This window comes from Botryllus schlosseri, chromosome 5, assembly GCF_051294905.1.
Source record: "Botryllus schlosseri isolate E-star chromosome 5, Bs_hap1, whole genome shotgun sequence".
Taxonomy (NCBI): Eukaryota; Metazoa; Chordata; class Ascidiacea; order Stolidobranchia; family Styelidae; genus Botryllus; species Botryllus schlosseri.
Window position 1 is genome coordinate 18,589,824 of NC_137240.1, and position 144,179 is coordinate 18,734,002.

The 144,179-nt window shown below is 40.3% G+C and overlaps 5 protein-coding genes and 1 long non-coding RNA gene across 9 annotated transcripts; 2 read left to right on the forward strand and 4 right to left on the reverse strand.

Annotated features, from left to right (window-relative positions):
• The first annotated feature begins 3,285 nt into the window (after nt 1–3,285).
• Nucleotides 3,286–41,887, forward strand: LOC145439847 (fibrinogen-like protein A). Its single transcript, XM_080317496.1, has 8 exons — nt 3,286–3,665; nt 7,055–7,117; nt 7,936–7,998; nt 38,045–38,107; nt 38,845–38,987; nt 39,050–39,146; nt 40,635–40,731; nt 40,797–41,887. The coding sequence occupies exons 1-8, from the start codon at nt 3,428–3,430 to the stop codon at nt 41,089–41,091; spliced, it is 1,059 nt and encodes a 352-aa protein (XP_080173622.1). The 5' UTR covers nt 3,286–3,427; the 3' UTR covers nt 41,092–41,887.
• On the reverse strand, nt 15,971–17,094 carry LOC145439864 (epithelial membrane protein 1-like). Its single transcript, XM_080317517.1, has 3 exons — nt 16,815–17,094; nt 16,314–16,466; nt 15,971–16,224 (listed from the first exon to the last, which is right to left on the reverse strand). Exons 1-3 carry the CDS (start codon nt 16,960–16,962, stop codon nt 16,070–16,072), a joined length of 456 nt encoding a protein of 151 aa, XP_080173643.1. The 5' UTR covers nt 16,963–17,094; the 3' UTR covers nt 15,971–16,069.
• A 7,654-nt stretch (nt 41,888–49,541) lies between the features above and the next one.
• LOC145439844 (contactin-associated protein-like 4) lies at nt 49,542–69,878 on the forward strand. Of its 3 annotated transcripts, XM_080317489.1 has the most exons (10): nt 49,544–49,837; nt 50,101–50,229; nt 51,164–51,229; nt 52,837–52,959; nt 53,699–53,797; nt 65,632–65,748; nt 67,100–67,254; nt 69,318–69,456; nt 69,528–69,710; nt 69,780–69,878. In XM_080317489.1, exons 1-10 carry the CDS (start codon nt 49,663–49,665, stop codon nt 69,782–69,784), a joined length of 1,191 nt encoding a protein of 396 aa, XP_080173615.1. In that variant the 5' UTR covers nt 49,544–49,662; the 3' UTR covers nt 69,785–69,878. The 3 variants fall into 3 exon arrangements, with proteins under 3 accessions (XP_080173616.1, XP_080173615.1, XP_080173617.1); XM_080317490.1 differs by lacking the exon at nt 51,164–51,229 and having other exon boundaries at nt 49,542–49,837; XM_080317491.1 differs by lacking the exon at nt 65,632–65,748 and having other exon boundaries at nt 49,547–49,837.
• Nucleotides 63,519–64,509, reverse strand: LOC145439882 (uncharacterized). Its single transcript, XR_013915380.1, has 3 exons — nt 64,058–64,509; nt 63,884–63,995; nt 63,519–63,655 (listed from the first exon to the last, which is right to left on the reverse strand). It is a non-coding gene; the product is annotated as an uncharacterized LOC145439882 (long non-coding RNA).
• Nucleotides 69,879–83,409: 13,531 nt separating the features above from the next.
• On the reverse strand, nt 83,410–123,036 carry LOC145439314 (contactin-associated protein-like 2). Of its 2 annotated transcripts, XM_080316822.1 has the most exons (9): nt 122,796–123,036; nt 121,951–122,029; nt 120,656–120,784; nt 119,859–119,957; nt 118,267–118,383; nt 99,921–100,075; nt 92,195–92,333; nt 84,920–85,102; nt 83,410–83,551 (listed from the first exon to the last, which is right to left on the reverse strand). In XM_080316822.1, exons 1-9 carry the CDS (start codon nt 123,006–123,008, stop codon nt 83,547–83,549), a joined length of 1,119 nt encoding a protein of 372 aa, XP_080172948.1. In that variant the 5' UTR covers nt 123,009–123,036; the 3' UTR covers nt 83,410–83,546. The 2 variants fall into 2 exon arrangements, with proteins under 2 accessions (XP_080172948.1, XP_080172949.1); XM_080316823.1 differs by lacking the exons at nt 83,410–83,551; nt 84,920–85,102 and adding an exon at nt 85,114–90,715.
• Nucleotides 123,037–138,957: 15,921 nt separating this feature from the next.
• On the reverse strand, nt 138,958–142,880 carry LOC145439943 (uncharacterized). Its single transcript, XM_080317608.1, has one exon. It carries the CDS (start codon nt 142,878–142,880, stop codon nt 139,212–139,214), a length of 3,669 nt encoding a protein of 1,222 aa, XP_080173734.1. The 3' UTR covers nt 138,958–139,211.
• Nucleotides 142,881–144,179: the final 1,299 nt, after the last annotated feature.

The following is a 144,179-nucleotide window of genomic DNA, read 5'->3' on the forward strand; positions in this document are numbered from 1 at the left end:
CGCCGCGGGCCGCAGCATCAATATTAGGGATATTGAATGTATAATTTCCAAGTAGGGCTGATTTGAAGGTGCCTTGCAGACAGGCGGCATTCCACAAACATCGTGAAAATGTTATTCACTATTGTACTATCCCCACTTGGAACGGAAATATCATATTTACAAGTATTTGAATAAAATTGTTTTTGTGCCGGGCATAATTTGTTAATAATGAGACATCGTGTCAGAGGACGCGTCATGTCATGACATCATAAAAGCTGTCGGGTTATAATATAGCAGCTGGTGCAGAGGACCTTTGACATGCCGCAATTTTATGTGGAAAATTTACTGAAGATTGGTCTGATATCAAAGCATCTGAGCGGTGTAGGCTAATCCGGGTTTCTGATATAGTCGTGATAGGTAGGCCATTGTAACTGTCATTGCCAAAGTCAAATTAAATCAGCGTTAGATTTGCCTTCGATCATTTTAAGAAATCAATTACCAACTTGAATATATTAATTATTGTGCCATAGTAATAGCATCGTTTCTTAACCTTTTTAACGATCGTACCCTGTGTGCTTTCAATAAGATTTCTCGTACTCCCTGTCCATTTTCAACACAATTTCTGATTGTACCCGTACCTATATTAAAATCTGAAAGCGTATTTACATAAAATCGCGCGTTGCGCGAATAATATTTTCTAGTTGAATAATTGGCTCAGAAAATATAACACAGCATATAGGCGAGGTCTAAGGAGCTTTGGTTAAGAACACCTGGAATAGAAATGTCAAATCGCCAATGAATCCATTGGTGTTACAGCTGTGGAGCATTCCACTACCTTACTCGCCACCAATAATAACATGGATAAAGAGAACAAACAACACCCAGGATGTAATCAACTATACGTCACAGGGGTCACAGAATGCCAATGGTTTCCATATTGACCTGATTACATACCCATATACCCTGCGCAACGCAAGCTACGACCTTTAGATATATTACTATTCCCATGACAGTTTGATAGATTGTTAAGTCAGTATAAGAATACCAAGTCACCGTTCCGAGTCGCAAGTCCTTATCTGATTTTAACGTTAGACCTGACTCAACTCGGGTCATTTTTATTTAATAACCCAGTCAATCCGAAATCAAGTAAATTTACGAAAGGTCGCACCAAACCAAATCACAATTTTCAGTCACGAATCATCAACTGGTCGTGTTTTATCACCATATCCTAAAAATGTGACGTAATAGCTGTTCTTCTACAGCAGGATAGCTTTTAAAAGTGATGTGATAGTGAAGTTTCTCGAGATTTCAGGTTTTTGCAGTAGTTTTAGAATGAACTTTAAGTTCTTAAATCTGAAAAAGATATATGGCACTTGAATATATTGTCGAACACATGAAATTCCAAAATGGCGTCGCGGGCCGCAATAAATGTCTTCGCGGGCCGCGTGTTTGAGACCTCTGCGTTAGACAATATAGTACATTCTAGGACCTAGGGCAGTGGTCGGGAACCTATGGCGTGCGAGCCATATATGGCTCTTTTGGTTATAAGATATGGCTATTTGCCAAATATTCAATTTTGTACTGAATTGATCAATATTGCAGCAACGTCTTACTAAATTTTCATCACGGCCAGAATAATTATTCTCGTGACAATATAAACATGTCAGTGAGAGGTAAAGACAATGCCGTCGTCAGGTCAGGAGAAGGCTGCTAAATAATGGGGAGTGTATCGGACCGAACTGCACCTGCCTTATAATGAAATTTGTATTAGAATATGAACTTATAGACTCTTACTTTTGAATCTAGATAATGTGGAAAACCAACGTGTACTCTGTGCAACAAGGTATTTTCAACTCCAGATACCTTGCGTCATCACATGCAGCACCTACATTCGATGAAAAAAGCCCTGGCCAAGCCTGTGTAGATTCTATAGCCACGGTGTATTTGTGGTTGATGGAAGGAACATTGGAACGCATCCTCCAATTAATCTACAGAGACAATTTGTGATAACACAAAAGAGTGCCAATCGTGCAGTACAGTATGAACATCTGAATGTAGTCCACGACTTATCTCCTTGTAAAGTACATCTGGTCTTGATACTCTCCCACGCCTCGCTGGGTGCGTTTTGTGAATAGCACGTGTTGGACTATTTCAGTTATATCTACATGTATAGTTGAATGATTGTACTCATATCTTCATTTTTTTACATGCGTTGAAATTGGTAACGAATGAACGAACTTTCTGAAGCAAAATAAGTAGAAATGCATGAAGAGGGGTGGGAAGCAGTATATTTTCGTTTCCACCAAGTGTTTGGGTGATAGAGATGCGAAGAAACTGCAAGGCTATGTGCTCTGCATCTTCATTTGATATCTACACGAAATGTTAGTGCATCGTGCGCGAGAAGGGTAGTTTTAGAGGACCAGATTTAATATTAAGTCGCTGGTCTGACCGAGCAATCTGTACGCTCCACCACTGCCATCTCGAATGTTTCGGTAACTTGTGTTTCGGTGGTAGTTTACGATAGCGGAAACAAGGATTATCGACTCGAGTAGTCGAAATGAATGAAAATACCAAATTTCAATCCAACTAGACGTGAGAAAATAACAAACTGGTCACGAGATGTTGGCCGGCCATGACGAATTCTTGTGACCGGTCATGAAATTCGCTGTGGTCGGCCATGAAAAAACGGAAGTGGCCAGTAAGTGGCCTCGGAAAAGCTTAGACCCCTACTGGCCGGACTCATAGAGTCACGTTAATGTGCCATTGACGTTACTTGCAGGATGTAATCGTAAATATGAGCAAATGTGAAACATACGCTCAATAGAATCCTGCTTTAGAGTTGGTCTATTGACAATCCTTCTGACGATATTTGTCGGCTTTCATATTTGGAATGCACGCGCCCTAGGGCAAAATCAAGTAATGCAACGATTTACTGGAGGCTACATAAATTATTTGATATGTCGTTTAATTCCAATATGACTTCATTTGTAGTTGACATTCGTTATAACCTGCAATATCGGGGAAATTCAATGGCAGAGAAATTGCGGTATTTGGGCTTTGAGTTTTCTGGCGGGTATAACTGATTTTACTTTGAGCGCGCAAATTTGATTTCGCTATCACGTGAGAAGTTGTTTGCCAGTGAAATCGCTATTGACGAGTCACGTAGTTTCGAAATATACCTATTTGTATTGCCATTAGACACTTTGCATCATCCGGGAAGCCGAGCCCTGCGATTTCGCAAGTGAACTGCAGTATAAGTATGCCTCACCTAGACCAAATACTGTTAGAAATACTTTTAATACCTTGATTTTCCATTTTCACTCGAAATAGTTTTGACGAGTCTTATATATCATTACACATACTTGTAAGGATAAGCAGACATTTATATCGATAATTCTACTTCGAATCGAGTATACAAACGCCGATAACTCTGACAAGCTCTGCTGATATGAGGATAACGAATGGGATAATCGCGTCATGCATACTGGGGATTATTTCGGCTGCAGATCAGCACGTGGAAATGCGCTGCAGAGCACGGCCAGGATGTCATCTGGCCAAATGCGATCCCGGACTGTTGTCTCCTAGTTTGACCGCTAATGAATATCCTGTTACTTGCGTGAGGACATCCGTTCAAGACGGGGAGGGATGCAACGAATTGAAAAGGGAAATGAAAATCATTCAAGCAGGTACTTCCATTGTGTGCACATAGGGTTTCATTATAAACAAATGATGTTTTACAACAGTTTGTTTGTAACATATTTTGGACGGTGGTTTAAAAAAGGTCATTAAAAATATATTAAAAATTGTATAAATATGCCATAATTGTGTAAATAGTTTCGAAGACAATGTAGTACGAACCTATACAGGCGATGTGCACCCAAATCAACGTAAAACAAATGGAAAGGTTGCAACACTCGAAATCGTCGTCAGTTCAATAATTATATTATAGCACTTAGATCAGTGGTTCTCAACCTTTTCGTCTTCGCGGACCCTTTTTGGACCGTCACGGACCCCCGCGAACCCCCTCAAGTTTTCGTTCAAAATTAGCTCAATTATCGTGCAACCGTCAACTGACTTGTGCAAATAGTAAATGTAGACTAGTGATAAACAGCCAAAAAATGACCTTTCTTGAAAATAACAGCACACTATATGTAAAAATCGGGTAGACCTTCATCATTTCGAAGGGAATTTTCCAGTTGTATTTCTTGAAAATCCGCGTCTTCGATTTGATATGAACGAATGCCGAAAATCCATTCCCATAAAGATATATGGGTGGCAAATGTAATATTAACGCGTAACACTTCCGACGACATCTTTTGGTGTGAGTTTTTTTAATAAACATATCACATCCAGCCGATGTAAAGTCATTTCTATCTAGCATCTCATATTGAAGTTGTTTAGTGGTTATATCACAGGAAAAAATAGTTTTCGTGGCACGGTTTCAATTCCTTCATTGGGACAGATTCGGAGTAAAATTCAGGAATTTCTATTTCAAACGACTGTTTACTAATTTGCTAAGACTGACAACTCCAAATCCGAAATGTTTGCCTGTTTGACCTTGCCCTCACCAAGATTTCATTTTCCATAAACCCTAACAAAACATCTCTAAACAGCAATATGTTTGCAACAGAAGGCTATTGGTAATTGGACAATAATGAGTTTGCACAGTCGGATATTTCATCTCAGGCGACCATTTCAATGACGTGAGTTTTAAAGTTTTAGCTATGAAGCGAAACAGGCCCATGCTTTTCCTAATTAAAAATAAAATTAGGTTGTCAATCATATTAAAAATTTAGAGGCTCCGTGGACCCCCTGAAAATGCTTCACAGATCCCCAGGGGTCCACGGACCCCCCGGTTGGGAACCACTGACGTAGATTGAAGTTCAGTGTTTACCGCTGGAGTGCTAGTCACACGATTTTTGCTTCATACATACAATGTTGTCTACATAGCATTCTTTAGACCGCGGCCTAAATAAAAGCTTTGTTTACCTTTCGCGTTACACGCGAACGTGGAGAACCATTGTGCTATAAGGGCCAATGACCACCTCACGGTCAGGTTTCAGATTTAGATTTTAGATATCGGCGTGACTACGGACCTACTAAAACATCAACTTGCTTCAGGTCATCGCGCCATGTCAACTTTTTCGTTTCATTCGATGGTTATTGGTTAATGATTCACAATGAGTACGAAATGAGCGTTCTACAACAGTTCACCGATAGTGCAAAGTTTACGGCACCAACGAAATGCAGTTTGCGACAAAAATTTGACTTTGGAAATAATTTTGACAAACTTTTGACTTTTTTGGAGATGTCAAAAATGATCGCCCGAATGATAAGCGATTGAGTTGAAGTAGAGTAACTTTCCGTGAAATAAATGGCGGAATAACGTTTGGTTCCCGTTTGCAGAAGTATTATCTAGATCAGTGGTTCTAAACCTGTTGCTAGACATGCCCCCTTTTATGATAGTGAAAAATGTCGCGCCCCCTTATCGTCATATCACCCAATCCAACCGGGATGCTAGCAACCCCAACAGATCGTTTGATGGCATGGAAGGTTATGACTGTTGATGAGAGAATTAAAAAATATGAAATTCGGTCTATATATAGAGAACCTCCCTTGGTGGCGCCCTCCAGGTTGAGAGCCACTGATCTATATGGTTTTCAATACGACACGGCAGTGTAAATATGACATCGTCTCAGATTAAAGTGGACAGCTTAAAACCAATTTTGCAGCAGCCAGAATATCACCGTAGAAGTAACGCTGTGAATATTTACTCAATTCCAAGTAGAAGTAGCAATTTCGAAGATTTGTCCACGTTGATGATGGATCGTAAAAATGCCATATTGTGTAGCTTTATTTCCGGAAATTAAAGGCATTACTACCCTTGCTTCTAAACTTCAACATGTATGTTCTTCAGGCAAAAGAACTGAAACTAATTTCAACTCAAAGTATGATACTGCGAATAAAAAGAGAAATATAAATACTACTTCTAAAAGTGGAATATGTATTTCATGTCTTTAGTCCAGAAAAGTCTCAAGGTGGTCTGCTAAAACAGGTCTAAAGCTATAAAAATGTCAGAGTCTACTTATCCAGATTAGGACACGCCATGGACTGCTAGATTACGATAAGATAAGTAAATGCTAGATTGCGAAACATCAGTTCCAGACGTTATAGGCCATATATATACACTGTGATGAAATATTTCATATGGGCGACAATTCAGTGTGAACGGACCCACGCAACCCACTACCTATATTATATTCATCGATAATTTTGTGAATAATACTGGTCACTCCATATACACTGTGGGCGAAGCGCGACGAAAATTCTGGACTCTGCTCTCAACTTTTATGAAAATTAAATGTTGATACTCCGTGAATACAGCCACGAAATTCATCAGACCATCTTCCTGATTGGAGGATGAAACTACTTCTACTTAACAAACTGAAAATAACGAAAAGTAATTAAGTAGATCACAAAATATTACGAAGTAGAAGTAGAAGTAGCGGGAAATTAGATCTACTTGAGTAAGTACCCAAGTAGCGGAAAACTACTCGAGTACTTCAAAAAAGTAGAAGTACTTCATTACTGAACACCTCTGCTTTTAACTTATAAAAGTAATGCGAACTTATCCCGTAACGACTTATTATTGGTAAAATCAGGCAGTTATGCCATAACCGGTTGACCTGTTGACCGGTTGACCCGTTGTCCTTATTGAAAATCTCAACTTTTGATAGACATGTACGGGATATTACGAGCCATCATCATGGCTCGGGATCACTGGACTAGACCCGAGGTCATTTGTACGGTATGTATGTCGAGACTAACATGATTTTTTTCATTACATCATTTTAATTATTGAATGATAAAAATATGAAAATGGACGAAAACGTGGCTGCTCTTGCAAAAGGTATAGCGCATTACCTCGCCCCTTTTGAATTTTAATGAGAACAAGCATCTTATATGAAGGCAATGATCGGATAAGTGTTTGGGAAGTGAAGTTTCGTTCGTGCCTGTCATTAACGTGACACGATATATGCTAATCATCCGCTACAGTCTCGATCATTGTTTTCAGATATCACATCTTACGCGTCAAGGATTTCAACGCTTGAGAACGAAAACAAGAAAACAACCTCAGGTAATTCATTACTTTGTGATGCGATAATGGGTGTGGTAATATTATTATATTTAAGAAATAGTCAATACCCAAATTTTTTTAGGTACTGTTGTTACTATAACTTCTACACTTTTTAGTCAAAACACCTCAGTCATTACGATTTGGATTTTGTAATGTTGAAAGTAGCATTTGGATTGGCTTGCATCACCTTTATGTGAGTGAAAGTGTCATGAAAACTTCAAGACGGAGTACCTGTATCACAATAACTAGATAGGTTGATATATTTTCATGAATTGCATTTATCTGTATTGTCATTTGTCATTTTGCGAAAGACGATCGATCAAATCTACGTTTGAGACTAGTTACTTAAGTACTTTATACATCTAGATTTTTTGCCTTCACCTGAAGTAATTTTAACATGTCTTCAAAATTACTTCATCTACATGTAATCGAGTAGAAACCTACGCCGTTACATCTGCTTCTACTAGAGCAGTAACATTGACAACAATTAACCATTTTCGGTACATAAATTTCATATTTCATAAGACATATGACATTGTTAACAAGGTATGAAATAACGGGAAAAGGTTCTGGAGGTATTCATCGCCTCTTATATCCTGCTTTCGAGCAACAATAGCACCAGTATCCACGATTTTCGAGACTGATGATTTGGACATATTGAAGCTATCGTGTGATGTCTCGTACAGACCAATAACTTTATGTTTTTACGAAGGAATTGCTGCGAACCTGCAAAAGTAACCACGATTTTTTTTCCTGCTTAATCCATAAACTACATTGTATAATGATCATGACAATGTTGACAATATGATTACTTCTAGAAATGCAAGCGCTGAAGTCCAATTTATCGAAATCTGATGAAAGCAATAAAGAACTTTTAATGGGTATGTTACGTTTGCCATGAGTACATGATTTAGTCTCATATGAAAATTGCAAGTGTGAAAAATATTTTGTGCAGCAGCCACTTTCCTTAAAAAGTGACCGTTCTGGAACTGCAGCAACAAGATTGTCACGGGTTGTACCATTCTACTCCGTCTGTGTCTGTGCTATTGAGGTTACGCGGCATCGATTAGTAACCCTTTGCGTAAATTTCTGGCAAACATTTCTTTAAGGTTGCAGTTTCTCGATGCGAACACTACCGTAATCCAATTTATTTGACAATTACGAGACAAATATGCAATGTGTCATCTAATTTCCTTCCACCTGATGTAACAGCGCACTCTCAGCGCAACTTGCAACATATATAAATATGTATTCACTATACTGGCCGAGGTTCAGTTGTACGCTATAACTGAGGGGTCCCAAACACGCGGCATGCGAGCAGCATGCGGATGGGTTGTAATTACACGAGTTCTGACTCGACTCGAGTTGTTTTTGGTGACTCGACTTGAATCGAGTCATTGTGCTTGACTCGAACCAAGTCATATGACTCGATAATAGGACCGCCAAGACAGACATTTCATTGTAACTTCGAAGAATAGTAAACTTACCACATTATTTATATTTAGTCTATCAGTCGTGATACTTGGAAAACAGGGCCATATACTGTTAAGACTGCGGAAAATTACTATAACGATACTCATGATAAAAATTAAATCATGCGTGACTCAATCGGACATGTCAAAGAAAGATCAGGCAAAAAGGAAGATGAGGAAGATCGATTCCTTTTATAAATAGCGTAAGCCTCGCCGCGATGAACTCCTTAGCCAGTTCCCTACTGTGGACGGGCTTACATTTAATCAAATTGCCGATAGTGAGTGAATTCGTCGGGCCTTGAAGGCAGACGACTATGAATTGCCAAGATATGCTGCAAACGGGCTTGGGACTTGGTGGTCGAGCACAGCAAAAGAATCCGCCAGTGTGTAGTAGTAGAAGAAGAACTTATGATAATGAAACGGAATAATGCACGACGTTGGACGAATCAACTTCTACATTTACACGAAACAGGCTGTACATGAATTTAAACGCTCATTATTCGGGTGGCTGATTTTCATTCGTATTCACGGGAGCATGTTTTTTTGCGTCAATAATAAAAGGAATAGATGTTGTTTGTGTATCTTGTATGTGTATTATAGTCTAATACTTTGCTAATCTCGGGGAGTTCCGGAATTGACAACCGAAAATCCCGGTAAATCCCGATACCGGGATTTCAAATTTGATCCCGAATTCCCAACCCTAGGCCGCAGCATCAATAAATGGGGTTGTTCAATGTATTCCAAAGGAGGTCTTTTTGACTGCATCATATAGACTAGCATTGCACACACATCGTGGAAATATAGTGAATTCGTGCCTGGCACGAAAAAATCAAACTTTTGAATATTTGAATAAAACTGTTGTTGTAGGCCCTACGTGGCATAGTTTGTCAAAATAATTAGTTATTTACACCATGCCAGACTATACATGATGCACGATGAAAGCGAAAAAGCTGTCGCGTTACAATTTTGCAGTTAGGGGACATTTGACTTACCACAATTATCGGTAGAATATTTCAGAACTTAACAAAGATTGAACTGATATCAAAGCATTGGAGCAGAACAGCCTAATCCCGGCTACGGGCGTATTCGTGATAACTATGCTGTTGATCATGTCATTACCAAAGTCTGATTTGATCGGCATTAGATTTACCTTCCCCATATTTAAACTGATCAAACACAACTTTTAATATATTGTTTAATATGCTATAGCATTAGAAATGTCCTATGGCCGAAGAATCCATTAGTGTTACAGCCGTGGAGCGTACCACTTCTTTACTCGCCACTTTTATTTTGTGATTATAACATTGATAAAGAGACCCAAGATGACGCAGGATGCAACTATAGCTTTACATCAAGGGGAAACATGATGTCAATAGTTGCGCTACCGACTTGCTTAGATAGCCAAATACGATATGCAACGCAATGTAAGACCTTTTGATAAGTTACCATTTCCCATAACAGTTTCATGGCTTGTCGGGTACGTGATTGTGCCAAGTTACGGCGTTCCGAGTCGCAAGATAATACTGTGATTTGTAATGTTAGACCTGTCCTAACTCAAGTCATTTTATTTTATCACCCATTCAATGCGAGTTCAAGTAATTCTTAAAATGATCACGCCCTCGTCCGACTCACAATTTTCAGTCAAGAATCGTCAACGGGTGATGTTACATTAATAGCTGATCTTTCATCGCATGGTAACTTTTGAAAGTCATGTGATCGTGAAATTTGACGAGTAGTTTCAAGTTTTTGGAGTATAGTTTTAGAACGGATCTCAAGCTTTCAAAATATGTGACGGTTAAATATTATCGAATTTACTTATAATCCAAATGCGTGTCTGCGACACCTGATTTAGACTGACGCGCGAAGTTTAATAAAATTGTTATTAGTCGGAAGCTAATCCGGTATACTGGTTGCCAAAATTTTAATATTCTCCTAGTCCTTGAAGCCCCCAAAATCAGCCTCGAACTTTGCATTGTAAAAGTAGTTTGGCATCGTGACGCAGCAATTCCGTCTGGAAGCAAGTGAGGAGCAGCGCAAATCGCAAGCGTATTGGCCATTGCTGCGCAAGAGATTGAGCATTCACACGCTCAATCTCACTCCGCACTTGCTCCTGAGCTGCTTCATTTTATGCAACATGGCGGTATAGAATTGACAATCACGCCAAGTGGTCACGAGTGCAAAGGTTTCTCTATAGAGCAAAGTTAGTAGCGAGATATCGTAGTGGTAAAATCCTGAGTTAAGTGGTGATATCTAAAATTTTCATCCGCACTCATCCGAATCCCATCTATCATACGCACTGCAATTTGTTTCATCGGCACAAGTGCGTATGATTCCACACATTGAAAAGCACTGTATTGTACGATATCACTGACGAGAATCAGTCGAAAATATTCCGGTTTATTTCAATGTGACTATATTATTCAATTGTAATATGAAGACTTTCGTTACCCCTAGGCCCGATAGCAGTAGTCACGTACAGTTTTTGCATCCAGACGTTTTCATAATACAAACTGTTCCAACTGATTTTAATACGACCATGTCAAAATATGTTCATGCAGTTTGCCGGTAAATTGCTTTGTTGGGATTAAAAAATGATGGATAACTTAAATGGAATTAATTGCTTCATGACTCATGTAAGGTTCACAGCGAAATGATCACATGCAAAAGAAATTATTGCCGACGACTACGGTGATAATCCACATAAATGTTATCATCAGTGATTAGCTCGATGAAACCAACCAGACATGGGGTAATCGCGATTAGTAATCGTAATCGATTACGACGATTACAGCATTTTGAAGTAATCGTAATCGCAATCGATTACATTCGGAAAAAATTCGAAGTAATCGTAATCGTAATCGACTACTTCCCATATCTAATCGATTTCTTTGTGAAAGAACGATTACTTTTTGTTTGTACAAGGACTATGACACAAACTGAATATTCGTGAACAAGAATGAGATAATATACCACGTTAACGATTGCACAAACGTCTGGTTTTCAAACGCCACTACCCATTATTACGTCAGAAGTATTAGCTCCGCTCGTCATTGCGTAAGAAGTATCCACACATAGTAAACAGACATGTGATGGACATTGTAGTGTGATTGTAAGAACACCCCGTGGTGTATATCGGGTTATCAATACACTACAGACGCCCCTACCTCGCAGCAGGATATTGATCACCATTCTGCCTATAAATTTCAAATAGTAACTTATGTATTGATGTTTAGTTGTTCTTAGTTAAACGCAGTTTTACCGTTGCTGCTTGGCGAGCAGTAGGCCTATGTACGCACGTATGTCGTACATCTGACAAAGATTCGGAATTTTGTACTCGTCGAATAAAACATTGCAGTTTCCACAACGAAGCATTACAAATAAACAGCTGCTGATATATATCATAACCGAGCCGTGCTCAGCCGCTCCTCGTAACAGCAGCTTGCAGTATATGTATTAAGTTGAAGGCAGAATTTTTATGTTCACTATATCTTATTCTCATATAACTACTTGAAACGGGCGCCAATCGTTATTTCACAGTTCGTTACTCGGCATTTGGAAATGTCGCCATAACCATCCGCTTATATAGCCTGACATATTAGCGTGGGTTGTAGCTAGAATCAGAACCAAATCAGCAATTCGTCCCCCAGTCCAACCGTTGGTCAATTTTCAAAACTGAATTTCGTCAATAATATTGGTAATTGCATTATATTACTATTCATTTTAACCTCTCTCAGCCCCGAGTGTCAGATTTACCTGTAGAACTGGGGCACGTAATTCATAATTAAAGCATCTGGTATGTTGTTATAATTACTTTATTGTATGTTGTTAATTCGTGACCTCCAGTCTGTAGTAGAATGATAAGATATCGTACTCGCCCAATAGTAGCAGACTAAAAGAATATCTTTCGTGAGACGCGTACACAAATTTTCATGGCTTTATTCCTTTGTGAATGCGCCGGGTCGCATTTGCATTGTGGGCTCAGATTGGAAGGACAGGACTTATTAGTCACGCCCACCCAGCGCGGCTATTGACAATGGACGAACACCCTAAGCTTCGGTCAAGGTATTTCATTGGTATCACATCCCGTGGAGTTGCGTGTTGGTGTGTTGTGAGATCGTGGCGCGGTAATGACCGGCTCCGTAATGCCTGTTCCCATAAAATAGCCTATGCATGTTTTTTCTTGAGGGGGGAGGTATGCATTTCAAATCCAGCTATCTACTGGAGCAGGGGTCAGCAACCGTTTTGAAACAAAAAGCTACTTCTTGTGTAATGTGTACTGATTATTGCGATGACCGACGGGTTACCGCCTACTCCCGCCGTTTATCCGAGCTCAGTTGGAATTCTTCACTTAGAGTAAGACCATCAGAGCACTGGGCCGGGTTTCCACCCCTTACCAAGAACAAAAACTGCTCACTCGCCGGGACTCACACCAGCTCCTCCGGGCTCGATTGCGTTGCTGCAGTGCGCGCCGAAGCGCCAATATCCGCGTCGAGACTCGGGAATATTAACTATATAGGTTACCGTTGAGCCGCCGCGTGGGCGAAGACGAGCAATGCCCCGAGCGACTGCGTTCGTATGTTCCTTGGGGTCGGCCGACCCACGTTCAACTGCTGCTCATATGATGTCAGCTTCAACTTTCAAATCTCTCATTTGGATATTTGCTACAGCGACCGCGGGCGACTCATTTGGTCCGCGTTGGTGACCCCTGTATTAGAGACATTTGAATCGCGAAGCTCGAAGAACATTTTCAAGAATTAATGAAATTCTCGGAAATACTCTATAATTTATGTTGGTTTACGAAATATTTGATTCCCCATGCTCCCCACCCTATTAAGGAATTTAGGGTGCGGCAGATAAAGACCTGGCAATAATTCAAATCGTTGGATGCGATAAATCATACCCTATAAAGTTGGGCAGTTGGTATATTATGACGTAATAAGCAAATGACGCATGATGTATGAAGAGAGTTGATATCTCATTAAGCCTTTTCATCGCAATCCTTGTATTGTCTTCCAATATATCATCTAAAATTATAGTCCTAAGAAGCAGAACAAATGTAATCGTGATTACTTTTGCAATGTAATCGTAATCGTAATCGACTACTTCCTGATTTTGCTGTAATCGTAATCGTAATCGTAATCGCGTGATTCTGAAGTAATCGTAATCGCAATCGATTACATTCATGAAGTAATCACCCCATGTCTGAAACCAACTATCCTTAGTTAAACTGCACATGCTGAACAGGAACCCCGCCCTAATTTCAAACAACGTGATTTATTCACGCTCGTATCGCCCAATGACGTATGTCAGAGTAACGAAAAAATATATTATTACAAAAGAGACATAAGTCTGGCAGTTATGATACGAACAAACAAATCCCGATGCTTAAAGCAATGAATAGTTATTGTGTATTTGTAAGAATGTATTACGCATATCTCTTTCTCCTAAACAAAGACACTCACTATCACATATACCGACATATGTGAGCATTGCTTCATGTTTTTTCTCCCACCAGATGTCAAGAAAATGTGATATCTATCCGGTTTATTGACCTATAAAACATATATAGCCTACATTTACCTATCTCGTAAATATTGCGTAGTGTATTTGTGGAACGTACATTTCTACGTCTAGGAGGGTTCCTATTCAATCGTACAGATTTAAGTAGACCTACGGGTATATGTTAGCAGTAGCGCTCGATCCAATTATTCGATTACACGAATAATTGTAATGTCTCGAGGGAGAGTACCGAAAGTAGAGTTTTTATAGTGTTGAAATGATCCGCCCCTGTTCACTAAAACTTATATTATCAACGGTAATTATAGTTTCAATATTTTCTGCCACCAAAAAACCTTGACTGATCGAGCTGCAACATCTCTAATATGTAGTACACCGCCGCACACATTAGTCAATAGAAACGATATATCTGATAAAACCACAACACTATCACAAGAGCAATTAAATATCCAAAATGCCGAGTTATCTTTAACGTATTGGAGGAATGAGAGTATTTTGTTTTTGGTCTTGAATTGAGCTTTGCACATCAGCCATACTCTTAATACATCAGAGTGACTGATACACAAATGTACTCGCCTTGATACGAATCGTAATAGTCGATTAGGAACAGAATCACTTAGGTACACAAATCTGCCGGGATCTATTAGCAGTTAGACCAGTGGTTCTCAACCTTTTTGTCATCGAGGACCCCTTTTGGGCCGTCAAGGAACCCCGCGGACCCCCGACGTTTTAGATCAAATTTAGCTCAATATTCGCACAATCATCGTCTGTCTTGTGCAAATGATAGGGCTAGTGATAAACAGCTTTTCTTCAAAATGACATCCTATTCATGTAGAAATTGGGTTGAATTTTATCATTTCAAAGCGAATTCTGCAACTGCATTTATTGAAATACGTGGTCGTGCCTTGAAAATACGCACCTTCGATTTGATATGAACGAATGCTGAAAATCCATTTAGACCAGTGGTTCTCAATTTTTTTTTATACACGCCCCCCTTTTAGGATAGTGAAAAAATTCGTGCCCCTTATTGTTAAAACACAAAATGAAACCAGAATGCTACAAACCCAATGGATAGTTTGATTGCATAGATGGTTAATGGTTATGCCGGTTGATGAGAGAATTCTTCAATATGAAATTCGGGCTAAACTTATAGCAACAACAACGAACTGCAGGTAAATCGCGCGAAGCGCGAAACTATTTTTCAGTTTACCACATCTTTGTTCCCTCCTTCAGATTCTTTCACGCCCGCCAAAGGGGTGCGCCCCTCAGTTTGAGAACCACAGATTTAGACAAAGAAAGGTGGTGACGAATGTAATAATAACGGGTAACGCTTCCGACGACACAATATTGGGCATGATCGCACGAATTTCGGCACCAAACAATTTTTTATTGAGCATGTAACGTCAAGCCTGTTCATTTCTATCTAGCAGCCAATCTTGAAGTTATTATGGAAAAGTGGTTATGTATATCACAGGAGAAAAAGGATTTTGCAAACATATCCAAGTGACGGTGATTGACCTTACTAATACAACTATTTATTTTTTACACAATCCCCAACAATACAGCTAAATATTTATATCAGTAGGATATTGGCAATTAGCAGCCAAAATGAGTCTTCCCAGCAGGATATTTCATCTTTGACGGCCATTCTGTTGACATGAGTTATCTACTGCAAATGAACAAAAACTGTCTCGTAATTTTCCTAATTCAAAAAAATACAAATTTGGTTGAAAACGATCTTGTAAATTCAGAGGCTTCGCGGACCCCCTGGAAATGCTTCGCGGACCCCCAGGGGTCCGCGGACCCCCGGTTGAGAAACGCTGAGTTAGACCATACTTCTAAAATATATGCCGCTGTTGATATATGCGATCCGATAAATGTTTATTTTCAGTATGATGGTTGTATTAATTACCCAATAAATCATGGATATTTATTGTAGAATGAAAGATGGGTGACGACGATATTACTTTGCAAATATAGCAAGTGGTCCAGCAATAACAGCAAGGCAGAATGCAACCCAGCCAAGGGCATAACTGTAACCCCACTTGATAGTTGGCGAAGCAACCAGATCCTTTGCCAGCCCTGTGTACGTAGCCATGGCAACGAGGAGAAACAAGGCTGTAAATAGCGAAAAATATTCTCATTTATTTTAGTTCATATCAAATTGTGCTGTCGCTCCTCGTTATGCCCACGATAGGCCTACGTACCTGCCACAACTGCAGATGCCCCACCAATTTTCCCCAATCTGTCCCTTTCTTCGACTTTCGCAGCGATTATTACCAGTATGGAAGCAGCGAGCAGACTGACCATTGCGAGTACTAAGAATGCTACGGCTACCTTTTCCGCATCACCTTTGGCAACTGTCAAAATATCAATCATGTCGTGAAATAATCTTGGTGTGGCGAATTGGAATTGGCATGTTAAAGCTTCATTCCAGCTGGACAACAATTTTGAAAGGCCCATCATCAGCATCATAATCAAATTCACATAATCTATCAACACATGTGCCGATATGATAGGTCGCGCATCTCAGCGTCGTTGAAGATTTTCTGAAATAATGTATAGTAGCGAAGAATCGTTACAACGAGGAACCGAGACTGCCAGTAGCCAAGAGCCTATCCGTGTTATTCAATGTTAGTTGAATACGCGTAAATAATTCTTTATCTTTCAATATATAAAAGGAGATTGATATGCCAATAATTTCTCACCATCAAACGAAACACTTCCTGCTTGACCTTTGAAAAGTCCGAAAGATAAATTCGGGGAAGCAATCCAAACTGGCGTTGCCAATGCAAGTATAGTAAATACCAATGCTAGGCACAGAACTACCCCGCTTCCAAGACGTGACGACCCCATGTTGAAGGACGATGATTCAAAATAATTCCGATGCCCAAACTGCAAATGGCTATGATCCGCTTATATATATAGTTGACGTGTGGCTATGTAGGCTAAGGTTATTAACATGCGAAACACTGGTCAACAAAATGTAAAAATTGCAGAACCTGTACAAACAGGCTGACCAGAAATTGGTATCTGCATAGGGAAAAACTTGTAGCAAACATGAGCAATAAAGTTCACTTCATGCTCAGCCTTCTTGACATATTTCCTGATCATCTTGGTAATTAGCGTGACGAGCAAGACATCAAAACAACAAAAGAAAGTTATCAGGCTGGATGAGAATAAAATACTTTAGCAGACTATTGCTGGAAGACTGAAAGACTGCACTCAATTGCTTACAAGCGAAAATCGTACAAGAAGCAATTTTATTTCAGATAAATTATTAATATTATATTCCAACTCATTATTCTGAATTCACAAGGTCTGGTTGACGGAAAACTGATTGAAATATTGTAACGTTATTTTTTCAAGTATTTAGTGAAATACGTATATATATCAATGAGATTTATTTACGTACATAATATCCGTGACAGTCTCCAGCTATGATAAATCTTAGTACCCTTGAACAAGGTTGTAATGACTAAGTAATGACTCGACTAGAGTCAAGATTTTGTGGTGACTCGACTTGACTCGAGTCATTTTCGCAAACTATGGAAATGACTCGACTCGACCCGTGTCAAAACGGTAAGAGTGAGATGTACTTGTGACTCGGAAACTTCAGCCTTTTTACTTGGTTACAACCCTGCCCTTAAATATAATGATGTTGCTGTATTTTGGTCTAACACAGTTGATAGTAACTCATTCAGAGTACAAGAATGCATCATTTACTCCGATCATTATTTCGCAACAGTCATAGAAACTATGTCATTGTCTCAATTTTAAGAAATACTGGTCTAAAATGATATAATTGATCAGGCAAGCAGTCGAAAAGTCACTGCTGATCTGCACTTCCGTTAAAATAACTTACAGATTACATATAGTACTGACCCACCTATACCTAGCAAGTTATTTCGTCCCAAGTTCCCCTGTCCCATGTCCGTACTGACTTATTAACGGCTGTATAAAATAACCCGAGTGCCTACTGCTTGCAACAAACAGCTTAGTCGCATTTGGGCAGTTAATATGTTAGTCTACAATCATATACACACTCGTTAATGTTTAACATTCGAAAAAAACAAATTCCAGAATGGCCTATTTCGTCACGATATACTAAACGTACAAAGAAAAATACTGACTGAACTGCTGATACCATAAGTTGCTCATTTTGACTATTTTTGCGTGAAAGCAGAGTTACGCAATAACCATACTCATACTCGTGGAATTTTACCATCGTAATAGACATTTCTGCGTTCTGAGCCCGCTCTTCTTGTGTACATTTTATTAAATTTAAGCATATTCGCTTTGGGTATTTTTGTTTCACATTCAAATTCGTATATCGAAGAGAAGGGTGGACAACCTTTCCCTATCTAGGGTGCCAAGATATGTCAATGTCTGAATATTGCCAGTCAAAAATATCGTTTCAAGTAAAGAATCACACCAACTGCTTATCAAGCTAGCAATGGTATCGGTTACGTCAGTGTTTCTCAAAGTATACGTTGCTGAAATGGATTTACTTTGGTCGCTACCGCATGGGACCTATCGTTTGCTAATTTTATTGCAAAAAAAATTATTCGGGCTGAGATCAATCCTCTATGTGCGTACACCCGTATCATACAATTCTTTTTGATGTCATCTACCGTTATGCATTGGGAGTGATCTTCTTCTCTGTATCAGACAGTCCAAAGGTGTCTTACTAAAAGCCTAAAACAAGAGTTGGTCATTCTGAAGTAGGAATCCATGCAAATTATATCAGCCTGAAACCAACATAGTGACCATGTAAATCAGTGGTTCTCAACCGGCATTCCATTGAACCAGGGCTTTTAAAATAGAGTCGGAGTAGGAGGTTGTCAAATTTTCGCATAATGGAGTCGGAGAATCTTTCTAGCACGCCTTGGAGTCGGAGTTGGAGTCGTAAAAACTATAGTGGCTGGAGTAGGTGTCGGAGTCGTAGAAAAAATGCTGACTGGATTCGGATTCGGAGTTTGTGAAAATGACCCTGACTCCGATTTCTTCTTTATTATGAAAATATCTTTAATTTACTAACAATAACTATCACAGAATTTATATGTATCATCAATCACTGTTACGATATAAATAAAATACGAAATACTTTTGAGCTCCTTTCAAGCTAGCTTGCCGCCCTATTGTGGAGGTTGGGGTGCGGCAGCTACGGATCTGGCAAGGACGCAAATCATTAGGGGCGATACATCGTTACCTGGAAAGTTGGACAATGAGTACATTATGACGTAACAAGCAAATGACGCATCATTTATGAAGAAAATTGTTATCTCATTAGCCTTTTTCGTCGCAATCCTTATGTAGTCCTCCAATATATCCTTTAAGATTAGTTCTAAGGAACAAAATAAATGTAATCGTGATTATTTTTCCAAAGTAATCGTAATCGTAATCGCAATCGATTAGATTGATAAAGTAATCACCCCATGTCTGGCTACGAACGTTCCGTACATATGTCTTCTGATCTGAAGACTCTAGAGCAGTGATTCCCAACCGCGGCCCTGAGGGCCGCATGCGGCCCCCAACTAGCCTTTCTGCGGCCCCCACAAAAATATTGAGAAATCGATTTATGAAAAAAAAATTATATTTGTAAAATAGTATTGCTCGGCTTGGAGTCTGGAGTTTTCAATAAGGATTGCAGGAAAGTTGTGAGTGGACTGCTAAGATTACGTCACTGCTGTTTCAATGAAATGTGCACTAACTTTCCAGTTGAACGAGCAGTACCTATAGATATAGGTATTGACAGGACCGTAACTGGAGCACCCCTTGTCCCCCAATTAGAGGGAACGACCTCGAAGGGGGCCCAAAATTATTTAATGAATTAGCATGAATTATAGATTATTTTATGAAACTTTATGCAACTTTTTCAAAAATTTTTCGCCCTGCGCGCGATTTTAAGTTTCCAAGTACCTTCATTATTGAATACTCTTCCACCAAGATAAAATACGCAAGATTTATAGAAGTGGGCATATCGGCGTTGGTCATTACCGCGCCACGACGCACGAAGACAAAGTTTTAGGCCATATAACATGCGACTCCAAGAAGTGTGCCAGAACGATCGACAACGAGAAAACCTTGGCCGAAAAGGACTGCCCTTACGCTGACCGGAAACTTCGTTATGTAGGCCTATATACAAAATACATATAGGTATAATCGACCATAGGCGCGTAAATGACTGGCGACGAATATTCCCGTCTTGGCAATCTGAACCTCACGAGACAAATAGGCTACCATCCCGCAGGGAAGAATTATATGCCAGTGAAGAACTACCAATCTGAAATCGTGTGCATCTTTTAGTTTAGTACGTTTGGGCGATTCTATATATTTTTATATAGCAGACTGGAGGTCACGAAATAACATCATGTAACGAAGTCGTACCAACGGGCCCGCCCGTCCGAATATGTTTAATTATTATTTACGGGCCCTACAGTTTCCAAGACACCTCACTCAGCTCTACCGGTAAATCTAATTACGTGAGCAAAGAGGACAACTAATTGACAGCAATATATATGGAATTCCCGATCTTGTTAACCTGGTATTTTGAATTGTCGAAAATTTTCGCGCTCCACGCTGGCTCACTAAACGGTGATCCTGATTTCGTGGCAGAAGCGAACAACCCGGCGGGGTCGGTTTATCACCCTATGGGAGCTCAAGACCTAAGTGTTTCGAGGGGCCTGGTGAAGTGCTGTTTCGATCCTGCCAACGGGTATACGCCCGAAGATGTTTAATTATTATTGAGTGGTCCTACCTTTTCAAACACAACTCACTCGGCTCAACCGGTCAATCTGATTACGTGAGCAGAGAGAGGATAAAAATTGATACCAATATATTTTCAATTCCCGATTATATTGACCGATTCAATCATCAATAATAGAAATTTTTCGCGCCTTGCGCGATTAGTCGAGAGAAGCTGCCTAAGACGGACACCCGATTTAGATGATAAATAGCGGTAAACAGCCATCTAGCCTAACGGGGCCAAGAGCAACGTTTTTTGGGGGGTGGGGCAGCGAAGTGCTGTTACGGCCCTGGGTATTGATAACTAATTTACGGATAGATGTGCAACAAGTGACTCACGATTGAATACGCCGAGATGCGTACTGTTTAGCCGGCAAAATAGCATAATTGGTGGTCCTATAGCTCGCGACCCAAGCGTCCGAATAATTTGATATGACGGTGTTTAACGAAAGGAGGTGTCGCACTGATTCGAAAAATACGAATTGAAATCTCGCCAGGGCAATAAAACTATTCCGAAACAGCCAGCAACGGTTGATTTTTCTGAACAACGGGAGCGCTGCAACACAATGGCTGATGGCGTGAAGCGAATGATCGGAACAATGCGAATTTTCATATCTTGGTGACTATTTTGGGTTCCTTTCATTGCCCTGGTATCCGTGCGGCCCCGACCGTACTCTGAAATTCTAAATTTGGCCCTGCCACCGAAAAAGGTTGGGAACCACTGCTCTAGAGTCTAGATCAGTGGTTCTCAACCTGGGGGCGCGGGAAGCTCTCAGGGGGGCGCGAGAAATTGACAAAGTCTATATGAAGTCTGACTAAACATGTGTTTTACAATCATTCTGAGAAGACGATTGTTGAAGATGAAACTTATTTCGTATTCAAGAAAGCTCGCCAAATTCAAACTCCAGCAGTCGTACTTAATGGAGTAAACGCTGATTTCAACTTCATTTGAGCAATTTTTTTTATAGTATTTGAAGATTTAGAGCAATTCCCACGTGTAGGTCATTCATTAATTTAGAGCTTTGGCAGGAGCCTAAAGCTCGGTTCGCTGCAACTGTCTAAGACAGACAGATGCAGTATTGGATGCCCGGTTTTGCCCTCAGTTAGGCTACCCTAAATCAAAACAATTTAATTCAATTCCAAAACTGATAAAATTAGCATGGTAGCACAGAACGACGCCGTGCTCTCTGTAGTCACTACCAGCATTAGGGTTAGTCTCAGTGCAACCTTCCTTGAAATAAATTTATGTCCTGTTCAATGTTTTTAGCTATTTTCAAACAAGTTTTGGGAAATTTGTCAGAAATTAAAGACCTAATTGGAATGCGTATTTAAACTTGGCGTAAGACATACCATATGTATACTATTAATAGATTAGGGATGGGCAACCTGCGGCCGTAGATGAGAATTTGTGCGGCCATCGACAGCTAATTCAATTAGTATGTGTTGGCGGCCGTCGACATGCAAATCTAAACTACGAATTCACTGTCAAATTGTTGAGAGATTTTAATTAATCTTGTGATTTTCTTCGCGCCCCGCGCAATTCAACATAACTTCATTTTTCGATTTTAATATATTAGCACCTTTCTCAATCTGAGCCTGAATCGGAATCGTGTGCTACTCGCGAAAGAAATTTGTTTGTGGTACATTTGGGCGATTTTAATATATTTTCATATTATGGGGGGAGTCAAGAAATAACAGCATGCAACAAAGTGACTAATAACAATTGGACCACCCGAACATGCATTATCATTTATAACTTGCCCTAAGTTTTCGATAGCACTCCCTCCATGAACCCTACCGATGAATCTGATCACACGATCTGAGAAAGAATAAATATTTGATAGCAATATGTGATACTGCTACTGTCAATTACGGAATTCATTCGTGAATCAGAAAAATTCTCGCGCTTCGCGCGACAATATGCAATCCCAACAACTATTCCCATCATTGCCACTCGTGATTTCGGTGCGTACAATACAGTGAAAAGTAAAATAGTCCGGAGTTCGCCGGGAATGGATATGGACAGATTAACAGGTATTTTGCGTCCAGTTCATTACGGCTATGCCCTGAAACCCGACCCTAGGCTACGAAAGTAATGGAAATGCGGTCGGGATTAGCAAAAAGGTTGCCTACCTCTGTATTAGATGATGTGCTCTTTTTGACGTAACGACAAGTGCAAGGAGGGAGGGTCAGGGGTCGCAATTGTTCTGATCATCGCCAAGGGGGGCGCATGACCCAAAAGGGTGAGAACCGCTGGTCTAGATCGTTTCACTTCATCTATCTCTGTGCTATTGAGGTCAAGCGTGATCTATTCTTAACCCCGTGCGAAATTTCTGACACTCATTTCTTCAAGATTGCACTTTTACGACGCGAACTCTACCCTATTGCTTTTTTTCGGTATGACGAGAAAAATATGCAACGCGTCATCTATACTACACTTGCAAATGATGCAACAGCACACTCTAATTCAGGGACGGGCAACATACGGCCCGCGACGGGATTTTGTCTGACCCAAGGACAATTTCCCGTCTTATATGGTAATTTAGCCCGCGGCCCAGTCTGCCGAGATTCCCCACTACTTTCTTCAACGTCAAATTTTAGTGACTTTACGTTATTATATACGTGCGTACTGTGTACGTAGCGTGTAAGAGTAAAGCTTACGCGTAAGTTCGTCGAAGCGAGAAGACTTGCATTATCGGCATTAACCATGTACTCAACCCTAATGAATTGATATCTTGGTAAATTTGTGGTAACGCGCTCATCGAACGCCGTGAAATCTTAATTAAGGATTGGACCACAGCAGACATGGGGTGATTACTTTTCGAATGTAATCGATTGCGATCACGATTACTTGTGAATCCCGCGATTACGATTGTTTTGTTTTTGTTTTGTTTTTGGGGTATTCATGGTGTTTGTCGACAACTATGGTCATTTACACCAGGCCGGTATTCTTTTTATTTTCCGTAACTGCCGACTTATAGCACGGCCCACCTCTAGGCACCGCGTACACGGATGAGGTGACGAGGAGGAGCCTAGGTAAACCTCCAACATTTAGGCATCGGAATTCGGAAGTCGACCTCGGTCGGACTCGAACCCGCACCCATGGGTGTTGCAGCCGCGGATTATACCACTGCGCTATCTCGCCACCCGCGATTACGATTACGATTACGATAACAGCCAAATCAGGAAGTAGTCGATTACGATTACGATTACTTTTCAAAAGTAATCACGATTACTCACCATTACATTTGTTTTGCTTCTTAGAACAAATTTCAGAAGAGATATTGGAAGACAATATAAATAAGGCTTGCGATGAAAAGATCTAATGACTTTCTTTATAAATCATACTTCATTTGCTTGTTACTTCATAATGCACCGATTGCCCACCTCTATGCAGGACTATTCGTCGCACCCAACGATTTGCATTCTTGCCAAGTCCGTAACTGCCACACCCCAAACTCCCCAATAGGACCGGGAGCGAGCTCTAAGGTGACTCAAAAGTATTTCGAAAATCAACATATTTTCTAGAGAGTTAATTAACTTGAAAATTTTCTTCGAGCTTCGGGATTTAATGTCTCTAAGTAGCTTGATTTTAAAATGCATACCTCTCCCCCTCAAGAAAAAAAAGCATGCATAATTTATAGGCATAGGCATTTCGGTGGCGGTCATTACCCCGTCACGACACACAAAAAGACGTATGCAATTTAGGCCAACATGCAATTCCACAAAGTGTGCTACCAAAGAATGTCCTTGGCCAAAACGTTGGGTATGTGTCCATTGTCAGTAGCCGTGCTCTGTGGGCGTGACGAATAGTCCGGTCCTTCCAATCTGAGCCCCAACAATGCAAATGCCACCCGGAGCACTCACAGAGGAATGAAGACATGACAATTTGTGTGTGCGTCTCACGAAAGTTTTTCTTTTAGTCTGCTACGTTTGGGCGACTACAGTATCTTTTGATTATATAAAAAGCGGGAGGTCACGAATTAGCAACATACAATAATGAAATTATAACAAGATACCAGATGCTATAATTATGAATTACTTGCCCCCAGCTCTACCGGTAAATCTGAATGAATAGCAAGATAATGCAATTACCAATATTATTGACGATATTCAGTCATCAACTTGAAAACTGACCACCCTATGGAGCCCCAATACCCAGGGTTGTAATGACTCCAGTCGCGATTTTTTGGTGACTAGACTTGACTCGAGTCATTTTTTGTATTGACTCGAATTGTACTCGATTCATTTTTGCATGACTGGAACCAAGTCATATGACTCGAGAGTAGAACGGCCAAGACTGACATTCCATGTAACTTCGAAGAATAGTAAAGTTACTACATAATTTGTATTTCGACTATCAGTTCTGATACTTGGAAATTGGGCCGTAAACTGTGAAAACTGATGAAAATTACTATATTATGAATACGAGTCAGTCTATGTCACTCGAGCAGAGTTGAAAAAAGTGGGTTGAACCGGATGGATCAGAAAACTGATCTGTGAACATAACGACTTGGACTCGTACTCGAGTCACAAAATATGATTCGGACTCGACCCTATACTAGCTGACTTGGACTCGGACTAGACTCGGGGGTGAATTGAAAATGAATCGACTTGACTCGAGTCAAAACTATAAAAGTGAGATTGACTTGTGACTCGGAACATTGTAACTTGGTTACAACCTTACAAATACCAACGTTTGGAGTGGGGGACGAATTGCTGTTTTGGTCCTGATTGTACCTACAACCCACGCTAACATGGTGTATAAGCGGATGACTATGGCGACAGGTATAAATGTCGAGTGAAGAATTGTGAAATTACGATTGGCGCCCGTTTCAAGTAGTCACATGAGAATAAGATAAAGTGAACTTAAAATTCTACCTTCCACTTAATACTGATACTGCAAGCTGCCGTTATGCCGTTACGAGAAACGGCAAAGAACGGGTCGGTTATGATATGTAAACGCAGCTGTTGATTTAAACCATCGTAATGTTTTATTTGACGAGTACAAAACTTCAAATCTTTGTCCGGTGTACGTACAATACATACGTATACTACATAGATAGGCCTACTGCTCGCCAAGCAGCATCGGTCAAACTGCGTTTAACTATAAGCATAACCAAACATGAATACATAAGTTAGCCTACTATTTGAAACTAGGCAGAGTGGTGATTATTATCTTGCAGCGAGGTAGTGGCGTCTGGAGTGTATTGATAACCTGATATGCAGGATGACTTACACATTTCTAACAATCACACAACAATGTACATCGAATATATATTTACTACGTGTGGATAACCAGGCCGTGTTATTTTTGGCATTTCAGGAGCCAGATGCCAAAACTGCCAAAAATAAAAATTTGAAAATGCCAAAAATAACTTAATTTTTGGCATATGCCAAAATTAACACGGCCTGTCAATAGTGTATTTTGTTCATGGTGTTGTGTTAACAGGACCGCATTACAAGCGAGAAGAGCGTGTGTGAAGGGCTCGTTTCGTAGTCTGGGACCAGCCCACCCATTAGGGGTGAAAGCATGGTGTCCTAAATGGTGTGGGCACAGCGAGATTGAACGGCTGACTGCTTTTGGTTTTCGCCATACTTTCCATTTGTCCAAAGACAATTTTACGGCCATTTTTGACCGGCTTGTCAAGCGCTAAATTTGATAAAACGGGTATCAATGAAAAGCTGCCGCTGTACTGATTACTAAAATATAAATTGGATTCTGCTCATGGATCTTGAACCCCAAAATTCAACCACGATTTTTGCATTGTGACGCAACAAACAGTCTCGCTATTTCTGATCTGCAGTCTCGTTTTGCCAGATAGTCTTGTTGCGTTCTTAAACAAGCTAACCTTCCCAGGACTCTTCCATGCGAGTTGGTAATATTAAAGCCATCTGACGTGACAAAAGTCCTCCTAAAATATATCGGTAGACTGATGGAGATGGGATGGTCGGGCTACAAAATAGAATGTGTTGAGAGACAACACAGGGAACTCCTGGAAAAGTAACGGGAAGAAAATTATTTCCGCGATGAGATCGATGGCACTAGCACGGTGATTTCTTTTCATGATGCTTGGAAGCCGGTTCGGCCCTCCGAAAATTTTGAAGCTCTGAAAACCTTTTGTGGAGGACTCGCAACATTCTTTCCATATTGTGGTTTCGTTTGATATTATTTACCTATGTAATCGCTAGGTTTTTTCTTCTTATTGTTTGTTGGTACTGATTATAACTGGATGCTGTAAATTTTTTGGTCTCTTTTGATAAACTGACCCAAATAAAGCGTTTTTATAACAAATTCGAGTCTGAAAATATCTATTTAGAGGTCGATGCCAAAACTGCCAAAAATAAAAATTGAAAAATGCCAAAAATAAGCTATTTTTGGCAGTTTTGGCATATGCCAAAAATAACACGGCCTGGTGGATAACGCAAGGACGAGCAAAGCTAATACTTCTGACGTAATAATGAGCAGTGGCGTTTGAAAATCAACTGCTTGCGCTATCAATAACCTGGTATAATATCTCTTCCTTGTTCAGGAATGTTCGGTTATGTCATATTCATTGTACAAATAAAAAGTAATCATACTTTCACAAAGAAATCGATTGGATATGTGATGTATAGTCGATTACGATTACGATTACTTTGGATTTTTTTCGAATGTAATCGATTGCGATTACGATTACTTGAAAATGCTGTAATCGTTGTAATCGATTACGATTACTAATCGCGATTACCCCATGTCTGGACCACAGTGTCCCGCACGGCTCAGTGAAATTGGTCTACGTCACACTCTCCGTTTGGCAATTTGACGGTAATTTTTGACCGGCTTGCCGAGCATTAAATTTGATAAAACTGGTATCAATCGAAAGCTACCGTGGTAGTGGTTGCGAAAATATAAATTTTATTCTGCTCGTGGCCCTGGTACCCCCCCCCCCCCCCCAAAAAAAAAAAAAAAAAACTAAAAAATCAGCCTCGAATGTTACATTGTAACGGAGTTAAGTATTGTGACGCAACCATGCCGTTAGAGCAGCTCAGGAGCAAGGGCACACGAAAGTGAAAGTGGGAATGCTTAATCGGTTGCGCAGCAATGACCAACGCTTGCGGTTTGCGCTGCTCTCGCTTGCTCTCAGACGGCATTGTTGCGTCACAATACCACACTCCGTTACAATGCAACATTCGAGGCTTTATATTGGATAGTTACGAGCAGAATAAAACTTATATTCACGCAATTAGTACCGCAGTAGCTTTCGATTGATAGCCGTTTTATCAAATTTCGCGCTTGGCAGGCCTGTCACTATAGGTAGGGATATCATACGTCCCCTTTTAAGAGGATTTGTCCTCTTTTTTGACTTTTCTGAAAGTGTCCTGGGAGGACTCCCTTTTGTCCTCTTTTTTGAGATTTTGTCCTCTTCTCCTCTTTGGTCATATTTATATCAAAACTCGACTGAGATGCTGTAAGTCAGCACCTAAGTGACGCTCTGGCGGGTATTTCGGGAGCTGAGTGGAAAGTTGACCTTTTTTTAGTCAACCGTCCACAAAGTGGGAAAAATTTACCATCTTTTGAGAATTCTCCTCCGGTTTGCACGTCTGAAAATTCTGAAAAAGCGTCCTCTTTTCAGATTTCCAAAATATGGTAGCCCTAACTATAGGACACTACGATTGCGCCGTGTATTAATTGATCAGAGAGAAGCAGACATGGCGGCGCCTGTATAACAATGGTGTTCAAATCCACATCGCCTTCGTCATTATCGGCGAGAAATGGCTTTGAAGTGACATTGCTGTCGTTAAAATACATTCATTAAATACGATTTATTCCGTGTGTAAGTGGATAAATGGACGAATAATGTATCGATTCAGCAATCCGGCCCGATAAGTACCTAATTTTCCTATATCCAGCCCGCCGACTGGAGCAGTTGCCCGCCCCTGCTCTAATTGCAACTTGCAACACATCTACATTCACCAGACTCGAGATTCGGTTGTAGGCTATAAGCGTCCGGTATACATGTCTCCTGATCTAAAAAATTAAGGCAAAATCGGAAATTCTCAAGGATATATCCACCATAAAAAATGCATTATAATGCAAAGAAAGGTCCCCACAGCGATTCGACAAATTCATGTCGAATGATGAGTGACTTCAATTGTACAGTGACATATGGAGTGGAACGGTGCATTTCACGATTATTTTCCGCTGTCATTAAAATACGCTGACTTTATGAGGAAAATGACTGCCGACAGAAGATTTCAAACTAACAACTTCAATAAGCGACCATTACATATTTAAAGTGCAATGTCCTATTAATTTTAAATTGCTTATTTGCTCCACTCTACACAGTAATGGTCAATTGGAAATCTGGAGTCTAGTAATCAGCCCAAAGGCTTTTGCCAGGGAATACGCAACTCCGACGAGAGGTTTCAAACTTTTCATCAATTTCAATGTAGGCAATTAGGCATGACTTACATATTTCAATTGAAATTCAAACCTCGGTTTTCTTTCATTTCACCTCTTAGGTCAGTGGTTCCCAACCTTTTTCGATCCATCGCCCCCTTTTCAAGGTCAACACCGATCATCGCCCCCCAAATTTTGTGTACCGAAAATTGGGCATACAAACTGTAATCACCGGCGGGTTGACTAAAAAAAAAAAGGTCAAATTTTCGGCTCGATGTCTAATTTGACACACTTTTGTAACTAAATTTCCGTGGGTTGACTAAAAAAAAAAAAAAAAAAGGTCAGCCGTTTTGACCCGTCATCGCCCCCCTATCGCCCCCTTCGCTATTGTCGCCCCCCGTCGCCCCCTTTGTCCATTTTCGCCCCCTGTCGCCCCCTTCGTCATTTTCGCCCCCCTGGACCGCCAAATCGCCCCCTGGAGGGCGATATCGCCCACGTTGGGAACCACTGTCTTAGGTCATAGTAACAGTTCGACCTAGTCTCTTTAACGCTGCTGTTTAACATTTCAAATGAAATGAATCCGGCATCACTCTGATTAAAACAACGGTTCATTTCACAAAAACTTTCAAAGCTATTTCTATACTAGTTTCCAGCTATTAACTAAAATCCAGCCAAGTCACCAGCAAACAAAACTCTTGTCATTCCCACTGTTCTGGCCCGGTGATGTAAACAGTTCAGGAATCCTCGAATAATGAAAAATTCGTTGTAATATTGGCATGTGGTAGCCTATTTTATCTTTATTCTCCTAAGTATCGAACATGAGCGCTCCGACTATCCGTCCCTATCAGTAGAGCTACATCCTAAACAGCAACACAATGTTTGGATATAAGCAGGGCATGGTATGGTGTGGTATGAAAGTATGGTATGGATCGATATTTTGGTATGGGATATGGAACAATGCAAGTGTGGTATGGAATGGAAGATTTTAATCTATGGTATAGAACGATATTTCCATACTTTGGTGTTTTATACATTTTATCGTGATCTGTGCAAGCTTCATGAAGCGTACGTTGTTCGTTGTTCACGGAATACGATCGCTTTTCTTATGTGTAAACGTGAACTATTGAACGCTGTGTAGGAACAAATACACGCTTGTGCAACGGTTTTAGGAGCACTTGGAATGACATGATTTTGTGATGTAATAATGACAACAGTAATGTTGATCCGATATTCTCTCGAGTCTAGACACGACGTCTCCGAGCATATAGTCTATCATGTGACGCAATAATTGGTAATGTAGGCTACTCCAACTAACCCATTCCTTGAGTGACGACAGCTTACAAGTAATCATGATGCAACGAACTAAATGCTCAATGTGATTGATAATTACATTTCTTCCGAAACATTGTCCGCACATCTATATACTATTTACATAACGAGATATCTTATTGGTCATATTTCAAACGACCTCGCATTAGGATTATAGATCAGGGAGTGGGGTAGATCCAGTTTGGAATTCTCGCCACGCTAACCGCAACCAAATACTGTACTAATAATCACGCAGATCGCTGCAGTGTATTGATCGCCTGCAGCTGGGATATTTTATGGGTGCGCCTATATTATAAATTATTTTGCGAGTATTTACTTTAAACTTGCATGTGTCTCATGCCAATGTACCGGAAATAAGATGATATCCTTATGGAGCAGGGGCGGGCAACTTCTCCAGTCGGCGGGCCGGAAATAGGAAAATTAGGTACTTGGCGGGCCGGATTGCTGAATGGATAAATTATTCGCCCATGTATACATGGAATAAATCGTATTTAATGAATGTATTTTATCGACAGCAATGTCACTTCAAGGCCATTTCTTGCCGATAATGACTATGCAATGCTGATTTGAGAATAGCATTGTCATACAGGCGCCGCCGTGTCTGCTTCTCTGTGATCAAATAACTCACGGTGCAATCCTTAATTAAGATTTCAAAGCGTTTGATAAGCCCGGTACCCAAAATTTACCAAGAATCAATTCATTAAGGAAAGGACGTAGTTTATTTTTCTCCTTGATGTTTTTGCGGCATATGCACCGAATCATGATACACATACACACGATCTGCGCATATGCATACCATGAGTGCATGATGTGCATATGCCGCTGGACAAGGAAGTGCAGATATAGCCTTTACGGATTTCTAAGTCATGCACCACCCCTCCATGCTATCCCAGTAATGCATGAGCGCCAAGCAGGGAAGCCATGGATACCAGTGTTACTAATCAGGTCTTTGGTCTGACCCGGCCGGGAATCGAACCCACGACCTACCGATCAAGAAGCCGGACGCTTAACCATTAGGGTTCAGCACATCGTAAATGCCGATAATGCAAGTCTTCTCGCTTCGACGAACTTACGCGTAAGCTCCACTCTCGCACGCTGCACAGTGCGCACACCTATATAATAACATATACAGTCACTTAAATGTGACGTTTAGGCAAGTAGGGGGAATCTTGGCAGACTGGGGCCACATTATTATGTAAGACGGGAAACTGCCGTTGGCCAGAAAAATCTTGTTGCGGGCCGCATCCGGCCCGCGGACCGGATGTTGCCAGTCCCTTTTATGGACAGTCCTAGATAACAATCTGCTCACTATCTCGTTTTTCTCGCGGAAGCTGTAGAGTAGACGTACACGGCACCTCACCACCGTGAACTGAACCTCACCAAAACAGACTCTGTAAAACTATTACCGGGAATTAGATTCGAACCATGGCCAGTTTAAGCAATATTGGCATCCGAAATATCAATAATATAGGTGCTATAAAAGGTACTATACTTATGATATTGAAGTATTTGAAAGTATGGAATATGTATCAAGTATGGTATGGAACAATGTTGGTATGGTATGGAACAATGTTGGTATGGTATGGAAAATTGCAAGTATGGTATGGAGAGAGTAAGGCAAGTATGGAGTATGGAAAATTCTCGTTCCATACCATACCATACCATGCCCGGGATATAGGTCCTAATGTCTCCGTCATTTCCACCATTCCTATTTTCAGCTTTATGATCATCCACTATTAAGTCAATATTCTTCATTCTCATACTTCTCTTATGATAAACACTCATGTATACCTGGTAGAACCGAAGGAGTCGAAATACCACATACAATCCGAACTTGTATGATTGAGAGTACCAGTTTCCATGAATATTTAATCTCAAAAAGGCCGATTTTCCCTATGCCCCATCAAATATTCCAATTTGGTAATCCGGCACCTATATCAGTGTCTATGTGATTCGCGAACTCTCTGGCAGGAACTGCACGCATGTGAAGATAAAGGGATACATTATAAGCGTTTCCATAGTTGCATCTCAATTAAATTCCCGTCAATGCATGCATGTCGGCAATTCGAGGTCATCATGTTCCGTCTGCGCTCCGGCCATTGTAGGCTTAAGGCCCATTCGTTCCAAATAGGATGTTCAGATACTCCGCTATGTCTCAGTGTTGGGATCAAGTCACTACCTTCGAGTCACGAGTCATCTCGAGTCATTGCACATTTTGACTCGAGTCAAGTCAATCGATTTTTCAAGGTGACTCGAGTCAAGTCAAGTCACTCGTTTTTTGGAGGTGACTCGAGTCAAGTCGAGTCAAGTCAAGTCAAGTCACGAGTCAAGTCACAATTCAAGTCAAATTGAATTTTCGAAGTAGGATTGATGATGCAGAGTCATTACATTTTGCTAACTGGGTGAAAGACAGATTAATTGGCCATTTGTCTTGAATCAAATAACGAATACGAAGTTAAATATACTTGCATCGGTCACGCACACGTAGAACTGCCAATAAAATACGTGAATAATTGCATAGCAACATGTTACAGTCTGTTATTATCAGCCCAAATAGAAGATAGAATACAAGCCTCGAAAAGTTGAAACAAATCGATATGGTACAATTCACTACGTCCATCTATAACACATCAGTGTGATTATATACGCATGGACTATGTTCGTTCGATTTAAACTAATCAAGGGGATTGGTAAAGGTGAGTCCTGCGTAAAGCACAATCTAAGCACTGAGTCGTCTTTGAAACAAAGATATGTCGCTATTAGATTAATCTACTACGACGACGTAAGCTGTGATCGTCTCGTTTGCGGTCAATTTATTTGTGATATAACAATGGAGGATCAGTGAAACGTACAGTCAGTGAATAACTATATGCTCTCACAAGTCACACCGGCGTATCGCGAACAATCCGAACATACTTAATATAGGGTGATTTAATCGACACCGTTTACTTGATGACTTGAAATTGACTCGTAAATTTTGCTTCGAGTCACGAGTCAATCCACATTTCTGAAGCGCCTAGTCAAGTCAAGTCAAGTCATTTTTGCAAAGTGACTCGAGTCAAGTAAAGTCATACGAAAAAGTTGACTCGAGTCTGACTCTAGTCAAGTCATGACTCGAGTCATCCCAACACTGCTATGTCTCCATTGTCATATCGCCGAAACCGTCGACTATTTTCTACTGAATTGTGCAAGATATGATTTTCAACGGTCCTTTCTCATTCAGTCATGTCGTAATCATGACATCCCATTCACGACTTATAACCTCTTGGTCCAGCCCGAGCTATTAACCCCTGTGGCTGAATTCGTGCTATCATGTCGTAGAATCCTTTAAGATTTGATTAGTATATAGACGAGGTTGAATTACATTGCAAGGGTACTTATACCAGGAGGTAATTTCAGACCGTGGTGCACCAGACCCTTAAGGGAGATAAGCGCCACTACAACGTTCAACCATATTAATAATACATAGAATTAATATCATTTATAATAATAATAATAATAATAATTACTTTAAATTAACCTAACTTCTGAACTGACGCATCACTGCTGTGGATGCCTGCGAAACGATCTGGATATATCGCACCTGGACGTACCCGCCGTGGGACCAAGCGGAAGACCCCAGAGGACTCGTCAACTCCGACCACACAGGAACACCAAAGAGAAGATATTTCTCAACATGGCGCCTGTGCAACACCGAACTGTGGCTCACAAAACAGCTCTGCTGCAAAAGAAAAAAAGAAGAGACACAGATGGAGTAAAGAAGAGTATAAAAAAATAATGAGATGTTACTTCTTAGCCAAATTTGAAAACTCGGCAGGAGTAACCGATGAAACTTTTCAAAAATGGAAAGAGAGAACGAACAACTCTCCAACCATAACTGCCATACCCTGGCAACAATGAGACGTTGTGTAATAAAAAATAATCTGAACAAGAACTCGCAGAAATCGAGGGAGAAATGTGTAACAAAAACAGAGAAAACTCTGAGGCAATGGAACTGCAATTCGGCCAAGATGACCTGAACCCCCAACAGTCACTTGATGACCCGAACATCGCAGAAGTAGAATTAAAAAATACCACCGAGCAACCGAATGAATCAACAACACCTAACGATGGCGACATAGACACGGAATTAGAATTGGAGATCAAAAATCAAATCATCGACCGAATGAAATCCACATTGAATGTAAACGACAGAGTGCAGTTACCTGACTTACAAATTACAAAGAAACAGAAAACTGATATTGCAGTAGCGAACAAAATTTTGTCAGAAACCATACTACCTGCAACTCTAAATGACAAACAAGGAGAAAGACCACAATGTCCCTTGACAACAATCAACAACCTCATTTCTAGCACTACGGCAGTTATCTCAGAAGGCACTGCAAAATACCAAGAACTGTCAGCAAAAAAGGGGAAGGCATACGCCAGCTTGGCAACGCAGAATTGAAAACAAAATCGCAAAACTAAGGTGTGACGTTGCGACACTCGCAGAACTAAAAAAAGGAAATGTTTCCCGCAAAGTAAAAAATAACGTAAAAAGAATAGAACTGGAGCACCAAACCAAACTGCAGTCAACAGAAAAAGTGACAATGTTGCAAGAAGAATTAAAAATGAGAATATGCGCAAAAGCACAACGATTGAAACGATATAAAAAAACTAGAAACACAATATCGCCAAAATTTGTTATTTGCTCGCAAACCTGGACAATTTTTTCGAATGATGAAACAAAAGTCAAATCAAAAAATTACCAGCAGCAAAATACTAGCATTGCATACTGGCATTGCACAATACTAGCATTGCACAACTCAAATGCAAATTGGATACAAGACCTCCACACTGATTATCTACAAACACCAGAACAACAATGGTCAGAAATCACAAAACAAGAAATCAAGGAGGCCCTAAAAAGCTCACTGAACTGGAAAGCAGCTGGTCCTGACCAGATCAAAAACTTTTAACTGCAACACATAATTACCTAGCGGTGACCTACAATGAGCTTTTATCCTCAACCAGCTCGCACGAGATCCCAGCCTGGTTCACACAAGGGATCACCTATCTTATTCCAAAAAATGAAAACACCACCGACCCCAAGAACTACAGGCCAATAGCATGCCTGACAACCATGTACAAAACACTGACCAAAATCCTGGCAAAACGAAGCTACAAACACCTAGAAAATCTTCTACCGCCTGAGCAGAAAGGATGCAAGGAAGGCGCCCTTGGCTGTAAGGACCACCTGCTCCTTGAAAAAACCATTCTTGAAAACTGCAAGAGGAGACACACTAACCTCAGCATGGCATGGATGGATTACAAAAAAGCTTTCGATTCAGTCCCTCACACGCGGATACTGAAAACAATGCGTATGTACAAAATGAATCCGATCATCATCAGATTTATTGAAAATTCAATGAAAAATTGGCATACAAAAGTGTTGATCAAACATGACCAAGGTGAAACAGAAACCTGTACAATTCAGATATGCAATGGTATCTTCCAAGGTGACTCATTCTCACCACTTCTATTCTGCCTCAGCTTAGCTCCACTCAGTGAGCTGCTGAGAAAAAATGAAACAGGATACGTGATGAAAAAAGCAGCAAAAGGTCAAAAGATTCATCACCTTTTGTTCATGGATGATCTGAAACTGTATGCGAAATCCGATACGGACCTGAATAACCAAATGAAAATTGTTCATGAGTTTTCGGAAGATATAAAAATGAAATTTGGCTTGGATAAATGCTCAAAACTTACCATACGACGTGGAAGAGCCACCAGCACTGGCGACATGAACTTCAAAATGGACGAAACCATAACAGAATTGAATGCCGAAGATCACTATAAATATCTAGGGATCTGTGAAAGCGACAACATTAAACATGCTGCAATGAAATCAAATCTAAACAAAGAATACATCAGCAGGCTCAAGTCAATTCTCAAAACTGAACTCAATTCCAAAAACAAAATCAATGCCATAAGCAGTCTTGCAGTGCCTGTCTTGAGATATAGCTTTGGTGTGGTGAACGGCGCAAAGATGAAATTAAAAAATTGGACACCAAGATGAGAAAACTGATGACAATGCACCACATGCATCACCCAAAATCTGATACACAAAGACTGTACATCCCCAGAAAAAAGGTGGTCGAGGACTACAAGAAATTGAACAAACTTTCAAAACAGAAATCATCGGCTTGTCACAGTACATCAACAACAGCGATAACATTTACTGCAAACTCATTGCACAGGAAGACAAACAGCGCAAAACAAAATCTCTGAGCTATCGTCACAACAAGTACGTCAGAGAAGTCAACATGGAAACAGGTAACCTGTACACTGCAGAAAACACTGTTGCTAAACCCACAACAATAGCAAAAGCAGCACGAGTCCAATACAAAAATGCAACGCTCAAAACGAGAGAAACGATATGGGAGTCGATGCCTCTTCATGGACAGCACAAGAAGTTAACTTCACAGCCCCATGTAGACGAGCTTTCATGGACCTGGCTATCCAGCTCTGGCCTGAAACCGGCAAGCGAAGCATTCATTTTCGCAGCACAAGACCAATCGCTTCCTACAAAATACTATCGCAAAAGAATTCTGAAGCAAAACACGGACGGCAAGTGCAGAATGTGCCACAACCAAAATGAAACTGTAGCACATCTCATGTCCGGCTGTGGTGCACTTGCAGCTACCGAATACACATGGAGACACAATAGTATTGGTCACTACATTCATCTTGAATCATGCAAACATTTTACCGTCACCACTTCGACAAAAAACTGGTACGGTTACAGCCCAGCACCAGTGACAGAACACGAACAAGTAAAAATTCTGTGGGATGTACCAGTTATAACTGACCGCGAAATCAGAAGCAACCGCCCAGATATAATCGTCAAACTAAAAAAGAAAAGAGAATGCTTATTCATTGAACTGGCTGTCCCAGCTGATCACAACCTACTGCAAAAAAAATCAGAAAAACACTCCAAATACGCAGACCTCAAAATGGAATGTGAGAAAATGTGGCGATGCAAAATAAACATTGTACCGATAGTCATTGGCGCTACAGCGGTCGTGAGCAAAAAACTCATGAGACATATCCAACAAACTCCGGGTAACGTTCGATTCGACATGATCCAAAAGATAACATTATTGGGCACTGTGCACATTCTTCGGAAGGCCTTGAATGCACCACTGGACTAAAATTACACTTGTGAATCACAGCATAATTTCTGTAATTTCGATTCTTCATCTTCAATCATCTTTACCTCTGCTCTGTAACCCTTGCCAATTCTTCATCTGCTGCAATTCTGTAATCTGACTTCTCCGTGTATTGCATTGGGATAACAATTTGAATGTATGACTGAAATTTTATAAATTTACTCCAATCTCGCCATTTTCCTTTGGGGGCAGGTTGCTTCCCGGATTATGTGTGTATCTACCAGTTTTACTGTGAATAAAGAATATAATAATAATAATGTGATTTCAGAGTTGAACGCCTTGAGGATCAAAACGAATGACTTGGAATCGCACCTTGCCAAACCAAAAACAGGTATATTGTCGGCTAGTTTGTTTTATAATATTTAATCAATGAGTGCGAACGATCATTTCGGGCAGGGATTTTCAGTAAACCGAAATCCGTCGCGAAGAATAGGATTCAAATTTACTTTAGTCTGCGACCAATCCCTCATCATCATGCATAAAACTAGAATGAAACCACTGTTGAAGCTATTCCTTCCATGAAAAAATTTCGCGCTATATTGCAGTAGTAATTTGCTACTCGTGACCTGCCATCATCCGCGAACCTTGCGTTCTAATTATTTTAAGGCTATAGTCACCGAGCGACTGCCTTTAGTAATTCTGTATTACAGGCGAAGTTGGCTGAAATATTCATCATAGGTACTGGAGTTGAAGTTGAGGTGGCAATGTCCATTTAAGTAAAATAGTCAGCATTCTCGACCTAGTTTAGCAAAATAACCTGGAAACTGTCAAGCAGAGGCAGTCTAAAGTTATAAACACTTGAGATTAAGTAATGCAAGTTCGCATAACCTACTTGAGCATTCCTAAAAGTAAAGGTCCTTTGTTACTGACCAATTTTGAATAAAGATTTGACCATGGTAACAGTGTTTACTAGGCTTTTAGGTCACATGACTTGACTCAGATGGCTTCAAGGGGTTATTACAATGAATCTGACCGAGAAAAGCATGTGCAGAAAAATCAAGGCTGGAGAGATTTCCATCGTTGTCATTCGTCGATTGAAGATTATGGAACGAATTCTATTGTTTCTAGATCTAGGGAGAAGTTGCGATGGCGCCCAATTGGAATCAGCATTAGCACGTAATGGTTCTGGGGGTGTCTTTAAATTGGACATACCGGTAGTCGGAATCACGAATGTATTCTGTGACGTAACTGACGATGGAGGAAACTGGACCGTGAGTTGAACGGGCGAGTTTTGCAGAAAGAAAGTCATGTTTTATTTCCATTTTCATAAAAGGTTTTCCAGCGAAGAATGAACGGAAACGTTGATTTCTACAGAAATTGGGATGATTACGTGAAAGGATTCGGCGATTTGCAAGGAGATCATTGGTTGGGTATGACTTCTCATATATAACTTTTGTGCTCTATTTTATCTCATGAATTGCGCCGAGCCGTCATAATCGTGGGGAAATATTACAAACGTTATCACCGAAGGACACGTCATCTAGTTGAAGAGTTGCGATTGTAACAGAGGATCGCTCAGATCATGAACCATGTCTGCCATGATATAATTACATTTGGCCGCAATCGTCATCGATTTAATATTTTACACCAGTATAAGAGTGTGCAATATCCATGGTCAGAGTGCGCATGGTACTTTTCGAAGCAGTCAAAACTACTTCAAGTTAAAGTAGAGCTGACAAGCTCTGAATCAACTCAAGTAAGTAGTTTTGCAAAGTAGTCGCGTGAGCGTTGTAATCAAGTCACAAGGCTCCAAGTCCAAAGTCAATTTGACTTTTATAGTTTAGACTCGAGTCGAAGTCCAAGTCATTTTTAATTCACCAACGACTTATAGAGTCTGATTCCAAGTCATGGAGTATACTGTTGAGTATCGAGTTCAAATCAGATTCAACTCATTTCTGGAAGCGAGGTTTTCGCATTCATATTGAAGGCTATTTATTTTCCTAAATCTAGATTGTATTTTCATACAGGTAAATATTAGTTTCTGTCCCGATTCTAAATTATCGGCCTTGATATACGAGACTTGAATAAGTCATGCAGAATGATCAAGTCGTATGACCTGCGAAATGACTCGAGTCAACGCTGAGTAATATACTCTGTCATGGGCCACCAAAAGCTTGATACTGAGAAGGTAAAAATCCGATTGGCACCTTATCATGTTACGCAAACAATAGTTTTGCGATAGAACGGTGGCTTCTACCGAACGCTTCTAGTGTTACCTTTTCAGGAAATCAGAAATGTTCTGCTCTTTGTGAGTGTGGCCTCCTCTATAACCAGCCTAAATTGTTATCTAGTCAACACAACATGACTTCCCCAACAATTTTAGAATCAGCGGTGTTCCGATATTTGTACTTTTGCGATCAGTAAAAAGTGTCAACGTTTCCGGATCTCAAAATAATCCTACGCAAAAAGTGCTTTGATATGACTGCAGTGCTTCTTACACGTAAATGTTTTTCGACACCACCAATACCGACAAGATAGCGTAATGGTGAAGCATCCGGTAGGTCGTGGGTTCGATCCGCGGCCGGGTCAGACCAAAGATCTGATTAGTAACACTGGTATCCATGACTTCCCCCTTGGCGCTCATGCAATACTGGGATAGCATGGAGGGGTGGTGCACGATTTAGAAAGCCGTACAAGGCTATTTCCGCAATTTCCTTGTCCAGCGGCATATGCACGTCATGCACTCATGATATGCATATGCACAGACCGTGTGTATGTATATCATGAGTCGGTGAAGCCGCAAAAACATCAAGGACTGTAATAAATAACGTCCTTTCCTTTACTTTACTTTCATTATAACGTACACCGAGGGATCGATGAGAATTGCTGCTCGTAATCGACAATCTCCTTTCTTTCAGGCCTAGAAGCAATGCATCAATTGACAAAGGCAGGAAATACGGAGCTGAAAATCAAAATGATCTCAAAAAGAGGAATTCATTCGGTCGCTAAATACAGGTGTTTGTTATTTCTTGTGGATATTCCATTTTCGATACGTCACAAAGAGCTCTGTTCTCTTCCAGCAACTTCAGCATCAGCTCCGAATCTGACTTCTACAGGCTACACATTTCCGGATGGTCCGGGAATGCAACCAAAGATTCTCTCGTATATCACAACGATTCAAAATTCTCAACGAAAGACGTGGATCACGATGGACATTCGTGCGCTTCTCACTTCGAAGGAGCCTGGTGGTATAACTACTGCGCTCGCAGCAATCTGAACGGAAACTTCAACGAAACAGGCAACAAGGGATTTTGGTGGGAGTGGATCTCCAACCCCCTACTCTTCTCGGAAATGAAGTTGCGTAAAAGACTGTGATGTCAACAACAATGCAATACAATCACTTGAAGTTAGCGGCAGGAAACTTCGGATTGTAATTATCGCAACGAAAATTGTGCAGATGTTACGTTCAAGAAAATAGCGAATAATAATAAGCAATAATAAGACTCGCTTCTTCGCCAGTTTAAACGGCGACAAAACATGCAGTCTTTGAACAATGACCGTTAACAATCAATCACGGGCGATCAAAGCATGTGCGATGTCACACTCGTTTCATAGTCCTCATTTATTGTAACAGTGTTTTATTGATAATCAAAAACGAAATAAATCAACAATGAATATGGGAGGACAAATTGTAATATTTAATAAAACTAAAGAAAGAAAAGCTGCAACGCTTCCAGGCTACGCCTCATCGCGATCTTTACATCTGAACACAGCATCACCTTTTGTGCATTCTTCGTGAGTAGGACGATTTGTTTATGAAATGAATAAATTTGTCAAAATATTGTCAAAATTGTAGCATTAGGTCAAAGTTTTTCAAAATTGTTTAAAAAGTCAAAAACAATTTGACCTCTGAATTTCGTTTGTATCGTAGATTTTGCACTGTCGGTGAACTCATCATTTGATATTTTGTTTGCCTACTTTATAGGCCTACCGTTGTAGACGGCCCATTGTCTGCTCACGGAATTAATTTTACATCTATAGTTCCAAGAATCGGGACACCCGACTTTCATCCCCAATTTTTACAATGAGGACGGCCAGCTTATAAATTCTCGTGTACGTTATATTCAAATCAATGCTTGGTTTGTTTTAAATATACTCGGTCACTATATAATCAAGTGTTAATATAATGTTAGATCAATACCCCAATTTCGTATAATGCGATCCGCGAATGGATTCCAATGTTGAATGCGGCCCGCGAGCTCAAAAGTCTGCCCACTCCTGGCTAACAAGGATGAGATGGCGAGGAGGAACCTGGATAACCGTGATTTCTTCTATTAGTGATTTTTCTATGTGGTGCTTTTGAAAATGGCAGGACCTCATTTGAAGAAAATAATTCGTGAACGCGGAAACTAGATTCTACCTCTGGCAAGAACGGCACCCTCATGTGGCAGGGTCGGCAACCTTTCAACTAGCGTGCCAAACATTTTTAGTTTTGTCATATGTAGCGTTTCAAGCAAGGAGCCACACTAACCGCATATCTGCAGCTTGCAACGGCATCGGTTACGCCAGTGATTCTTACACATTACAGTATTGGTCGCGTGGGATACAAAATTTGTTCACTACCGCTCGAAGCCTATCGCACCATCGCAGTTATCTAATCTAAAGTTAGACGAGAACTTCGTTGAAGAACGAAGAACAGAATCCAAGTCTGGCCACTAATTGATCGGATATTCATCTTGGTGTCTTATTCATTCATTTCAAGTTACCTACTATGCGCCAGGTTCTGCTCTACTTTCTACATCTCAAGGAGAGCTGCATAAAGTGAACCAAAACACAGGACTGTCTTGTTCTTCAAACTATCTAATTCGCTTACACCAGGCCGTGAAGACTATCTATATGTGATTCGTCGTTATCGTCTCTTTCTGCGAAAGTACGTCTCTTCGGCTGATGATGCAGTTTGATGTGCCTTCATAACGTATACTCGTACGAGCCCGACAAGTGCATGAAATCAGTTGCAAGTGGTATATTTAATTCTAGGAATTTCAGTTGATATTATATCCCGGGATATTAAGGCTCAACTGACTGTATATGCTTATCCAGCACAAGATATGTCTTGATGGTATTTAACCGTAAACTGAAAGGTTTATATTATCCTATTTTGACCAATTTTGTTTCTGACCGACATGCACGCTGATGCAATGAGAAATACGAAATAGGGAAAACTGTTTGTAACACATAACGGATGGAAATCACGAAAAGCAAGGAATATTTATGACTGCTGAACAACCCTTAGCACGTTTACTACTGTAAAACGATGACGCTCCGATCATTCATCTTCGTTTACGCTTCGTATTAGTAGTGCTGAAGACGCAACACTGATTTGTTATGCATATATTGGTAATGTAGCTATCTTGCCTTGACTGTAGGTACACCATATTCCCGTGAATATACACAGATACGCCCAAGTAAGCTATGCATAATCACAGAAATACCGAGTGGGCGCGGGAATATCCAATTATGCGATAATCATGAAAATAAGGAAGTTTGATATGGCGTAGCAATTAATGTAAAATGTTTAACAGTGACTCTTCGTATTAGTGTTAATTTGTGCGTGGTTAAATGCGATGAATGTAAAGATAATATAATGCACAAGGACTTTACGTGACTGTGTCATGCTATTTGTTGTATGCATATTCGACGGTCGTTCCTCATTGTTGATATGTGTGCGAATTAATCAGCACAGCATGTTAGTTTTATTTCATTGAAAGTTAGTCAGATTTCTGCATACGAAGAATTTCCATCACTCCCACTCGGCCGTGCAGACTATATAAGTGATTCGTCGTTAGCGTCCCTCTGTACGAAAATATGTCTCCTCTGGTGATGATGCAGTTTGATATGCCTTCACAACGTAGACTTGTATGAGTCCGATAAGTGCATGACGGTAGCTGCAGGTGGTAATTTTAATACTAGGCGTTTCATTTGATATTGTCTTCCGTCATATTAAGGATCAACCGCCTGTAGTGTATATCCATATGCTTAACCATCACGGAATCTCAAATTTCCACAAACTATAATGATTAAATATGCTCCGCATTGTCACGGTCTTGATATAGGGAATACCTTGATATCAACGCGGCTGAAGGTAAAGAGCATGAATATTAGTAAACCGATGAGCACTGATTGAGGTAGCTGATTGATCGTAACTGCTGCGCGCAGTCGTTGGTTGAATTTCATAGTCTTAGGGGAAAGGAAAGGACGTTATGTATTTTGACATTGATGTTTTGCGGCATGTACACCGACTCATGATATACATATACACAATCTGTGTTTATGCATACCATGTGTGCATGATGTGCCTATGCCGCTGGACGAGGAAAGTGCAGACATACATCCTTGTAAGGCTTTCTGGGTCTTACACCCCCCTCCATGCTATCGCGGTAATGCCGAGCGCCAAGTGGGGAAGTCACGGATACCAGTGTATTTCGTCTGACCCGGCCGGGGATTGAGCCTACGACCTACCGATCAAGATGCCGGACGCTTCATTATTACGCTATCTTTCGTCGTGAAAGTAAATAGTAAACTATTACTTCGATTTAGTTACGTGTCCGTGCGACCAGGTTTTAAGAATCACTGGCGTAAACCTTGCAGCATTATGATGTACGCCAATCAAAAGCAGACTATGAACTTTATATTACTCGCAGAAAATATATGTTTCAAATTTCGAAATCAGTTTAAGATTTCATGTATCATTTATCTAATTGGCGGACAAGCGTCCAACTTCTTGCATTTTGAAATAAAGTTATCAAAGTGTAATATATTTCGCAGGTTTAGGCGGCTTCTGATAATGGTTATATCCTAATTGAATTTTCTATTCACAATTTGCACGTCTTCCACAAACCATAACAAAACAGATATAAACAGCAATGTGTTTGTATCGGTTCCATACTATTACCTAGAATGCTATTACCGAGATGAACATTACCGAGAATGCTATTACCGAGAATGGATATTATACCGAGAACGGACATTACCGAGAATGAACATTACTGAGAATGTCCAATGCCAAGAATCTAGCTTGATTTAACGAACGTTGTCGAGAAATTTATACCTGAGAATCGATACCTAATGTGGCAACGCCGTGATGCACACACACGATCTGTCCATGTGCATAACATGCCTGCATTGCATATATTGCATTCTCGGTAATGTCCATTCTCGGTGGTGTCCATTCTCGGTAATGTCGATTCTCGGTATTGAGGTTCTCGGTAATAGCATTCTCGGTAATAGCATTCTCGGTAATAGCATTCTCGGTAATAGCATTCTCGGTATTGACCGGATGGACACCGTTTGCATCGATAAGCGTACTCCAAAGGTCGGCAACCTACGACCGCCATGCGATATCGCCCAGCCCGAGACATAATCATTTCCTAAATACTTGACTATCACGAGAATACGTCACGGCCCGCCTTTTTTTTATCAAGTAGCAGTGTTTGCGTTGTCTGAAGAAATTATGGCAATGTTACGATATAGGGTAAGTACGTCGCACTAGTCTATTATTACGCCATAAAACTGGTGCGAAGGCGGTAGACCAGGGGCGGGCAACATACGGCCCGCGGGACGGATCCGGCCCGCGACGGGATTATGTCCGGCCCGCGGACAGTTTCCCGTCTTACATGATGATGTGGCCCGCGGCCCTTATCTGCCGAGATTCCCCACTACTTGCCTAAACGTCAAATTTTAGTGACTGTATGTTATTACTGAGAGACTTCTTTCGACCTAAAACGGTAGATTTTGACCTGGAAAATCAAAATTTTGACATTCTTTTTACCTTAAAAAACTTAATTTGGACTAAATTTGACCTAACGTATGCAAGTTAGGTGTTTTCTTACATAATGTGTTTTACACATTTCTGGTTGGAACTGTCAATCCTTATGAAGTCGTTTTGCCTGAAAAAACTTTTTTGCCCCAAAACAGATAAATTTTTACATGAAAGAACTTAAGTTATAAATAAACTGGCCCTATGAAGAATTCCAGTAGTTACATTACGCATTATGGTAGAAATAATTTAAAAAAAATTGTAGTATAACGAAAGATACTTTCCTACATTCTCGGGTAGAAAGTGTCAGTCCTTACTAAGTAGCTAGCCAAGAATGGAGAAGAAGCGTATCAACAGCAGCAGTTATTGGCTGACACTGCTGGTGACAAATCGTGTTGCTTCATCCTGGATATGGTGTCTACATCACAATTTTTCATCATGCGATTCTTGATATAAGAGCCATGCAATGCCCACGCCGTATTGCTTCAGTTGGGATATGGCGGTACGTTGAGCATAACACCATGTCAATCAATTTGTTTCATTACCGAGCGAGATAGTGGAATGGTTGTGCGTCCGGCTTCTCGGGCGGTAGGTCGTGGGTTCGATCCCCGGCCCGGTCATACCAAAGACTCGAAAATTGGTATTGCGCGAAAATTGGCTAGGCGCTCAGCAATCACGGATCGCATGGAGGAGAAAAAACAGGGGCGCAAACTTGATGACCTCATAGGGCCGTATCGCAACTCCGTCGTCAAAGCATCTCGATGGTGCAGGCGAAAAAAAATATCCTATCTCTCTCTCTGTGTCTCTCAATGTTTATGATTCACAATGAGCAGACAATGGGCCGTCTAAACGGTAGGCCTAGAACCAGTAAACTGTCAAATGATAAGTTCACGGACAGTGCAAAATCTACGATACAAACGATATGCAGTTGCTAAAACATTTAAAGATTGTAAAAAAATTTGACATTTTTTGACTTAACGGTACAATTTGACCTGATTTTGACTTTTTTTGACATGTCAAAAAATCGCCCTAGTTATTACATACGTGTGTGCGCAGCGTGCGAGAGTAGAGCTTACGCGTAGGTTCGTTGTAGCAAGAAGGCTTGCTTTATCGACATTTACCATGTACTCAACCCAAATATATTTATATATTGGTTAATTTGGGGTACCGAACGCCTGGAAATCTAAATTAAAGATTGCACCGTGTGCTAATTGATCAGAGAGAGGCAGACATGGCAGCGGCTGTATGACAATGCTGTTCTCAAATCCACATTGTTTTCGTCATTATCGGCGAGAAATGGCTTTGAAATGACATTTCTGTCGTTAAAATAAATTCATTAAATACTATTTATTCATTGTATATTTGTATATGTGGACAAATGGGCGAATAATGTATCGATTAAGCAATCCGGCCCGCCAAGTACCTAATTTTCCTATATCGGGCCCGCCGACTGGAGAAGTTGCCCGCCCCTGCGGTAGACTATAGTATCTCGTACAATTGCGACTCTGGGAATGTTACTGTACAAATAAAATTATGCTCACTTTCCGAACCCAGTGGCAACATTGCATTTGTCACTGTGGCAGAAAATTTAATTACTGAATTTTCCTCGCGCTTTTCCGACATTCGATCTCTACAAAATAAATACAGGCTATTCACTCCGTTTGATGTGGACGCCAGTATCGTTCCCAGAAAATTTCAAATGGACCTTTATTTACATGCAGTGCAGCGGCGAATTGAAAGAAAAAATTCATACAAAGTTCATATCGCTGCTATACCTTTACAAAAAGCACCCTATTGAAACTCGTCTTTATCTCAGCTAAATAGCATCGATGTTTGGTAGCACGTATGCGGTGACCACACGGTATCGCAATTCACACGCGACTTCGGTTTTTTCATTGGTCCCGATGCGTTTTACTCGCGACTTCGCTAACGAATCTTGTCCTATGACAGTATAACGCAGGGGTGGCCAAACTTTTAAGCTCGCGGGCCGCATTCAACATCTGAATCCATTCGCGGACCGCACTATATAAAGTTGGGATTATAAACCAAAACGCATTATTGATATTTTATTATATAGTGAGAACATGGAGATAATATATGTGCTTATTTAAAACAAGCCAAACATTGCTTTGACGCACACGTGTCAGAAACATATACTGGCGAGATAGGCTGGCGGACCTCAATAACCAATTTGTCAAAACTACAGAGATGAAAGTCGGTCGGCCCGATTCTTAGAACAAGATTGAAATTTAAATCTGTGAGCAGCGATCTGTTCATAGATTTACTAATTCCACTTTTGGTTTCGTTCCAGGACACACAATGCTGGCAGCATCATAACCATGTTAGCTTCAAACACGCTTCTACTATGTGTAGAATGTAGATAAATACCCCCATTCTACGCATACAGACAACGAATCTACCTAAGACACGCCCGAATCGTTTTTTATAAGCACATCACTGAAAATATTAAAAATGGAGTGGCCAATCTGAAATCCCACTGATGATCCAAATTATGTCAATCTCGGTGCAGCTATCCCGCTGTGATATTAAGTATTTACCTTAGATCAGTGGTTCTCAAACTTTTTAGGACACGCCCCACTCCTTATGATGGTGAATGATTTTGCGCCCCCTTATCGTCATATCACAAAACGCAACCAGGATGCAAGCAAATCTAACAGGTAGTTTGATGGCATGGAAGGTTACGACTGTAGCTAAGAGATTTTAAAATATGTAATTCAGACTAAATACAGATCAAAAACTAAGAACTGGATGTAAATCGCGCGAAGCGCGAAAAATATTTTCAGTTCAGTTCAGAGTCGCGCCCCTATTCAGATGCTTTCACGCCCCACGGGGGGTGTGCCTACCAGTTTCAGAACCATTGTCTTCGAATTATCATGGTGAAATTTACGAAGAAACATTTAATCAAGTCTCTGCATTAATTCGATGTTTTGTACGCATTTTATCAATATTTAAAAAAAGTTTCTTTAGACTCTCGCGGGCCACACAGAACGTTGTTGCGGGCCGCATGCGGCCCGCGGGCCATAGTTTGCCCACCCCTGGTATAACGTCATAGCCGAGAAAAAAATTATTGTAAAATTTGGATCATTTGTTAGGAGACCACCGCCGTTCACGGACTTCGTAGGTAATATATTGCGGCTTATACAACTGTATGGAATTTGTAATAACAAAAACGAATCTTATGATATTGAAATTGGTACAAATATTGGATCTTGCAACCACAAGGAAACAAATGTTTATATTAGAACAAACGGTATTTAAAATGATACCAACACTCCAACAGGGGCCGTGCAATGATGGACGAGGAGATTACAAAATCTGATAAAAAAAAACTATCACTAATACCTAACCCATGTTTGATATGAAGGGATAATGGCTACTATCAGATATTTTATATACGTTGTTTTCCGATTTGATCATCGTGGTCACTTCATCCATCTGCCTCATAAAGCTATCCACAACTAACCAACACCTAGCCAATCGCAGATAACCAAATCAATACATTACAGCATTTTACTTCCACAATTTGAAATATGTGTTCATTTATTGAATGGCACTGCCAATCAAAGTATTGTTTCTACAAATAGCTGTCAGCAAGGCCTTGGACTGTGTGTGCATATAGCATTTGATTCTGGTTTCAACATCTACCATATCATCCGGTCGGCGAACATATCTTGTGCGGAGGAATATCTTTTCGAATGATGACATTAATATATCAAATGTGCTAGTACTCGTTGAAGCTTTGTAAGTAACGTATGATACAGTTTCTTGCTCGAGAAAGACGTACTATACTCGGTTAACCTTTTCCCATCCAATCATGACGTAACGAGTGGCGTTCCGGCTGAATATTGGACCTTGTACCTGTGGCCAAATGTTCAATTCAATTCACGCAGAGCAAACTTAGACACGCATATCCGACGGCCTTTAAGAGAATGTTCTGGTGCTTGTCTCATTTGACTTCGTTACCAAGTACTTTCACAAAGCAAAGCAACATAAAGTGTCACATTATGCGTGTACTGTGCAGTGTGCACATTATGTGTAGTGAGGGTAAAAGTTTAGAGTAAAGTGTGATAGGTGTACCATTACGAAAAATATTGAAGAGCTATATATATATGTCATATAGTTGGCATCATTATCACGCTAATGAGGAGTGTCGAAGACAATCAGCTGATATTGTAACGCTGCCTATGGATGACTATGAAATTACTTACCAACGAGACTCAGCACCGCCGGAGAGGCCACGATCGAATTCCAAGGAAGTTTCGAGAACTACTTCAACTCCGAATGGTGAAGATACGATATTTTTAAGTATCCTATTTCTTTTCCGACGCACATATTAATCTGTTTCCGATATCCGCAGTTGTATAAACTTTAAGTTGTTTTAATATCCATTGTGTTGCGTCTATGTCATATTGAAAATACTGTACCGATTTAATCTCATGATACATATCAATAACAGTAAGTTATGAAGTCTGGCGGTTGTAATAGATCTTATAGCATCTGAAAATTGTCATAGTCGAACCGAGCATAACTAATACGTTTCTTTCCAGGGGCGATCTCTAAGGTGAACGGCAAACTGCGAATTATTTTCTCACTATTGGTAGTGTTCTTCGTGGTGACATTGGCAGTATTCGGTGTGCAATTTCACTGGACATCAAGACTAAACATCCAGGATATTGGTATGCTGGCCACATCTAATTTTCTCATGCATGATGGACTACAAAATTTCAGTATTTACTGCAAAAGTTATAGCGTCAAATCCGTCTTAGAAGCCTGTCTGATTGGATCTAGTACATAAAAAGACAACGACTTTTTAACATGAAAATCGAGCAAACGAAACCTTTCTTGGCCTTCGATCTCAATTCTGGGTAGTTGACCAAAGATAAATACAAAGGGGTGACTCAAAACGTTTCATTCCGTTTCAACATTCGTAAGTCGGGTTATGCTGTATGACAATGTATGATAAAACAGGGTTTGCATCTGCACACTGTGCATACTGTGCAGCCATAAATCAAATAGATTAATTTAATTTAGTCAACTGAAGGGGACATCTCTTTTGCATCTTAGAGTTTTTTTTTTTCTCTATAATTCGTATGATGTTGTGGGTGTGACAGTTACACCACCGATGATACAAGAAAGTATCAGCTTGAGTCTGGAAAATATTTTGCACTTGTTTGTTTTATGTGTTTTGGTCGTACCTAAAGTATGCGTGCTTTTCCTTCGTTCAAATTTCAAAGAATAGCCACTTAGAGAAACAGGTGACTCATGAGAGTTCGTCATTTGTAATCGTCCTCAATTACATTGCGGCAGTAATCGCCGTATATCAGTAACACAGCATCTGGCCTCAATTACCAGATGAGCTGCCTGCCGTTGTCACAGATTACACACTTCTCAAACCCGATGTTCAAGTATTTGTTGTTCACATTTACGACATTATTCGACCTCTTGATTATAATCAAATACAGTCATATGCGAGATCACGATGGGATCGCGACTGGGACGTGAGCAACTCTGCTTAAGGTATTCGCAACGTATTATAGAATATTAATCGTGCAATATCAATAGCACAACAATTTCTCGCCTTTTCCTGATTCTGTCATCTCTGTGATCCAGAGCTGAGAGAATTGTTAGTTGACGAGACGCGAACACTGAAGAGAAATCTCATCAACAGCGCCGCAGGTATATAGTTCATTCTCCTGTAGTGTTTCCCGTATAGCTGAAGCTTATCGCAAAAAATATTTTCCTCACCAACAGAGCAGAAAAATGTATCCCGGAATGCGACATCATACACCATGCACTTATATTATGTATGGGTTATACTCTAGCTGGAACGGATGTTGTCCGTTGGAGCCACCTGATCTTCATCTAGCGGTACATACATATCCGGAACGGGGCATATTTTGTTGACGAATTTCTTTGCGCTTAATGATAACTCATGCGGTGCGGCATATATGCATATATGGACACTCGGACAGTTTCATTTATCACTTGATCCTCCTGCAAAGTGTGCATGACATGTAAAGTTATGTTATACTTATATTAAAGAAATATTTACACGCGATCCAATCACCAAGAGGCTTCAAGTCCATAAACGATAGACTGGGCTGCATTGAGCAACACATTGCTTGACTTTGTCGCATTATCTTCAATATTATCCATGAACGGGCAATTTAACATTATGACCGGTTTTGCAAATTCGTAAGCAGACGCACAATATGTATTCAAGACGTGTCTTATCTGAGATTGCAAATGAACTGAAATGTGCAGAGGTTGATGCTATGTATTGACATCAAAATACGGTGTTTTTCGATGGTCTGAATTCTATTGACTAAATTAACGAAAGAGACCAAAATCGCATCTTATAATCAACAGTGCCAAGGAGATGAATAAGAGTTGACAATCAGCTGAAATGTCATAAATCTCATCTTCGTTTCAATATCGGGGAGTGGTTCGTTTTATTTTCACTGTCGTCGATAAGAGGGGGAAATGGCTTGCCCCACCTTCCTATAAATACGTGGTCACTGCGTCGAAATAAATAGATGAAGTCATTGTTAGAAACCTCATGTAGGTATTCATATAGGACTCATAAAACCTGCGTGGTGAAATGATGGATATATACGGTAGTGCCGGGCAAATCGATAAATCCCCTAGTTCAACTCTGATCCGTTTTCTTCAAAATGGCATCCGCTTCCGATCCGGCTCTAGCCGATCAGAAAAAGTATGAATCCGACTCAAGTCCGACTCCAGCCCAAAATAAAACAATGCTGTCAATAACAACCAAGGGTCTGGCAAAATCCTGCACACTACTCCATAGAGTACTCCGGCCATATCCGGAGACGAACTAATCTGTCCTTATCTGTAAAAGTACGAATTCGGATCCAGCGCAAAATAACAAGGGTCCGGCGGATATCCAGTTCATGGAAAATCTATGCCCCGCTCCAATGTCTATTGTCTGTATCGGCGTCTCATACTGCTTACTACAGTTATCTCTCGTCTAAGTTGATCCCAATTTCATGCTGCGTAGCTTTCCCGATATAATTAGGGCAATTCTTCAATAATTCGGCTTTTTGTCTGTATAAAAATCTTTAAGATATGTTATAAACTTCACTCGTTCCCCATACAGCCCGATATACTGATATTACTGTATGCCTTTCACATATGTGCTATTGATTCCAACTGCCACCTGCAATACTTGTATGACTTCGAGATTAATTGAAAACAATTTCAATGATATCGTGACTTGTCAGATCACTATCAAGACGACTGAGTTTAATAACTTTATATAGGCTCCAGATCCTGTTCCGAATTACGAGACAGTCACGGAGTTTCAGCAACAGGGCACTACTGGACAAGGGATCCTTTCTCAGGCGCTGGGAGATATATTTACTGCAACTTTCAAGTTTACTCAGGTTCAACATTTTTATTTCGTTTCAGTGAGCTTCGTAGTGTCACGCTGTGGCCAAAATTATATTTGTACTGGCTACGTTTTTGAAAAATTATGAATATAGAGGCTATGTGTGATTATTAGTCGAGATATATTTAAAGGAATGAAAAACATGTTGTTTACTCGCTGGGAACGTTATTGTTTATGCCACCTAACGTACTCATTTATGTACTTGAATATAATGATAGCGGCGCGCAAGCCTTGGCATGGTGCAATAATCTATTTTCTACCGAAGCACCTGCGCGGTGATTTGGGCATTTGAAATTTCGCCTATGTTTCGCTAATTACGCGCGAAACATGTTTTAATTATTACATCATGCATCTCGATTAAACAATGAGGTCTATACTTCGCGTCGAACACTGCACATCACGTTTGTTGTACATCGACTTATTAATTTCTTGACCTATGGAGAGCTTCCCCGCGATCAGTCCCGTGGTTGTGTTCATGACTCTCAATACTGCTTTAATGCAATTCTTAGGGACCGAGGTCCCAGTTCTTAATAATACGAAAAGCAGATGAATGACCGTTCTCCAAATTCACGTGAAATCGTGTAATCCCGCGTTCAACCCATTTGTAGAATATGCTCATATTCCGGTTTAGAATGTCTAAACTGTACGGATTAGCTACTCTTGAGCAATATAGATTGAGATGTTCGAGTTGAATGATGTTGTGAGTCTATATATAGTGACCATGATATATGCAGACATCTTCACATGCGCAGAGCTATCGTCTAGATACAACGAGTCCGAATACGGGTACTATCTTCTTGGCGGAGCAACTGGTGGATTTCGGTATTGCCCAGGTATGTATGCCCGCGTTTACAAATATATTGATAACATCACCAGTTGCATTCGTCGACCTGTTGCGAACAGACACGGGGTAATCGCGATTAGTAATCGTAATCGATTACGACGATTACAGCATTTTCAAGTAATCGTAATCGCAATCGATTACATTCGAAAAAATCCCGAAGTAATCGTAATCGTAATCGACTACTTCCCATATTTAATCGATTTCTTTGTGATATTTCGATTACTTTTTATTTGTACAAGGACTGTGACATAAACTGAACACTCGTGAACAAGGAAGAGATATTATACCAGTTATTGAGAGCACAAACGTCTGATTTTCAAATGCCACTGCTCATTATTACGTCAGAGGTAGCCTATTATTAGCTTTGCTCGTCTTTGCGAAGGAAGTGTCCACACATAGTAAATAGATATTCGATGTACATTAGTGTGATTGTAAGAAAACCCACCGTGCTGTTTATCGGTTTATCAATACGTTTCAGACGCCACTACCTCGCATCAGGATAATTAATCGTAATCACCTCTCTGCCCAAGTTAAAATAGCAACTTTTATATTGATGTTTGGTTATGCTTAGTTAAACTATAGAATGTAATAGTTCTAATTCTAGAGTTAAATGCAGTTTCACCGTTGCTGCTTGGCGAGCAGTAGACATATATGGTACGAACGTACAGCAGGTTTAGAATTTTGTACTCGTCAAATATTACGGTTTCCATAACGAAGCATTACAATCAACAGCTGCTGATATATATCATAACTGGGCCGTTGTTTTGCCGTTTCTCGTAATGGCAGCTTGTGTTACATTATCTGCATTAAGTTGAAGGCAGAATTTTGTATTCACTTTCTGTTATTCTAATATTATTCTACTCAAAATGGGCGCCATTCGCTATTTCACAATTCTTTACTGAACATTTGGACTTGACGCCATAGCCATTAGCGCGGGTTCTAGCTAGAATCAGGATCAAAACAGCAAAAGCTTCCCCCAACCAAAATTTGGTCTTGGGCCCCCATAGGGTAGTCAATTTGGAAGTTGAAGATTAAATTTCGTCTACAATACTGATAATTGCATTATATTGCATTTTTAATCCTATCTCAGCGCCCGATGGTCAGATTTACGTGAAGAGCGGGGGGCGGGGCGTAATTCATAATTATAACATCTGGTATATTGCAATAATAACTTTATTGTATGTTGTTAACTCGTCACCTCCGGTCTGTTATATAGCTAAAAGATATTGATTGTAGTGGCCCAAACAGCAGACTAAAAGAAAAACTTGCGTGAGAAGCACACACAAATTGTCATGTCTAATGCTCTGTGGGTGCCGGGTGGCATTTGCATCGTGGGCTCAGATTGGAAGGAATGGACTGTTGGTCACGCCCACCCAGCGCGGCTATTAACAATGGACACATACCCTAAGTTTTGGCCAATGTCTTTCTTTAATAGCACACTTCGTGGGAGTCTCATGTTGGCCGAAACTGCATATGTCTTTTGATGTGTCAAGGAGCGGTATTGACTGGCACCTAAATGCCTATTACTATGAATTATGTATGCTTTATTTCTTGAGGGGGAGACGTATGCATTTCGAAATCAAACTATCTAGAGACATTTAAATCGCAAAGCGCAAAGAGAAATTCCGAGTTAATGAAATCTCTCGAAAATGCTCTATAATTTAAGTTGGTTTACAAAATACTTTTGAGTCCCCCCAACTACGCTCCCCACCCCATTGGGGAATTGGGGGTGCGTCAGTTATGGACCTGGCAAGAATGCAAATCATTGGGTGCGACAAACCGTCCTCTATAAAATGGGCGATGGGTACATTATGACTTAAGAAGGAAATGTCCCATTTTTTTAAAGACAGTAGTTATATCACTGGGCCTTTCCAGCGCAATCCGTGTTTTGTCTTTCAATATAACTACTACGATGCAAAAATAAATGTAATCGTGAGTAATCGTGATTACTTTTCCAATGTAATCGTAATCGTAATCGACTACTTCCCGATTGTGCTGTAATCGTAATCGTAATCGCGTGATTCAGAAGTATTCGTAATCGCAATCGATTGCATTCATGAAGTAATCACCCCATGTCTGGTTGCGAATGCCTGCAATATCACAATGTCAGGAATAATGAAGTCAATCTGACTTCCAGAGTAACTGAGACTGAGCAGTAGGCGGTTCAAAAATAATAATAGTGATTTAAACGACGGAATTAATGAAGTGATCTATTTACATATTGTTCGGACACGGTCGTGCTTGGCAGGGGTAGTTGCAAATCATTGTGTCATACATAATAGTGATATATAGCTAACCCATCACATAGCTCTTTGTTAAGTAAATCAAAGAGCATAGAACCATATTAGAAATAGTTTTTAGCATGTTTTTAAATCGGAGATAGTTTCCCATTCACGAACGCCCAAGCGATACCGTCTAAAATTACATTTCCACTGGGTCATCTTTTTCAGGCTATTGATTTTGTTAAAGTCGCCACGAGTGAGTTTGTCTTTCATGCCTTGGGTCAAGTTTGCAGACCTATGGGGTTCAGGTTATGTTCTTCGAGTCGTTTTGGGGAGGGTTGTCGCCGTGATCTTTGGCTTTTTTAAGGAAAATTATTTCCGAAATGCGTGATTTTCTTGCTGTGTGCCAGGAAAAATGTAATTTTTGGCGGTTTCATCAGAGCGTTTAATGACGAAGTAACAAATTTGAGAGCTCTGCAGGAACTAGGTTATACAACGGAACCTTTCGAGTATCTCATACCCTAATAACTCAACAAAAATTATATATGGAACTTTTTACTGCAATTTTTGTTAAAATTAAATGCAACTTTCTCGCGATTTTAGTGCAATAAAAACTTGACCTATTAATATATAGAAGAGAGTCGACGTACACCAATTCCATGAACATAATTTGAAGCTAATATACTTGCATCTTCCCCGCATGGAAATTTTTACGTCCACCCCATCTATATGCGAAAATGTAGGCTACATATTTGGAATCCCTTCAGTGTGTTGAAATCTAATAAGACAGCGTCTCGAGCAGTGGCGTAGCAGCCACTTGGCGGTTCTGGTTCTGCTCCGGGGGCGGCAGGCTGCAAAGGGCGGCAAAATGAGGCTCCACAGTGCACGCGGCGCGTATAGAGATGGACTTTTTGGAGTTTCAACACAAAACGAAAACATTTTAATGAATATTTATTCCAAATAATTGTGACTTCTGATGTTTCTTTCCTGACACCATTTCAGAATTGAGAGGTTCCACTTGTAGATATTGGCATTAAAACGCAACAGGGGACACCAATTCGTTAATGGAAAGTGAGCTTGTAAACATTGGATATAGAATCAGCATTCAGAAGAACGGGGTTTCGATTTCGAGCTTCAAGCTCCTTTATTTGCTATGGTGTAAAGGCCTAATAGATTTTGCGTCATTGTGTATCATTACTACAAAGATCTGAATAAGGATCAATTTACATTTGTATGACGTTTTATGAACCTGTTTAATATTCTCTAATATTATCATTTCATGCATGCAGTGCGTATTCCGTGAAACTATCTAACACAGAAAATGAGGATGTACGTACATTTGGGCGCACGTCTGCTCGTTGCAATGACATTTTTATCAGATCGGATATGGGTCTGTTTGCTTTAACGCAGTGTTTCCCAAACTTAGTTGAGCTACCACTCACCTGGACAACAAATAAAGTGCCAGAGCCCTCGCCCCCCTCACCACGTCTATATCATAAAACGAAAGTTGTTCTGCATTTATTACAGCTAATAATGAGACGGATGAAGCTGGTGTATTATTATATTTTTTATTCACTGTAAAACTGGTAAATACACACATAATCCGGGAAGCAACCTGCCCCCAAAGGAAAATGGCGAGATTGGAGTAAATTTTTAAAATTTCAGTACCCTACATTCAAATTGATATTCCTATGCAATACATGGAGAAGTCAGATTACAGAATTGCAGCAGATGAAGAATAGGCAAGGGTTACAGAGCAGAGGTAGAGATGATTGAAGATGAAGAATCGAAATTACAGAAATCATGCTGTGATTCACAAGTGTAATTTTAGTCCAGTGGTGCATTCAAGGCCTTCCGAAGAATGTGCACAGTGCCCAATAGTGTGATCTTTTGGATCATGTCGAATCGAACGTTACCCGGAACTTGTTGGATATGTCTCATGAGTTTTTTGCTCACGACCCCTGTAGCGCCAACGACTATCGGTACAATGTTTATTTTGCATCGCCACATTTTCTCACATTCCATTTTGAGATCTGCGCATTTAGAGTGTTTTTCTGATTCTTTTTGCAGTAGGTTGTGATCAGCTGGGACAGCCAGTTCAATGAATAAGCATTCTCTTTTCTTTTTCAGTTTGACGATTATATCCGGGCGGTTGCTTCTGATTTCGCGGTCAGTTATAACTGGTACATCCCACAGAATTTTTACTTGTTCGTTTTCTGTCACAGGTGCTGGGCTGTAATCGTACCAATTTTTTGTCGAAGTGGTGATGTTGAAATGTTTGCATAATTCAAGATGAATGTAGTGACCAATCCTATTGTGTCTCCATGTGTAGTCGGTAGCTGCAAGTGCACCACAGCCGGACATGAGATGTGCTACAGTTTCATTTTGGTTGTGGCACATTCTGCATTTGCCGTCCGTGTTTTGCTTCAGAATTCTTTTGCGATAGTATTTTGTAGGAAGCGATTGGTCTTGTGCTGCGAAAATGAATCCTTCGCTTGCCGGTTTCAGGCCAGAGCTGGATAGCCAGGTCCATGAAAGCTCGTCTACATTAGGCTTACCATACGTCCTCTTTTAAGAGGATTTGTCCTCTTTTTTGACTTTTTTGAAAGTGTCCTCGGAGGACGCCCTTTTGTCCTCTTTTTTGAGATTTTGTCCTCTTTTTTGAAAATTTAGGTCATATTTAGAGGAAATCGCGAGTGATATGCCGCAAATTAGCGCAGAAGTGAAGCTCCGGCGGGTATTTCGGAGGGAAAAGGGGTGATTTCAGCTCTGAGCGAAAAAGAGACCTTTTTTTTTTTTTTTTTTTTTTTTTTTAGTCATCCGATCGTGAAGCGGGTGAAATTTACCTGTTTTTGAGAATTCTTCTCCAGTTTTGCTTATCTGAAATTTCTGAAAAAGTGTCCTCTTTTTTCATTTCCGAAATATGGTAAGCCTAGTCTACATGGGGCTGTGAAGTTAACTTCTTGTGCTGTCCATGAAGAGCCATCGACTCCCATATCGTTTCTCTCATTTTGAGCGTTGCATTTTTGTATCGGACTCGTGCTGCTTTTGCTATTGTTGTGGGTTTAGCAACAGTGTTTTCTGCAGTGTACAGGTTAGCTGTTTCCAAGTTGACTTCTCCGGCGTACTTGTCGTGACGATAGCTCAGAGATTTTGTTTTGCGCTGTTTGTCTTCCTGTGCAATGAGTTTGCAGTAAATGTTATCGCTGTTGTTGATGTACTGTGACAAGCCGATTATTTCTGTTTTGAAGGTTTGTTCAATTTCTTGTAGTCCTCGACCACCTTTTTTTCTGGGGATGTACAGATTTTGGGTGATGCATGTGGTGCATTGTCATCAGTTTTCTCGTCTTTGTGTCAATTTTTTTAATTTCATCTTCGCGCCAGTTCACCACACCAAAGCTATATCTCAAGACAGGCACTGCAAGACTGTTTATGGCATTGATTTTGTTTTGTTATGAGACGGATGAAGCTGGTGTATTATTATTATTATATTCTTTGTTCACAGTAAAACTGGTAGGTACACACATAATCCGGGGAGCAACCTGCCCCCAAAGGAAAATGGCGAGATTGGAGTAAATTCTTAAAATTTCAATAATACATTCAAATTGTTATTCCTATGCAATACACGGAGAAGTCAGATTACAGAATTGCAGCAGATGAAGAATTGGCAAGGGTTACAGAGCAGAGGTAGAGATGATTGAAGATGAAGAATCGAAATTACAGAAATTATGCTGTGATTCACAAGTGTAATTTTAGTCCAGTGGTGCATTCAAGGCCTTCCGAAGAATGTGCACAGTGCCCAATAATGTGATCTTTTGGATCATGTCGAATCGAACGTTACCCGGAATTTGTTGGATATGTCTCATGAGTTTTTTGCTCATGACCCCTGTAGCACCAATGACTATCGGTACAATGTTTTTTTTGCATCGCCACATTTTCTCACATTCCATTTTGAGGTCTGCGTATTTGGAGTGTTTTTCTGATTCTTTTTGCAGTAGGTCGTGATCAGCTGGGACAGCCAGTTCAATGAATAAACATTCTCTTTTCTATTTTAGTTTGACGATTATATCCGGGCGGTTGCTCCTGATTTCGCGGTCAGTTATAACTGGTACATCCCACAGAATTTTTACTTGTTCGTTTTCTGTCACTGGTGCTGGGCTGTAATCGTACCAATTTTTTGTCGAAGTGGTGATGTTAAAATGTTTGCATAATTCAAGATGAATGTAGTGACCAATCCTATTGTGTCTCCATGTGTATTCGGTAGCTGCAAGTGCACCACAGCCGGACATGAGATGTGCTACAGTTTCATTTTGGTTGTGGCACATTCTACATTTGCCGTCCGTGTTTTGCTTCAGAATTCTTTTGCGATAGTATTTTGTAGGAAGCGATTGGTCTTGTGCTGCGAAAATGAATCCTTCGCTTGCCGGTGTCAGGCCAGAGCTGGATAGCCAGGTCCATGAAAGCTCGTCTACATGGGGCTGTGAAGTTAACTTCTTGTGCTGTCCATGAAGAGGCATCGACTCCCATATCGTTTCTCTCGTTTTGAGCGTTGCATTTTTGTATTGGACTCGTGCTGCTTTTGCTATTGTTGTGGGTTTAGCAACAGTGTTTTCTGCAGTGTACAGGTTACCTGTTTCCATGTTGACTTCTCTGACGTACTTGTCGTGACGATAGCTCAGAGATTTTGTTTTGCGCTGTTTGTCTTCCTGTGCAATGAGTTTGCAGTAAATGTTATCGCTGTTGTTGATGTACTGTGAAAAGCCGATGATTTCTGTTTTGAAAGTTTGTTCAATTTCTTGTAGTCCTCGACCACCTTTTTTTCTGGGGATGTACAGTCTTTGTGTATCAGATTTTGGGTGATGCATGTGGTGCATTGTCATCAGTTTTCTCGTCTTTGTGTCCAATTTTTTAATTTCATCTTTGCGCCAGTTCACCACACCAAAGCTATATCTCAAGACAGGCACTGCAAGACTGTTTATGGCATTGATTTTGTTTTTGGAATTGAGTTCAGTTTTGAGAATTGACTTGAGCCTGCTGATGTATTCTTTTTTTAGACTTGATTTCATTGCAGCATGTTTAATGTTGTCGCTTTCACAGATACCTAGATATTTATAGTGATCTTCGGCATTCAATTCTGTTATGGTTTCACCCATTTTGAAGTTCATGTCGCCAGTGCTGGTGGCTCTTCCACGTCGTATGGTAAGTTTTGAGCATTTATCCAAGCCAAATTTCATTTTTATATCTTCCGAAAACTCATGAACAATTTTCATTTGGTTATTCAGGTCCGTATCGGATTTCGCATGCAGTTTCAGATCATCCATGAACAAAAGTTGATGAATCTTTTGACCTTCAGAATTCGCTGCTTTTTTTATCACGTATCCTGTTTCATTTTTTCTCAGCAACTCACTGAGTGGAGCTAAGCTGAGGCAGAATAGAAGTGGTGAGAATGAGTCGCCTTGGAAGATACCATTGCATATCTGAATTGTACAGGTTTCTGTTTCACCTTAGTCATGTTTGATCAACACTTTTGTATGCCAATTTTTCATTGAATTTTCAATAAATCTGATGATGATCGGATTCATTTTGTACATACGCATTGTTTTCAGTATCCGCGTGTGAGGGACTGAATCGAAAGCTTTTTTGTAATCTATCCATGCCATGCTGAGGTTAGTGTGTCTCCTCTTGCAGTTTTCAAGAATGGTTTTGTCAAGGAGCAGGTGGTCCTTACAGCCAAAGTCGCCTTCCTTGCATCCTTTCTGCTCAGGCGGTAGAAGATTTTCTAGGTGTTTGTTCTTGGGGTCCCTGGTGTTTTCATTTTTTGGAATAAGATAGGTGATCCCTTGTGTGAACCAGGCTGGGATCTCGTGCGAGCTGGTTGAGGATAAAAGCTCATTGTAGGTCACCGCTAGGTAATTATGTGTTGCAGTTAGTTTTTTTAGCCAAAAGTTTTTGATCTGGTCAGGACCAGCTGCTTTCCAGTTCAGTGAACTCTTTAGGGCCTCCTTGATTTCTTGTTTTGTGATTTCTGACCATTGTTGTTCTGGTGTTTGTAGATGGTCAGTGTGGAGGTCTTGTATCCAATTTGCATTTGAGTTGTGCAATTTTTTGGTTTCCCATATTTTCTTCCAAAATGATTCCACATCTGCAGTGGCTGGTATTTTGCTGCTGGTAATTTTTTGATTTGACTTTTGTTTCATCATTCGAAAAAATTGTCCAGGTTTGCGAGCAAATAACAAATTTTGGCGATATTGTGTTTTTCGTTTTTTATATCGTTTCAATCGTTGTGCTTTGGCGCATATTCTCATTTTTAATTCTTCTTGCAACATTGTCACTTTTTCTGTTGACTGCAGTTTGGTTTGGTGCTCCAGTTCTATTCTTTTTACTTTATTTTTTACTTTGCGGGAGACATTTCCTTTTTTAGTTCTGAGAGTATCGCAACGTCACACCTTAGTTTTGCGATTTTGTTTTCAATTCTGCGTTGCCAAGCTGGCGTATGCCTTCCCCTTTTTTTGTTGACAGTTCTTGGTATTTTGCAGTGCCTTTCTGAGATAACTGCCGCAGTGCTGTAAATGAGGTTGTTGATTGTTGTCAAGGGACATTGGGGTCTTTCTCCTTGTTTGTCATTTAGAGTTGCAGGTAGTATGGTTTCTGTCAAAATTTTGTTCGCTACTGCAATATCAGTTTTCAGTTTCTTGGTAATTTGTAAGTCAGGTAACTGCACTCTGTCATTTACATTCAATGTGGATTTCATGCGGTCGATGATTTGATTTTTGATCTCCAATTCTAATTCCGTGTCTATGTCGCCATCGTTAGGTGTTGTTGATTCATTCGGGTGCCCGGTGGTATTTTGTAATTCTACTTCTGCGATGCTCGGGTCATCAAGTGATTGTTGTGGGTTCAGGTCATCTTGGTCGAATTGCAGTTCCATTGCCTCAGAGTTTTCTCTGTTTTTGTTACACATTTCTCCTTCGATATCTGCGAGTTCTTGTTCAGATAATTTTTTATTTTTTATTACACAACGTCTCATTGTTGCCAGGGTATTGGCAGTCATGGTTGGAGAGTTGTTCGTTCTCTCTTTCCATTTTTGAAAAGTTCCTTCGGTTACTCCTGCCGAGTTTTCAAATTTGGCTAAGAAGTAACATCTCATTATTTCTTTATACTCTTCTTTACTCCATCTGTGTCTCTTCTTTTTTTCTTTTGCAGCAGAGCTGTTTTGTGAGCCACAGTTCGGTGTTGCACAGGCGCCATGTTGAGAAATATCTTCTCTTTGGTGTTCATGTGTGGTCGGAGTTGACGAGTCCTCTGGGGTCATCCGCTTGGTCCCACGGCGGGTACGTCCAGGTGCGATATATCCAGATCGTTTCGCAGGCATTCACAGCAGTGATGCGTCAGTTCAGAAGTTAGGTTAAGTTAAAGTAATTATTTAATTATTAATTAATTCTTAAATCTTAATACAACCAAATACTCCAATTAAAATTATTATTATTATTATTATTATCATCATCATCATCCTCGTCATATTGGGTTTGTGGTTTGAGTCTAAAATCTCCAGTCTCCACGTCCCATACTATCAAGTCGACGTCTGCTGTTAATCATAAACTTGGTCACGGCACTGCAAACACGTTCTGTAAAATATGAGCAAAGAAGAGAATTGACCAGTGAGTGTATTTCTATGTGATTTAAGCGTGTATCCAGATTCTAGAACGATTGATTGGAGATACTAGACTTGAAGTTGAACTCAACATTGTTCTGCACTACAATAAAATCAACGCCTCAATCATTTCATGCTCTAAAACTTTATAGAATGGATTGAGTATCCGGTAAGGAATTTTTATATCCTGAACTCAAATCACCATAGCCTCGTGCGGTTTTCTGAGATGATTGATCTATGTTTCTTCATCAAAATCGGGTATTCGAGCTGGACCGATAGCTCATGCAAGCTTGAGAATTGGAACAGTTCACGTGCTGAAAAATTTCTGTGAAATATTACGAGCTTTATTACCAACTCCGGACTGTGTCATTTTCACCTTCATCAGGTTTCATCATTTCTAAGAACGGATATATTCTACTCATAAATTATGTAAAATATGATCGTAAAGTAGAAGCGACATCGTTTATCGCAACCAGAACACCGTGTCGAATGTCATGGTAGCAGCACCGTGTAAAATCCACGCTCTTCTGAAACAGTGATTAAAATCACACAAGACAGTTTCTCTTAAAAAGTCATCACCCCTTGCAGTGAGCAATAACTGCTCAAATATTTCGTAGTTCTGACAGTACACAATGAACCACGCTTTCTAGGGATTCCGTTGACTGCTAAATTAGTTCATTGATGAGCAGGATCATTATTATCATGTAACAATTGACTTTTTCGGTACAGCTAGGTTGCCTTCTAAACCTACACCGCCCCCATTTGCTCTCAGCGCCCCCGTACCGCCCAGTTTTATAGCCATAGCCCCCAATCGCCCATTTCATGGCCAGCGCCAAATTCATGCTCGCGAACGTCCCCAGGGTGGTGCTGGCGCCCACTTTGGGAACCACCGCTTTAACGTTTAACCTATGTTACATCGGTAAATTGCGATCGTGACACACCGCATTAATTTTTTTCCTTGGTGATTACACGGGCCATTTAAAGTCATTAAAGTCATATTTTTTTTCTATGCATCAGTAAGTCGTGCAATCAATTTTAACGTAAAAACCGCATCCCTATGGGGTATATTAAGAAAGTTATAAAGTCATATAAAGTCATATTTTCCTGGTTAGGTCAAATTTGAGTTATAAAGTCATATTGTTGTATACTTTAAATAATAAGTGCGAATTTAAGCGGTGAAGCGATTAAGCACTAAGTAAGTGAGGCAAACTATGAGGTTAGCCTACATAACATTACAGTCAAAGACCTATGAGGTCACACATTGCATTATGTGGTCAGATATTGCATCATGTTGCTACAAAATTCATTGTACTTCTGTGCACTGAAGTGGGACGTCATTTGAAGTTCAGTCAGTGGGCAGGCAAGCTAAAAAGCTCAATCTTGGTCTACTTATGTAAAAATACATTATAATTAGTAGCAAACGGAAGAATATAACAGTTGAATATATACAGTTCACTTCAAGTTTATTCATAAGAGACTTAGACACAGAGATAGTATCTGGTTCAGCATATCAAAAGTGAGAGAATCTAATGCAGCAAAAGTCAAAGCTATTGTAAATGAATTTAAGGAGTTCAAAAGCTCCCCTACAGAGAAAGTGTCCTGTCAGGTATGCAGTTGCATTGTGAAGCATGAGAAACGTTTTTTTTTTTTGGTGAAGAGCATCTTGCAACACTCAAGCATAAGAAATGGATTGAAGCAAGAACGACCCGCTCCTCAGCTCTGCAACAAGCATTCTCTGCAACTGTTATGTTGTGTGTGTTTTACTCGTCAGTTCCATGAGTTGGTTTCATGTAAAAGTACACGATTTTCACATAAAGTCATATAAAGTCATATTTTCCAAAAAAGAAAGTCATATAATTGATTTTTTAAGGTCATATAAAAATGGCCCTAGTGATTACGTTGTCATTTTACTACGTCGCGACATGATATCGAATATAATCACTATTTTAGATATTCATACTTGTCATCATCTCGTCCTACGAGATGGTATCACGGAATCAGGGATCTACCCGATTGGCTCCCCTGGAGACCAGTACGACGTGTATTGCAATCTGTTTGGAGACTCTGGTAAGTACCGATCACGTTCTTTCGTTAACTACAAAATTCCCATGTCAGATATAATACAATGGTAAGGACTGCTCTATCAAACAAACAAAGGAACAGTACTATGAACTTATTTAGGCCTACATCGGCAATAAAATCGATTGAAGCATTTGATATCCTCTAGAGCCGTGGTCAATCAATCCCAGTGATCGGTCCGTTAGTCATCTGGCCGGGTCGCGTAAAAAGGAATATATTAGTGCGGAGCTGCATGAAAGCTTGAAATTCATAACACTGGTCACATATTTTAGGAAGACAAAGTGGGGGTGGTTTTGGCGTTACTGAAGGGCACTGATTCCGAATATAACCTTGGCTTTTTCAAATTGACTCTTGTTTTGGAGATAACTCAGGGACTGTTTTGACTGGAATGTAATATTTTCGCTTTATGGGCTGGATAAAAGAACGACTCAGTAGAATTATAAAGTTCAGAAATTTAATGTCCTTGTTATTTTTACACGCTGAAGACTGTTTTAAATCAAAATACAGCAATATCATTATTATTAGGGGAATTAGATTTATTATAGTCAAACACTTTCATGGATATCATGTACCTAAATAAACTTCAATGATAAATATAATGATCTACCTGAATAGTCAAAAAACGTTGCAATAATTTAATCAATTGTATGTCAACCACCTAATGTTAATTCAAAATAATCAGCTGGAATAAAATATTAATACTTTATCTTAAATGAAAATTGTTTCTTGTACGATTTTCGCTTGTGAGCAATTTACTACAGTGTCTCGAAAGGTTCCAGCAATAGTATGCCGTAGTATGTTCATCACATCTACCCGGATATCTCTATTTAATTGTTTTGGTGGAACCTTTCATCTTGCATCCCATTCTAACCACCAAGGTGACCATGAAATATATCAGGATGACTAAACAGGCAGTCAACTTCAGTCTTCATGTTTGCTCCAAGTTTTCCGTATGCAGATACCGATTTTCGGACCAACTGTTTGTAGTTGGGTGCTTTGGGATCTTCCAAAACTTTTATTTACTACATCCTAGAAGACATTCCACGTAGTGTGCTTCTTTCTTAATATGATATTGAAATATTCCCCCGTATATTCGAATCTAAGGTCTAAGAAAGCTGCTCGTTTAATAGGGATACTAGATACATTTCACTTAGTTCGCTCAGCAGAAAATTGCTTATTTACAAGCCAATATATATGAGACACGTATGAGTATTGCAGTTCAGCTTTTCGAGGACAAATTTGATAGATCTATTATCCTCTTTCATTTTGATAGAATTACAAATCGCTGTTGGAGATCGTTTTATTCGCCAGCTCAATCTATAGTTAATTTTCATTTTAGCTGTCACTGAAATCTGGCACGACTCAATGGACGAAAGAAAAGCAACCGACTGTGAAGCCCCGGACTGTTATTCACACGTACCACAGTATTCAATCAGTACGGATAAAATTTTGAAAATTATAAATGGTTCCAAGCAATGCCGGCAATATATAAAGGTAGGAACATTGCAGCATGAATACTGTGCTCTGCTCTACTCTACTCTGCCCTTCTAATGAGTAACACAAACTGTGATTTTAAGAGTAACACATTTCAAAATGCTAGTTATTCGTTTAAGTGGAAAATCAATCATGTTATAGAATCGTGATTTTTTGAGTGACGAAACAAACTGGACGTTATCCTGGTTTAAGTGACTGAAGCCAGGTTGATATCAGAGTCACAGTAGTACGTTATATTTTATTCAATCTGAACCTAATTCAATCTCTAATTTCAATCAGCAGACATTGGCATTCGCAGTTCACACTCTAATAAACATGAACCTAATTGAATTTCAATTATTTGTCACTCAGATGATCACTATCGGCATTGTCACGTAAATAAACTGTCACTATAGATTGTAAACATGGAATGGCAACGACCGATTTCGCAGTTTCGTTCCACTTCGCTGAAGCTGGATTCCAGAATTGTTTTGCGGAAGGAACTGTAGGATTTCTGGCAATCCAAAAGTGATCTTCCACAGCGCAGAATTTACTGAATCTTGTCTTGATCGAAAGCTACGGTCACACTGAATTAAATATGAATTAAAATATGGATTAAAATATGGTCAGGGTTCGTAGATTGACGAAAAATCACCTTCAACATCTGAAATGTGCATTGTTCAGAACAATCGCGTAATCGCGAAACAATGACCCGTTGCGGCTCTCCGATTGTACAGACGATGTCAATATTTCAGATTTGGATGGTGGATTCTACCTGGTTCAGTTCCTGATCATATTTTAATTTTTATCTTCGGAATCGGTGCGACAGTAGCTTTTCGATCAAGACCAGATTCCGTAATTTCTGACCTTTGGAAGATCACTTTTGGAATGCCAGATCTCCTACAGTCGCCTACGCAAAACAATTCTTGACTCCAGCTTCAGCGAAGCGGAACGAAACTGTAAAATCGGTCGTTGCCATTCCAGGTTTACCTTCTATACCAGTGGTTCCCAACCATTTTCGAACCATCGCCCCCTTTTCAAGCTTTACACCGATCATCGCCCCCCAGATTTTGTATACCGAAAAATGGGCATACAAACTGTAATCACCGGCGGGTTGACTAAAAAAAAAGTCATTTTTCTCCGCTCAGAGCTCAAAATAACGTTTTTCTCTCCGCATTGCTAGGTGGATGACTAAAAAAAAAAGGTCAGCCGTTTTGGCGCGTCATCGCCCCCCTATCGCCCCCTTGGCTAATTTCGCCCCCTGTCGCCCCCTTTGTCCATTTTCGCCCCCTGTCGCCCCCTTCGTCATTTTCGCCCCCCTGGACCGCCAAATCGCCCACGTTGGGAACCACTGTTCTATACTGTCACTAAAATCGAATCGACCCATATGCCATTCAAATGACCATCGTCGATCGGCATTATCACTCGAACGAGCTGGTATACTGATTTGAAGGGGCATGGCACTCTAAAAATGATGTGGTCTCAAATTGAAGGGTGAAACGAAAAAAAATTTGGCGCAGCCGTTTGCTTTAGAACGCAACCGTGATGGAGCTGCAATGTATTGAAATCTCCACAAACACATCACGGTCCAGCAGTAACGCAGAGATCGAACTTTATATAGTTGTCAGCGGTTGTTATGAAGGAAATATCAAATATGTCGTACACGCTAAGAAGGTTTATATACCGCGTTCAACGGAAGATGTTCAGTCAGGAGATTTATGTCAAAATCGGGCCTAGTGTATTCTATTTCTGTCGTGTACAACATATTTCCTGCATAACATCGGCTGACAACTATATTATAAAGCTCGATTTCTGCGTGACTGCTGGAGCGTGATGTGTTTGTGGAAATTTCAATACATTGCAGCTCCATTACGGTGGCGTTCTGAAGCAAACGGCTGCGGCCAAATTTTTTTTCATTTTACCCTCCAATTTGAGACCACATCATTTTTAAAGTGCAGTGCCCCGTTTAATAGTCCTACCACCTGCTGTAATTTCGGGAGTCATGCAGTCATATTTCAAATTGATCCACTTCCAATGATTGCTGCTAATCGATTTGCCGGATTAATAGTCAATTATATATTCAGTTCAGATGCATTGGCGCCATGTTGCTGAACCACGCCGGTACCCGCTTCGGATCCTGGTCGTCAAGAAATGGAGAGTTGATGACTTACTGGGGAGGGGTGCCGTCACGAAGACCTGGATTATGTGCGTGTGGTGAGAGAGGTTCGTTGAGCGCAGGAATGTCGCTTATTTTATTGTCTTCAGAATGGCTGCTACTTTATCGTTTATTGCAGGCTCGTGCTTCTACAAAAATCAAAGCTGTAACTGCGATAACAACAGTCTAAATATGACACAAGACGAGGGATATCTAACTGATAAGTCGAAACTTCCCGTATCAAAAATGGCGTTCGGCGATATGGGGGATTCAACGGAGAGCGGTTGGCACACGCTGGGGAAATTGGAATGCAGCGGTGCAGGTACTGATTGATCAATATTTCTGTCGCGAGTAATACAAGAAATCTTAATCGACTTCGCTTTCATTACAGCATAAATGAAGAGTCGGAGGATACGGAATTATACGATGAGTGTTATGGATATGCTTGATTTGCGTGATATGAAATATAGACCATTTACGGTTTGGTTGTTTGTATAGTATCGGGAAGTGGATATATAGTTGACAAATTGGTTATGTCAATACGGACCACATGTGATCAGTGTGTTTCCAGGGGTGGTGCGGACACGAGAGAAGATCACGGCTCCGGGCGCGTGGCATAAGATGTCGGATTAACAGATTATTGATTCATATTCATATAACATTATAATAGTATATAGTAGTAGCCAATGTTTCCTCTAATTTTTGACGAGTCTGCGCGCACTCACCAACTTACTGCGCAGACCCTTGCACAACAGTGCGTAACGAATAAAAAAAAGGTCATCACATCGGATTTTTTGTGCGCAACTTAGATTTCCTGTACACAGAGACCGTGTCCGCACTGCGCATTTGCGCACGCGCACAGCATAGAGCAGAGGTCTCAAACTCAAATGGGTTCGCGGGCCAATTTCCTCATTTTGATGTCGCCGCGGGCCGCAGCCCTATTATAATAGGGGTATTCAATGTATAATATCCAAGTAGGCCTTAGTTTTCGGCACCTTGCAGCCAGGCTCCACAAATATCGTGATAAAATGTAATTTACTATTATTGGCACGAAAATTTTTTCAAATATTTGGATAAAATAGATTTCCCGTGCCCCCTGTATAATTTCAACACAATTTCTGATGGTACCTATATAAAAATCAGAAAGCCCATTCACATGAAATCGCGAGTAGCGCGAAGAATATTTTCCAGTTGAATAAATTGGCTCAGAAAATATTCCACAGAATATAGGCCTATTTCCACAATGCATCTCGTACCCCCTGATGTGGTGCTTCGTACCACGAAGGGGCTACGGACCCCTAGTAAAGAACCCCTGGAATAGAAATGACGAATCGCCGAAGAATCCAGTGGTGGTACAGCTGTGGAACGTACCACTACCTCTCTCGCTCCCGATAATAACATGGATAAAGCGAACAAACAACACCAAGGATGTAACCAAATATACGTCACGGGGGCCACAGAATGCCAATGTTTTCCATACAGACCTGGGCAACGCAAGCTACGGGCTTTTGAAATATCACTATTCCCATGGCAGTGTCATAGATTGTTGCGTCCGTAGGATTACCAAGTCACTATTCCGGGACGCAAGTCCTTCTCTGATTTCAACTTTTGACCCGACTCAACTCGATAATTTTCAGTTTATCACCCAGTTAATCCAAAATAGAAAGTGGCACCAAATAAAATCACGATTTTCAGTCACGAATCATCGACGGGTCATGTTTTATCATCATGAACCTTAAATGTGACGAAATGGCGATCTTCCACCGCAGGTAGATTTTAGAAGTGATGTGATAGTTAAGTAATTGTTTAGATTTCCTGTTTTTGTAGTAGTTTTAGAGTGAACTTTTAGTTCTTAAATCTAAAAAAGATATATGATACTTGAATATATTGTCGAATACTTGAAATTCAAAAATGCCTTCGCGGGCCGCACAAAATGATCTCGCGGGCCGCGTGTTTGAGACCTCTGGCATAGAGGGAACATTGGTGGTAGCTGTTGCATTTCTGGAATATGCTAGAGCACCGATGTTTCTCCAACGAGGGTTCAGGTGACGCTTGAATTCCCATGATCACGTTGTTCAGCAGACAAATTACAGATGTAATATATTCATATTCAGTACCCGGACCTTTTCGAAGCTGACACTCATCAGGGGTTACCGTCAGTTATAATGCGAACATTCAAAACTTTGCTTAACAACAAATGGTTATCTGGGTTCCCCATCGCTGATCCCGCTGTACTAACAGTGTCTTCAAAAGCTCTGACACACAGTAAGCCGCGCTGTAGGAAGTCGACACCAGAGACCCGTTGGATGCACGCGAGCGAGTCTGTGACTGAAGAATGAAAGTGAACGATTGAAGTGCTTGCAAGCGAATGAAGATACGAAGTCATTGAAACTGCACTGTAAAACTACCAATGTCTTGACGCAAAAAGCGCCCCCCCCCCCCCGTATTGCTACGACTGTAATAAAGTCAATGGGTAAGAGGGAGGGCCATTACAGCACTTCGTGAGCCCCCCTAAAAACGATTGTCTTGCGCACCCGCAGCGTGATAAACCAAACTTCTGGAGGTTTCGCCCCAAGAAGCCCGTCGCGTGATTTCGATAGTCAGCAAAGTATGCGTGGCCTGGTCGCCCTAGGCGCAAGAAATTTTCAATAATGCATGAATGAATAGGTGGTAATTGCATATATATGTCGCTTTTAACTTTTTATCTTCTCAGTCCACGTAATCGTATTTACCAGTAGCGCTGAGTGAGCTGCGGAATTGGAAAATGAAGGCGACTTAATTAATAATTACTAGGGTAAGTTTTTGCAACTTTTGTAACTTTTTTTACTGCTTCCGGTACCTTCCTAAATACTCGTAAGTTATGTAGAATGCTGTTTTAAGGTGTTTGGAGGGATCTTATAGTGCAAGTTTTTGCAACTTTTCTCCGTTTTTTTCGTGCCACTTCTTGCAAATTTTTTCGACTTTTCATGAAATATTTTGCAAGTTTTTCAATTTTTCATGCAACTAACTTTTTACTGGAATATTTGGCACTATACGTAAATATATCCCTTGATTATGTCACTGTCGTTTAAATTTGATGTCCTTTCTGATTATTTGAGGTACATTCAGGCTAGACCAGGGGGTCAAAGATACGGCCCGCCATCCGGCCTGTGGAGCAATTTGAAGGAAATGAAAAAATAGTTGTATTCATTCATCACATATCAAACAAATGCTTAGATTCTTAGGAAGAAATACTTCCATCAATTAATCCTTCAAGACAGTAAATGTCGAGCACGTTCATACGCAATATTATAACCACCCAATAGCGGTGTTATGGTTTCACTCTAGTCACAATCAGGAACCAAGTCGCATGTACGCAGGTTGTACGCATGTTACATGGAAAATAAAATATTCACGAAATATGATTCAAATATTTGATGTCACACTGCTTTATCCGTTTTGGCTCATAAGGTTCCTGGCCTCCATAGAAACCTGGATCGCGATCCCGATGAAACAAATTCAAACGTCCGCGTTTACAGTTGCGCCTCTTGCATTTTTCACAAGCATACCCAGGGCTAACCCCAGATGACAACTAAAACAAAGGAAGCATAGATATTCAACAGGCCAATCATCCTAGTTTTGTCAATTCCATTGTTTGCGAATATAAGTGTAGCTAGAATTGAGCCCCTTAATAGTAATTTAATGTAATGCAATATCACATGTATAGGCTTGATAATACGGTATTCAAGTGAAAAACCAGCGAATGGATTTTGAGGTAACATTTTAGAATAATTTGACGAATCCGGCCCGCGAGCGATCTAAAGCTATGAATCCGGCCTGCGACTCAAGTTCAGTTTGTCCTCCCTGGGCTAGACCGACGAAAATTATATTTTCACTGGGTAAATTTTTTCAGGCAATTGACTTTGTTGAAGTCGCTAACGCTGAGTTCTGCTACAGTGCCTAGGATACCGATCGATTGAGCATCTCATAACCTAATAATTTCAAGGGAATTGTCCATAAATTCAATTTTTAGTGCAAATTTTGTGAAAAATAAATACAACTTTACACGGATTTGACTGCAACAAAACTTGCCCTAATAATTAAACATATTCAGGCGTGCCCGTTGGTACAATTACTTCGTTATATCTTGTTATTGTGTTACCTCTTGTACGCTATATAGTCAAGATATTGAAACGCCTAAACGTAATAAATCAAAGTAAGCACATTTTAACATGAATGAATTCCAAACAAAGCAACTCATATCATATAACGTTCATGTTAGGTTGTGAACCACAACACTAGATTTAGTATCGTCCTTTATGATACGATGAAGAAATATTCTGACGATTTAAATTTAAAGCTCTCAAATACAAGTACATTTAGTTATTCATTTTGTGCACAAAGCTTCAAAACATATTTTATGTACAAGGGGATCTCACTCTCAAAAGTGATATACAGTTCCTCCTTCGATTTCCATACGCTGTGCGCTGCAGGATATAACACCTCGTTCGAAACATTTTGTTGAAAATAATCTTAGCAAGCTTGACGGCAGTGTTTTAACGGGAAATTGGCGATCTAAAAGTACGCGCAATTCATTGTACATGCAATATAATAACGCACTACATTTATGAAATCATATGTAGCAAACATCGTCGCGTAGCGCGACCAAAAATGTGAAGATTTGACATGTTTTGTGGAACGTTAATTAGCTCTGAATAATCATCACGGATATGTATTACTACTACATCATCTACTGCGAAGCCATTTTTCTTCAAAGCCCCCCCATATTGCCCCCTGATCCTAGCGCCCCCCATATCGCCCCCTGAGCGTTTCCTCCCCCTTCAAAATCGCCAGCGCCCCTTGGGGGCGCTGGAGACAAGGCCAAGAACCACTGCTGTACATCATTGTTAGCAAATTGATATCGTGTTTGCTTTTGGCAATATCTAAAAACCTGACGACACGAAAAAATATTTTAATTGAGTTTCAAAGATGACCTTCATCTTGTTACGGAGTTTTCTGAGAGGTCTTTAGAGCGATGATGCTCATTATTTCGAAGTCTCTCTCATAAATGGCCTTAATGTGTGGCGGAAGCAGCAGTTAATTGCGTAAGAAGGGAAGGTCCGTAGGGCTGTGGAGTCGGAGTCGGAGTTCATTAAAATGATCCTCACTGCGACTCTGACTCCAACTACTATATGAAAACAAGTGATTTCAAAGTTCTCCTAAAATTACTAATAATAAATAAAAGAGGATATGTATGTATCAACACTAACTGTTATTAGTAATGGTATAGATAAAATTGGACATTTACTGCAAATTTTAATTCAATTACATAGAGAAATAAAATTTCAACCAAATTGCGACCAACACAAACTTACTGATGCAGTACCATAATATCATAATATCATGAAAGAGTGAATACATCGTTTGGTCTTGTAAGTGACGACATCACTTGTAAAATTGATGAAAATATAACCAACGTTGCTTCCCACTTGACAAAATAAAAAATATTCTAGTAAGTAGTTCAGCCGCTTGGGTCGAACAAATGACCCAGGACAGCTATTTGACTATACTCCCTAAATTTCGTTTCTGACCATCGTTTATCGGTAGTGATAGAGTGTGTGCTTCACATCAGTAGTGTGTAATGAGAAAATTTGTACATCTACATATTACTGGCTGACTTAATGACTTATACACAAGAGCTACACTTATATGGTTTTTATCAACATTTTAATCATACAGGATGGGATATATCATGTTTGAATCACTCATACATGTTAGAGCGGGGATGGGCAGACTTTTGAGCTCGCGGGTCGCATTCAACATCTGAATGCATTCGCTGGCCGCACTATATAAAATTGAGATTATAAACCAAAACCCAATATTGCTATTTTATTATATAGCGAGGAGATGGAGATAATATATATGGTCATTTAAAACAAACCAAACACTGCTTTGATGATATCGTACACGCGCCAGAAACAGTGGCGGGATTTCATAGGCTGGTCGACCTCAATAACCAATTTGTCAAAACTATAGAGATGAAAGTCTGTTGTCCCGATTGTTAGAATAGGATTGAAATTTAAATCTGTGAGCAACGATCTGTTCATAGATTTACTATTTTCTCTTTTGGTTCAGTTCCAGGACACACAATGCTGACAGCATCATAACCATGTTAGCTGCAAACACGCTTCTACTATTTGTATATAAAATATAAATACCCTAATTCTATGTATACAGAAAATGAATCTACTTAAGACACGCGCGAATCGTTTTTATCAGCACATCTAAAATAAAATAATTAAAACTGTAGTGGCAAATCTGAAATCACACTCGTAATCCGAATTATGTAAATGTCGTTTAGGATTTCTGTGATGTTTAGCAGTTGAAACATTTCAAACTGCGTGGGCCTTGAGATGATCGCTCCGGAAATTGAACATGAACACTGAACAGTAATGTAGAAAGTATTTACCTTAGAACAGTGGTTCTCAAACTATTTAAGACAGGCCCTCCTCCTTATGACGTTGAAAGATTTCTCGCCCCCCTTATCGTCATATCACACAACGCAACCAGGATGCCTGCAAACCTAACGGATAGTTTGGTGACATGGAAGGTTACGAGTGTGGATGAGAGATTTTTTAATATGAAATTCAGACTAAATACAGAGCAATAATCAGGAATCGGGTTTAAATCGCGCGGAACGCGAAAACATTTTTCACTTGATCTCAGCTTCGCGTCCCCCTTCAGATGCTTTCACGCCCCCAAGGGGGGCGCGCACCCCAGTTTGAGAACCACTGCCTTTGAACTATCATGGTGAAATATACTAAGAAAACGTTTATTCAAGTCCCTGTATTAGTCGATTTTAGTACACATCTTATCTATATTTTTAATAAGTTTCTTTAGACTCTCGCGGACCGCACAGAACAGTGTTGCGGGCCGTAGTGTGTCCATCCCTGTGTTAGAGTATCCGTGGCTTGTCCAAATGTCCAAGTTAAAAAAAAAAAACTATAACATGACAAAAAAGGAAGAATATTTCGGAATAAACAGCTACATGTTAATGACATGGTGAAAATTTCGAGTGTCATCGTGAATAATATGTTTGCATAGGCATATGTTTAATAGGTATGTGAAGATTACGCTGGTCAACACCAGTGGCGACTCGTGACAATATCGGGTTGTGGGGCAAGGGCTGCAAGCCACTTTTTCCCAACATGACGCCACAACAGTTGACATGACTAGTTATCTGCAGAAATGATTAGAACTCGAGAGATTGCGTAAGCCTAACTGGAAAGGTCAACGAGTTCGGACACATACGCAATTGTTATCGCACAGATTGGGCCAGTCATATTGAATCCTAAACATCATTTTAAATGGCCTTTGAAATACTAAGGATAGCAGCCTCAGAAATTCGGTCTCCGAACAACATAGGAGATTTTGGTCATGACACTGTGACACAACACAAAGGCCTACGGCTTTCTGTCTATAAGGCTGCTGCGAAATCGCCGTTGGAAAATATATTAGCGAATAAATACGTGAATGAAAGCTGTAAACTTAGTACACTGTTACATGACATCATCGAGAAGTAGCATACGCAATCTCATTACCCATTCATGGTACACTGTCGAAATCAATACAGACACACTAACAGCGAATTAGATCATTGGAAATATCATCACCGATCCCTTTATGGAACGCAGAATAAATTAGCACAGACCGACGCCGGCTTTTGCGTGAAATCCGCAATGATATAGGTAGGCCTAAGTATCAGATCAGCGCACATCTCTACCATACTCCACCTTGAAAACGGAAATACCTACCCCAATCATTGAGTGTCAACGTTTGACACTTGGCAACGCGTTCGACACTAAAATCAAGACACACCGTGCATAAGCTCACGACAGAGCTAGGTTAGGTATGGAGCATCGATAATATCAGAATAGACCAATAGAGCTTTTTCGTAAAATCTGTTAGCGATATATGACTAGTCTGCTTTCACCCGACTTAGGAAACGAAATTATCACCCACATAGTTTAGTGACAAACTTGAAACTTGTTACAGCGGTCGATTCTAATATTAAGACTTACCTACCGTGCCAAATCTCATGACCGAGCTCGGTAAGGAACATCGTCAAAATCAATGGAGACCAATAGCGACTTTTACGTAAAATCTGATTGCTGTACATGACGGATCAGCACAGACTGCACTTCGGAAACGAAACTACTACCCTAATCATTAAGCAGCAACCCTGAAACTTGAAGGAGTGTTAAATACCACCATCACGACATAACATACCAAGTTTCAAGAAATAACATTGTGCGAAACAACATCAAAATCGACCTATACCAGCAACGGTCGATTAAACGCATATGACGGAAACCGAGTTCGGATATAGATACGATTGTTACATCACACCTTAGGGGCAACTAAGCAAAGTTGCCCCACTTACTCGGTAATTCTATGAATAGGAGAGAGTAAATCACCGTTTCCTAATTGTGCGCGGCTTTGAGAGAACAGACAGTGAAAGCTTGTAATGGTCGCTGCCGGGGCATGCCCCGGCTATAGGCATTCACAAAGCGAAAACACAGAAGACAATTGTCCTCCTCGCCACCTCATCCGCCTAAGCGGTGTCTTACAAACAGCCTAGAAGTGGGCCGTGCTATAAGTCGGCAGTTGCGGAATAAAAATGAAGAATATCGGCCTGGTGTAAATGACCATAGTAGTCGACAGACACCATGATTACCTCAAACAAACAAACAGAAGACAATTCGATTTTCGCAGACACTTCGCTATATATGGGCAATTGGGCATTTACAAGCGAAGGCACAAGAAGAATGCGATTTTCGCTGTGATTTCGGCGTATATTGATTGCTTTGCGTCTATATCTGGTAAATAATTGTTATTGAACAGAATTTTAGGTGGGGTGATGCCCCAGTTGCCCTATAGGCCGAGCCGCCACTGGTCAGCACACATTTCTGGGCCAAAAATGTTTCAACAGTTTTAGGGTATTTTTAGGTCGCTGAATCCAATATTGATATCACTTTTTCTGAATTAGCTCGATTTTTTACATATTCAATATTTTCGGTTCGAAAAGTAATAAAAATACGCCAATTGTGATATGGGTAAAATGTTCTTTGTATACTACGGTTTCAGGGCATTCTTATGTCGCTGAATCTGAAAATGACATTAGTTTTTTCGAATAGAGCCTATTCTTTGAGATATTCCACATATTCGTTTGGAAAAGTACTCAAATCGATTTTCAAAGTTGACTCGAGTCAAGTCAAGTCACCCATTTTTTGGAGGTGAATCGAGTCAAGTCGAGTCAAGTCAAGTCAAGTCAAGTCACGATTCAAGTCACAATTCAAGTCAAATTAAATTTTCGAAGTGTGAGTGATGATTCAAAGTCATTATATTTTGCTTGCTGTGTGAAAGACAGAATAATTGATCATTTATCTTGTATCAAATAACGAATATCTAGGTAAATATACATGCAAAAAGACGTTGTATCCCTCACGCACACGTAGAACTGCTAATAAAAAACCTGAGTAACTGTATACAGATCCATGCTACAGTCAGTTATCATCAACCAAAATATAGGACCGAATACGAAGCTTCGTGAAGTTTAAACAAATTGATTGGTACAATATTCTAATACACTACCCATCTACACATCCGTGTGAATATAAACGCATAAACTATATTTGTTCGATTTAAATCATACACGAGGGTTGGTAAATGTGAGCACAGCGTAAAGTAAGCATTGAGCCGTTTAAGAAACAGAGATACATTGCTATTGAGATTTATCTTCTACTAAAACTTCGACGACGCAAGCTGTGATCGTTTAGTTTGCGGTCAATTTATTTGTGATCTACCAATGGAGGATAGTGTAACGTCGAATCAGTGAATGAGTGGTTGCTCTCACTAGTCACACTGGTGTATCTCGAACAATCCGAACCTACACAATATACAGTGATTTAATCGACATCGTTTACTTGATGACTTGAAATTGACTCGTAAATTTTGCTCCGAGTCACGAGTCAATGCACATTTTTGAAGCTCCGAGCCAAGTCAAGTCATACGAAAAAGTTGACTCGAGTTTGTCGAGTCATCCCAACACTGGTTCACGCATGTCTCTTCAAGTGTGTGCAATTGTGCATACAGTATTGTTCTTTTTCTGAAGCGATATCGTTGAAGACGCAATCGCTAACACAGAGAGCCTTCTATACGCGAGTTCTGTTTCATGTGAAAATCAAGTAAAAATTATACAAATGGAGCGATATTAATGGTAAACATCATATTTCTGTAAATCAAAAACAGGTGCCGTCAAAGCCCAAACACTAATACGTTCAGTAACGCTCAAAGTTCAGTTAGTGAGCAGTCCAAAGCCCGCTAATCAATCAATATGCCTCCATTTTCAGTAAAAGCCCTTCGATGTCTTTTCAGTAAAAAAGTTTTTGGCTAAAATACGGAAGTAATTCTTTCTCTCGTGGACGGTAAATGTCATTCAAGCTCCAGTTCGAGGGCAATTTTTTTCTTTGAGTCAGGTACTTCCTCCGAGTGTGGCACAGATCGCCGAGAAGATTCTGAATCTGCGTAATTCCCAGTATTTTACTTACGAAGGTTCAATAAAGTGAATATTAAGTGAATTAATCAAAAATATCGATATCTCAAAAAGCAGAGCCAATTCATAGAAACCAGTGACATTTTCGGACCATGCAGCCCAAACATACCTAGAAACCATTAAAATATCTTTGACACTCGGGAAATTTGTTGGCCAGTGTTATTTAACCGTCACTATGGCATAGAATTTTCGAGGTAAATTTACAATAATTTTGGAGTCGGAATCGGAGTTTTTTGAGGAATATAGTCGGAGTCGGAATCGGTATGTCTAAAGAATCTGGAGTCGAAGTCGGTCTATTGAAAATGTTTGGAATCGGAGTCGGAGTTGAAGTCGGTGGTCAAATTTACCGACTCCACAGCCCTGGATCCGTGTCGACCAATGTTGCCTCGAAGCTGCGCACGTGCGCAAATGCGCAGAGCTGACACGGTCTCCACGCACTGAATAACTAAGTTGCGCACAGAAAATCCGAAGCGACGACCTTTTTTTAGTCGTTACGCATTGTTGTCCAAGGTTCTGCGCAGTGAGTTGGTGAGTGTGCGCAGACCCGTCAAAAATTAGAGGGAACATTGGTGTCGACGTATAATGACTGCGCAGTGGAAGTGGCCAGATCCTATTCTTTGCATATACACATTTACGAAATAATTAACTACAACTACCGGATGTTGTATATTATGAATTGTTTTCATTAGAAGATAGGGGGAGGATTGGTCACATTTCATTTTCGTGGCACCATGAAATCAAGTTTGCCATGGTCATTAGCAAATCCTGGTCGACATAAATACAAGCAAAGCTTGCCAGAGTTTTTTTCGATGAAGCGTTGGTATCGGCGACCCAACTTTCAAGTATAGCTCGTCATAGTAACACATTGTGTAGTAATTAGCAATAGTTTATTAAACCAGCGGTTAAATCATATAATACGCTTTAAAAACATAGGGGCGGATATACCAAAGATGTATGGGATGAAGGCATTATTGCATTACGATTAGAGGTCGACCGATTATCGGCTTGGCCGATTATCGGCGCCGATATTTGAAACTTTCTCGAATATCGGTATCGGCCAATCTAGGCCGATATCGCGGCCGATATTTTATATCTAACTACAATCTACCTTTTCTGAACTGATCTGCAATTCTGCATCATGTTTTGATTTTCGGGTTATCCCAAATTTCAACGAATGTTCACAATTAAGCAATAAGTCTTTTCGATTTCAGTTTTCTCGTTTGTTGTTCACCTTTCTGTGGCATGAACAAGTGCCACCTTGCCTAATATATAATATTTTTGGCGAAATAGTTCTCTGCTCCTTCCATATTAATATCGGCCTATGATATCGGTTATCGGCCTTGTGAGCGTCGAAATATCGGTATCGGTATCGGCCTGTAAAAATCAATATCGGTCGACCTCTAATTACGATGCCACTAGCACCGGCTAGGCATGAAATGAAAAATTCTGTTACGGATTTTGCAAGTAATGGCATGAGATGTGATAGGGACAAAACATTCACATATCATCACAATTGAATGGCTAAGCTCACTTATGCAACAGTATTCGCAAATAGCATTTCGACATATTAGTGTTTGTGGAATTCGTGCATCCCTTGTTCATACCCAGTAAACGAAACAGTCCAACTCAATACACGGTAGTGGACCACTCGACCAACACCAGAGGGAGGACACTGCATGCATGCTGATCATGAATTTCAGTCTAGCTCACTGCTGATCCTTTCCCTGAACGGAAATTTGTTATAACTATCAACGTCGTAGTATTTCATGCAGTACCTATACTATAGCGACGATATATAGCCGATCTCTATGGTTACGTCACTGCAAAACACACAACCGTTTTATAACCATGCAGAGATAATACCGTTAGCTTCAATGTTATGCGGCATGGTGACCATATATAATTTTTACTGATGTTTTGACAAAAATCTCTTCATCCGTCTTTCAGCTCTCTTTACGCATTCTATTTCAACGCCCGCTGTCCATCGTAGTTCAATAATATGATGATCTATTGAATTACTTCACGGAAATGTAGGACTACAGGGGTGGGCAACCTTTTTGCTATTCAAGACCGGATTTCGATTACTTATGTAGCCTTCGGCCGCATTCCGGGACATATAGTCGCAATGAGCTAACTGGACACCAAATACCCAGGTGAAACTGTCCATGTCCATTTCCGGTTACCTCCGGACTAATATGCTTTTTCATACAGTCTTACTATACGCATCGAAATCACTAGTGGTGATGTGATGAACAGTAACCGGTGGTGGTTAAGCTCGCGCGAGACGCGAAAATTTTCTCAGTTTCACGAATGAATTACGTCATTAATAATAGTATTTTCACATGTTACCATCAAATACTTATCCTTTCTCAGCCCATGTGATCAGACTCACAGGTAGAGTCGATGTAGAAAGTGTTTTCAAAAATTTAGGGCAAGTTATAAATGATGCTGCCTATGCGGGTGGGCCGATTGTTAGTAGTCATTTTGTTGCATGATATAACTTCCTGACCTCCCATCAGATTGTCGGTATAGTAGTAAGATATTGGAATTTCCCAAACGTACCAGAATAAAATTTCTTTCCTGAGGAGCACACGATTCCAAGTTCTGTGCTAGGGAGCATGGACCGGAGCATGGATTTGGATTTGAATAAAATAGTATTTTCGGTGACTAACTCTTTACTTATTTATTATAAAATTATGGAATTAGAAATTTTTCTACTGCAATAACTTCGCTTCTAGTGGTTGGAATTGAGCCAAATTTGGTGTGCATCATCTCTACTGATAGCCTAACAATTTTATGTGATCGGCAGAAAAATATTGAAATTTTATTTTTTGTTTTTTAATGATAAATTCAAAACTTTCTACTGCACGAATCTCGCTTCTACTGGCTTGAATGGAACCAAATTTAGTGTACAGCTTTTTATAAACCAACCGAACAATTTTATCAAGTAGCCAATGAAATCTGAAGGACAAGTTTTTTTATAACATCCCTAGTCCACGGCCACACAAATTTCCTTCTACGGCCGCAGGTTGTCCACCCCTGGGCTAGAATAATCAACATGACGTCACAGGACGTCAACGGTCGGTTTTCACATTCGTGTTCACACAGAACCTTTCAAAAATGTTCGAGTTCACTTGAACCAGAACCTTTCATGGTTTCGAAACATCACTACATTTTATTATGTCACCGTGAAATTGCTCCCGATATATCGGAACTGTCTTGGAAATAAGTCACACTCACACTGCCATGTGCAACACCGAAATGCACATTGCCAGACATCCTTATCTACTCATCAAATCCAAGTAGGCCTATACCACGTCTCTTCGATCACATTCAGATGTAGCTCCAGGCCAGATATTCTAGGACTGCGCAGAAATTATTCAAGTCCTCTTCACACACATCTGATATTCTGAATGCACGCACGATCTCAAGATATGATTTTATTCATCCAAATTAGTTTGAGCATATAACTACAGAATGGAACTTCGCAAAAACGACGATCATAAGATATTCTTGTCTGATTCCAGTCCGGGATAATCCACTTGCTTGATACCTTATTGGGATTTATACTGCAAGAGATAAATAGAGATGTTCAATGAAATCCTGCAAACGATTATACCTCTGGCAATTTCGTTTTAGTCAAGGGTATACTGTGCCGTCTTCTCTGTTTGAACCCAAACTTTATATTGAATCCACCTCTCACGCAACAAAAGCATACACTTTGTGACTTGGGTTCATAGAGTATGGATCGCGATTCAAACATAGGTCGGGAAGGGTATAAATTTGGATCGCGACCGCGCCAGAGCGATCTTTTAGTAACTATGTAACATTTGCTGAATTTATGGCAACAAAGAAAATTATCCCAGCTTCGTCCGTTCCTCTGCGGGTAGTTATTATTACTTGTCCAAGGTCACTCTGTTGGATACTATATAAATATATACGCGCAGAAAAGTGGGTACGACATGGCTCGAGCATGAAAAGGTGATGAACTCTGTATATACAAATTTTTTGATGTCATGAAAAGATTTGTATTATTCGGACATGGTAGAGGGAGGAGAATAAGGGGGCTTAACTACCGCATCCATGTAATAAAAACAACAAAAATGAATATCACTGTAATCGCAATTTTAAAACACCGATATATTCCTAGTATCGTCTATCACCGTCGGATACAGTTTTTATATTTTAGTCTTTGGGCGTGCAACGAGCCGATGTGGGACTATAAAAGACAAATATTTTTGCCGATACTTTCTCGGCCGGGACGTATGAAGACGTGGAGTTATAGCCAACATATACGGCTGCGCAAAAGACGGTGTTAAGAAGATCTCTGATTGGCCAAAACCTTCGAAGTTGATATTCCTGGTCGTCGAAATGGTCGGCACCCAATAGTCGCGCTCTTGCAGTCAGAGCCCCACAATACAAATCCGACCCACAGAGAAAAGTATTGCACTTCAATCTGAAATCGTGTACCTAACGCTGCATGTTTCACAGAGTCGAATTGCGAAAAACTGTTGGATTGTCGGCGTGTTCTCTATGCCCTACATGCCCGTAAAAACGCAGCGTATATACTAACATTAAAATTGCGTTTCTTTCGATGCGTGAAGATTGGGTCGCGAGATGTAACTAAAACTCAGATTTGAATCAGGGTCTTAAAAGAACCACGGATCTATATCCTCGTATGGATACTCATGGACGAAGTAAGGTCACTTATGTAGTTGTGCTGGACAAGCAGCCAAATGTTTGCTTGTTCATCAATCTTATCGGAATTTTACTGCAGAACTGGCGGCAATTTGAGGTCACCGTTGAAGATTAGTTTCAAGAATACAATTGTAATACAAATCTATAATTGAATTATTGAAAATATCAGCTGGAAACGATCTCCACTGCATACAATCGATGACGCCCACGTATAGCAAGTCATAGAAGCCTTTTCGCACCTGATCCTGTACATTGTAATCCCCCCAGTGTATGCCATCCGAATTCTTCTGCGCCATCGATGTCACCGAATCGCATTTCCGTTACGGGTAATTTCAACTTATCGGTCAGATAACCTTCGTCTTGTGTCATTGGCAGTCCATTTTTATCGCAGTTGCATTTCTCCTGTTTATTATCACATGTTCCTGTGACAATGTTGATATTATTCCTAAATCACATTAAAATTCAACAAATGCATTAATGATTTATTGATTGTGTTATCGCTGCAATAAATTTGCACTGGAAGGACGATTGATGAAAATATAACATCAATTCGCCTCTCTGGAACTACCTGTGTATCGTATAGCATCCAACCGGGGCCTATACGATAGAGTTATCGCGAATATCTGTTTTGTGAGCGTCGGCCTGTTAGCTCATGCAAGTGTCATGTACCAGACAAGGCCGTGAATATCGTAGGCTCCGATCCGACTAAGGCGGACTTCATTACCCCTAGATATGATGTTGTTGACAAAAATCATCTTGCGAAGTTCAAATATTCATAATTGAAGGTGTTTAGCACCTAATAATGCATCGAGTATGGTAGTCTATCTGGCGACTTACAGCAGTGATCCCGATATATCTCAAACACTGGATATCAGTAAATACTTCTGATGACTGCCTTGAATGAACTAAGCTCATAAATGGCATAGACAGGGGGTTTCAAACTCCCCACCAGTCAAATGAATCCGAAATGCTGCATCATGCCCTTTCCTTTGACTTGAATACTATAATATCAATGTATATATAAAAAGTATTGTATATATAATTTTACCACTGATCAAAGGGGTTTTATTCTAGCAAGTAGCAACACCTTTATACGCTAACAATGGAACTGGCAAAAATGCGATAATTGATTGAATACAGATATAAACCGACAAGACAATGGCTCTAACGACGATTTAAGTTGGCTCTATGCCAGGGGTGTTAAACTCAAATTGCGATGCGGGCCGGATTCAAGCCTTCAAATCACTCGCGGGCTGGACCAGTCAATTGATTCCAAAATGCTGACTTGTGCTCTTGCTTTTTACTTGAATACCTTAAAAGTATATATAGATAATACAGGTATCACAGGGTTTTCAAAGTAGCAAGTCGCTACACCTCTATTTGCGAACAATGGGATTGGCAAAAATACTACGATTGTCCGGTTGAATACAATTAAGAACAGCTAAAACTGTCGCATTAACGACGATATCAGTTGGCATGTCTGGGGGTCTATTGGGTCGAAAGTGACAGCGTAGTGCGAACCTACATATTTCAATTACATATTTGTGCAACTAATGTATTTTCCACGTAAACTGCATATAACGGTTCCGCATTGGCGTTTTTGCTTCTGTTAATAACTACTTTTTAATCCATTTTCCCATAGAACTTGGAACTTGCTGTGCACTTTTTGCTTTCTTGACATTGGGTGTCAATATCCCCGACTTGTCACCAGTGATAGCTAGAGTGAAACACCAGCGCCGTAGTCGGGAAATTATAATGGGGCTTATGAACATGGAAGTATTTCCTACAAAAAATCCCAACATTTGTTACAAATGTGCTGGAAAATATAATAATTTTTCAATCTACTCAAAATTGCCTCCCGGTTTAGATGAAATCGTTTGCCGGGCCGGCTGCGGCCCGCGGGTCGTATGTTTGACACCCCTGCTCCATGCTCTCTTTGCCTTAGTCGTAATCCGACGTTAGGACTGCGTATGAGTAGTAGAGAATGCAAAAGATTTAACTGTAAACGCGAAAAAATGAAGTTGTTATTTTATCATTAAATCGCGACTCGAGGTTGTATGTAGTCCGGAGACCTTTTGAGTTGGTAGTGACACAGCAACACGACCCATATATTTGAATTAGATATAACATAGATATAACTAATATATTATCCCTGTAAACTGCATATATTGGTTCCGCAATGGCATTTTCGCTCCAGTGATTATAACTATGTGTTTTGGTCCATTTATCGACGGATTCAGTGTGCAATGTCACCGACTTGTTCCTAGTGGCCAATGTGGCATGTGGACACTGGGCAAGTGCGATATTTACTGTCTTACATGATCATTTAATGGAAGTATTTCCTACAAAAAATCTCGACATTTTATACAAATGTGCCGAATAATATAAGTATGTCTCCATCTACTTAGAATTGCTTCTGACACCGAATGATATCGTCTGACGGGCCGGATGCGGCCCGCGAGAAGTATGTTTTACACCAGTGATAATAGACCGAATGTGGTCTCTGGCTGGCATTTTCAAGACCGCAAAATTCATCAGTCGTACGGACTAATAATTACACTGGACTGAACGAAAAATTTGTTGACTTTGATTTTGCACTTGCTAATTTTGGCGTGCTGATTCGGAAAATATCGCTGGTTTTCTTCCATAACGTCAAGTTGTTGCGCTACGACATATGCTCAAAATATGCAAATATTCGCGAATTTAGCCACATTGCTTTTCCATAACATGTAGAAATCTATACTTTTATCATATAATAAGTTATATAGCCGAGGGCTCAATTGAATTATGAAGAAAAAGGTACTGGTATCGATCTTGGTCGATGCTTTTACCCAGTTTTGATTAGAAGATGCAATCATCCGAGGATATTTCCGACATACATTCGATGCAAACTGCAGGATATGTCAAGAAAAATAAACACAGCTATAGGTTCAATGCTCCATTCCGCTCATCTAGTGTAACTTGAAACCCCTCTAAGCTCGATAATTTGGATCAAGATGAAGATATTAGGGATAGCGGGACTAATGATGAAGATTATGAAATCGGAGATTATTCAGAACGTAGAGTAGTCCGCTAACACAAGTTAAATGATCCTACATAGGCTTCAGGACTTGGAATATAAATATTCGGAATTTTTAGCATCCTTGCGAATTGAAGAAAGATATCTTGACAAAAAAGGGAAGATATCTCACTATCGATCGTGAGAAACGGCGTTTTCATCATAGGGTTACTTTCGGTAGCTTTGTGTAATGCCGTGATACTGGCATTTGCATGATACTGCTGGAAGAGCTGGGAATCCTGATTTACAACTCAAGTGAATGGCAAATATCTATTGGTAGCTCAAAAAGGATCCTAAAGTGTGGCATTCTGCAACGTCTTAGGGGTAGTAACAATTCCACACTCAGTTAGTCTTCGTGAATAATACAGAAAGGTTGAATGGTTGCAATATCACACGCACGATTGGATCATATGTGACAGCTTTGAAATATTATGTTTCGTAGTGGCCAGACAATAAGGTTGCACATTGCACATGTAACCCCGATACGCATGTGCCATTTCCATATGTTTATGTCGGACAGAAGACATTAAAAAAGCAAAAATATCGATATAATTTCCCGGAAAACCTAGGCATAGTCAGCGATGAGCAAAGAGAAAGTGTCCCACAATATCTGAAGATGCATGTTTGAGGTAAGATACCAGACTACATTGGAGCTTACATATGTTATCCAAATCTAACTATTGCTCCAGTATCAAATGAGACAACCCACATAATTATGAGTAATTAGCGTAAATTTGGACCCTGAAACTCGCACTTCATTTGTTCTGCGGAAGCAATATCAGCCTAAATCAACCAAATAAAGCAGTGCAAATGTTTATTTGAAGTCTACTGATTTACTTTCGGTTGCTTGTGGTTTTTGAAACGTTTTATACAATAAACACAGAATATTAAGAGTAGTACTTTTATGTCGGTTATGAAACAATGTGGTGGGTGCCTAACCCAAAAAATTGACGTGATAGAGAAATACGGAAGTTCTTTTTGAATTCAGCGCCCAAAAGTTAGTCAAGTTCTACTGTCTGATCAAAGTCAACACAAATTGTGTTGACCAGTGTAATCGACCGTGAAACACGCACTCTCTTGTTTCAATACTGAAAGACATACCTTTTCCAACTGCCCGATGAATATGTACAATTCGGCACTATATGGGCAATATTTTGGTGGCGGTACCGGCATTTAAGCCGGATTTTCACTTTGCCACTCTATATGTATCGCTATAGTGAGCATAGAGGGTTAAAATTTATTACGAACTGAAGATATGTCTAATCTCTTGGGAAACCAAACACCGTATCAACCACAAACTATTTGAACTTTGCAGGAATTGTAGCGAATATTGACGACTTATGGCGAAATCGCGTGTCACGCGTCAGTGTTGAATTGAGTGAGGTACCGACAAAGTAGTGTAATGAGGGAGTGCCCGACTTCTTGATCGTGGGGTCGATCTAAGGTAGAGATGCAATCAAATACCTGCTCGGTAACATCACTCACATCCATAACTTCCCTTGGGGCTTAGTATTATTGAGATTACATGGAGGGTTGGTGCAAGACTTTGAAAGCCTTACAAGGCCATATTTGCACCTTCCTTGTCCAGCGGCATATGCACATCATGGAATCATGGCGTGTTTATGACAGGGCTTTGGAGCAGCCGTAAATTTTACCTGCTCCAGCTCCGGCTCCGGCTCCGGAGCTTTCTCCTATCCTACATTAGCTCCGGCTCCAACTACGAAGCCGCATTATTACCAATGCTCCGGCTCCAGCTCCGGCTATGAAAATTATAGAATGGGTCTGTCTATATCAAGGGTGGCCAACCGGCGGGCCAAATGTGGCCCGCGAGAGGGTTTTAAGTGGCTCGCGAGGTAAATTTCCTATTATATTATCGAAATTCTGTTATTTTATCGAAAATCAATGACTCAGACTGTGAACTTGCAAGGCCAACCAAAAATTACAAGTCTGCGACACTTGGGATGTTGATGACTAAAATATCAGTTCCGACGCATTGGTAGATCTAGGGTCAAGTCACATTTTTAGTAAATCGTCGTACATTACAATAAACTATAACAGTAGTGAAATTTTTCTTCACGCCTCGCATGTTCAATTGTCACATGATTTTTTGCTTTAATGCCTACCCCCTCCTGAAAATGAAAAAAACGCCTAATTTACCCAATTGAGACTAACTGTATTCGCAATTACGGGCGAAATTCTTTTCGCGTTTGCGCTCGCAGAAAGATCGACGACGATGAAATGTAGGCATAAAATGATTGTCACATATTACAGGAAACCTTCGATATCGATTTGTCCAGACGCTGAATAGTCGTGTCCTTGCAAACTGATCCTAGCTGGCGGTATACATTAGACCCGCAATATACTCAAGTAATAATATTATTGACCTTGTTCATTCATAAACTTTGAAAATTTTACCCGCTTGGCGCGGCTAGTGGACCGCGCACTCGTTCGTCCATTGCATGTGCCCCTTTAGCCGAAAAGGTTGGCCTTCACTGGTCTATATAGATTACTAATCTCCCCATTGGTTAGTTTTCTATAGTAATCTAGAGTCTGTCACCCGTCAGCAACATCGGATGCAGCAACGAAGACATAGGTGCCGCCGTGCCGGCTTTTGACGTCATAATGAATACTTGTCAATTGTCGATAACATCATAGTTGCACTAGAACGCACTTTAATCCATGCCATTGCTGTGCTCAGCATTAAAATTCAGGCCTGCTGTTAAATTATGTGAAATCAGCAGATATGGTTGTTGCATTTATAATAGCATCTTATGAAGTACGTCGGAGCCGGAGCTACTCCTCAAATAACGGGCTCCAGCTCCGGCTCCGGCTGAATTTTATGTAGAGCTTCGGCTCCGGCTCCAGTTCCGGTAAAAATGCACGGCTCCGGGGCTCCGGCTCCTTGTTCCGGTTCCGGCTCCAAATCCCTGGTTTATGCACTGACCGTCCGTATGTACATCATGAGTCGGTATATATGCTGCAAAAAAATACATCAACGACAAAAATATACAACGTAAGTATCATTGTTACGCCATAAATACAAAATAATTCCATAAAATATGGCGAAACGTACTCACCCAAGCTTTTTACGTAATAACTCGCGAGCACAGCTAGCTAATTCGCCCAGTAATGGGTTGATGGAAAGCTGAGAGTCGGCAGTTGCCCCAGTGACTGTAGCACTGAGTTCCGACACCACTTAGTGAAGTGGTTCTCAACTGGTATGTCGTGTCACATTAGTGCGCCAATTTGACTACACAGGGTGCCGCGTGATAATGTGGTAAACAAGGTCGACAGCAAAAATTAGGAAATCCATATGCTGAGGATGACATGGTCGGTCGTTATATTACTTTTGCCCGCTCAAGACACACAATGTACAATGAGATGTGATGAACAGACACGAGAATGTCAAAACGACCAATTACGCTCTCCCAATCTGGCATCATCTCAGCCAATGCCTGATATAACGGTGTTTGATCTTGATCTTTTATGTTCCCGACTTCCTCGGTCTTATAGGCCTACTTCTCTTCATTGAATTAGACCTTGATTTTGTGGATCTCTCGGCCTTTGTTGTAAGTCCGATGTAGGTTCAGCAAAGTGCGGGAGGGGAATCTCAGATAAATGTCCGACACTTCGGAGCATGCTGCTGCCAAGAATTAAAACGGGGCCTCCTCTGTCAATAGCACTTACGAAGGTGATATCCAAACAAAAAGTCATCAACCGGGTAATTGGGTCGGGATGTTGAACTATGGATGAAACCATGAAACAGTTTACTTTTTTTCTGGTTACCGTCATCAGCACCTCGGACACATGGGAAGGGATTCTTGAGTCGATCTCGGTAGGACGCTGACCCACAACGCGTTGGTATTGCATAGGTACACCTTTATGCTATCTCGCTACAGCGGGTGCCTGCAGTTCTAGGGTGTCGCGAACAATTTTCCCTTTCAAAGGTGCCGCGAGGTCACAGAGGTTGGGGACCACTCGCCTATCGGATCCACAGCGCGGGAGTTAGATGAATTCATTTTTTACAGTTGTTTTGCGTCATGAGTACGGAAGTGAACGAGATAAAACATGGGTTCTCAGCCTTTTCCTAGCCATGGCCAATTTCCGATTTGAAAATGTTCAGTGGCCCACCTCTTATCTTACCTCTATGAAGCGGAGATATAACATTAATTCTGCTGAACAATTTCTATGCATATGGACTATCCAGTAGCAGTTGCGAAGCTCGGTGTGCTCCATAAGCTATGGCAGACGCAGTTTTAGTCTAACACCGTAAATGCATGTGGTACCGGCGGTGTCGAACAAAGGACAATAAAAGCAGTAAAGGCTTCCTTATCCTGGCTATACGACAAACATTGACTATTTTCGAACTATTTGATCGGTACACGATCAGGGTACGGTACACTTGATTGTCGCATCAATAGCGGTCCAGCTATCACTGAGATTGATTCTAAGTTACCTGTTTCCCCACATGCGCAATACCCTGGTCTTTTAGATGACGCGCCACCCCAATATTTCATTTGTTCGCCGTCCCTTGATGACCAGTATCCGAACAAGTTATTGAGGTCGTGGAAGAGAACAGAATTCTGACATCGGTACTGGACGGAAATATGATCATATCACCATTAATAATAAACGAGAAGGAATATTTATTGCAAAAAAGAGCCCTGCTGTTTATACTCGCATGGTTAGATATACTTGATACACTACGTAACAGAATCGGGTGAAATTTTTGTTTATCTTGATATTTTTATTGCTTTTGGGGTGCTGATTCGAATTATGTCAACAGGTATTTGCCATCATCGATCATTCATCCTCTATGGGAGTAGGGGTCGGGCTAAAGTGCACTACATAATAAATAGCACAAATCGCATTTAGTATTATATGTCAACACTACCAAGCTGTGGAACTCTATACATATATTTTTAATAAGTGGAGGAGTTTCTAAGCTCAATAAACTCCTAAATGCTGAAATATTGTTCGGATCTGCATCATAATAGCGGATTTGGGTTTGCAACGTAAAACTTTGCTTTCGGACATTTTCTTTCTTCGTTCGAGGGTTTAATATGTTGGTGGTTGCTATCATGGCAGAGTCACATTTCTGTTAGGATAACTTGTCATTGCAAAATTGATGTCACTTCTTCCAATATTGAAGTCGCAATTCGTAGCAGACAATGCAAAATTAACCAGATTAATTTTTGTGTGTGTGTGTGCGGATATTTCTTTTTAGAAAACGCACTTCAAATAAGCCACATAGCGGACAGGTTATAGACTGCATGTCAGCATGCCTAGGGAGTACCAAAGCGAGATTATAGACTCAAAACTTAACACGTGGCAGCTGTTGATATCATCTTGGTGGTCAGTCGAGTTTTTACGGCAGGTCGAATTACGTCATTTTCCATTCGGGGGTTCGGAGAGACAGAACAAACATTATGAAGACTGTTATAAATTTTTTGTGATAAGCAAGGGAATGCTCTGACTTATCGAATTATACTTTTCGGTTGCTGAATCCGATTCTTAGCTCAGCCTCAAAATTATCTAGTCCGATTTTTTTCGATATGAATTTTGCCCAATTTCATAAATTGACCAGCTTTCAAGTTTCGTTAGTGACATTGCGGTAAGAGTATAATAGCAACAGGTCAGATGTTGGTATTGAAATCATCCATCGTGAAACCTGGATTGCTGTAAAATAGAATAACTGAGTTTCCGGTGAACTTTAACCAGCGATTCTTAAACATCCTTCAATCAGAACCCCTTTCCGACTTTTGAAATACCATTTTAGTTGGTAGCAGCAATCATCGTTATACATCGCTCGTGGTTGAGGATTGTGTTTAGTAGCTTCATACTAAACTTAATAACCACCGTTATCTTTATACATAATACATCTCTCCTGCAAAATACTTCTGTCATTGCATTTTGTGACAGGGCACACCGCTCTTTCGCAAAATGTAAAATTTGGAAACAATAGACGTTACATTGATCGATGTTCCTACGTAATGTTGGAGAGAATGGTGCAATATGACACAAGGTGTGGTACTACGAGTTTGCTTTGAAACATTAAAAGACACAGGATCAATGTTCCCGCTAAATCCTCACGAGTCTACGCGCACTCACCAACTAACTGTGCGGTCCTTGGCAACAGTTTGTAACGATTAAAAACGGTGATCCCTTCGGCTTTTTGTGCTCAGCTTGGATTTTCTGTGCGCAAATACCGTGTCTGCACTGCGCAATTGCGTACGCGCGCAGCTTAGAGGGAACATTGCACTTAGACATGGGGTGATTACTTCACGAATGTAATCGATTGCGTTTACGATTACTTGTGAATCCCGCGATTACGGTTACAGCCAAATCAGAAAGTAGTCGATTACGATTACGATTACGATTACTTTTCAAAAGTAACCACGATTACTCACGATTACATTTGTTTTGCTTCTTAGAACTAATTTCAGGAGAGATATTAGAAGACAATATGAATAAGGCTTGCGATGAAAAGGTCTAATGAGATAGCAACTTTCTTTATAAATCATACGTCATTTGCTTGTTACGTCATAATGCACCCATTGACCACCTCTATGCAGGACTATTCGTCGCACCCGACGATTTGCATTCTTGTCAGGTCCGGAACTGCCACACCCCAGACTCCCCAATAGGACCGGGAGCGAGCTCTAAGGGGACTAAAAAGTATTTCGAAAACCAACATATTTTCAAGAGGGTTAATTAACTTGAATAGTCTGGTCCTTCCAATCTGAGCCCCAACAATGCAAATGCCACCCAGGCACTCACAGAGGAATGAAGACATGACAATTTGTGTGTGCGTCTCACGAAAGTTTTTCTTTTAGTCTGCTACGTTTGGGCGACTACAGTATCTTTTGATAAGACGGGGGGTCACGAATTAGCAACATATAATATTGAAATTATAACAACATACCAGATGCTACAATTATGAATTACTTGCCCCCAGCTCTACCGGTAAATCTGAATGAATAGCAATATAATGCAATTACCAATATTATTGACGAAATTCAGTCATCAGCTTGAAAACTGACCACCCTATGGGGCCCCAATACCCAGGGTTATAATGACTCGAGTCATGAATCGACTCGAGTCGCGATTCTTTAGTGACTAGACTTGACTCGAGTCATTTTTTGTATTAAATCGACTTGTACTAGAGTCATTTTGCATGACTCGAACCAAGTCATATGACTCGAGACTAGAACGGCCAAGACAGACATTCCATGTAACTTCGAAGAATAGTAAAGTTACCATATTATTTGTATTTCGTCTATCAGTCCTGATACTTGGAAATGGGGCCGTAAACTGTGAAAACTGATGAAAATTACTATATTATGAATACGAGCCATTCTATATCACTCGAGCAGAGTTGAAAAAAGTGGGTTGAACCGGATTGATCAGAAAACTGATCTGTGACTCGTACTTGGACTCGTACTCGAGTCAAAAAATATGACTCGGACTCGACCCTATACTAGCTGTCTGAACTCGGACTTGACTCGGGGGTGGATTGAAAATGAATCGACTTGACTCGAGTCAAAACTATAAAAGTGAGATTGACTTGTGACTCGGAACATTGTAACCCGGTTACAACCTTACCAATGCCAACGTTTGGAGGGGGCGACGAATTGCTGTTTTGGTCCTGATTGTACCTACAACCCACGCTAACATGGTGTATAAGCGGGTGGCTATGGCGACAGGTATAAATGTCGAGTGAAGAATTGTGAAATATCGATTGGCGCCCGTTTCAAGTAGTCATATGAGAATAAGATAAAGTAAACTTAAAATTCTACTTTCCACTTAATACAGATAGGCCTACTACAAGCTGCCGTTATGCCGTTACGAGAAACGGCAAAGAACGGCTCGGTTATGATATATAAACGCAGTTCTAGATTCAAACCATCGAAATGTTTTGTTAGACGAGTACAAAACTTCAAATCTTTGTCCGGTGCACGTACAATACATACGTATAGTACATAGATAGGCCTACTGTTCGCCAAGCAGCAACGGTCAAACTGCGTTTAACTATAAGCATAACCAAACATCAATACATAAGTTACTATTTGAAACTAGGCAAAGTGGTGATTATTATCTTGCTACGAGGTAGTGGCGTCTGGAGTGTATTGATAACCTGATATACAGAATGGCTTACACCAGGGGCGGGCAACTTCTCCAGTCGGCGGGCCGGATATAAGAAAATTAAGTATTTGGCGGGCCGGATTGCTTATTCGCCCATTTATCCACATATACAAGGAATAAATCGTATTTAATCAATGTCACTTCAAAGTCATGACGAGGATATAATGTGGATTTGAGAACAGCATTGTCATACAGGCGCCGCCATGTCTGCCTCTCTCTGATCATAGTGTCCTATATGGTATGGACACAAGCAAATCTCACGGCTCATTGAAATTGGTCTACGTCACACTTGCCATTTAGTCAAAGGTAATTTGACGGTAGTTTTTGACGGACTTGCCGAGCATTAAATTTGATAAAACGGGTATCAATCGAAAGTTACCACGGTGCTGGTTGCGAAAATATAAATTCTATTTTGCTCGAGGTTCTGGAATCCCCCAAAATCAGCCTTGAATGTTGCATTATAACGGAGTTTGGTATTGTGACGCAGCCATGCCGTCTGAGCAGCTCAGGAGCAAGCGTGTACGAGAGTAAGAGTGTGAATGCTCAATCGGTTGCGCAACAATGGCCCATATGCTTACGGTTTAGTCTGTTCTTCACCTGCTCTCAAACGGCGTCGTTGCGTCACAATACGGAACTCCGTTACAATGCAACATTCGAAGCTGATTTTGGGGGGTTCCAGGATCACGAGTAGAATAGAATTTATATTTTCGCAATCAGTACCGCGGTAGCTTACGATTAATGCCCGTTTTATCAATTTTAATGGTTGGCATGCCGGTCAAAAATAACCGTCAAATTGCCTTTGACCAAAGGGGAAGTGTGACGTAGACAAATTTCACTGAGCCGTGAGATTTGCTTGTGTACACACCATATAGGACACTATGCTGTGATCAATCAACTCACGGTGCAATCTCTAATTAATATTTGAAGGCGTTCGATAAGCCCGGTCACATTATCATAAGCCCGGGCCACATTATCATATAAGACGGAAAACTGTCCGTGGGCCGGACAAAATCCCTTCGCGGGCTGGATCCGGCCCGCGGACCGTATGTTGCCCGCCCCCGGCTCACACTGTTCTAACTATCACACAACAATGTACATCGAAGGACGAGTAAAGCTAATACTTCTGACGTAATAATGAGCAGTGGCGTTTGAAAATCAATCGTTTGCGCTATCAATAACCTGTAATAATATATCTTCCTTGTTCACGAATGTTCGGTTATGTCAGTGGTTCCCAACCTTTTTCCACCCACGTACCATTTCGAGGTTTTATGCAGTGCTCGCGTACCACCTACATAAGTTACGCGTGTTGAAGGCGGTCAAAAATGTTTCCATCGTTTATGACGTCACAATCAAGTATTTGACCTATGCGAGGCGTCTACTATTAAACTATATATATATCGACTTTTCAATTAGATAAACTAAAAAGGGCAATTATTAACTATTAAACTAGACATTATCGGCCAGGGTTAATGGGATTCATGGAATTGTTTTTTCACCACCAGTCTCAAGAAGAACAATATAATGAAATAACAGCAAACAACCAACGTCAATTGTTTTAATGCGATGGCTGCGTTTGCTTATTTTCCACTAGCTCAGCGGTTCTCAAACTTTTTCAGACACGCCCCCCGTTTATGATAGTGAAAAAATTCGCGCCCGCCTTATCGTCATATCACAAAATGCAACCAGAATGCTAGCAATCCCATTGAATAATTTGACGGCATGAAAGGTTATGACAGTTGATAAGAGAATTCTAAAATATGATATTAGGACTATACACAGATCAAAAACAAAGAATTGGAGGTAAATCGCGCGAAGCGCATAAAAAATTTTCGGTTGGCCGCAGCTTCGCGCTCCCCTTCAGATGCTTTCACGCCCCCCAGTTTGAGAACCATTGCACTATAGCTGGTCGATGTGTGACATATGTTTGCTCATAGCGCATCGAAAGTCATGCATGGACGCAACAAGTCGGTTTCGTTTCTTCGACTTGATGGTAATCAGAGATGAAAATCCTTGCTCGCACTCCCGTAGAAGGGAAAATTAGCAGCTGGGGAATAGCGTTAGAAGCTAGAATCGAGTACGAGGAGGCCATGCTAAGCCTGAAGTTTATTGGAGAACAATCTTTGTGTTCAACCCCACCTTAACTAATAACTCTCTTCGGTCGAAAAAAAACACAGAATCTACTCGCGTACCACCTGGAAGACCTTTGCGTACCACTAGTGGTACGCGTACCTTAGGTTGGGAACCACTGGGTTATGTCATATTCATTGTACAAATAAAAAGTAATCGTTCTTTCACAAAGAAATCGATTAGATATGTGAAGTAGTCGATTACGATTACGATTACTTCGGATTTTTTTCGAATGTAATCGATTGCGATTACGATTACTTGAAAATGCTGTAATCGTCGTAATCGATTACGATTACTAATCGCGATTATCCCGTGTCTGCACAGGATGTCTGCTTTTCCACAGAACCAAACTGCTTATCTTGATAACATGAACGAGTTTATCATCATTAATCTGTTTATACCGCTAAATCGAAGGCGTGTGCTAATCATGCTCATTCATGTCTAGTTCGGATAAGAGCCTACTGTCAAATTAATCGGAATCGAGGGAAACTGTTTCAGCACAATTTTTCTTCTTTATTACCATGTTGTAAAGGCCTTCTTTTGCATCGTCTATAATTATAGACAACCATATAGGAATGCAGACTGTTTATTGTCAGCTCAAATCAGAGGAAGAGGAATGATGCGACACATAAAAAAAAGTTGGAATCGTGTGCGTCTCGCGAATGAAGCTTTTTTGGTATGTCTAGGCGAATCCAATATAATATGGATACATGTCCTGATAGGAGGTCAAGGAGTATAACGACATGCAGCAAAGGGATTAGTGAAAACTGAAGATCCATTATCCCTTAATCTGATCACACGGGCTGAGTATGAATAAAATGTTGACAGTAATACGTGAAACCACCAACATTATCGCAGATATTCTTTTAGGAAGTTGAAAAAGTTTCGTAGTCCGCGAGACTACAAGCCTTCAAGTAACTTTTCCTGACATTTATACTAGCTATGGTTGTGCATATATATATATACAATAATCGTACGGGGATGCTATGCTTCCACAAATAGAAACCATTGTACGCAAGGTATAGTAGTATGTGCAACTACCAATATTATCGACAAAATTCGTTCATGAAGTCGAAAACATTTTCGCATCCCGCGCGACTAGACAACTAGTACTAATAATTTTCCAGAATATTATTACTCATAATTTTGGTGCGAATAGTAAGCCTGCGGGCGCGTTCTGATTCTTCATGCGCTAGGTATTTCACAAGAAAACAGTGATGGCACAGAACTTCACAAGGGCTATCTGTGATGCGAAGTCCCTAGTAGCCAATTAAGCATTTATGTTTTGCGTCAATGTGGTGCATTACGACCCCCGGCTGGAATACGGCCATACGTTATAGTAGTAGTCGGCATGCAGCAATAAATGTCAAAAAGATTGAACACCTCCGGTCTAAGTTAATTTACACAAACACATTTGAAACAATAGGTATTTTGCATTGCTTACTGTAAATAAAGGATGGTGGTAAAATCCAAAATATCGGTAATACGAACTGAAGTAGTGGTTCTCAAACTTTTTTAGACACGCCCCCTTTGTGATAGTGAAAATTTCTTCCATCGCCACCCCCCCTCTCTATACACCCTTATCTTCATTTAACAAAATGCAATCAGAATGCTAGCAACGGATAGTTTTACGACATGGAAGGGTATGACTGTCAATGTGAGAATTCTCAAATTTGAAACATGGAATAGGCCTATACACCGAGTAGTAACTATGAATTACAGGTAAATCGCTCATAGTGTGAAAAGAAATTTCAGTTAACCGCAGCTTCGCGCCCCATCAGATTCTTTCACGCCCCTCCCCGAACTTAGCACCCCATAAAACATAAAGTAATATTCAATATGAGGTTAATGGAGGGGGTGGTTAACTAAATTTTACAGTAGGCTATACGTGAAGCAGTGTATTGTCATACCTTAATGTACTGCTGACATTGTTTGGAATGATTTATAATCTGTACAATTTTGTCCATTGCGATATTATACTGTGGTCTGTTGGAGAAGCAAGCTCTACCGTTGCACCTGGTTGCCTGCCTCTCGACCGTCGAGTTGTGCCCTATTTCTGTAACAGCTGAAAAATAATACATTGACTCTTATTAAGATCTGTTAAGACATCGTTCTGATTAGTTTTACGATGCTTTGATGTTAGGCCTAGTTCGTTCTTGATGCTCTGAAGAACTGCGGCAATCTACACCTCGGGTCTCCATTAACATAGCTCACGGGCGTATTTAATCCAGGGACATATACATGAACAGCTTCTTGGAGGTACAAAACTTCAATATACAATTGAATAGTATATTCATATTGAAATGAACCCGAATATTTTCGGCTGACACTCGTCAGAGGTAATCGGCTGCAACTAGTAGAGAATTTAAAATAACAGCGTATATCTACAATCGTAACATAAAATATGACGTTACCAGCACGAAATGTCGAATACAAGAGCGTTCAAGGTACTATTTTTATATAATACACGAACTCTTTAGTACACGAACTCTTTAATACACGAAGCCAATCTACTTCGATCAGCTGCAGTAGACTCGATGATCAACAGATCACTTCGCTGCAGCTTCATCTTGCAATCGTAAAACATATTGGCCAATCCTATGAACTGTGAATCGTATTCGTACACATCTCATTTGCTTTGAAATTGACACTGTAACCATTTTTTTTTTGTATGTGTCCGTGATTCTGAGGTTTATGCTATTTTGTTGCCTGTTTTGTTATTTTGCGATGATGAATAAAAAAAATTCTCTCTCTCTCTCTCTCTTTTGTTGACACAGCCTTGGCTGGTGTATTTTGGCTTCTCTCCCAGCGTGTGTCCGTCAAACCGTTGTTGTACCGACGATTTGTAGACGATACTTTTGTCATATTCAGGAATGAGTTGGACTGTGATTAATTTCTCATCACTTCAACTCGCCTCACCCGACTCTGCTATTCACAATTGAAAAAGAACGAAATAACTCATTGTCATTTTTGGACGTTTTAGTCGAAAAACATGATACCAATAAATTTGAAACATCAATCTTCAGGAAACCGACATTCACTGGCCAATACATTTGTTGGAATTCATTTAGTTCTAGACGCAGAAAAATCAACCTCATAGGCACCCTCGTGCATACAGCGTTGATCATATGTTCGGGTAATAAACTGAACTCAGAACTTGACAATATCCGCAAAATCTTACTTGATAACGGTTACCCTTAACATGTCATCAACCGCGGTATAGAGACGAAAGTAACGCAATTCAATGCAGAAAAGTCAACAGAGCCTATTACGAACAACCAAAGATGTTTGCATCCATCCACCTTGGATAGTGCCTATTTCCACCCGCTTTGAAAAGCAATTGATTTCAGCGGTCAATAAGTGTTACGACACATTGAAGACCAACGTGACTTTCACGACAACGCAACTGCTCCCTGCAACACGTGCTTTCCGCACTTCAACAAAGCAATGTAGTTTACGAATTTAAGTGTCACTGTGATTGTGGCTTCGTGGGAAGAACGTCAAAGCGCTTGCAGGAACGCATAAATGAGCATGTCCCTAGATTCATTAGAACACGCTCGGTGAAAAGCTCATCCTTAACTCATCCGCTCAAGATTGATGCAGAACAATCAAAGGCCATAAATTCTGCAGTTGGCAAACACTTGTTGGATAATCCCGCCTGTGCGAAAAATTATCGAGACGACAGATTTCGCATACTCGGACAAGGGGCACTTTCCTTTGAGTGCCTTGGAGTCGACTTTTATCAAAATACACCAGCCAAGGCTGTGTCAACAAAAAGAGTTCGTGTATCATCTAAAAATAGTACATTGAACGCTCTCGTATTCGACATTTCGTGCTGGTGACGTCATATTTTGTGTTACGATTGTTGATATACGCTGTTCTTTTGAATTCTCTACTAGTTGCTGACGATTACCCCTGATGAGTGTCAGCCGAAAATATTCGGGTTCATTTCAATATGAATATACTATTCAATTCGACATACATATATAGTATCCCTGATGTAATCCTCGAAACTGCGACAACAGGCTGCTAAGTTAGATTTCAAAAACACTGACGCTATCGTGTGAATTTTTTTCGTTTCGGTCAGTCTTTTGAAATGGTGCCAATCAGACCAGACCAGACCAACCAGAGGTGGTCAGTAACGAAGTACTTCTACTTTTTTGAAGTACTCAAGTAGTTATACTCTACTTCTGGTAGTTACTCAAGTAGATCTAATTTTGCTGCTTCTGCTTCCACTTGGTAATTTATACTGACCTACTTTTCGCTATTTTCAGTTTGTCAAGTAGAAGTACTGTAATCCTCCAATTAGAAGGAGGGACTGGGGAATTTCGGGGCTGTTTTCACGGAGTACCAACATCAAGTTTTCATAGCTTAGAAGTTTCGTCGCGCTTCGCGCAAAGTACATATGGGGTGAAAAATATGTTTTAACAAAAGTATTGTGAATAGGCTATGAAATAGGTAGCGGATTGCATGGCTCTGTGCACACCGTATTGTCACCCATATCAAATATTTCATCGCTGTAAATATGACCCATAATAACGTTTGAAACTACCGTTTCGCAACCTAGCATTTACCTAGCATTTACCTATCATGTCGTAGTCTAGCAGCCCAGCATGGCATGTCCTATTTTGGTAAAGTGGTCTCTGACTTTTTTGAGCGTCAGACCTGCTTTAGCAGACCGCTTTTGCTTCTATGTGGACAAGTGACATGGATTCTATTTTCCGCTTTTCAAACGTAGTATTTGTTCTGCTCTTTTAATTCGTAGTATCACACTTTGGGTTACTTAGTTTCACTTCCTTTGTCTGGAGAACTCACATGTCGAAGTTTAAAAGCAAGTGTAGTAATGCCTCCATTTTCTGAAAATAAAATTACTCTATGTGGCATTTTTACGATCCACCATATTTTTGTTAACGTATACTAATCTCTCAAAGCGCCAACACCGTATCGGATACAGCTTTTCGGTATTGCTCCTCCACTAAACTACGGGCCATATATTATAGGCGAGGGCGCCCGACCATGACATTTTTTAAAACTGGGTGTTCGAGTGAACAAATATGAGTATCGCAGTTTCGCAGCGATACTATCATTTGCATCCCATGATGGGGACGACCGCTTATGCTGTCGAACATTGATACCTCCTGTGATGCATCAATATGAATCTATCTCTCTGCACGTTCCGCATAGCTCAATTTGCATTTTGCACAGTCAATGCGAACGTATTATGACCGTTTTCACAACTACTTACCTACTAAATTGAGTAGATTTACCGTCAGTCAATTCTACTTCTACTTCAAGTGGTCTTAGATCGCTTTCAAAAGAAGTACTTCTACCTGTACTTAAGTAGATTTTGTGTCGCTACTTCTACTTCTACTTGAGTAGCTTTCTTGACTACTTTGACCACCTCTGGCCGTCACAGCATGTTATTGGCGTGACTCCTACTTTGCAGTACAAGGCTGATGATATATGTTCAAAGTGGCAATATCACACAGCACTCTGGCCATTCTGCTGCTACCATCCATAACAACGAGTGAATCAGGCGGTATAATTCGGGAACAGATGTAGAGGTCAGTTGTTTTATTGTAAACGAATTGCTGCTGATATCTTGCGTTGGGGTAGCCTATATGTGTCAAAATTACGCAAGTGTCAGTTATTTGTACAAAATGATGCGAGTGTGTATCGCAGGCTCTATCTATATCAATATAGTTCTCAAATTTTTTGACCTCGCGGCAACCCAGCAGATCGAATACATTGAGAGTAACAATTGGAAAGCTGATGACTATAATGGATCATTGACCCACGTTATATCACTGTTCGTACAAATATTCTGATGATATTGACTGAAAAGCACGTTCATGACTTTCGGTCAAGTCTCGATAGCACGGTCTAATTGCCGGTATTGTATTTTTGGGTCTCCACCATCAGCTGAACAGCGATGACCTCGTGACCTCAATGACTTTTTTTTACTCATCAGATTCTCAAATGCTATTACTCAGAATTCCAATTTTCGTTTTATGTCGAAAACTTCGTTTAGCTCATTTCTTCGTGGTACCCCTGAGCAGCCCAGCCGGCACGACTAGTCTATTTATACCAGGTTAAAAATATGACCCGTTGATGTGGCTAGATGGCCAAAATAAACCGACAAAAATGTCCTCCAGCGTCTATTCCTTCTCCATGAGTATCTAACGAACATTTGATAAAGTTATCGTCATGCTGAAGTGTGTAACTTATGTGTGTCGTGTGTAACTTATGTCACTCATAACCGATATGTCTGCGTTATTTTTCAAATTAGTGAAGAAGCATACTTCAATATAGTTGTACGAGTAAGAAGAAGGCTAGAATTATCGCTATGGCCTGAAGTATAGATTGTCAGTTCTGGAATATGAATCCAACTCTACGGCAAGTCATTCGACATTCGCGATTTAAGAAAATTATGCCACGCAGAAGACTATACTGCGGTTGCATCAAAATATTTAAGAAAAAAAACGTTATAATCTTTCCAACAGATGCCAATAATGTAAAATGTTCAATTCACGAGGGCATTTCTTTATTGCGACCGGAAAGGCAATATGTGCTCTCTATTAAGTACACTCAAAATTAGATATTAATGTATAGACATACTTTTACTTCAGCGCTCTCATATGTCATTCAGAAGCTTTATATATTGCAAGTTATACATGTACACACACAAGAAATATTTACTTTCAGTGTTAAGAGCTCAGATCATAGTTAATTAATTGCATTGTTCCGCCACATCCCATGACAGAAAAAAAATGTTCGTGAAGCGAGGTTACACTTAAACGCAGAAATATTCCTAAACTTCTCCGAATTCCATTATGTGGTAAATGTGAGTAGTTAGTATGATCGGTCGTGATGTGCCTGGGGCTCTTATGGCGGGGTGGCGATTCGCCTGGAAACCCGGGGTGGCGATTCGCCTCTTATCTCTTATGGCGGGGCCGCGATTCGCCATGTGTTCTTATGGGTGCGGTCGTGATTCGCCTTTTCGGGTATAGGCCGCGGTCGTGATTCGCCGTGAAAACTCGTGGTCGTGACTCGCCTTTTTTGCTATAGGCGGTGGCGGCGATTCGCCTGTCGTGTATTCTTACGGGTTCTGTGGTGATTCACCATGTGTTCTTATGGGCGCGGTCGTGATTCGTACTTTCAGGCATCTCTCGCGCGGTGTTGAATATGTACGAGTCACCAACAATAACCGCACAAACGGAAACGTGGTTTGTTGTGAGGATTAAGCAGTGCGTGCGACAGACGGCGATTCGAATATCAACAATAGTCGCGTTCGCAAACTAACACTTCAAAAAGATGTGAAATATTTGTAAAATCCTACGATCGCTCACAAGATACAACTTCCGGCATATCAATCTATCACTCAATACACAACCGAAGTTGAATTGTAATTGAATGCATAAATTTATCACCTCGACATCAAAATTCGAAAACAACAACTTGATGCTTTATGTTCTCACTCTAATTTCATGATAAGTGTAATAAGTGTCGAATAACAGATACACCACCGGCGAGACTTGAATACCAACAAATTGTCACTTATTTCTATTCTAGCCGTAATCCTCTGTGAAGTTAACGCTTATTCAAAAAGGTGTGAAATATTTGCAAAACCCCGCGATCACTGACAAGATAATGTCTCGGACATAACCAATTAACCATCTTTCACGACTTGGTGTCATAACCATACCGATCGCTCACGCGGTGAAATTTTAGTAATCAGTTTGTCACAGACCTTGATTTCGCTGGTAAGATTTAACAAGTAACGAATAATAGACCGCCAGTGTCGGTAACTTGAATAGCGACAAATTGTCACTTATTTCCGCTCTAACCCTAATCCTTTGTGAAGTGAACGCTTATTCAAAAGGGTGTGATATCATTTTAAAATCCAACGACCACTCACCGGATAATGCTTCAGACATAGCAATCCCTCATACCCGCTCACAAGGTAATATTTCGGTAATTAGTTTGTCCCAGAGCCGTCGCAGACGGTGATTCGAAAACCAACAATTTGTCACTTTCCCGCGATCGCTATACGTTTCACGCCTCCCGAATAGTGGCTGACTTTAGTTGCGTGATAAGATCCATGAAAATATTCAATCAATGTGTTAGTTTGTCAACTTGAAATGTAACTCACTACACAAATCAAGTTGAATCGTATTTGAAAGTATTGATTCGACCCTACTCAAATCCTTTGACAAATCCTATTAACGCGATCTGTTGAATCGAACGTAACCTGAATATTACTGACGCCAACATTCACCCGCATCGGATCATTCACACATTCCACGCCGCTGTTTTAACACTTATAGAATCAATACCAACTATCTCTAACCCGATAATATTCAATCATTTTGGTAATTTACCAACTTTAAATCCATTCGCGGGATGTACTAAAGGTAAATCCAAATAATCCAGAATGAAATATTTGGACTTTGACATTGCGTGAATTGAAATAGGTTTGACAAACATGACTACCAACTTTCACCCAGTCACATTTCAAGATTATACTTTGAAACAATCCTTGAAACTGACAACTCTATTCACGACTCCGCGTTTCCGTTTGTAAAATAGAGTTTCAGAAATACTATCACTATGACAACTCAACATTTTAACATCTCGCCATGCACAAACGAGTAAAATACAAAAACCTTGGTAAGTCAATCCGTTTGTAGTAACTCACCAAACCAAAACAAAAAGTGTCCGTATGAAAAGTAGACAAGACTACGCGAGTAATCACTACAACCCACAAACATACCAACTCAGTTGTATCCATACCCCATATTTTTTATTCAACTGTAAGATGAAGTAATTACTACTTGGCGCGCGGTTTGAGATTAACACATTACATTTGAGTATACGAGATTTGAATGTCTGACCAACGTAGTTGAGAATTCTTACAATCGAACGCAGGTGTTATATTGAAAATTTTCACGAATTGACACATTGATTTTGACATATGAGATTTTGTAATAGTCGATCATGAATTGATTATTAAATTATGACATTATTAGACCAGGGTTGTGTTGAAGGTTATTACGATACCAACAAACTTTTCAGAAACATTGTTATTGACATATCGATTTGTAAAACTAGATTAACATGTCTGAAATGTTTTGATTGGGAAGATTAAGCCGTGTTCGTAAAAACCACGCAGCGTATTGTGGAAATCAGGAAATAATTTACAAATGTAATTGTCTCCAGTAACCAAGACTAAAGATGAAACAACAATTTTCTTTGTTGAACAATAACCGGTACAATACTTTATCGTCGTAATCTGCAGTGGGAATTGAAACACTTTCGCACATTTCCCGGTGTCAAGATATCACACTAGGTGAATTGACATATCGCCGCTTGATTAATGCTTAATCCGTTCGCACCATTTCACATACTTTGATCATTACAAAAGTAAATTGGAATATGTTTGCTAGATGCATTCAATTCAGTTAGAAATGTCTGGTGCACAACAATCGTAATATCAAAAAAGTACTTGCTACACTGTTATTTGCTAAACGTGTTTTGTATTGTTGTTCATTTGTAGTATTGATTGTTCTTGAACCCTCAAATAATAATTCCCGACATGAAACCAAGCCACTGGAAGTCGTTACCATCACGAAGAAACAATGTGTACGATGTTTGTCAAATGTATCCTACCCGGCCACCAGAAAACAATTTTCACTCGAAATGAAACCAATGTGATGGTCTCCATTCGATATTTTGTTTGTGTCAAATACTTTACAATGATCACATTTGAGTGGTTGAGGTTTACATCATCAAGCTGTTATTTGTGAATCAAGATTTCGGTAAACTTGTAAATGTATCGTTTAACTAACCAACATTTAGTGATTGTTGAACATACGACTTCGAAATACTGCATTGATCGTAATTTCCATCATCGTGATAATCGAAGTACATTTCTTTCGAATTCGTAACAACCGGCGTTTCTACGATATGATAAATTTTTGACAAGTTATGCTTAGAAGATTGGTTGCATATCGCGAAAAATAATATACCACTCATATTGATACTGTTACTCCATTGATCGATATTTTCAAACGAGTAAAATTTATTACTTGAGTTTCTCCGCTTAATGTAAATGCAAACTCAGCCGTCTTTTAACATCACAAAGGCATTGATAAAAAGTAGGCAATCAAACACAACACTTTGTACGACACTAATTATTGTTCCACACATCTCATTTCATACTAAGTGTATACGAAAGATATTCACGACACATGAAAATATTCGCTCATGCTACGAACATACGCAATGATTGGTGGTGCTTTCAAACTGTTTCGATATCACAAGAACTTTATTGTCTGAATGGGTGTTCATGTATCTTAATAATCAAATAGTTCAACACAAAACTAGTACTAACAGAAACATCAGAGAGTTGTTTACACAAAAGTTTGTATGTGTACAGTATGCGAATACCATGTGTAAGTCCAGCACAATTGCAGTATCCATCCGAGTTTAGTCAACACAAATTTATTACAACGGAGCCACGTAAACTTTCGTGAAAGAAAAGCATACTCACTTCCAGAGGGTTATGTCAACACCATAGCAGTAAATCAGCTACTCCAACAACAAAGTCCATATGTTTCTAGCCACGATCCTTACATCTTTCACATAGATCAATCTACTTTGCTAACAAAAAGTGCTGAGTCATCACATGATCGCCCTCACAACAAAACAGCTAGTAGATATTATCATTCAAAATATTCCTAACCCTTTACACACCAGTGACAAATCATACAACGAATATGTTTTGTGGGTCGAATTGTTGTTCAGTGTCAAGTCTACCTGTTGAAACGTACATTAAAACAGCGCAATTCAATTAAAACCACGAATCTATTTTCATTTCCTCACAAACTGTCACATACAGAAAAATAAATTTTATTCCGCCAAAACATACTTGTAACCAATCGCTTTCATTAAACACACAACACCATAAAAGTATTTACTTTCTACAACATAGACATTCCGATGTAGTCAAGAAATATTTTTATTAATCAAAATCATCGACTTCTGTTTACGGCGTTAGTGTGTGCATGTCATACATGTGGGATCCGTATTAAAATGGACACGACACGACTGAATGTAAGGAGATAGAAGTCTATCGCATAGATTTACATGTGGTCTTCGCTACGGTTTCAAAAAACGAATCATCTCTTTTGCATTGATCGAGACCGAGCAAGTTAGTTAATGGCCATGATTGTGTTTGTCATATGCGAATGATAGGGTTACTGTCAAATCTAGATACAACAACCTTCTGGCACTCATAATAGCAATTTCATTCTCTCCCTTCGTAATTGTAGACTCACGACAAGTATATTGTACAACTCGACAGCTACGTTTAACAACACCAACGACACTAAACATACGATACCTACCCAAGTAAAATTACCATTTTCACCTGGAGGTCAGTCGTTACCTGAGTAAAAATACCATTATTCTTTGGAGATTTATCGTTTAATCAGAGTAACAAAACATTTTCACTTGGGGGTCTATCGTTTCCAAGAGTAACAAGCCCCCCTTTTCTTTGGAAATATATTTTTTCCCTGGGTAACAAACCTTTTTCACTTGGAAATATATTTTTTCTCTGGATAACAAACCTTTATCACTTGGAAATATATTTTTTCCCTGAGCAACAAACCTTTTTCACTTGGGAATATATTTTTTCTCTGGATAACAAACCTTTTTCACTTGGAAATATATTTTTTCTCTGGGTAACAAACCTTTTGCACTTGGAAATATATTTTTTCCCTGAGCAACAAACCATTTCACTCGGTGGGTCGTCGTTTACCTGAGTAAAAATATCATTTTCCATTGGAGATCTGGCGTTTACCCATTGTAACAAACCTTTTTCGCTTGGAAATATATTTTTTCCTTGAGCAACATACCATTTTTACTTGGAAATATATTTTTTCCTTGAGCAACAGACCATTTTTACTTGGAAATATATTTTTTCCCTGAGCAACAAACCATTTTCACATGAAAATATATTTTTTCCCTGAGCAACAAACCATTTTCACATGAAAATATATTTTTTCCCTGATCAACAAACCATTTCACTCGGCGGGTCGTCGTTTACCTGAGTAAAAATATCATTTTCCTTTGGAGACCCATTGTAACAATACATTTTCACTTGGAAATCTGTCGTTTACCTGAGTACCAATACCGTTTTCACTTGGAAATCTATCTTTTCCCTGGGTAACAATACCATTTTCGTTTTGAAAACTGACAACCACACCGGTCAATTTGATATTTTTTGTATATTGTTACAACAGACAGCGACAAAATATACACCAACAACGACTCCGATACATTTGTCTAATCAAATATTCACTTGCTCTGATGCATCCCATCAAAATCATTGGATACTCGCATGCAATAACAATGTGCTGTTGTACATCGACATGTATGTTTTCGGAATTGGTGAAAAAAGGGGTTTCCGATATGTCCGTGATGTCCGGGTTCGTGCTTTGGATTTTCCAGAGTCAAAATGTCTGAATAAAACACCTTCTCGACTTTGGTAACTGGTTGATACATGGATAATGGCGTTTGGAAAACGGATGAATTTATGTTCCCCATCGCGCTGACAACATCGGGTTACTTGTGAGTTTCCTCAGATCTGTTTACTATATTGTGTCTTTACTGGTCAATACATGTCGCTCCAGTCAGCTGAAACCGGATCACTAATATGAGAAAGTGTGTGGACCGGATCCGGATATTCACTCATGACCCAACGACCGATATTCAAGTAAACATGTTACAGACCGTGTTTTGTCTCCATGAAAAATACCAATGCATACACCATCACATCAAGTACGTCACGATTGTTCACAAGTATTCACGTAAACGAGGTGTACATACAATTTGTCGGTGTACAAACATCATGGAAAACAAATTCATGTTCTCAAGTCTCATCATGCGACGACTCTGTATATTCAATGTGGGCATAGAGGACTTGGAGACAAGCAAGCAGCCATATTTGGACGTAACATGGTCTTAGTTTGAACCGACCGCCACCCAACTTGTGAAAAATCAATCTCACACGAGTACAGCCCTTTCACGGATTCACACCTTGATTTTGCAAGATTGTTCGGATTCTCAGGTAGACTTGTATCGCAATACAGACTTCGACATAATCGAGTTGCGTAACTCGCTCAATCCCTCCACGTATTGTTCGTCCTAACCTGCGAACTTTTTTGCTGCGACCGCAGTGTTTCACCTGGTATAATGTATTTGGCGATCACCATCGTTATCAATCTTTCACGCGATGAATATGTCAGATGTCGCTACTCCCACATAACGACTACAGATAAACATCCTGAGCAGTGACTCCAGATTGAAATCGTAAACAGGGACTCTGTGTGTGTGTGAATCTCGAGTTCGATTACGATTAGATAATGTAATCCAAAGTGTGTCTCTGCAAGTTGGAGGCTTATTTCGTCTTAAAGGTTGATTTCGTGTTAATCACACCGCAAGAGGGTGCTGTCTCGTAATTCTACATGTCGTTATAAAACGCGGCTGGAAACTTTTGGTCTAGTTGATCCAGCTACGTATTGAAACGGTTCACCCACGCAGACCACTGAGAAAACGTTGTCGTTACCTGACTATATGCACGAGTAAATATGGGACTACGCGTAACTGTCCATCGGTTTCTTTGGCCTCACACCGTGGTTTTACGACACAGACAAGATGCAGCGGTGGAAATATTGAAAATGAAAAACGATACCTTGGTGACATTAGATTTGGATTTTACACCTGATGAACCATACACTCGATTGGTACATTGGGATGACAACTCTATCGTCGAGGTCGAGGGAAAAGAAATGTACAGATTTGTTGGTGTTGTGGATATTCAGTGAAAATCAGGGTATATGGTTGTTAATGGTTCGCATATTTGACTGAGAATATATCGGTACGCGTAATGCACTGTCCATTGTATCATGTCACCAAGTCCTCTATGCTCACATTGAATGTACAGAGTCGTCGCATGATGAGACTTGAGAACATGAATTTGTTTTCCATGATGTTTGTACACCGACAAATTGTATGTACACCTCGTTTACGTGAATACTTGTGAACAATCGTGACGTACTTGATGTGATGGTGTATGCATTGGTATTTTTCATGGAGACAAAACACGGTCTGTAACATGTTTACTTGAATATCGGTCGTTGGGTCATGAGTGAATATCCGGATCCGGTCCACACACTTTCTCATATTAGTGATCCGGTTTCAGCTGACTGGAGCGACATGTATTGACCAGTAAAGACACAATATAGTAAACAGATCTGAGGAAACTCACAAGTAACCCGATGTTGTCAGCGCGATGGGGAACATAAATTCATCCGTTTTCCAAACGCCATTATCCATGTATCAACCAGTTACCAAAGTCGAGAAGGTGTTTTATTCAGACATTTTGACTCTGGAAAATCCAAAGCACGAACCCGGACATCACGGACATATCGGAAACCCCTTTATTCACCAATTCCGAAAACATACATGTCGATGTACAACAGCACATTGTTATTGCATGCGAGTATCCAATGATTTTGATGGGATGCATCAGAGCAAGTGAATATTTGATTAGACAAATGTATCGGAGTCGTTGTTGGTGTATATTTTGTCGCTGTCTGTTGTAACAATATACAAAAAATATCAAATTGACCGGTGTGGTTGTCAGTTTTCAAAACGAAAATGGTATTGTTACCCAGGGAAAAGATAGATTTCCAAGTGAAAACGGTATTGGTACTCAGGTAAACGACAGATTTCCAAGTGAAAATGTATTGTTACAATGGGTCTCCAAAGGAAAATGATATTTTTACTCAGGTAAACGACGACCCGCCGAGTGAAATGGTTTGTTGATCAGGGAAAAAATATATTTTCATGTGAAAATGGTTTGTTGCTCAGGGAAAAAATATATTTTCATGTGAAAATGGTTTGTTGCTCAGGGAAAAAATATATTTCCAAGTAAAAATGGTCTGTTGCTCAAGGAAAAAATATATTTCCAAGTAAAAATGGTATGTTGCTCAAGGAAAAAATATATTTCCAAGCGAAAAAGGTTTGTTACAATGGGTAAACGCCAGATCTCCAATGGAAAATGATATTTTTACTAAGGTAAACGACGACCCACCGAGTGAAATGGTTTGTTGCTCAGGGAAAAAATATATTTCCAAGTGCAAAAGGTTTGTTACCCAAAGAAAAAATATATTTCCAAGTGAAAAAGGTTTGTTATCCAGAGAAAAAATATATTCCCAAGTGAAAAAGGTTTGTTGCTCAGGGAAAAAATATATTTCCAAGTGATAAAGGTTTGTTATCCAGAGAAAAAATATATTTCCAAGTGAAAAAGGTTTGTTACCCAGGGAAAAAATATATTTCCAAAGAAAAGGGGGGCTTGTTACTCTTGGAAACGATAGACCCCCAAGTGAAAATGTTTTGTTACTCTGATTAAACGATAAATCTCCAAAGAATAATGGTATTTTTACTCAGGTAACGACTGACCTCCAGGTGAAAATGGTAATTTTACTTGGGTAGGTATCGTATGTTTAGTGTCGTTGGTGTTGTTAAACGTAGCTGTCGAGTTGTACAATATACTTGTCGTGAGTCTACAATTACGAAGGGAGAGAATGAAATTGCTATTATGAGTGCCAGAAGGTTGTTGTATCTAGATTTGACAGTAACCCTATCATTCGCATATGACAAACACAATCATGGCCATTAACTAACTTGCTCGGTCTCGATCAATGCAAAAGAGATGATTCGTTTTTTGAAACCGTAGCGAAGACCACATGTAAATCTATGCGATAGACTTCTATCTCCTTACATTCAGTCGTGTCGTGTCCATTTTAATACGGATCCCACATGTATGACATGCACACACTAACGCCGTAAACAGAAGTCGATGATTTTGATTAATAAAAATATTTCTTGACTACATCGGAATGTCTATGTTGTAGAAAGTAAATACTTTTATGGTGTTGTGTGTTTAATGAAAGCGATTGGTTACAAGTATGTTTTGGCGGAATAAAATTTATTTTTCTGTATGTGACAGTTTGTGAGGAAATGAAAATAGATTCGTGGTTTTAATTGAATTGCGCTGTTTTAATGTACGTTTCAACAGGTAGACTTGACACTGAACAACAATTCGACCCACAAAACATATTCGTTGTATGATTTGTCACTGGTGTGTAAAGGGTTAGGAATATTTTGAATGATAATATCTACTAGCTGTTTTGTTGTGAGGGCGATCATGTGATGACTCAGCACTTTTCGTTAGCAAAGTAGATTGATCTATGTGAAAGATGTAAGGATCGTGGCTAGAAACATATGGACTTTGTTGTTGGAGTAGCTGATTTACTGCTATGGTGTTGACATAACCCTCTGGAAGTGAGTATGCTTTTCTTTCACGAAAGTTTACGTGGCTCCGTTGTAATAAATTTGTGTTGACTAAACTCGGATGGATACTGCAATTGTGCTGGACTTACACATGGTATTCGCATACTGTACACATACAAACTTTTGTGTAAACAACTCTCTGATGTTTCTGTTAGTACTAGTTTTGTGTTGAACTATTTGATTATTAAGATACATGAACACCCATTCAGACAATAAAGTTCTTGTGATATCGAAACAGTTTGAAAGCACCACCAATCATTGCGTATGTTCGTAGCATGAGCGAATATTTTCATGTGTCGTGAATATCTTTCGTATACACTTAGTATGAAATGAGATGTGTGGAACAATAATTAGTGTCGTACAAAGTGTTGTGTTTGATTGCCTACTTTTTATCAATGCCTTTGTGATGTTAAAAGACGGCTGAGTTTGCATTTACATTAAGCGGAGAAACTCAAGTAATAAATTTTACTCGTTTGAAAATATCGATCAATGGAGTAACAGTATCAATATGAGTGGTATATTATTTTTCGCGATATGCAACCAATCTTCTAAGCATAACTTGTCAAAAATTTATCATATCGTAGAAACGCCGGTTGTTACGAATTCGAAAGAAATGTACTTCGATTATCACGATGATGGAAATTACGATCAATGCAGTATTTCGAAGTCGTATGTTCAACAATCACTAAATGTTGGTTAGTTAAACGATACATTTACAAGTTTACCGAAATCTTGATTCACAAATAACAGCTTGATGATGTAAACCTCAACCACTCAAATGTGATCATTGTAAAGTATTTGACACAAACAAAATATCGAATGGAGACCATCACATTGGTTTCATTTCGAGTGAAAATTGTTTTCTGGTGGCCGGGTAGGATACATTTGACAAACATCGTACACATTGTTTCTTCGTGATGGTAACGACTTCCAGTGGCTTGGTTTCATGTCGGGAATTATTATTTGAGGGTTCAAGAACAATCAATACTACAAATGAACAACAATACAAAACACGTTTAGCAAATAACAGTGTAGCAAGTACTTTTTTGATATTACGATTGTTGTGCACCAGACATTTCTAACTGAATTGAATGCATCTAGCAAACATATTCCAATTTACTTTTGTAATGATCAAAGTATGTGAAATGGTGCGAACGGATTAAGCATTAATCAAGCGGCGATATGTCAATTCACCTAGTGTGATATCTTGACACCGGGAAATGTGCGAAAGTGTTTCAATTCCCACTGCAGATTACGACGATAAAGTATTGTACCGGTTATTGTTCAACAAAGAAAATTGTTGTTTCATCTTTAGTCTTGGTTACTGGAGACAATTACATTTGTAAATTATTTCCTGATTTCCACAATACGCTGCGTGGTTTTTACGAACACGGCTTAATCTTCCCAATCAAAACATTTCAGACATGTTAATCTAGTTTTACAAATCGATATGTCAATAACAATGTTTCTGAAAAGTTTGTTGGTATCGTAATAACCTTCAACACAACCCTGGTCTAATAATGTCATAATTTAATAATCAATTCATGATCGACTATTACAAAATCTCATATGTCAAAATCAATGTGTCAATTCGTGAAAATTTTCAATATAACACCTGCGTTCGATTGTAAGAATTCTCAACTACGTTGGTCAGACATTCAAATCTCGTATACTCAAATGTAATGTGTTAATCTCAAACCGCGCGCCAAGTAGTAATTACTTCATCTTACAGTTGAGTAAAAAATATGGGATATGGATACAACTGAGTTGGTATGTTTGTGGGTTGTAGTGATTACTCGCGTAGTCTTGTCTACTTTTCATACGGACACTTTTTGTTTTGGTTTGGTGAGTTACTACAAACGGATTGACTTACCAAGGTTTTTGTATTTTACTCGTTTGTGCATGGCGAGATGTTAAAATGTTGAGTTGTCATAGTGATAGTATTTCTGAAACTCTATTTTACAAACGGAAACGCGGAGTCGTGAATAGAGTTGTCAGTTTCAAGGATTGTTTCAAAGTATAATCTTGAAATGTGACTGGGTGAAAGTTGGTAGTCATGTTTGTCAAACCTATTTCAATTCACGCAATGTCAAAGTCCAAATATTTCATTCTGGATTATTTGGATTTACCTTTAGTACATCCCGCGAATGGATTTAAAGTTGGTAAATTACCAAAATGATTGAATATTATCGGGTTAGAGATAGTTGGTATTGATTCTATAAGTGTTAAAACAGCGGCGTGGAATGTGTGAATGATCCGATGCGGGTGAATGTTGGCGTCAGTAATATTCAGGTTACGTTCGATTCAACAGATCGCGTTAATAGGATTTGTCAAAGGATTTGAGTAGGGTCGAATCAATACTTTCAAATACGATTCAACTTGATTTGTGTAGTGAGTTACATTTCAAGTTGACAAACTAACACATTGATTGAATATTTTCATGGATCTTATCACGCAACTAAAGTCAGCCACTATTCGGGAGGCGTGAAACGTATAGCGATCGCGGGAAAGTGACAAATTGTTGGTTTTCGAATCACCGTCTGCGACGGCTCTGGGACAAACTAATTACCGAAATATTACCTTGTGAGCGGGTATGAGGGATTGCTATGTCTGAAGCATTATCCGGTGAGTGGTCGTTGGATTTTAAAATGATATCACACCCTTTTGAATAAGCGTTCACTTCACAAAGGATTAGGGTTAGAGCGGAAATAAGTGACAATTTGTCGCTATTCAAGTTACCGACACTGGCGGTCTATTATTCGTTACTTGTTAAATCTTACCAGCGAAATCAAGGTCTGTGACAAACTGATTACTAAAATTTCACCGCGTGAGCGATCGGTATGGTTATGACACCAAGTCGTGAAAGATGGTTAATTGGTTATGTCCGAGACATTATCTTGTCAGTGATCGCGGGGTTTTGCAAATATTTCACACCTTTTTGAATAAGCGTTAACTTCACAGAGGATTACGGCTAGAATAGAAATAAGTGACAATTTGTTGGTATTCAAGTCTCGCCGGTGGTGTATCTGTTATTCGACACTTATTACACTTATCATGAAATTAGAGTGAGAACATAAAGCATCAAGTTGTTGTTTTCGAATTTTGATGTCGAGGTGATAAATTTATGCATTCAATTACAATTCAACTTCGGTTGTGTATTGAGTGATAGATTGATATGCCGGAAGTTGTATCTTGTGAGCGATCGTAGGATTTTACAAATATTTCACATCTTTTTGAAGTGTTAGTTTGCGAACGCGACTATTGTTGATATTCGAATCGCCGTCTGTCGCACGCACTGCTTAATCCTCACAACAAACCACGTTTCCGTTTGTGCGGTTATTGTTGGTGACTCGTACATATTCAACACCGCGCGAGAGATGCCTGAAAGTACGAATCACGACCGCGCCCATAAGAACACATGGTGAATCACCACAGAACCCGTAAGAATACACGACAGGCGAATCGCCGCCACCGCCTATAGCAAAAAAGGCGAGTCACGACCACGAGTTTTCACGGCGAATCACGACCGCGGCCTATACCCGAAAAGGCGAATCACGACCGCACCCATAAGAACACATGGCGAATCGCGGCCCCGCCATAAGAGATAAGAGGCGAATCGCCACCCCGGGTTTCCAGGCGAATCGCCACCCCGCCATAAGAGCCCCAGGCACATCACGACCGATCATACTAACTACTAATGTGGCATCTTGGTGTGTTATCAATAACTTAAGCTATAGCAACTCCACGTGCGAATATATTAATCGCACTGTATGTAAATGAATCACATGGATGGGATATCTTTGATTTTATAATTTTTTTATGTACTTAACTTACCAGCACCCATGAGCAAGTTGCAATAAACCTTGTATCGATTTCCTGGTGTTCCGACTTCATAAAATCCGGATTCGGCAATTCCGTCTCGTATAACGAGATGATAACAAGTGTAAACGTCTGGCATAAATAAAAACGTAAGCAGTATGTAACACAGTGTATATTGTTCAATGTCCATGGAATTGACCGGTGCCACCATAGAATTGTAGGCGTATCTGCGGTGCAAACTGATTTTAACCCCGTGTCTTACGAATATAACGAGTGTGCAGGTCGTACACTGAACCAAGCTTCAAGCCATGCATAGTCAGCGACGAGAATCATCGATAAATCCCCATGTGAACTGGGTAATGATATGAATGACTTTGCATTATGCATGGAGTGGATCTCCTCATTATAAACCAGAAGATATTGAGAAATTCATCTCAACTGTCCTCAAAATGAATCGGATTCCCGTGCATTCATTAGAGATGTACGGATCATGGTTTTCGGGATCCGGATCTAAACCTGTTCGATAAAATGGAATCATGATCCAATCCGGATCCTGTTCCTGTCTCAAATGTCAAAATCCGGATCCAAAAATATCCCTGCACAATGTTGCCCCTGTCGTCGAGATTTTTTAAAATACACCTCGGCAATTCATTGAAGTTTACCATTAGGTTTTCTTCGAAATAATGGTGCAATGCTGAAGTCAGCTGAGTCCAAGTTCATACGAAATATCGAAGTAAACAAAAGCCAGTCATTTTCATGCAATAGAAATTTAGATCCGGATCCGGCTGTTGGGCAAAAATGAGAATCCGGATCCGATCCTGTTTGAGAAAAACTTGCCGGATTCCTGCCCGCGGTTAAAGTCCAATATCCTGAGCCTGTACATCTCTAGCATGCATGCGAAGCCTTGTATTTCTTCAATTCATATATACTATATACAGCTTTGGTGACGCAAACATATAACGGTGAACGGAGGAGTGAGAATAGCCCCCTATGCCCTAAATCAGCGCTTCTCAACCTTTTTAGTGCTCGTTCACAAAACACAAGAATACCAATAACAAAACAACAAAACAACAACAACAACAACAACAACAACAACAGCCATAACAGCAACATCAACCACAACGGCAGCAGTATGAACCTATTGTCAATGGAATTTGATATGGAAAATGAATTAAAACAAAATCTAATAAAAATATAGCATATACTAGGGTTACCATATTTGGGAAATCTGAAAAGAGGGCACTTTTTCAGAATTTTCAGACTTGCAAAACCGGAAGGAAAATCCTGTAAAAATGTTAACCTACTTCGTGGTCGGTTGACTAAAAAAAAGTCAACTTTCTCGCTCAGTGCCCAAAATACAGTTTTTCTTTCACATTGTCAGGTGATTGACTTAAAAAAGGTCAACTTTCCTGCTCCGCTCCCGAAATACCAGCCGGAGCGTTACGGCATATCAGTCTAATTTGGCCGTACATTTGACCAACATTTTTAAAAAAGAGGACAAAAGGGCGTCCTCCGAGTACAATTTCAAAAAAGTCAAAAAATAGGACAAATCCTCTTAAAAGAGGACGCATGGTAACTTTAGCATATACCAAAGCTGTAATGGTTACCTGGACAATACTGGAATTGATTCCGAGAACTTCCAAGAAGGTAATAACCGTAGGCCGTTACATTGTGCTTGGATGTTAATGCTTCGCATGTAGAGACACCTGTGTACTGGCTTGATTAATTTATTGATCGATATGTTCTCTGAAATTTATATCCTACAATTATGCATCAATCGACAAGGATTATATACTGATAAAGATGTATCGAGCGGATCAATCATGTACTTCAGTAGATTTGTCTCTATTTCCGCCAGCATATTTGAATTGTTTCGCATCACTTTCATGGGTGAAGTTACAATGCCCCTTGGAAAAATTGCAATGGCTGTATTGCTATAAAATATTATTTACAGCAAATAAAGCGCCATTGTGTATCTGCATAACTCGTGATGACGCATCGTGCAATTTCGAACTGCATCTTGCAATTCTACAACCTGTTGCCTGCTATCAATAGTTCGCCATTTGTTTTCTACATCTACATGAAGTAGTTTATACGTGCGTTGAAAAGGACTGCTTTTACGTGTAGGCCTAACTGTGTAGAAGAGCTTCTTGGAGATACAGAACTTCAATATGCAACGGGATAGTATACTATATTCACTCGTCGAAATTGACGATATTGATTTACTAGTCCTTACGTACTAACAATGACCCCTGTATTTATAATATATCCAACATTACGGCCTTCACAAAAAGTGCGTACTCGACATATAGCAGCTATAATAAGTATGCCTACAGCTAAGTCTTTGATGCGATGTATTGCATATAGCTTTTTATAGACTGAATTCTTTGATAAAAGGATTTACCAGTATAGGCGCGAAAATCGCAATAAACGTACGCTCCTCTCTGCGCCTGTAGATTATTGCTTCTTGTCCAATAATATCCTGTTGTTGAAATTCCGTGAACGTCCCTCAGTTCTGCACAGCTTCGTGCACCTAATCATATAAAAATCTTGGAAGCAATGAAGATTGAAAGAGGTTGATTAGGATATCGAAGATATCTAATATTCCTTTTTAGTTGTGAGAGTAAAAGTACTCAAGGAATTCGGTAGACATATTTCGTCAATTCAAACCTCACTTCATACTTGTAAAGTTTGTGCATGGCAGATTATGTAGTGTAGATGCAATTCAAAACAACCTATATTTAAACGTTACAGAATTCACGTTCTTCAGGATTTGGATTTGTCAATGCAAAATGGTACAGTTGTCGCCCTTCACTATCTGGGATCACACGTTGATTATATTCAATAGACGAACTGAAGTCGCGCGTATGGCAAACTTCGAAATTTATTGACGGTAGATAAATATAGCCATGAGTGATGTCTGTATTTAGGTATCCATACGGCTCACGAACCCCCTTTTGCATCGTAAAGGAGGCGGTACAAAAGGTGATTAGCAGAAGTTTCAGGAAAGCATTTGTCCTCTATCGCTCTGATCATCGAATGTGACTATGGAACGGAAACTCCCGTTTTCTCATTGTTCGGTCACGCTTGACTACTTCTATTCGTTTTTGTCAATCGCAGCAATTTGCCGTAGGGGGCATGTGATACCACAGTTATAGATACTCGACTTTGATGACGAAATTACTACCCGATCAGTTATTGTAACTTTGTAACCTTGTAACCTTGTAACTTGCTACAGCGTTACATCACATCATCAAGATACGCAATTTGAAAGCTAGTCGCTCATCTCGGTATGCAACACATTAAATCTACACAGACCTATACCGACTTTTACGGAAAATCCGTTATGCGCTAGGCTGCGCGCACCTATGGGGCTCGGTTCGATTAGCTTAGGATACGGGTGAGTGAGCTTTGGTATACCGGGAGTAATTATAATAATTCTAAATATAATTATCACTTCACTTATCGTACAATTAGTTTGTTTGTTTTGAGGTATTCATGGTGTTTGTCGACTACTGTGGTCGACTAGTAATTGAGTAAGGGAATGTTACTTCGGTAGTTTAGCTGTTTGACGTTAATGTTTCCAGTAATCACCAATGAAATAATCTTTGAAAACCAAATCACAAAATAAACACGTTATAAATAACAGGCGGTCAATATCGTCAATGATTGGAAAGCGATGTAGACAAAATTACGTACCCAATGCATTCAGTACTTCTGCTTTCAGTGACCTGACGTCTATCGAAGCCCCTTGTGGGCCTCGGTCGCCTTTAATCCCCTAAATTAGGAAAAAAACAATCAGCTCATATAATTTATTTAATGATAGATATGACGAACGAGCTATTTTATATCATGATACTGAACAATAACAATAAGACGTTGCATATTTGTGTCCTTGAGGTTCTTGCGGCATACACCCCGACTCATGAATACAGACACGCGATTCGTGCATATATGCACAGTGTGCATTGCAAAGCGAGGGGAGAAACAGCACTCAGCCCCTTACAAAACGTTGGTCTTTGGCCCCTTAGGATGATAAACCAAACTGATGAGGGGCTTCGCTCCCCACTTTTGAACATAATTTCTTATACTCAGTCGCCAGTGAGTATACATGGCCCAATTAGTGGGTGGGGGGCGGTAGTTACGGTCCTGTGCGTGCATATCATGAGTACATGATGTGCATATGCCACTATAGACATTGGACGAGGAACGTGAAGATATAGCCTTGTAAGACTTTCGAAGTCTTGCACCACCCCTTTATGCTATATCGGCAATTCTGAGCACAAAGCGGGGTAGCCATGGTTACCGTAGTGTTACTAATCAGGTCTTTGGTGTGACCCGGCTGGGGATGAGCCCACGACCTACCGATTAAGAAAATGAACGCTAAGCCATTACGGTACAACGAACATTATCATATTTTTGACTATGTCATTTTGAATTATAATAACCGGATTCTACGAGGATTGCCATCAATATTGGTTCGGCGGCTAAGACGAAATAGTGCGCAATGAAGATCTAAACGCTAAGCGGTGAATAGCACATACCTGTCGGCCAGCTGGTCCAATGGGACCACGCTTGCCTGGCGGTCCGCTTGCCTGGTGGTCCGCGGTGGCGCCTGAAGCATCCCCGTTTTTGGCGAAGTGGACATTTACGACGTTGCATGAGTTTGAATCCAAACCCTTTATCGAGTGAACGGTCTGCGCACAAACGGTCGCAGCGACAAGAAAAACAAGACTACTTATAAATATCAGATTCATTTTCTGCTCAAAGAAACCAATGATTTGAAAATCTAGATGCGTAGCCAGAGGTGGTCAAAGTAGTCACCGTCGCTACTCAAGTAGAAGTAGAAGTAACGCCGGAATTTCTACTCAAGTAGAAGTAGGAGTGGAGGTTCATAAGTAAGTAAGTAGATATTCTCCGCTTATTTTTGCCTACAAAACTGAAAACTGTCAAGTAGAAGTAGAAGTAGTCTAAAATCATAACTACTAAAAAAGTAGTGTGAGTAGGCCAAATCTACTTCAAGTACATCAAAAAGTAGAAGCACTTCGTTACTGACCACCTCTGTGCGTAGCTATAACCATCTTAAACTGCCAATGAACGGGAATAATATAAACTCGCTGCCAGCCACTTCCGATCACTGTTGGGATCAAGGCAGTACCCTCGAGTCATAGTCAATTAATGGTATTCCACATTGTGACTCGAGTCTAGTAAAGCCTTTCGATTTTTTAAGGGAACGAGTCAAGTCAAGTCACGATCGAGTCAAGTCAAAAAATCATGTAAGTTTGTTCTAATTTGGAGGTAATATTCCAGCCATTGCATGTTGCAAGATGATTCAACTATTGACTGATTTACTAATAATTGTGAACCGAGTATTGAATATCCAATTAACTACAATTCCAACGGCGGGTTATATGGCTCACATATACGTAGAGCTACCTATTGACCACGTCGGTAACTGTCCATCAGATATATGATAAAACCTGAAGCTTCATAATGTTAAAACGAATGGATATGATGCAATACATAATCCACCAATACATCATCCCAACGATACAATTTTAGCATGTGCCGATTGTTGACGAGTAGACCTATTATTATAAATGTATATGCTTATACATCAGTCCGATTGAAATTATGCAAGAGGTCCGTTAAGACTAAAACTTAGCAGAAGTTGTCAATTTCTCGTCCTCAACGATTTTTATTCTAGTTTTCAACCATTCTGACATGGTTTATGATGTAGGTCTAGTGCTCGTAAATCTAAAAGTAATCGTTATTTTACAATGAAATTCGTTTGATATGTCACATAACTACAATTACTTCGGGTGTTTTCGAATGTATTCAATTTTGTGATTACGATTACTTGTAGATGCTGTTACGAATACAAATCACGATTACCACATATCCTATCCATATACGCAATACTTGTCAAGAAATCTACTAATGTGGATGTAATCATTTTATTGTGGAATTATCACCAACTGTTCTTTTAACTTAAGAGTCTCTCACAGTTTTTCTGGGACTGATGATGAGAAACTGTAGTAAATATAGCCAAAACGATACCGATTTACCATATATAGAATCGAAATCAGCATAAAACCTGTTTTCTATTGGCGACAAGTCGCGTGCTCGCTGAGTTATGCATGTATGTGGGGCCTTCAGTAACATTTAGATGAAAAGATAAATATTTACTTGAATTACAACCGTTCAGCTATCACAGTTCCATAATTTGAACGGCGAATAGAGTAACCTACGCATATTGTAAAAAAACATTTCATGTAATAATTCTATCTAAAACTTCTGCTCTGTAGAATGACTTGTGTGGCTTTCTTATCTAATTCCTTCCAAATCAACGTCATGGTGCCTTGCCTGATAATTAAATACAAAACTTGGCGGGGCTCTAACCGACCATATATGACGCAAACCCTTGTAACTGTGGAATTCGGCTATCCAACTGTCATCAGCTGCCTTTCAAAACCCGGAGGGAGAACACAATGGCATTTACGTGACATGAAACCATGCTCTGTTCTAGACACAAATGCGACGAATAACATATGATACATGCTTGAAAACTTTTAATGACAGGAGGACACTCATGATATCAACTATTTATGGCAGGACGTAGGCATAAGTGACGAGAATGTTTTCACAAAACTGTTCGTCACTATCATTTAGGTAGCAGGTCCCTTCATACCTTATTGTTGCCCATATGACAAGTTTCATCACAGTCAATATGGCTCAGAAAAAATGTTTGGTGCTATCCAATCGTTATCCAGCCTTCTAGCCGCACAGCGAGTGTTCAAATAGGAGGAAATGCCTCTCTACACGGCACCGAACACGTCACACCGCGTCGTACTATAGATAACTAACCTACGGATACATGTGCATCACGTGACTCACGGTCGAGTGATGCTACAGTCGCAGATTTATTGTCGCTTCATAGCATGAAACGGTAACGTAATTGCTAATCCCATAGATGACGACCCGAGCGCTCAAATTTAATAAAGTTGACATGATTTGAAAGCTACAGTCGCGCTGATTCTGATAATATACATCAAAATCTGATCAGGGCAATGAAACCCCCTCGAAATACCCCTTAAAGTCTGAAAATCGGCATTGTTCTGAACAATCGCAACCACGCAAGGACGATTGTTATGGTGATTGTGCTGCGTTGTTACGATTGTTTAGAACAGGGGTGGCCAACCTTTTCAGCCAAAGGGTCACATTGGATTGACGAACTATTGCGCGGGCCAATAGCCGCGCGAAGCGCGAAAAATTTTCGAAGTTCATAGGTCAATAATATTGTTACTTGACTATTTAGCGTACCTGCTGTATATCGCTGGGCTCAGTTTGCAAGGACTGGACTATTCGGCACCTGTGCTGGACGTGTCGATATCGAAAGCTTCGACCAACATGCGTCAATCGTTTTGTGCCTAGCTTTTATAGTCGACGGTTTTTCTGCAAGCGCAAATGTAAGGTCGCATATGCTAAACGACCCTTTGTCTCATAATCGCGAATATTGTTAGACTCAATTTGATACATTAGGAGTTCTTTCGTTTTCACAAAGGGGTAACAATATCAAGTGCAAGAAATCAAGTGACAACATGTTGAGCGAAGCGTGTCGAAAATTTTTACTATCGCAATCTATCGCAAATTATTCTGCTTTATTGTAGTGTACGAAGATCTACCAAAATGTGACTGGTTCATAGATCTGCCAATGCGTCGGAACTGATATTTTAGTCATCACATCTCAAGTGTTGCGACCAGACTAATCAAATTTTTGGTTGGCCTTGCAAATTCACAATCTGTGAATCCCTTTTTGATAATATTACTAATTTCGAAAATTACGTCGCGGGCCACTCAAAACCTTCTCGCGGGCCACATGTGGCCCGCGGGCCACGGGTTGGCCGGCCCTGGTTTAGAACAATGCCAATTTTCTGAGACCTGAGTTGTCCGGAGCACATGCACGTAGAAGTTTGAATTCACGAATTAAAATAAAATGTAAATGGCATTTTACGAGCTACCATATCGTTGTTTCCCGTAACCAGTCTCCGCCCACATGATCAGAGTTAGCGTTAGAGCTGGTGGAGGATGATGAATTCGAAAATACAGGGAACGTAATTATTGCACATCGTTAAGTCACGTTCATGTCCTACCGATAAGATTGTTTATCAGCCTTAAGGCGGTGCGCACCACGGAGCGTTATAAACTAAACACCCAACATCCAGTGGTTTCAAACCTTTCATGGTCGCGACTCCATCTCCAATTTGAAAATGTTCCGTGGCCCAGATCAAAATTTGACGAGCTGATTAGTAAAGGAAGTCAGCACCTTGGCCCAGACCTACTCACGGGCTATTTTGGAAGCTGATTACGTTCAACATACACCCCCTACCCCCCCCCCACCCCCGTTTGAAACCACTATCTTTGAATAAAGCATTTAAACGGCATTAACGATCTCTAGGAATTATCCGTTACACTTATGCTTATTCCAGTAAATGAAGATTGTTTTTATTTATATTTTATTGCAGTTTTTGCGTGCGTGGTATAGTCTCCACAACAAAATCAATAAATGTGATAGCAAATCGCGCACAGCGCGAAGAAAAATATCATGCATCAGCATAAATATTCCCAAAAAATATTATTTTTATGCTGATTTACGAAAAAATTATGAGCCTACGTCAAGTCTTCAAAATTCCGGACATTTGGCATATTTTAGAAATTTCTCCCGGACCCTAGTTTGAACAGTGAAATTCCGGACATATCCGGGAAATTCCGGACGTATGGACGTATGTTTAATGTTTATATAGCTCAGTGATGGCAACCCTATGATAGTATAGATAACTAACCTACGGAGGTTAGTTATCTATAATGATAGTCGTCAAAACGAACCTCTCTCTCTCTCTCTCTCTCTTTCTCTCTCTCTTCCCTTGCAATATGTAATCTGGCAACCGCTCTCACGTAAACTAAGGAAGTATAAATACCGTAGCTGGTAAGAACGAATAAAGAACGACTGAGCTATATTATAAATGACTGATGTTCTGTCGATAAGGAGGCAGTGACTGAACCCTATCGTCTGAATCGCGGGTCATGCGTTTCATGCGTTCAAGGCCGTCATAGATACATGTATAGTGAGATGAATTATGCGATAATATGTTTGCGACACAATAATCACTATATCTAAATGTGTCATATGCACACGTTAAGTACTTACTTTCAATCTGCTAAAACGGCATGATGCTGAAGAATAAAATATTTGGTGAAGAGAAAGGTCAAAGACGTCACTCAAGCATCCAGAGCTAAAAGGAGAGTTCGGCCGGCCGGATTTTAACTTGGAGTGGAAAAATATTTTGGACTTCGATCAGATCGAAAAAAAGAAAGGACGTTGTATATTTTTGTCCTTGATGTTTTGTAGCATATACACATGATATACACACACACTAAAGAGGTGCGCATGTGCCTACCGTGAGTGAATGATTTGCACATGCGGCTGGACAAGGAAGGTGTAGATATAGCCTTGTAAGGCTTTCTGAGTCCTCCATGCTATCCCGATAATACTTAGCGCCAAGTGGAAGTCATGGATACCCGTGTTACTAATCGTAATCATGTCTTTGGTCTGACCAGCCAGAGATCGAGCCCACGACCTACCGATGAAGAAGCCCGGCGCTTTAAATCCGAGATCGGCTATTCTTATGTTGTGCTTGATATATATCATTCTGCGGGTAGCGATGGCACTTTGTTAGACAGGCTGGTCAGGTTTCGTGACTAGATGTGGTCAGTAACAAATAACTTCTTATTTTGCCGATTACACAGGAGGATTCGCATATTTGCATTACATACGAAACTGACTATGCTGTTAGACTACTTCCACTTCATTAACAGTGTTTTAGGCAAAACCTCTTACCGTTATCGTTCTCGATTTGGTAACGTTATAGGTAGTAGTTTTCATCGGTACTTTCCCCCCAAGGAATTCGTAAAGCAACCGGCCCGGCTGCATCATTGTAATAAAAAATATTCATACAGCCTTCTTCGGTTTGATATCGGCTATTAACTTTCGGCGTGTGCCGTCATAGACGATTGGTCTATTTTCGGCCAATATTGGTATAATTTACTTCTGTCGCGGTCTGGGCTTAGGGTTAGCTTTATTACATTGCAGGGTGTTCTCATCAGCATTACTCCAACGCTGAAAAGGCATAAATGTGTATTCCACTTGCGAATCTATAGTATCTAAGTATGTCGTGTTGGTGTCTCGGCGTTATGTACAATGTCTATAAGATGGCATTGCTTTGTCACAGATGAAATTTGATTTTCGACAACATTAGATGGAATTATAAAGGCAAACGCATACGTTAGTTATCACCGCCAGCCAACAAATTTTCACTCGATTTTTGAACCGAGAATGTGAGTTTGTGATTATATATGTCATTTTCACGCTGGTTTTGAATCGGTCTTTACCTATTTCTATCACATATGATTTTATATGGTACGCATGACCGGGGTCGTTACGGTAAAACATAGAGCAGCCATCCCCCATTATTCTTCATTCCAAAACCCCTGATAACGAGCTTCTATAGCCGGAATGTGCAGCTATACAGCTTTTAAACTTGTTTTAGAAGTGTCAACGAGAAACAGTATTAATTCAACAACATTGTGACATGGCAAAATGAGCCCAACAACTTTGAATGGGCCACCAAGTTCGGAGTTTCTTTTCATGTAATGGCTTATTACCACATCTTCTCAAACAAGTAATTTTTTTAACGTAATAATTCGTCGGAAAGAGCTCTCACCATATCACGAGAACAGCAAAAGAATCGACGACGTCGTGTGCGATTACAATTGAGGAAACCGGTAGAACAAGGTGTACTATATATGATGTGGACTTTGGTTCCTATACATTTGTTTTCTTGATATCATAATGAAGGGGTTCTCAATACGCGGCCCACACGAAAGCGATTAATACTGATGTGGTATTGTTACATAATTTAGCTACTCGTAGGATGGTATTGAATATTGATTGAAGCAATGCGAAAAGGAAATTAAAAACTCTGCGACCAAGCCCGACGCTTTGAAGTAATTATGCCAACTCAGTCTTAGCATTCGGTTTATTTCCATGAACGCTTCACTTTAACTATTGATTCGGAATGGAAGAGGGTGAGGCTTTCCGATTCTTACAACAAAGTACTGATCCGGCTCCGAGCCGGCGCCGGCTAAAAATGAGAAAAGTCAGCTGGATATCCAACCCGGCTCCTTTTCATGCCCCGCTGTTATAAGTAGTTTCTCATAAGGTTTATTAGTGAAATTGTCACGACGATCGGGTGAAATTGCCGCTGTATCAAGATAACGAAAGATATTTCGAAAATTTCACCAATTTGTGGTGACAGTGGTAGGTATGCGTTAGTCGTAAATACGCAATGTAAAAACGCAACACCTTCGACCGGCTAAATCCAGCTTTTGAAACCACTTTATTTCGATACTTTCCAAATCGTCAATTATTTCTACCACGAGAAACAGTTTTGACATGTCTTGTAAATTGCTAGTTCTAATTACAATTGAATAGAAAAGTCCGGCGAAATTTACGAAAATTGAGCATTCAATGCTGGTTCGCCAAAAGTATATAGGCCTACTTATTATTATACCACCACTACTTTCGCGGTGGCGAGATAGTGTAGTGGTATAATCCACAGCCGCAACACTAATGGGTTGCGGGTTCGAGTCCGGCCGAGGTCATCTACAGAATTCCTACCTAAGTGATGGAGGTCCTCCTCGCCATATCGTTGATGTAAGCGGTGTCTTATAAAAGCCTGAAACTGAGCTTAGCTACAATAATAAATGAGTAAAACTTGCCTGCTGTAATTGACCTTAGTAGTCGACAAACGCCGACATTGTTCGAGGTCGGCTCACTCAATCTACGGCAGAACTGGGCAAAGTGAGACCCGCTAAGCTATTCTGTGTGACCCGCGAAACGTTGTTTTTAATCTAAAACATGGAACCTACTTTTCAATGTTGCTGCGTGGAGTAAAACCAGAGACTGTAAACTAAGCCAAATATTCGTGTACTTTCAAGCCTGTTCACGCGCCTACTTACCTCGCTTGCGTAATCCGGATTCAAAATAAAGTCAATGTATTAAATGATGCCGTAACTATTTAAGCCAGAAGAATTAACCAAACCATTGTTGCCATTATCACATTAGGCTACTTATTAAACGGCCTGTCTGCTCTTCTAATTGTTACGGGATACGTTTCCAAATCCCCAATTCGTAAAATAAGACAATCAGTGACCGTGTCATCATCAGGCTCGTAACTCGTGACTGCGAGGGGGCGAGTTCGAAGGGGGCCCAAAATTATTTCGCACAGCAATATAAATTATAGAGTATTTTGCGAGATATTTCCTACAGCTCCAAAATTTTATTGGCGCGTTGCGCGATTTAATATCAGTCTAATTGGGAACCCCTGCACCAGGGGTCACCAACCTTTTTGCAACCGAGGGCTACTTTTGCGTAATGATTGAGGCGGCGGGCTACTATTTACTCCCGCCGTTTACCCGTACCACACAGAATTTCCGCTTTGATATTTATAGCACTGGGCAGGACTGGACATCATGTTATCTGTTTCTATAGCAGTCAGTGGGAAGCCTGGCATTGTATGATATCAACTAGTGCGCTGTACTCTGGTATTTAACTTGACACTGTAATTCTGAGTGAGTGTTCCAGATGTGCAATAATTAAGCGTGTTTTGTGTTTGTTTTTGATGAAGTTCATGTCCGAAAAGGCTGATTCACAACGATAAGTTGAACCATAGACGCTTGCAACCTTCATAGTTGCTGCGCATACACCACTGTACCTTTCCCTATCAACAATGCACCAAACGTTTGCTGCACAGTGAGGTGGGGGTCATTTTGCAGTGTTACAATTTCAATCTCCTACTGTTCAGCATCCAGAAATGACAAGATTTCATTATACCGGACAGCAGCAACGATAACAGAAAGTTAGAAACATGGTATATTAAACTGAGTTGAGTGTAACAGAAACAAGCTGTGCCAAAAGATGGAATACGTAATGGGCAGTGGCGGCTCGTCCTATAGGGCAACTGGGGCATTGCCCCACCTAAAATTCTGTTCAATAACAATTTAACCATTTATAGACGCACAGCGCTCAATATATATCGAGATCACAGCGAAACCCGCGTTCTTCTTGTGCTTTCGCTTGCAAATGCCCATACATAGCGAAGTCTCCGCGAAAATCGAATTCTCTTCTGTGTTTTCGCTTTGTGAATGCCTAGCCGGGGCTTGCCCCGGTAGCGCTCATAACAAGCTTTCACTATCTATTCTCTCAAAGCTGCGCACAATTAAGAAACGTTGCTTTACTCACTCCTATTCGTAAAATGGCCGAGCAACCGGGGCAAATATGCTTGCTCGCCCCTAAGGTGTGATGTAACAATCGTATCTATATCTGAACTCGGATACCGTGATATGCGTTGAGTCGACCGTTGCTGGTACAGGTCGATTTTTATGGTGTTTCACACCATGATAATTCTTGAAACTTGGTATGTCATGTCGTGATGGTGGTATTTAACACTGTCCTAAGTTTCAGGGTTTCTACTCAAAGTTTAGGGTAGTAATTCCGTTTCCAAAGTCGAGTGTGTGCTGATCGGTCATGTATCGCAAACATATTTCACGCAAAGCCGGTATTGGTCTCCATTGATTTTAACGATGCTCCTTAGCTAGATCCGTCATGAACTTTTACATGGTATGTCTTGATTTTAGTATCGAACGCTGTGCCAAGTCTCAAGGTTGACACTCAATGATTAGGGCAGCAATTTCGTTATTAAGTTCGAGTATGGTAGAGATGTGCGCTGATCTGACACTTAGCCTACCTAACGCATTGCGGATTTCACGCAAAAGCCGGTGTATCTGTGTTCCATACTGAGATAGGTGATGAGATGATGATATCATGAAACAGTTTACTAACATCCTCGGTTTGCATTCAAATATTTAGTTTTATTTTATATTCTCCAATGTCAATTTCACCGTGGAATGGTGGCCTTCGGGCCATTTGCTCACAATTACAACCCCTGTCAAGCGCGATAGCTGTTTCGTTTTCGATGGCGGCTAACAGCTGATCGCTTGATCAGCCGATTCCTCAGTAAATATTACGCAAAATTCGGCGTTGATCTGTTCGTATTAATTTTGACAGTGTACCATACCGAAAACGGTCATGAGGCTATACTTCTCGATGATTTCATGTAACAGTGTACCAAGTTTTCGGCTTTCATCCACGTATTTATTCGGTAATATATTTTCCGAAGGCGATTTTGCAGCAGACATATAGACACTATAGACCGTAAGCCGTATGTGTCGTGTGACAGTCTCCAGCCTCAAGGCCAGAATCTCCCAAGCTGTACCGGGACCGAATTTCCGAGGCTGCTATCCGTAGTTCTTCAGAATGATGTTTTGGATTCAATATGACATTTCCTTGTTCAATCTATGAGATAACAATTGCGTATGTGTCCGAACTCGTTGACCTTTCCAGTTAGGCATACGCAATCTCTCGATTTATAGTCATTTCCATTTCTGCAGATAAGTAGTCAGGTCAAGTGCGAACATGAATCGTGTTGAATCTTTGCTCCGTACGCCGTTTAGCCAGCTGCCTTTAGAGCAAAAATTAGAGGTAAAGCGACTAGGTCCGTATCAGCCTAGAAATTGCCCATTGATCCAATCGTACGCCGGAGGAAAGCGCACTCGTGCCTTTTCTTCAGCGCATTTCGATAAAAATGAATGGCTTACTTATGGCGAGGATAAAAACGCCTTGTTTTGCTTTTACTGTCTTTTATTCGACAGTGCCGGTACCGGAAGCAGTGGCTCTTGTTGGAACAAAATTGGTTATCGCGATCTGAAGCATTTGTCAGAGCGTCTGAAAACGCACCAAAAATCCCAAGTGCACATGGCTAGTGCAGTTAAATATAAATTGTTTGGCAGAGTAAATGTAATGTCGCAGCTCAATGAAAGTTATCGCGTATCAGTCTGCAAGCACAATGAGCTTGTAGATAAGAATAGGCATGTTCTCTCTCGGGTGATTGATGCCATTAAATTTATTGGAGTTCATGAATTGCCCCTTCGAGGCCACGATGAGAAGGAATGCTCTCTCAATAGGGGGGTATTTTTGGATCTAATTAAATACACGGCTTCCATTGATAGCATTTTGCGCGAACATCTCGACACCGCGACAGTAGCTAAGGGTACCTCAAAGACTATTCAAAATGATGTGCTTGATTCGACATATCACATCTATCTGCAGCATTTGTTTACCGAGATTGTTGACGCTGAATTTCTAACTATTCAGTCTGACGAAACAACTGACATTACGTGTTTGTCACAACTAGTGATTTTTCGGTTCACGAAATTTGGTATGCCAGTCGAACGATTCCACAGCTTTGTGGCTGTTGACGATCGCACTGCTGTCGGAATTTCTTACGTATTAAAAAAAACATTACAGCCCTATTCAGTTGAGTCGAAACTTATTGCGCAAACCTACGACGGCGCAGCAGTCATGAGCGGATCGCGACATAGCGTACAAGTTTTAATGAAAGAAGTTTACCCGCATGCGCATTTTTTGCATTGCTACGCGCATCAGCTCAATCTTGTAGTGAAAAAAATGTGCTTAGGAATATCTTCTGTCAAGATATTCTTTGCAAATCTTTCAGGGTTCTCCTCCTTTTTCTCTGTTTCGCCAAAGCGATCTGATCTATTGCGCGACATATGCAAGCACCGGTTACCTAAATGCGTATCAACACGGTGGAACTTCCAATCCAGAGTTGTGCAACGAGTGTCAGAGAGTAGGGTGGAGCTTCTGGAATGCTTCTCAGTGATTGAGAGCTCTCCTGTCTGGGATGATACTTCCATACGTGAAGCGGCGGGGCTTAAACGACTCCTGGAAGACGAAGAATTTTTGTTCTTTTTGAAGCTTTTTTGTGACATCTTCATGCACGTCGATACACTGTACAGCACTTTTCAGTCGCGTATGGCCGATGGTACTACTGCGCAATTGTGTATTGCACATTTTTGTGAGGCAATTTCGCATATCCTGGCGAATGTACACTTCGCTGGTGACACAGCGCTTTTACGTCGTGGGATAAGTGTGCAAAACCTGCTTGTTGCGGCTTACGAATGTTGCGATATACTGATGTCCCAAATCCAACATCGTCTGAATAGTGACCAGTTGGTTACTTTCGCCCTGTTAAATCCGAGAAATTTCCCTGCCTACAAAATTCATTTTCCTTCTGGACTACTGCGCATCGTGCCTCGTTATTACCCGATGATCGACATTAGGGTTGTTCAAAATTTGGAAAATGTTTGGAATTCTGCGTGTCCATCGCTTATTCTGTAGATTATTGTTAAAAAACAATAATGGGCTTGAAAGAAGCTCGCAGGAGAGCCGCTAACATTTGTCTAAATGCGTTTGAAAGTAGCCGTCGGCGAGTGGGCGGGGAATCGATGAAGTGGGCGGGCAAAGAGAAGCCATTAATCCTGATTGGTTGAAGCCGGTAATAATAAGCTAATGATTGGCTGAAAGACCGACTTTGTGAACACTGCTGGTAACGATTTTTGCGTGCTGTTGTGCAGTCGTTTCTGTTGGTGGCATTACAGACATGATATATTGCCTTTGTTAATGTTGTCACCAAGAGTCCATAGTACAACATCGCAACCGCCTAAGTTAATATCTATGTATTGCACAGGTGCTCTCGCTAGTTGAGATACGAATAAACTAGATGCATGCATATTGCTACCTTTCCAAAAGTTACTGACAGTGAGTGAAACTCAAAAATTTACCACCAGGAGTCAACATCTCAGTAGTACTTGTTATGACTGGTCGACGTCTCACCCATAAACAAACGCATATTACACTTTTTATTCACAATTGAATGAAGGCGAAAAGCACTATTTACAAAAGACATTAAAAAAGTACGTTGCAGATCAGTGTTGCATTGTCAGGCACAAGTTGCAGATTACAGGCTTTTGATTAGAGTTGACTTCCTGCTGTCTCCAACTGTCTTCCTATGCTGTTCCACAGCTTGAAGCAGACTGTCTCTTTGTTGTTCATTGTCATTCAAGATTGCAGCATAGTCTGTGCTTAGCTTTACACCTCGTTCTGCGGCATCATTAACGACTTTGACAGAACTGATGTAGGAGCTCATTCTGGTGTAGGAATCTGATAAGTGCCAAACATCAACCGGTTGAGCTAGCCACGCCCCAGAGCATTCAAAAACATCAAATATGTACCACGACTGTGGCCCAATAAAATCAGACAAAGTAGTGTCCTTGTTGATGCGTACAGTTGCATTCAACGAGGGCGGGCCTCTCCTGAAACTTGAAGTTCGCTCTACCTGTAGGAGCGTCTTTGCCATATTTTCTCGGGTTTCATTGCTTTCACTCGGCGAAAACAAGGCATATACAGCGGTTTCCTCCACGATATACCAGTCATGCTTTAAAGGCTTTTGTGAAGCAGCTTTGGAAACTTGTTCATCATGTTCCTTGTAACTCAACATGTCCTGGATGAATCTCAAGTCATTACCGGCTGCATCACGACCGATGCTGGAAGCAACCCAGGCAGGGATATAGAAGAGAACTAAAAATAAATTGAAGCGATGCAGCAGTTCCACTTCTTCAGATTTGTAATGTAACTGATCAGCCCACATGAACATCTTCTGAGCATACAGAATTGTGCCCATCCACCTTGCATGGTGTGTTGCACCAGGTTTGTGATGATGTATATCTCCATCTGCACCGAGAAGAGCAAGAGCATTAGTCACACATTGTTTAGTGTCATCCCGTGTGAAGAAATCTTTTCTGGCGAGTAGTAGCTTGAAGTTCTCAAATGCCATTGCTGCTCGTTCTTTAAAGCATATAGGAATAGTCAGAGTCTTGAATTGCTGTTTTCTGTCAAGACTGCTCCAGCTCTTCTTAAGGTGGGCAAACCATGTGTTCTCTGGTCCGGTTGTTGCTTTTCCAAATAAACATTTCCAGACGTCTTTGACTACTAGCTCATACACATGGTGCCGACACGCATGGTAAAAAACCTTTTTTCCTAGAAGGTCCTCAAGGATCTTCGCTGCACCCTTCTTCCAGCCGCTGTTGCTTGCTGTGGTGTCAAAAACCAAAGCTGTTACAGCATCTTGTATATCCCACTTTTTAATTATGTCGAAAGTAGTTTCAGCTTGTGTCTGACCTGCCGCATTTTGTATCTTCTTAATTCCAAGTAGTTTTCCTTCCGAGTATTGAGGTTGACAAGATAGAACAATTGACAAAGCTTCATATCGATTTCCTAATCTATCCTCTGTGAGCTTTCCATCCCAATGAATGGCAACATGCTGTGGTCTATTTTCGGCAAATTTTTCCAAAATGTCCTGAGATATTTCCAGGCGATTTGTTTCCCTGGCTCTCTTCGTTGAAGATCTTGACAGGGAGAACATGGCTATATCTCCTCCACAAGCCTTAATAAATGCTCCCATCAGCATCGTTGCATCGTTGTCAGTTACTTGCAATCGATCCAGAGCTTGGGAAACATGCGTCTTTTTCATAATATTTTTAGGTGCCATCAGTTTAATGGATTGGGTCGAGGTGCCAAGTCCAACATCAGCATCATAGTCAGAACTTGAACTCAAACTGTCACCCTCTTTTGAAGATGACGATGATGCTAAAACAACATAGTCACAACTTGAGTCGTGTGAAACGTTTTCAACAGTTTGATCTGCAATGGCTGCTGTTTTCTTTTTGAGGTCTTTACCAGAATTTTGTCTCTTCCCAACATTATTGACTGGCGATATTGCCGTTGATCTTCATAAAATGCAATGTCTTCAAGCTTTCTTTCATGTGATAGATAAATGTCATTTTTTATTGTTGTTATGGCATCTCTACTTCCAATATCCCACAGCTTGTCCAAATCATCAGTGAATTTTCTCCTCTTACCCTTGGGATCACTTTTCTGTTTCGGATTCTTCTTCAGATCACGCCATCTTTCGTGCAGGTTTTGAAGTGATCGCACCACATGTGATTTCTGCATTGTCGCAATTCTCGCCATTTTCCACACTGTCATTACATCATCCACAACCACAGTACATAGTTCATGAGTAGGGGTTGACTGAGGACAATGCTCTTTCAGATGCAGCAACTAACTCATTACTTCTCGTATAGTAGGTAATCTCGAGCCAAAGATGTAATCGCAAGTATATCCGACCAAGTACTGCTCAGATTTGGATCTTGTTCTTCGCTGCGGCATGTGTGCAATCTTTCGCCGTTTTGCCTCTGCCATGACTGCACTATTGTTGCTCCAAAGCATAAACTACTGCTATCGACTGTGAAGCATTCAAAGAACACGTGTTACAGTACTACTAATGACTCATCAACACACAACACGCATGTACAGAACCACAACCGCTACTAACAGACTCTACCTCAGCAAAACAGACTTTCAATTTAGTAAAGCGAAGCTCCCGAATCCGAGTCAGCTGTTGCAGTAATCAGTGAAGCTTAGCCGATTACCCAATCAAGAACCGTGGTTTCGTGATTGCCCGCCTCTGCTGTCGGTTGCCCGCCCACTCTTCAACAACGACTTTCAAACGCATTTAGACAAATGTTAGCGGCTTTCCTGGGAGCTTCTTTCAAGCCCATTATTGTTTTTTAACAATAATCTAAAGAATAAGCGATGGACACGCAGAATTCCAAACATTTTCCAAATTTTGAACAACCCTAATCGACATTGCTCGGTTGGAGAGCGAGTTGACTTGTTTGTATTCTAACACATCCTTTTCGGAAATTAAAACCACTAGTGAACTTTCAAAATTCCTAGTTGAAAATTCGCTTTCGATCAACTTTGCTACAGTAACTAGCTTTCTGAATATCATTTTGACCACCCCGATTTCATCCGCGGAATCCGAGCGCAGTTTCAGCACATTGAAACGTATCAAGACCTTTCTCAGAAACAGGATGGGCCAAGATAGGCTTAATGCGTTGGCTGTTCTCTCGATTCACAACGACGTGGTTCTGGGAATTCCAGATTTCAATAAACTCGTTATTGAACATTTTGCTAATAAGAAATCACGTCGCGCACAATATTTATACAAGACATAAATTAATGCTGGTGGGCGGACGACTGTACACATCATGTTCTTTCCGAATAATTTCAATCAAGTGAGCCCAGGTAACTCAACCATGTCTATGGCTAAGGAAAAGTGAGTGGTTTTCATCCTTATTACTCGAGGCACACTGACAGTTAATTTACCGATATATTTTGTTATGGCTATGGAAAAAAAGTGAAAAATTCATCAAGATGAAATAATTTATTCATGAAATTGTTTAATGCGATATGTGCTCGCATTTCAATTTAACACAATGCTTTGATTCCTGCTTGAATGATGGCAGGCAGACTCGTAATTAATCTTCCATGGATAACAGCTGGCTTTTTATAATGTTTTACGTTTATGGGTGCCACCGCTTTGATTGCCTATCCCCTGGTCGTAACGCATCAGGATCGTGTACCAAACACTTTCGGACGAGGGCAAATCGATTTGACTCGCTTTCGGGACGAGAATCCATATACAAATCGGGTCGGAGGCGCTGCAGCACTTTACAGAATTGCTGAGCATGGAACGATTAAAACACCACAAGGTGTCATGCGAATGCTCTTTGTAGGTAGTTGGTCTGTGTATTTTTGGTATAGTTGTCGTAAACTGACTATTGCGTTGAATAATTAACTGAAGCTTTATTAAAGCAAAGGTAACCAATGTGGCTTTAAGCAACATAGAACACAACTGACAGCAGAACAGAAGAGAATAGAATGACACGGTAACGATAAGGCGACACTGTACTGTACAACGTAACTAATCAGATGAAAGTAATTATTGCCTAATTGCGGATCACCACATTCTACCCCCCTTTCATTTTGTAAATTCACATAGAAGAATGACACAAAAACATCAATGACTAACAAAATTACCATACCGATCCGGCTGGCGCCTAACTCTAGTTGAACGCCGAAGCTCGTCGTCTAGATTTCTACTCGAATCATCTGGTGCATCCTCTGAATGGTTAGATTCTTGAGGCTCTTCATTAGATGACTTCAACTCAACGTTAGAAACTTCGCGACTTGGCTCGTGGCCATCGATATCAACAGAACAAGGTTCAGCTTGTTTCGTTTCAGGATTAGTCGATGGTGTTTCTTCTCCAGTAGGAAAACGGGCCAAATCGTTGAGTGAGACGTTTGACTCGCGGCCGTTAGGAAAACGAACACGTGCGTAAGTCGGGTTGGCTTCAAGAAGTTCGACCTCAGAACATAGTTCGTCGCCCTTGTTTCTGACGAATTTGCGTAAGAAAACTGGCCCCGGTGTCAATAGCCATGATGTCACGCTATTCCCCACCATACTTTTTCTTGGAAAGGAAAAAAATCGGTCATGCGGTGTTGAATTGGTTGACGTGCAAAGTAGCGATCGAACTGAATGTAGCGCATGAGGAAGGGCGTCAGCCCAACATGATTCTGAGACTCCGGTTGATTTCAAAATGAGTTTGATAGTTCGCCATAATGTTTGATTAAGGCGTTCGCACTGCGAATTTCCTGTTGGGTGGTAAGGCGTAGTGAAGCTAGTTGCAACCCCGCGAGAATGTAAATAATCCTTGACTTCCTTGGACACGAAAGCGGTGCCTCGGTCACTGTGAACGTATCCCGGAAGTCCAAAAACAGCGAATAGTGTCGACAAACACGAAACGACGGTTAGCGCGGAAGTATTGCGACATGGAAAGGCGAACGGAAAACGACTATATTCGTCAATGACAACGAACATGAAAGGGGATTTGTTAGATTTCAAAGGCCCGTTGAAGTCTACGTTGATTCTTTCCCAAGGTTTCGTTGCTTTCACAAGCACTTGCGGATTGCATTTGTAAAAATTTGGTTTGATCTGAGCACAAATGCGGCAACGAGCGCAGGTCTCACGGACGTCATTTCGGGAGAACGAGAGATTTTTCGAACGAACGAAATGATGCAGCCTTGTGACTCCTGGATGACCCAGAGTGTCGTGTATGCGATTTAGATTAGAACCCAACTCACAGGGTGAAATCGATGCGCAATACGAAGATGTGGTCCGCGAAAACATATCAGCCGCAACATTCAGTGCCCCCGGTTTGTGTACGATATCATACGAAAATTGACCAAGTTCGATACGCCACAGCTGGATTTTGGTATTTTTGATTTTACCTTTAGATTTGCCGTCAAACATGAACGCGACAGATCTTTGGTCAGTAACAAGAGTGAAATGTCTACCATGTAAAAAATGAGCCCATTTACGAACTGCCGCGATAATTGAGGACGCTTCTTTCTCAACAGAGGAGTAGCGTATTTCACTTGGCGATAGTGCTTTTGACATGAACGCGACCGGTCGACCGTTTTGACTGAGGATAGCTGCAATGGCTGCATTGGAAGCATCACACTCTATTGTGAACGGACTTGTCTCGTCAATCCTACCAAGAGACGCGTCAACTAACTCGCGTTTTAAATCGTTAAATGCGATAGATGCATTTTCGGAAAGCGGAAATTTTTCGACTGAATACAAAGGACGGATTTTGTCGGAAAAGTTGGGCAACCATTTGGCATAGTAGGCAAACATACCACACACTCGTTTTAGTTCTGGGTTGTTGCGTGGCGGCAATAAATCGATTAACGGCTTTAGTCTTTCTGGGTCCGGTTTGATCACGCCATGCGACACGCGATAACCGAGCAAGTCTATTTCCGTAGAACGGATGATCGACTTCGAATGATTGAAAGTGAGGCTGAATCGCTGAGCGGCATTGAGAAACGCGTCGAGATTTCGATCGTGGTCGTCCTTATCCATACCGCAAACAGTAATATTATCGAGATAAGCGAATGTGCCGGTGAGCTTGTTGTCTTTTATGACGTTGTCTATTATTCTTTGAAATGCCGAAACTCCGTTGGTGACTCCAAATGGCAATCGACGGTATTGGTAAAGATTTCCAGCGGCTTCGAATGCCGTATACGGACGATCATCAGGTGATAGTGCCACTTGATAATACGCGGACTTCAGATCTAACGTACTGAAAACTTTGAAACGGGCGATGTTGTTGACTTGGTCATCGATCCTTGGTAAAGGATAGGCGTCTAGTAAGGTATACCTGTTGACCGTCTGAGAGAAGTCGATGACCATGCGCTTCTTGTGTCGACCGTCATTTACAACAAGAACCTGTGCTCGCCAAGGCGATGAGGACGGCTCGATGATTCCTTCCTTCTCGAGTTTCGCAACTTCCGCTTTAATGAAATGTAGATCGGCTTCGCTGTATCTTCTGGATTTAGTGGCAATCGGTTTACAATTCGGTGTCATAAACTTAAAAATTTGCGGTGCTTCGACACACGCTTGAGCAACTCCGCATACACTGTACTTCTGATCTCGAGGGAGTTCCAAGGTATCTTTATCTCCGTCCATATTGAAAATGACCCGTTTATGCAAGTTCATGAAATCGAGACCAAGCACCACATCAGCGCATAAATCTTCCATCCCTTTAAGAGGGAATTCCGTATATTTCGTTTCGTTTACAAGAATGTCCGGTCTGTAGAGTTCTTCAATCTTGCGGGAATGGGATTTAGAAGCAAATGTAACCGTAGAAGAGTACGGAGTGGATTTCAGGTCAATTTCGTTGGCGTATCCAGTGCTTATGAAGCTTTCCGCGGAACCGGAGTCGATTAAAGCAAAAGTAATGTGGCAGCCGATCTTAACCACGATTCTTGCTTTTATGAGACATTTGGGTACTCCGATGGCGCTGAAGTATGAGATCATTGCAGTTACTGTTTTCCTGTTGTCGGTGGCCTTTCTCATGCAAACCACTTCATAATGACCTAGGACTCCACAATAGCCACACTCGCTCCGTTTCGCTGGACATTTATATCGGGAGTGGAATGACTGACCGCAAAAAAAGCACTTCCGATCAGGTTTGATTGTTTTGCTCATTGCGTTGAGTCGACTGTGAGTTTCTGTGGATGATAGTTCGACTTCGGGATTCAAAGATTTTTCCAGCGGTTCGACGCCGACAGATGAACATGGAGTGCTGCAATAGATAGTAGAGCTTCGCTGGGCGAATTCTAATGAGCGGGCTTTTGAGATCACCATTTCGAGGGTTACAGCCCCGTCACTTTCTAATAATCTCTGTCTGATAACGTTTGATCGGAGACCAGTAACGAAAGCGTCGCGGATGGACTCCTTGCGATGATCTTCCGCCGAGAGAGTCTTGAATGTGCAATCTTTCGCTAGATCTGCCAAGGCGCGGGAAAATTCCTCGATCGTCTCTTCGGGCTTCTGAATACGGGTTACTAGCATGTGGCGGACGAAGATTTCGTTCTTTTGCTTGATATAAATTTTGTCGAGAAGTTCTATTGCGGTATCGTAAGTCGAACTTTCTTCAAAATAGGAATAGACAGACGACGACACGAAATTTGTTAAGATCTTCAACTTGTCGATCTGTGTATCTTGATCAAATGATGAAAGAAAATTATCGAAGGTCTTCTTCCAATGCTTATACTGTTTTTCAGCAGAGGCGGATTCCGGACTGATATCGAGCTTGTCTGGTTTCAGAATCCTTTGTGCCATAATTCTATGTTGCACACAATAGTCTTACTCGGCGCTTGCGTAATCTCTACCACGAAATCATAACGCATGCTACTAAGGATAACCTGATGATTGATTCGTGGCATGGGAACGATTCTTAGTTCGCGTACATTTTGTAAAATAATCATTTGAATAAAAAACAATGAATAAAACATTTGTTACCGCACTTCAAGTCACGCCACCGGCAAACCTCTCGCGGCACCTACGTTAAAAATCATTGTTTACGGGAAATTCATGTGGCCATCATGAACGTTGAAAAACGCTACTGTGACGTCATATTGATAACAAGTCGCTTGCGGCCCTTGCCCCACCACCCGATATTGTCACGAGCCGCCACTGGTAATGGGTATACAGATACTGAAAATCTGCTAGTACTTCACGGCTATCTGAGTGCAAATATCAAATATTGTTTACTACTTTGGCGTTGTCCTGGTCGTCGAGCTATCGTAACGGAACCCCCCACCATTTCAAGAAGACCGTGGACGGCATTCCGTCATGTCACCTGTATATAGGCAATGCGCCGTATCTAGAGTTTCTGGTGATTCTATCACATACATCTATATATTACTATTTGTAATTGAAGATATTTTCAAGTGTTTATATATGTAAGTTACATGTTGGTGTGTTTTAAACAAGAATAGCTGAATCAATCAATCTATATATTTAAAAGCTCAATGGTAATAATCTGACTAATATTGGTAAATGCTGCTATTCCACCTATTTTTAGAATGGGCTCGCGGGCTACTCATCTAGTCCTCGCGGGCTACCTGGTGCCCGCGGGCACCGGGTTGGTGACCCCTGCCCTGTACCATATATAAGGTATATGAATTATGGGTATGTGTGTCAAAATTAAAATGCATTTTAAACACATCAAAACAGAGCCGCTGTCCAAAAGTAGGCTATGTTTTTATTAGGGGTCCAAGTATGGATGAAAATTACATTGATTGCCAAATTCGGTTTATTTGTATGCATGTGCATTGTGCATGGGCAGTGCATTGTGCACGACATGCAATTTTGAAAAGTTTTATTTGAATGGTATTTACATGGCGTACATGCTATAGGCCCAATGAGCTGCATTAAGCAGAAATTGCTTGACTTTCTCTCGTCCCGTGTCACAACAAGATTTGAAAGATTAACCATGTAATATTGTAATGTATATTCAAAATATCCCACGGTTATAATTTTTCTTAGATCGAAGGTGCATCAGTAATTAGGTTAATTAATTTCGCGCTCTACTACTGCAAATCGATCGTTTCCAGAGTTTGAGCTATACAGCGCGAA

What these genes read in the sequence shown, in the direction of transcription:
- LOC145439847 (XM_080317496.1), top strand. Translation starts at nt 3,428, where the DNA reads ATGAGGATAACGAATGGGATAATCGCGTCATGCATACTGGGGATTATT. An exon ending in ACGATGGAGGAAACTGGACC is followed by an intron (nt 38,988 to 39,049) that starts GTGAGTTGAACG and finishes TTTTCATAAAAG; the next exon opens with GTTTTCCAGCGAAGAATGAA. An exon ending in CATTCGGTCGCTAAATACAG is followed by an intron (nt 40,732 to 40,796) that starts GTGTTTGTTATT and finishes GTTCTCTTCCAG; the next exon opens with CAACTTCAGCATCAGCTCCG.
- LOC145439864 (XM_080317517.1), bottom strand. Translation starts at nt 16,962, where the DNA reads ATGGGGTCGTCACGTCTTGGAAGCGGGGTAGTTCTGTGCCTAGCATTG. An exon ending in AGGAAGTGTTTCGTTTGATG is followed by an intron (nt 16,467 to 16,814) that starts GTGAGAAATTAT and finishes ATATTTTGACAG; the next exon opens with TTGCCAAAGGTGATGCGGAA. An exon ending in GGCATCTGCAGTTGTGGCAG is followed by an intron (nt 16,225 to 16,313) that starts GTACGTAGGCCT and finishes CGCTATTTACAG; the next exon opens with CCTTGTTTCTCCTCGTTGCC.
- LOC145439844 (XM_080317489.1), top strand. Translation starts at nt 49,663, where the DNA reads ATGTCATATAGTTGGCATCATTATCACGCTAATGAGGAGTGTCGAAGA. An exon ending in CAACTTTCAAGTTTACTCAG is followed by an intron (nt 52,960 to 53,698) that starts GTTCAACATTTT and finishes TGATATATGCAG; the next exon opens with ACATCTTCACATGCGCAGAG. An exon ending in AATGCCGGCAATATATAAAG is followed by an intron (nt 67,255 to 69,317) that starts GTAGGAACATTG and finishes TTATATATTCAG; the next exon opens with TTCAGATGCATTGGCGCCAT.
- LOC145439314 (XM_080316822.1), bottom strand. Translation starts at nt 123,008, where the DNA reads ATGAATCTGATATTTATAAGTAGTCTTGTTTTTCTTGTCGCTGCGACC. An exon ending in TTGGACCAGCTGGCCGACAG is followed by an intron (nt 122,030 to 122,795) that starts GTATGTGCTATT and finishes TTCCTAATTTAG; the next exon opens with GGGATTAAAGGCGACCGAGG. An exon ending in AATGTCAGCAGTACATTAAG is followed by an intron (nt 92,334 to 99,920) that starts GTATGACAATAC and finishes ATTTCCGTCCAG; the next exon opens with TACCGATGTCAGAATTCTGT.
- LOC145439943 (XM_080317608.1), bottom strand. Translation starts at nt 142,880, where the DNA reads ATGGCACAAAGGATTCTGAAACCAGACAAGCTCGATATCAGTCCGGAA.